Consider the following 134,124-nt stretch of genomic DNA (forward strand, 5'->3'; position numbering starts at 1 on the left):
AATGATACAATAGCTGGTAGACATATTTGATATTTCTCTCTCTCTCTCTCTTCTGTTTTCTCCAAAGAAGGGTTATTGGTATTTTATTGGGGGGGTTCAGGAAAGTACTAAAGTCTTTAAAAGGAAAAGCAGGTGTGAGGGGAACAGGATTCAGAGTGGATGGAGTGGGAGCAGCGTGTCGGCCTAACTACCTGAGCTCACAGGAGACTGTGTGACAGAGGAGGTTTGACCGCCATCATGTAGAATGGGTCCCCGGAGACACTTGGACCGGGGTTTTGCCGGTGGAATAATGCTTTATAGGACAGCTCACGCCATAACACTGCTGTGTCAAACTGTTCCGACGGCCTCGCGTAATTGTGCCTATTAGGAACGTCCCCAACGGTGGCCGCGGAGGCGCCGCTCTGAGACTCCGAAAAAGGTCAAAGAGTGTGTAGCCCGTGGCGGCGTGTTTCGGGACGCGGGGGCCGTTTTACAGGCCTTCAGTCCAAGCCTCGACTTAAAAGCCAAGATATTGCCACATGTTCTGCTGGGCTCAGCATTTCAAAGGAAAATTGAAAAGCTATAACTGCTAAGAGGATATGGAGTGCTCTTGCCAATAATGGTGCAAAAGCCTGATGAAGTATCATGGCTGCCGGGGCTCTGACACCGAGCCAAACCCAGGGGGGCCGAAGCTCCCCGGGGAAATTTAGAGAAAAGCCGGGAGGAGGAGGAGGAGGAGGAGGAGGAGGAGGAGGAAAGAAAAGCCTGCTCTCAGGAAATAGCAGTCACTTAAATATCATGTTCATTTACTCAACCACTAAATAGCAGAACGTACACAGAGACATTGTGTGTGTGTGTGTGTATGTGTGTGTGTGTATGTGTAAATGGGAGGGTTAATATGTCACTTCATGTGACAAATTGCTGTTTCAGAGCTCCATTTTAACCCGCTGGTCAGCATAAGCTCATGCTCATCTGAAAATCTATGTATTTACTCATGTAACCTGTGAAAGAGAGGGGGGGGGGGGGGGGGGGGGGACATGTCAAACGAACAATTACGCACTCGAGTCACAATGGAAACACGAGTTCCCCTCATACATCAGAGATTATACAACATTTTGTGGTATTTGGAGAAAGAAATATAAATTAGAATAAAGTAAAAAATGTGTCATTTAAAATGTAATGAATTTCAACAATCAGTGGACTTCTTATTGATTTCAGTTTCACATGAATGAATGATTGAGGAGCCCACAGATTGGTCAGTGTACAGTACGTGTGCCATCACATTAAGCATACCATAATATAACAGCTTAACACAGAGCTGGGATAAAAAAAAATCACATGAAACATAATGAACCATATTATGCACCAAAGCACAACATAATGTGTGTTGTGTCTTGTTTCATGGCGTATTGCGTAATGTGACGTTTTGAAGCGTAACTAAACATTATGCTTAACATAAGTACATGACAGGAGACGTCGAGGGGCAAGAAGTAGTTGGTTAAGCCAATATGGAAATCAGATTGCTCATTATGAAAAGCATGAAGCGATGTATATGCTACCCGTCTGGCTTGCTTTCAGACATCACATTAGAATTCCACCAAATAATACCTTTACAGATCTTGAAGCTTCTGCCACTTGTCATCTGGTTCCTTTGACTTTAAAGAGCCGACACTCAAAACACAAGTGTGTCCAATTGCAGCGGTCAAAGGACTGCAGGGTCAACAATCGAGGTCAGTGAGAACATCCTCTTGTGTGTGTGTGTGTGTGCGTGTGTGTGCACCAAAGGGTTGATTGGATTGTCATTGTGCTGTATTTAGCTCGTACCATAAACATCTCCCTGGAGAATTACCCTTCAGCTACAGTAATATGAAGCCAATCGTTAACTCATGTTGAGATCCACTAAGGTTTTAGGTGTCCTTGTTGTTCGCGGGGATTCATTATCCGGAATCCTGGTCACCTTTTTACCAATCACCTCAATCACAAATAAAGCTTCACTTCTCCCAAGCACGCTGACACACACACACACACACACACACACACACACACACACACACACACACACACACACACACCTTTCTTCTCTTGCCTTCCAGCTGAATCCTATTACAGTGTTTCTCAGAGATAAGCCCTGGTGAAATCTATCTATAAATGAAATTTATGCATCATCGTTTAAGCTTGTAATTGCTCGGAGACTCAATTCATTTCATTAGCAGGAGCGAGCGTGTGTTGGTGGCTGTGTTGTTTTGTCCCGTTTCTGTGCACTTTGGGTCGCTTTGTAATAAGGACAATGAGTCGATAGCTTCACATGAACTCATTCTCAAATCACACTCTCTCTCTTTTCACTCCACACAAGCACAGGCACAAGCACACGCACACACACACACACACACACACACACACACACACACACACAGTATTAAAGTTCAGGCAGTTTCATGCTTTATTTTCAGGGTGAGGTTCAGGGCTGACTTTCACCACTTCCCCTCCTTGTTACCACATCGGGACTCGAGTTGCGCTAGAAAAACCCCAGCGCTACCACAATCACCTCACAACCCCTGTCTCCACACACACACACACACACACACACACACACACACACACACACACACACACACACACACACACACACAGAGTGCAAAACCCGCCAGTGTTTGCAGGTACGGCCGGCCCTCCCACACTGCTGGGACAACACAGAGCGGGCTCTCAGTCATGACTAGAATAACAAGGAGCTGCACAGAATTCAATTAAATGGTCTGCTCTTTGAAAAGCTACCACCCACCTGCCTGCCTGCACACACACACACACACACACACACACTGCACTATGTTGAAAGTAACACACCTCCAACCAACTACCCACTCTTGTATGCTTTGGTCCTCCCACACATACAGGAAAGCATGCATGAACACACACACTCACGCAAATATCAATTTCTCCTCTCCCCTGTGTCTCCGCTGTTTGTGTGTTTGTGTGTGTGTGTGTGTGTGTGTGTGTGTGTGTGTGTGTGTGTGTGTGTGTGTGTGTGTGTGTGTGTGTGTGTGTGTGTGCGCTGTGTAATCCATTGTCCCGTCCTTAGAGAAGCCCGGACCTTCCAATGTCGTCTTCAAACCTGCCACCTGATTGGCTGCTGGAGGTCAGCGGATAAACCCATAAAAAAAGGCGTGACATCTCCTTACACCCCCTTAAATGTTCACCTTTTTGTCCTTACAGGGCCCGCGTGCTACAAGGACTACATCGCACCGCCTTTGAATCATTCACTTAGTGAGCTCTGTGGCGGCAAATGAGGCAAATGTCCTCTCTGCTGCGAGCAAACTAAAGATTCCCACTGAAGGGTTTCTTCAGAGGGGATGCTGGCTCCTTCTGGTTCTCTAAGACAGAAGTCGAGTCCTCAGCGAGGAATTCAACACGAGTTTCTGATGAAAATCCGGCCAAAACAGCGGCACTACTTCTTTACAGTGTCACCGTGTCGGTCGTCACACATCTTCCTCCTCCTCCTCTTTCCGACTGAGAAGAAGAGCATTCCTCCAAAAACAATCCGAGCACCAAAATAAAATCTAAAAAACATATCAAAACGTTTAGTATGTATAGAAAAAGTCATATTATGTTGAAAAAAGTCCCACTATGGTATGTATAAAACAGTCATAAAAAAGTCATTAAAACTGCCAAAGTATAGTATTTTAAAAAAAGTCATAGTAGTGTATGGCAACAAAGACATGTAACTTGTACTCGAGAGAAAAAAGGTCTTTCCTCTTCGTACTCATGTTAATCAGACATCAGGACAATGCCAGCTGTCGCTTGCATCTCCGTGGTGAAATCAGTTGTAGTGCATCGATATACTGACACTCATGATAATGCATTCAAATGGCCCAGATCCAGCTGACTATTGTCGTTTGGGAGGCAGCTCAAGCAGTTCTTAGGAAACATATCATTTCATATTCCAACTCTCCCAATGAGCACATATCAAGTGAAATACAGGAAATGAAGACATAGCTAGAAAGTATCCCCCATCAACGATCCGATTCCTCACGCAAAGACTGAGATTTAACTACTGGGTCCATTTCTTGCTAATCAGTTGATAAGGAATGAAGAGAAGTCCCTCAGTGCAGCAATTCAAAACATACCGGTAATGTAATAAATAATCAACGGGACTTTTATGATCACTATCAGAGACTCTATAGTTCAGATCACCTGATTCTGAAGGCTGCCCAGTAGAATTATAAACGCTTTTGGAAAAACATAAACATTATTTAATATTTTTAATGAAATGAAATAATCAGATGCTATCCATACACACATGAACACAGCCCCCCCCCCCCCCCCACACACACACCTCCAGCTATAGAACTATAAGCCTGATTAACTGTGACCGGCACCAGCCAACAGATCACAATCAGTCGTTTCTTCATGAATCCATCCAGACCAAACGGGGATCATCAACCAGCATGCGCTGTCTATGCAGCCATTAGTCCCAGAGTAACCATCTGAAATATGAGCACATCACTGGAAGCAGAAAAGGCCTTTGGTAAAGTCAACTGGACTTTTATTGACATGACATTCAGAGGATTGAAACACTTTCTAACTCACCATCTGTAGCTTCTTTTTAAAGCAGACGATCACACCTCCCAACACTTCAGTGCAGCAGGGCAGAAGCCCAGGACGCCCACTCTCACCACGCCGTTCAACAGGACACTCGTATCGCAGTAATAGAAGACTTTCACAATAAAATGTGATTATATGCAGATGACATCCTGCTATACCGAACCAATCCCTCAACAGCACTTCCAGAAGTCCTTAATGTCGTGCCTACATTCTCAAACATCAATATTTCCACATAGCTGCCAGAGCTATTCCTTCTGAATTATTAATCATTATTAAAACGCACAACAACAAAAATATTCTGAATTTGGGAAAAGACCGCTTTCACCAACAATAGCAACTCCAGGATGCACATCTGCAATAACTCAATTACCCATAACAACAAACTGCAATTTAGTCAACACAATACTCCACACAGAGTTCACCTCACACAATATGAACTACATAGAATGGGACTCACAACACCAACGGAGTGACATTTATTGTACATATGATTGAGACACGCACAAACAAACTCCTGTCTGTCTGTATGACAACGTGAAATACAACAAATTGTTGTTAATATCATATGTTGACGTGTAAACATCGCAGTTACAGCAGTTGAATTGGAAGTACAAGATAAAAAGTGAAGTCATAATGTGAGATATGTTAAAAAGATTTAAAATAAATTGTGTTACGGCTTGTCTTGTGTTAGAACAGCTCCACACGAATTGTGATCGCACATTTGATAAAATAACTACAACTTATTAGTATGAAAAGGAACAGATTCATCAGTCCTTCCATCTATCAGCATCACTCACATTTCACATCAACACACACACATACACATATCTCCACCCACCAGTGCCCCACACCTCCACACACCTTCATAGACGGTTCTCAATTCAACTTCCATATTATTACCAATGAAGTCTCTCTTAGGACAAAGGATTTCTCTGATGTTTCCTCCAGCAGCAGTTTGTACGGAAGAGAAGAACTGAGTAACAGGAACAGACTAAGAAAACACCACAGCAACAACGGTCCAGCCTCCAGGAAGTCACCAAAAGAAGTGTTTAAAACTCTCCCATCAAGACTTGACCAAAGGTTTGAGCGTGCACAGCTCACAGAGCTATTCCACCATCTCACAAGCACTTCTGAAGAAGCCTACAGGCAGCTGGAGTACAGACCCACAGCACGCTAGCATGGCTCTAGATTCGTGTTACTCTGGTAGAGATTGGAGGCAGGCCAGGCTGCATTTGCCAAAGCTTGACCATCATTCAAGGAAAACAAAGCAGTTTGTGGAATGAACCAGCGAGCTGGCTGCTTGCTCTTATGACCTCAGCGTTTCTAAAATCGTTGTAGCAGCCGAGCCTCTGAGGGGAGAAGTTCGGGCCCTCGCCTCAGAGAGGGTTCTCTTCCTGCCCGTCTCTCCGTCATCCATCGCTCCCATTAGTAATGTGTCCGCCGCGTCCATCCCGCTGTGCTCAACCTTTGGTTCCTCCGTAGGTGTACACGCCTCGGTGGAGATGACCTTTAACCTTGGCCTTTGTCTGACTCCGCTGGGAGATGGTGATGTGTGTGCATGCGCACGTTTCATGTGAGCAGAGGTTAAAAGAGGGGATGTTCCATGCCACACCACCGCCCCCCCCCCCCCCCCCCCACCAATACCGGAGCTTCTATCCTCCATTTGCCTCTCTGTACTTACACAGCCAGCTCCCTCCCTCAGTCTTTATCCATTCACTCCTCCTCCTCCTCCTCCTCCTCCTCCTCACACACATACTGTATTTGTGGTTGTCCTGCTTCTCCTCCAGTTAATCGGGCCGAGAGGCTTGGACAGCACCTGTTGTTTCGAATCCAGCGATTATCAACAGTTTTGGCCCCCCCCCCCCCCTCTGCTAACAGCAGGGCCTCACAGCGCCGGCTGTTGTGTCTAGGACAGAGGCTCCAGAGATTTTTACATAACAGTGTAAAAAAGTGCAAATCCGGTAATGAAAAGGAGCCCCGTTTTACTAATTAGAGACAGAAACTAAGAGAGTTTGTGATCATTTCATATCATCACTTCAGGGTGAGTACCTTTCAACACAAATAAATGTCAGAATGGAAGAGCCACAGAGGGGTGTTTGTTTGGTGATAATGCATTTTTAAGTGGTTTTTGGAAGTCTTTTCTCGGTCTTGGTAAATCGTGGGAGAATTTTCTCACACACCACCTGGGAAAACAAGTGGCGATTTGAGCCAGTTGGTTGTGCGTCCTGCACTTTATCCGCACAGTGTGCGGGCGGTTCAGCGTGTTTGAGCAAGAACAGACAGAATCAGAGCGGTTTGCATGAAATCTGCACCGCACTGCCAGGCTGTGTAAGATGGTGTATGGCCTGGAGCAAATCACTCCTGTGATGGTGATGATTGTTTTTACGACTGAGGTTTATTGTAGTCGTGATCATTACTGTTGGTTGAATTGACGATTTTGCTTTTCTTAATCCACATTTTGAATTTTATTGTGCAGCAGATCAAAGACGGATGCTGACTCGCTCGATCGCATTAAGACTGCTCTGCGGGCAAAACATTCTCAGGTTCTAGTCGTAACTTAGAAAGAAAAGAACATTATGAATCAGCGTGATTAATGATGTGCACTAGTTCTTAACGATCATCAATCAGATTGTCTGATGCTGTGTTGTGAGACACAACAGATAAACAGATGGAATTATTTTTTTGCCCGTGTAGGCTTATGAAGCCAAAATGCTGCTCTGTGTCCAGACATCCAATATTTACTTCAAAGTTACTGTGAGAATATTTAACTGGTTATGAAACATCTCAAATTAATACTGAAGCCTCTTTATGACCTACATTAGTAAACGCGACCCTCGGAGAGAAGATTGACTATTTTCTATGTAGTTTCTTCTTAATGTCATCGGTGTCACCGGGTCGGATTTCGCACAAAGTAAGATGAAATCCTGCAGGTTCACCAGAAACTGCTTCAGCTCCAGCGACCGGCCCACCGTGGACAGACCCAGATCCAGCCTCGCTGCAGCCTTCGACCTGCAGCGGGAGGTAGAGAGCTCCCGGGAGCAGAGCTTCACCTCGCTGCTCCGCCGGGAGCCAACGACGACACCACGCTGCTGGAGGGAAGGGAGGCACAGGAGACCCAGAACCAGGACTGAGCGGGTCAGACAGTCACTGCTGCTATCTAAAAGGTACTCTGGTGCACGGAAACACTACCACTTTCATCCACAGGGGCCGCTAAAATCAACACACTGGGTTCATCACCAGTGGTGGAGGAAGTATTCTGATCCTTGAAAGAGTAAAAGTACTAATACTGCAGTGTAAAAATACTCACAAGTAAAAGTCCTGCATTCAGAATGTTACTGAAGTAGAATCATAAATCAGGAAAATGTGCTTACGGTATTAAAAGTAAAAGTACTTAGTGAGGCATACATTATATCGTTACTCACGCATTCATGTCAAATCTGGGTTTTACTGTTCTTACCTAAAGTGACACCTTCGGCTGCTTGTTTTGTCCAACCAATTGTAAATAAAATATTAAAGATGAAACAAAATGATTAAAATAATTAAAACGGGAAGCAAATCCTCACATCTATGAAGCTGGAACCATGAAATGTTTTTACAGAAAGAAATGACTAAATATTAGTTTTCTATTTCAGTCGACTTCTCATTTCATGAACTAATCATTAGGGATGCTCCCAAAACTCCGTTCTAAATGAGTCAAATCTCAGAGTGTCGTTAAGGTCCAGAGTGAACGGTTCTGCTATCGGTACTTCAGAAGTTACGGAGTTAGAGCTCCACGAAAAATAGCTCGTTACAAACATTACTGTCTCGATCTCTGTCTTTACACGAGGGGCTGAGTCCTGCTTTACTCTGACACACACACACACACACACACACACACACACACACACACACACACACACACACACACACATCACTGCAGAGAGAAGAAGAAGATCCAAAGTGTGGCTACATTTTACTCCAGCAGATGCTGAGAACTCCACCCTCAAGTAAAGAGGTAGTCGAACAAGCAGAACATCGATGTTCGAGCAGACGTCCGTCCTCGACCGCTGCAGCTAACGTTAGCGATAAAGCGTTCACTAAGAATGGGCTAATAAATGAATCACTTAGCTTATTGTTTAGCTGCAAAAGTATTTTAAAGATTTTGGAACTTCTTTTATTGATGTTATTTGTTTACATACAAGAATAATTAAGCAGTGAAGATTCTTTTGTTAATGAATTTTTCTCACATAATCAAAAATAACCGATAATAGTACTAGTATTGATAAAACCCGAACCATACCCATCCCTACTAATCATTGTTATTAAAAAACAACTATTAACTGAAGCTGTAAAACAACTGTAGTACAAGGATTCCCTCCGAAACGGAGTAGAAGTAGACAGTGGCATGGAAAGTAGCTCAAATAGTACAGTACTTGAGTAAATGTACTTACACTGTTCATCATCACGACCCACGTCTGTCACATTAAACACAGTGATTTAACCCGTATTGATCAGTGCAGCTTTAAAGAAGCACCAGCGTCAGAGAAGAGAACTCGATCATTCAGCAGAGCGGTGTGTGAGGACGCATTTAAAAGAATCCAAAACTCAAACTGCCTATTTCCGAATGTACATCTAAGGTTTCACCAACATTCCTGTGCCGGTTCTGTTTCCAAAGCCATTTCTGCCTCTGCTTCACTTCCCCCTCACCTCGTGTGTTTGAAAGTGTATATTTGATGTAAAATCTCACTTGGAGTCGTCATCACTTCGCCCCGGGGATGCCAAGGTGGCTCATCTCACCACGTCTTCCTTAAAATGGAGAAGAAAAAAACAAATGATGAATTATGAGGCTTCCACACATCAGAAGGTATCTCTGTATCAAAGAGAGCACCTTCAGACAGGATGTTTGTGTTCAAAATACACTAAAGTCACTCAAGGTATTGATCAAACTGACACATTTCATTTGTTTTTCATATCATAACCTTTAAAATGACCCCAGAAATGAGGCTTCCAGTCAGAGGAAGGGGGGGGGGGGATTAAGCACGATGATGAGGAGGGATACTAATCAGTGCGGGCAGCATCCATTCTCTCCTTCTGTCTCTGTCTGTCCCCATTTCCTCCAGCTCTTTTCATTAAGACGCCGGAGGCTTCGTTTCTGCTCCGGCGTCCATCAGCACCACTGACCTTTTGATCCCCGCCTGGGCCCCGTGAGAGGGAGAAGACACGTGTGTGTGTGTGTGTGTGTGTGTGTGTGTGTTTCCTCTTTGGGCTGGCTGGAGGCTCTGCCATGCCGTCTGTCCCCATCATCAGTCACTGGGTGTGAGGGGCATTGTGGGCCGGGGGGATGTACGGAAACCAGTGCACCGGATGGGTGTAAATGATCTAGAAGAAGACGACACAGAGGAAGACACACTTTGTCCTCAACCAAGGTGAGTGGTAAAAAAATATAAGAGAAAGGAGATATCATAAAATCCCAAGGAGTGTGTGTGTGTGTGTGTGTGTGTGTGTGTGTGTGTGTGTGTGTGTGTGTGTGTGTGTGTGTGTGTGTGTGTGTGTGTGTGTGTGTGTGTGTGTGTGTGTGTGTGTGTGTGTGTGTCATGTGTGTAATCCAACCCGTCTCTCCTGATGCCCCCCCCCCCCCCCCAGGAAGGAGAACAGGTTGGAGCCCCATCTTTTCTGTGCCAGATGGCTCCACATTGACAAATCAATTAGACTCCACCTCATCACCGGGAGGGACCGGGGCTACAAACCTGCCCGCCTCCGCCCCCACCACCCCGGGGTGCTCGGTCGGCCACTCCTCCATCTCTCCTCGCCTTAATCACCCCCCTGATCCCCAGAAAGCTTTGCCCGGGTAAAGAGGGCGAGGAGGCAAGAAAAAAACAAACTAAAACAACAAAAGAGGCTGGCAGCACATGAATCACCTTCATCAATATGGATGACTTCCATGCTAATGCAGAGGGGACGGGAGAGGAACAGTGGCAAAAGCTTGACTTTGTGTGTGTGTGTGTGTGTGTGTGTGTGTGTGTGTGTACAAGCTCAGTCAGAGCAGATTTAACATGTGCTGAAGAGCCAAGTGTCTCCAGTTGTTTTCCCTTCACTGTGTGGAGGTGGGAGAGGAAGAGGAGGAGGAGGAGGAGGAAGATGAGGAGGAGGAGGGTGGACGTTTGGGGATGTTAATCCAAGGAGAATAAACAGCGCAGCCTGGAGCAGGTATGCATCTGGGTCGCGGAGAGGAGGGTGAATCCGTGTTCTTCACTACACCCTAGTGGGAGAGGAGGGACACAGCAGGGAGGAAGGTGGACAGAGTTAGAACTGCTGGACGAGGAGACTCTCACGGTGCATCAGAAGGCTCTTCTTGTGAAGGAAACTCCTGGTTTGATTGGGGTTACGGATGCGTAATCCTGGACAAAAATACATTTAAATGTAAAAAATGTATATAAAAAGGCAGACCGAAGCAAAAGTCCCAGATCATGTAAAGAGTAGTGCGGATGAAGGAGTCAAAGACCATCCATGAACAGAGGCAGACCAACCCGGTGTACCTGGAACAGCCAGACTCCGAGATGCTGTTATTGTCTCAAATCCTCACAGGGTTTTGCACACTAGCAAAGTGTGTTAAGTAATAATAAAGTACACTTAATTTCAATATCACAATCATGCTTTACTGCATTGGAAATAATGAAAAACATTTACAATGAAAGGATAAATACCAAGAATTCAATTCAGATTAAAAAGACAATATGTTAAAAAAGCTCAAGGCAGACCTCAGGCAGACTAAAAGCAGGCATACTAAACGTTCCTGGTATTTTAATGTGCTGTTGATGGGACTGCATTGTTCCACATTAGTGCACAAAGGAAATAAAGGCAGTACTCACAGCTGGAAGAAAAATTAAAACGTTGACATGGCTCCAAGATTATTATGATGACGTATTAAATGCAGCTCTCTTTGTTTACTGCCTAAATTGTCATTTAAAATTGTAAATCAGCAGAAGCTTTTTTTACAATACTGCATTTATTTTAGACTACGCAGGAGAAGCACAAGTTGTAAACACAACTTTGATATATAAACACTTTATAAAGTTGATGTGGTAAACGTGTTAGCGTCAGCAGTCACGCTCATTCATTAGTTGTGTTCGTGTCCACCTGATGAGTGTGAAACCGATACTGGGGAAGTATCGGACTTTTGAACTGCTAAATGCTCCACTATGTTCACCAGCCAGCTCATCATTGTGTCTGCTGCGGATTCACTACGAGTAGAAATACTGATACCAGCATGTAAAAATACTCCACTACGAGTAAAAGTCCTTTATTAAACTCTTACTGAAGCAAAAATACATTATTATCATGTGCTTTAAGTATCAAAAGTAAAAGTACAATGGGCCCTTTTAGTGTCATTTGTTATTGATGCGTTAAATAAACTGTTGGGTAGTTTAATCTATAACAATGCATCATATTCTATAACCAAACTAAACCTAATAGTGTCATAATTAGTTTTTTCTGACCTGTTTTAAGCCACATCTTACGCTACACCTTTAAATCCTGGTTGTTTTAATGCATGTGTTTTAGGATTAACGTTCTGATGTAAACCATTACGTAAGCCGGCTAGCTTTTACCTTTGGGAGCTAACTAATGCTACAGGGACTGCTGATAATAATACAATAGTCCAACTGAAGCCTAATCTCCGCAGCGACCATCTCCTCCTAAGCCCTCCTCTCGCACCAGAGCTCGCCGCTCTATACCGCTATCCAAAAAGACAGGACATCCGTGTCATCAACGCAGCCACACACCGTTTACCCGGAGCCACAGCCCCCGACATCCGGTTACAGCGGCCATGTCTGTTGCTAGCACTCCCGACTCCTCTTCGGAGAACCATAGTTCACGTTTAAATAAACAATACATCCCTCCTTCACTGTGAGCTGACGAACAAAACTTACCTTCCTCAAATAAACAGTCGTGGAATGTCTGTGCTTTTTATCATCGGTCCAACTCCCACTCTGACACAAATCCCAACAGATCAGCCAGTTTATTACTACTTCGATCAACTGCATCCAGTCTCAGTGGAATATTGCATGGACGTAGTCATCGTGACATCCTCTGCTGGTTTGTGGACTGCTGTTTTAAAGCCTTGAGTTCGGCGAGCTTTTCATTACCATCTTGGATTACGGCCAGCGCCATGTTGCTTTTATTCGCAACCAATAAACAGAAATTACCATATTTGAAATTCTGAGTAGTGAGTCGTATAGGACTCTGGTAGCGGCAGCGACCTGTCAATCACAGTAAGCCCGCCCTAAAGCATACTCCACTTTATGGTCTGTTTGACTCTAAATGGACCATAATTTACTAAATGAACATCATGCTGTATTGAAGAAGACTTGAAACTAGAGATTGAGACCATAAACTCATGTTTACAATGTTTACTGAGGTAATAAATCAAGAGAGAAGTAGAGTCATTTTCCCATAGACTTCTATACAATCAGACTTTTTTTTGCAACTGGAGGAGTCGCCCCCTGCTGGTCAGAAGAGAGAATGCAAGTTTTAAGACACTTCCACATTGGCTTCACTCGACAGAACCGGTTGCCGCCCGGTTTTTACGTTACCTGAAGGCCACCGTAGTTCTCTACACGCTTGGAAATGGAGGTGTGAGCGGAGAGGTGATCAGTGGGTTGCAATCTGCAACCTCAGCACTAGATGCCACTGAATCTTACACACTGGCCCTTTAAGTACAGCAAAGTAAGGTCCTTTGTTACCATCAACCTCCGCTGTTTGGTGCTGAGCATGTAGTGTACAATGTTTTGGTTTTGTTTTTTGTAAAAACAGATACTGCTAGAAACAGGGTTGATGAGAGCTGTAAGAGTCAACTAAAATATTAAAGTTGCAGGTAAAGCCAAAACAATGAGCTGAAAGACAGTCAGTTAACCCATTGTTTATAGAAAAATAGTGTCATGTGAAGATTAGTGCAGCTTCGAAGTTTGTGAAATCTTCAGTCTGTGAGTGCAGAATCACAAGTTGAGGCCCCCGAGCTCGCTGGCGAGGGAGTGAGAGGGAGGTGGGAGGCAGGCTTACGCGACGGGAGGGGCGGTGGGGTGACGGAGAGATGTGTGGGTGCCCTCCTGGCTCGCCTCAATCCCTGCGTCCCTTTACTCATCCGATCTGGGGGCAGCGTCGGGAGAGAAAGAGAGAGCTGATGCCGAGACCCCTCGGGAGAGATTAGCGCTGACAGCACAACAAAGAAGAATTATGCCAGGGGCTCTCAGCTCTCGACAAATTCAAATGTAATGTATGGCTCCAACCGCGCCAAGGAGGATCAACATAATATATGATCGACCCACTTTGCGGTGCGCTCCGTTGGCAGTGATGTAAAAGCGATTTATGCCCGTAAAATGTGCAGGCTAATTAAGTAAGACGTTGGCACAGGAGCAAATCCAATGAGCTTATGAGAGAGCTGGCAAAGTAGTCCGGCCCTCCCTCGGAAAAGGTCTACCTGCAGTGAGGGAGAGAAAAACTTCTTCTTGACTTCAGAAATGCTCGCCATCGAGAAACGTCTGAGCGGATGTAGACGTCCACGTGTGGGGCTGTTGATCCTTTTAATTAAATTCTTGTTTGTGATTTGTTTAGGGTCCCCGCCCCCCTCCCCTCTGGCAGCGTCGGGGGCCCGGGGCCTCTGTAATTACGCATGGGCCTTTCCTCCAATCAGACAGCTGTGTTGAAAAGGCTGTGCAAGAAATGTCCTAATTACAGCCTCGGTGGAGAAAGGCTCCACCAGGGGAATACATGCGCTGTTAGCTAACAGATTCTGGAGCCAACCGTGTTAATGAGACCGAGAGGTAAGCCCCCCCCCTCCTTTCACATTAATCAGAGCACCTAGTTCTTCCTGTCTCACTGTCAGTTGTTATCATGGCCAACCTCAACCTCACATCTCCATCCAGGTTGGAGGATCACTTCACTGCCGCTCTTATTTCCAAACTACTGCCGGCTGCACCTCGTACCTCCATCGGTCTTAATCAACAGAAATAAACAGAGCGCTTTCTGGGTGTAATCATCACTTAATGCCCCCCCCCCAAAAAAAATATAAGCCACCAACACATAATCTCAGGGTCCTCTGGGGGAGAGAGTGTGTTTGCTGCAGTCAGCCAGCTCAGCCCATTTCTCTAATGAGCTGCTGAGCAGGCCGTGTCAAAGACCGACAGAGGCTAACTACCACCCAAGGCCCTAGCACTCCACTTCATGGGGGGAAAAAGGCACAGAGTGTATTTGATGTTAATATTCTAGCCTGGAGGGGAAAGATGTCATAACCACCAGTTGAACAAAGCCAAAGAAGAAAACGTGTTCAGGTGATTGAAGTCCCCCCCCCCTCTTCCACCTCTGCATACATACAGCATGGTACTGTTGTCTTTGTGCCCTCACTCTCTGCCTACAGTTAATTTCCCCAGACCCCCATAGCAGCTGCCGCAGGTAGACCTCGGAGAGGTGTAACACGGGGCCGTCTCTCAGTTCTCCTACACGTCCCTCCTTTGCTAACGCGCCAGCCCGTTCCAATACTCAATCATGGCGGGAAACAAAACCACACAGGACTGTTGTCACATCTTCTTTAGCGGGTGAAGAAGAAAAGGATACCTACTCAGTCTATAGAGCTGCTACAACAGCAGCTGTAGCTGTCCAAGGGTAAATAGATATTCTGGAGAGGGGCCATTATCTGTCATGGGGCGCTCATACAGCCTTGCCTTGTATTTATTGCCTACTTAATGGACTTGATTGTATTACTGAAGGTAAGGAGGGAAAGAAAAAAAATCCATTGCTAGAAACAAGGTACTTTCAGCATCCTGCAATTACCTTATGTAAATCCTGGCCTGGAATGTTGATCCACTGCTATTTAAAATGCATTGAATTTCCATGGAAAATGATCCACTCCTGCCGCCTGAAGCTCATTAATAACAACGATGAGCCGGGCTGACATTTGGAATACTTACACGCTTACTTAGCATTGCCGTGCCTTCGAGAGCCCAGTCTGCCATGCGCCACAGCTATGACGGCACATTTGGAAAAAAAAAAAGAAAAGAGGATGGCGGTGAATTAAAGCGCGCCAGGCGAGTGAGTTATTTTTTGCAACTGGAGCCGGTTCTTCTTCTCGCACATGACGTTAGGCTTGTAAGTGCTCACGCCATCTTTGATCATGCGGAGAGGGGAGTGTAGGAACGTGTGTTTGCAGAAACAGCTTCATTACCCTGAATCTTACCATCATATTAGCACGAGTAGCACACTAGCACTCAATCGTTAGCCTGAACGGAGCAGTTCACACAAAGGAAAAAAGAGCATATACCTCGAATGCTGTGCAGCCATGAGATAGTTTTGGTTTTATGTGTCCAAAGTTCTGAGATGCGTGACTGAGATTTCTACTTTAACCTCAAAAATAGACGTGTATGAAATCGCAACTGGAATTCCATTCACCTCCATTGTTTTTGAAGCACGTAAAGGGCGACTCCACCAATTTTACTCATGGAGAGCAGTTTACATGTCATAGTCGTATGCCTTCCCAAGCAGCGGAGGAGCTTTTTTAATGTGCGAGGAAATACCTCTGATGATGTCAACATGGTTATCTCAGATCAGGTTTGAGAGCTTGACTTTTTGACAGACAGCCTGTGATATGAGCTCGGGGCGTGGAGTAATACATCAGCTTTGTTCATAGGGGAAACCAAAAGTACCCTCCATGGCTGAATAAAAATGACTTGATTGTATTTTGGTGAAAGGCCCTTCCAAGGCTGCTGAAACGCTCTTGCTGCACAGAACAGCGTGCATGGATCGCAACCAGTCGACTCTCACACACACACACCGACTCGTAGGGAATCAGCTGAGGCCCTCTCTGCATCCATTGCCTACAGGTTGATGGCACATCAGCCTGCTAAGCTAATGGGGTTCACGGTGGGGCCTGGTCGCCATCGGAGACCAAGACCAGAAGGTAGCAGCGGTGTAACAAAAGGACTTACAATAGGGAGCTTTGTTTGGATTGGAGGTTGGGTGGGGGTATCCACAGATGCTCTGGGTGTTAAAAACTGCATGTTGTGCTGTTAATGTGTCAAGTGAAATATCACATGTAGCCTCTCCCACAACACAAATGCTTTATTAGCATCTCAGACAAATGCTAGATCATTTGGCATCGTCAGGTTGTACGGTCGCTTTGTGAAAATGTAAACAGTGAAACTTGATCTATGTTTTAATCTTAGATCAAGACTATGTTTAATCTTTTGGCTAACTGTTTTGGGTGTTACAACCTTTTGGTTCAGTCTCACCACTCTGATAAACCTTGTTTGCAGCCGCAGCCCCAAAAAAAAAAAAAGCTCTGATAAACTGACTGTGTCCTATCTGCTCAGCATGAAACAGCAGCGATAACTTAACAAGTGAGATACTAGCTGGTGAACACAGTGGAGCATTTAGCAGCTAGAGAGCCAGATCCTTTTCACAGGAGCTGGTAGAAACCAAAAACAGAGCTAAAAGGAAAGTTCATATTGGATTTGTACTCATCAGATGGGTACGAGCACGACTCCAAATGACGGCTACTGTTGCTCTGTAACTACTAACAAGATCGTTCCAAGTCTTCCAAAACACCGGCTCTGCACTATAACGGTTTCATAATCACAGACTATTACCACCACCTCTTGGATGAGCAGCCATTTGCTCACTGAGCTGGGAGTAAAAAGCAGTGGGTAAAGTATGGGGTCTTTACCGGAGTGGCAAAAACCTCCAACCATTTTGTTCCCCTTCCAGCCACTTTGCAGACAGCCCACCTGCAAATAAAGCAGGGAGGGGGGGGGGGGGGGGGGAAGCACTGAAGACCCATACATCTTTTATGCTCCATAATGGCTTGTTCACATTACCTGCCCACACCTCAGCCTCCACGGAGCAGGCCGGGCCAGCACTGAGCAGATCAGGCCTGGAAACCACGGTGAGCATATGGAGCACTTCAAACACTCAGAGCCTCCCCGGGCCCGAGCTGTGGTCGCTCCCATGAATTATAGAAATGATCTAATTGTTTTCTCATTTGGAAATACTAGGGGCCCTCCTCTCTGCGTCTCAATTTTAACGGCCTGTGGTTTCCAACGGGGCACATGATTCAGTGCTGCCTACCTCCGACAAGTTTGTTGAATCCAACCAAGGTGGTCCGTCCTGTCAAAACAGAGCGAGGGCTGAGGTTCAGCCTGATAGTCAAACCTGTTGCTGTAAATCAACACATATAGGCAAGAGAATGGAGGGGGTTCAGTGTGACTTCAAAGAGTAATGGTTGCGATCAGAGGAGGGTGGAGGACACATGTGGGGGTAAACACACATGAATCAAACCTGGGGATTGGATGAAGACTTCCTGGATCTCAGAGAACCTATGGAAGCCTACTAATACCAAGAAAAGGGAAAGAAAAGTTAGGTATGACGAAAGCAAAACACTCATGAGAGGGAACTATCGTGAGATACTTAGTCAACATTATGATGACTAAATGTCAAAAATCTTGTGTGTGTTCAATCAAAAACCCGTCATTGTTGAGAAACCAAAGGAACTTGCTCCCTACCCCACCCGTAGACATTCATCAGGTAAAATGTATCTTGGACTATGAGATAACAAGTCAAACCATGACCAATATGAAGTTAGCGATAAAAAGGTTATATACTTCTGGTAAATGAAAATGATGATACCAAGTCCAACATGTGACATTTTTATTAGTTTGGTCTTCTTGGTTTGTTTGAAGGAGCAACAACTCGGAACTAACCAACCGATAGAACTTTATAATCCATGACATAAAAAGTCAAAATTCAGAAAAACTAAGTCAAAACAATGATGTTAAATCAAAATGACAAATGATTAAATGATGAGATGGAAGCTTCCCTCAGTTCATCAATAATCTCTATTGATGTTATTGGTTTGACTTGGAGGGTAGAGGTGTTCACGGGTTCAGATCCACAGTTCATATGGTTAATTAGGGTGCCGTTCTATTAAAAACTGCAAAGCTGATTCTAAACGTTTCTGTCACCGAAACAGCAAGTTTAACATTTGAGCTGAAATAACATGAGGATTAACCATGCGGTTCCAATCAGCAGGAGAGCTCCGACAGAAAAGCTGGATGTATTTTACCAACTTTCTTGGCAAAGAGGATGGATTATCTGCGTCACGGCCAGGCACAGGGGAGAAGGCCGCCTACATTACATCAGCAAAGACAAAGTTTTGTTTTTGTTCATTTGCTAATAGCAATCAGCTGTGAAATTGGTGCTGATAGTGTCTGTGTCTCCTGGCCGGGTTTGGGTCTAACATGTCTTAGTTCTGCGTGGGTTCAGGTCCCAGCTTTGTAATGAGAAGGTTTGACGTAGTACACTTCCAGGTCTTTTGGGGGTTTTGGTGAAGAACTTTCCACCTATAACAATTTCGGCTTAGGACTGAAAATGTTGACTATCCTCATATTGACTTAAGGAACATTTTGACCCACTATCTTATAATACTGAATTTGTGTCCCATACATTTGACTAAATCCGTTCAAAATGTCTAACATTGTCCTAATGTGAGCCTTTCTTTCCATCATTCCTGACTTCAAATCTTTTTTTTTCACTTTTCTGTTTGGCAGAAAAGGGCTTCCATACGAGACCGTCATCCTCCAGATGCTACTGATGCTAAAGCAGATATCTCAACACACAAACACAAGCTGCAGCATAAAAACACAAAGGGAAAACCAAATGGAGGCTTTCTCTAAGTGCAGCCTGCCAGCGAGCAGCTTTGCTCAGCACTCGCTCTTCTTAATCAAAACTGGCACCGTGGCAATTACCTAATTAGACATCAATTAATCCACACCCTTCAGGTCTGCAGCCAGGTCTGACCTGCGGAGTAATGACAAAAAATGCCTTCAAAGAACGGAGGAATCAGATTAATGGAAGCCGAGCGGAGCAGAGGCTGTGCTGCATTTGAGAAATCTCCAGCAATATACTGCGGCTCATTTCATAATTAACAGGTAGGAATATAATTGATTGAGACGTGAAAGCTTAATCACTCAATTCAATAACCAGGATATCGGCATTGAGTAGATTAATTCAATTCAGCAATTAAATCCGAGGGAAGGGTGAAGCTTTAGTTGATTGAAGGTTAAACAGCAGACTCACCTCTCCCTCTGTCTGTCTCTCTCTCTGTGTCTCTGTCTCTCTCTCTGTGTCTCTCTCTCTCTTTATTGCCTCTGCTCGCGTGTGACCGTTTAGCTCCCCGTTCTGGCAGAGAATTCACACTTCAGGGGTCCGAAACATTTAGTTTGTCTCTTTTATTAGACATAGCAGTTTCACAAACAGCAGTTAGCCTGAAAATTACATTCAGAATGTGCAGCTGACCATGCGCAAACACTCCAGATACACCTTCAAAGAAAAGTAACAGTCGATCACGTGTTTGTTTTTTGTGTTTTTTTTCACCTGTGTGTTGACATGTCGGACTTCAAATTTACAAATCATCTTTCACTAGTTCACCATCAATGCATACATACCTCAGTCACTAGAACACATTTCCACAACTAGTTTCTGTCACTGTACATAAGCTTCTGAAAGGTTTTCTTAAAGGCTCTCCTTTGCATTCTAACACACGTCCTCCGTACCGTTCCTCCTCTCTGAATACTTTATTAGCTTAAGAGAAGGGGCGTCAAGCCGACGGTCAGAGACAAATTCATGTAGAAAGTGGTAGCGCTGCAGTCCCAAGAAATCCACGTTTCTGTTTTCCAGTAACACCAGGAGCTCTGTGATGAAGGAGCAGGGACGATGACCCCCCCAGGCAGCTTTAACAGAAACTTCACCACAGCACGTACGACTACACGACACGCAGTTTGTACAAAGTGGCCAGGCAAGGACGCTTCTGCTCAGGTTTGTTCCACTTATGTTAATTCACTCTCACTCACACACACACACACACACACACACACACACACACACACACACACACACACACACACACACACACACACACACACACACACACACACACACACACACACACACACACACACACACACACACACACACACACACACACACAAACAAAGAGACAGACAGACAGAGGGTTGGTCCTCCGTCGTTCAAGTCCTCAGGTCACAGGGTTAATGGTTAACACTGGTTGAAAGGAGGAAGGGGTGTGTGATGGTGTCGCTAAGGTAAGTTTGGGGGACACGGTCTGTAACTCCAGTTCATCCAAGTGCCAAGATGAGAGTCTGTTAACGTAACACTGTTTATTTTTGCTTTTGTTCCACCTGATCTGAAACCACATCACGGACAAAGAAGCTCCACAACACAGAGAAACCCGATCCAGTTCAGATTCTGCACACTCCTTCAGCGAGGTGATTAGGTCGCCGGTTTGGCTATTAATGTCACACACACACACCACCCCCCCCCCCACACACAGGTTGCCACCATTCCAATTACTGGCCACAGGGATCCAGTGTATGTGGGAAAAAGACAAACACCTGAATACTGGAATCCAGCACATCACACGGACGTACACGCGTCACCACGGCATCACTCTGAAACACTGTCCATGTGTGTCCGGCCCCGCTACTCGCAGCAGGGGATGGCACCTGGAGAAGCGGGGTGAAATCTGTACACCTTTTTATAACCTTTATTTTTTATTATTCTCCTCCTCTGTAAGTGCAACACTTTTTTGTAAACTGTCAATGAAGGTAAATTCGATTTTTTTTTCTTCCATATGCTTGGTCCACAGCAATGTTCAGTTCAGTCAAAGAAAAGGAAGAGGGGGGGGGGGGGGGGGGGGGGAGAAGCCCGGCGTCCCGTCGTGAGCCGGCGCCTCTACCTGCCGAAGATGTTCTCGTACTCCAGCAGTATGAGCTCCACTATCTGGTTCTGGTAGACCATGTGGACCGCGATGTTGCCTGTCTCGGTCTCGGGCCGCAGCAGCGTGGGTCCGAACACGATGGCCACGCTCTGGGTGGTCATGCGGTTGGCCTCCCCGTGGTCAATCACCCTGTGGGGGGGGGGGGGGGGGGGGGAGAGCATGGAGAGATTTAAAGATGGAATGTGTCATAAATGCCTTTAGGTGATGTTTGACAACTCGGGTTTTCATCTCGCACACATCTTTAGGGCCTGAGATGGAGCGCCGAGGCGAGCACACACACACACACACACACACACACACACACACACACACACACACACACACACACACACACACACACACACACACACCCTCTAACACCTCCGAACGCTTCAGGCTAGAGCATAATAGCCTTTTTAAATAGAATCTACATCCTTGCATGCAGATGCACAAAACAATAACATATTCATGGAAGGGAGGAAATAAAAAAAGGAGATTAAATCCACGTAGAACTCCATACACTGAATGTCACGCTATAAATTTCCTGGAGAAACAGCACTTCATAGGTACTGAATTACAGCAAACACAGCGCCATATAAATGCAAATGGGAAACCGAGGCAAATGTCATTGTGAACGTATGATATTGCCGCTGGCTGCAGAGGGCTGAGAATACACGGTGAACTGTAGCTTTGTGTTTGCCATACAAGCTGAGGAAAGGTAAACACAGAGTCAGCTGGGAGCCGTTGGTGCTCCGAGTGCATGGGACTGTAGGGTTCAAGGGTTAATCCCAGCAGTCACATAGAGCAGTCACACATCAGGAGATTACTACATGCATGGAGGTGTCCAATGAGAACTTTCTGACTGCGTCCAGTCCTTTCTTCAGAGTAACTTCCTTGGTGTTGTGCAACAGTCTCCTTCAGGTTCTGAACACTCAACAATGCTCGTGGATGTAAAACAAGCACAAGTTTCACCAGCAAGTATTTTCTTTGGTATTAATGTTATTTTAACAGTGGTTGTTTGGTTACGCTTTCGTATTTAGTGATCGATCTAATATTTCATGATGTGAAGGCCTTTGCACAGCGTGTAGACTTTACACACACGTGTGTGTGAGAATATAGCTTCCTGGTAACTCGAGTGAGGAAATTAGATCTGGTGCCTATTCAGGGTATTTTAAAATGTTCCATCATTTTAACCCTTTTTTTTTAATTCAACGAGATACGCCAAAATACATCAATATAAATGTAAAAAATCCGCCTGCATAACATTTTGTAAAAAAAAAAAAAAAAAGATTTAAAAAGATCTGTACATAACAAAAGCCTAAGAATTCACTTTAAAGATGAATTGATAAATACACATTTGAGTTTGTACTCAAGAAACATAGAAGTTCAATACACAGCCCTCAGTGGAATCACAAGGTGTGATCACAGTTTGTAAAGTTCAATCCGGTCTCGTGCTTTTATTATTTACAATGTAAGAAGTAATTATATCGTTGGTAAGCAGTTCTTACTCGTTGTGCTAGTTAAAGAGATGAGCTGTGTTCTGCACTCTCTTACCTCCGCAGGTGTTCGAAGAGGCCCTGCATTGTGTCGTGGTTGGGTTTTGGCAACTTCTTTATTAAGTCTTTGATTGAGTTCACTCGCTGCTTGTAGTCGGAGCATTCTGCAGCAGAGAAACAGACAGTCGGTGAATTCACATGTGCAGAGCACCATCTTGTGGCCAAATTAGGGACATGTGTATCTTCATGATGGTCCCGTGACTCAACGAGTCAAGTCACTCACTGATGGCCTCTACGAAGTCCTCGAAGGACCCGTACGTGAAGAGCGGCTCGGTGAGCTCCCTGAAGAACATCTTGAGAGCTCCGGTGGTGACGTGGATGTCCTCCCACTTGCTGTCATTCAGATCCACCTTCTCATCTGACGGAGGCCAAACAAAGACAGGGTGCCGGAGAAAAGAGGAATGTTACAAAGTGTGTGAGAGGTCAGCATGTGACCCACCAATGTGAACGTTGTCTTTTTAGGCATGTTTGTGGTCAGAAGGCAGCACAGGAGTCCTACCGTGATTCACAGCAAAGCGGAGCTTCTGGATCACCGCCAGGTTCCCGCTCACTCTGTATAAGCCGTCGACACTGAGACCTGCAGGGGAAGGATGAGAGGAGGTAACAATGATACATCTTATTTAAAGAACGCTTTCCAGAGTCCTCAAAGTCACCTAACGTGTTCAAATTATGAAAAACATACTAAAAACATATTACACACAACAGTGATCTATTGAATCTATTGAATTCCATTCTGAATTCCTATACTAAATACATTATATACTGGAATTTTGATTCCTGTTTAAGTTTTGACAAGTTATTTGCTCCAATAACAATCTCTACATTTGAATTGTAGTTCCTAGTTCATTTTCAAGGTTGTTTTACCAAGTTGCTGGTGCACGATTTCATATTTTAATAATGAATAACCATCAGTAGATTTATTTACTTGAAACATTTTGTTTTACAAAGCTAGGACGTTGAGTTACAAGAGGATTATCAGGAGGTTTCACAACACAAAATATGAACTGTCTGTCTGTCTGTCTGTCTGTCTGTCTGTCTGTCTGTCTGTCTGTCTGTCTGTCTGTCTGTCTGTCTGTCTGTCTGTCTGTCTGTGCCTCAGCATGACACTAACTGGCTCAAAGCCAACAGAAAGAGCACGATGTCACAGAGCCTTATGAATGATGATGTGTGTTTAAAAGGGGATGCATCAAACAGTGTTTAGTAAACAAATAATAACTTCAACACATGTGTGTCCTGGGTGCTGCTCATACCTGTGTTCTCCACATGGTCGATACACGTTGTGACAAAGTTTGGTACTGACGTGGTCTCCCGCTGGCACAGACTGGTCAGACTGCAGCCGAACACCTGATCTGTGAACCACCAAACACACGGTCATTTCTAGCTCTTCATGTGTCTGCTGCTACCAATTCAAACAGCGACACGTATCCACACGAGGGATACAGCGGCCCACGCATTCTGTCTGAATACCTTTGATGTACCCCTTGTCCCGGACGGCCTGGTAGGTGGGCCGACGCGTCAGGAACTTCTTGAGCTTCAGCCGGGTTTTCTTCTGGTCCGATGAGTCCATACTCACAGAGGTCTTCATCACTGAGGAAGACGAGCAGGACGTGAGTGTATTTCTTAAAGACACTAACAATAAACACAGTGACAGTATGTTCTCTCCTTCGGCCTCACCCCTGCTCTTCTTGGAGTCCCGGTGGTCTTTCTCCTTGTCCTGTTTCTCAGCTCCCGGAGACTCGGGCATGTCCTCCTCGATGGCCTCATCTGACTCCCAGGCCTGGATAGGAGGAGACACATATGTACTGTTAGATACACTCAATTTGCTTTTAAAAGGGATACTTTGGATTTTGTGAAGTGGGGTTATATTAGGTACTTCTCCATAGTCTGTGTATTTCCTGCAGTAGATGGAATTTGGAGAAACAGGAGTATCAGCACTGGAGCAAAGCAATGTACTGCTGTGGACGTATTTTAGACACTCACAGTAAAAGAATCAATATCAGTTTAAGTGTTTGCTCTATTTAGAATGTTTTCACCGCTTTATCTTCCCGTCAGGAAGCCCTTTCTGACGGGAACTGAAGCCGCTATATCCATCCAGGCTCTCTTCAAAGCCACTGAACTCCTTTGCCAAAAAGTAATTTGACCTCGTAGAACACAGGAGTAGCTGGTCTACTGCTGCCTCTATGGGTTAGCTTGTCTGTGTTGTTGTGTGACTTTGCTGTTTAAAAGGGTTAGTTGGGATTCACCAAAGTCACACAATAACACTAACAGGTAGAGGCAGCGATAAACCAACAACTCCCGTGTTCTGGGAGGTACAATTCCTGTTTTTGTCCAAAGGAGTCTAGTGGCTTTGTAGAGAGCTCAGATAACGGCTTCAGTTCCCTCAGAAAGGTCTGTCTGACAGCAAGGTGAAGCAGTGGACACGTTCTAAATATAGTGTTCACTTCAACTGAGAGGAGTCTAAGATATGTCCACAGCAGTACATTGCTTTGCTCCCGTGTTGGTACTTGGTTGGTAGTAATACACTGAGTATGCAGAAGTACCTCATACAACCACACTTCAAAACATCTGAACTATCACTCTAAGGCCCATTAGCTAACACCAAGCTTGCAGCAGCAATGAAGAGGTGAAACTGAAGGAGAGCAGATAAACACTTCTGTCTAGATCCCGCTAATGAAAGACGGCCCCTCACATGCGTGTTGATGGTCTCCGTGAGGGCCCGGTACCAGTCGTTGATGACGCTGTCGATCTCTGACTGGATCAGCAGCTCCGTCCCCTGACGCGTCTTCAGCTGCGGGACGAAAAGTCAGCGTTACTTTTTTGACACCATTAAAAAACAACAACACAGAGCGCCGGTTGATCGACCGTCGTTCAGTACCTCGATGACGTGTTTCTTGCTCGACTTGTCCTTGGAGGCCCAATCCACCGACCCCCCTCGCAGATCCACGGTGAACTCGGGCTTCGACTGGTTGCCCCCGAACTTCTGGAATCAACGAAACAGTGTGAGAGTTTGACACAGACACGGTGTTGTTTAGGGGGAGTTTTGTGTTAAAAGCAAGAAACTATTTGTGATGTGAATATCCACCCGACCTGTGTTTGTAAAAGCAGGCGTCACGCTTAAACGCACATCTTTAGTATCGAGTTACACAAAAAGCAAAAACACTGTTAGTGTTGTTATTTATACATTGTGCATATTAATCAACTTTAGGTTAGACTCTTAATAATACACAAAATGCTTCTATGACTTTCACGGTCTTGTGATGTCGTTGTTGTAGTAATTTAAACATTATAACCAAAACTTTCTGAGGGATTGTGAAAATAAAAACCACCTATATACGAGAATTATTTTAGCCTCATAATTATTGTCTCATGTCATCAAAAGTGACACTACGATTGCTGTTGGTAAGCCTGACCTCAGACCAGTGAGCTGCTACTCTTTCAGGTTAACGACATGTTTAGCAGGACGCTGGTAGTGTCTTTACCCATCTGTCTCTCCTGGCATCTCTCCAACACAAACAGCCTATAACAGTGATATTTGACTAAATCAAGTCAAAATGGAATTCTACTTCACAACCTTTCAAAGGATTTCATAGCCCAACTTAAACCTGCATTAAGTGATTTCTGTTGTTGAGGAGCTGAAACAAGCTGTAAACACTCACATACATCATTACGTTATAAAGTTGTTGTGGCGAACACGTTAGCTATCTGTTGCCTATTTACACACACAGCAGACACAGAGCCAGCGTTTGTTTCCACCTCGTTAAAGTTAGTCCAGTATTCACTCTCCTTAAAGCTCTGATCTGGTCTCTCCCAGCTACTGAGGCCTCCTTAGCTTAGCCTCACTGTACCCGCTCGTAACAAAACATTACAGTCATGACGCCTTTATCTGACTGCTGCTGAGCGGGTTTGGAACCGCGAAGTCTGCTTCACATTATACATCATCATTTGATCCACTTGTTATTAAAAAAATATATAGATTAGTGCAGCTTTTTTTACATTATGATCAGCTAAAACAACACACACACACACACACACACACACACACACACACACACACACACACACACACACACACACACCAGGAGTGAATGAAAGACATGAAAGACAGGCAGGAGGAGCGGCACACACATGCAGAGAGGGGACATACAGCGGCAGCCTGCAGAGGCCTACAGTTCACATAGGACACAGCAGGACGGGGCTTGACCGAGCGCTTCCAGTTGCTAAGGAGAGTGAGGAGCAGCTCGGGGATGGAGCCGCTGCGGTAGTAAGACTTCAGGAGAAGAGGAGAGGAGGAGAAGCCATGAACAGAGGTGGACACATTTCACAGCGCAGGTGGCAAATGAGGAAGAGAGAGAACTAACACAGAGATGAACGGAAATGCTAAAAAGAAAATAAAGCTCAGAAACGTCACAGGAACATGAGCGTCCCGGGGCTGATGGGATACGTACCCAGCTGGTGCTGCCTCCTTGGCCCTTTGCGAAGAGCAGGGAGGAACCCTGCAGCACCGTCCACGAGGACGTCCAGTTCTTCCTGTGTGTCACAATAAAAACACATTGCATTGAAGCGTGTCGGGTTTCAGACGAGTCTCTGGATTTTGGAAAAAGTACGCTTCCCACCTGACTTTCTTGCCATTCTCTGTGATTTTGGTGACATTGAGGACGCCGCACTTCTCTGAGGGCTGAGGAGAAACAGATGCAGGTAAGACTCCGCCGGAACACAACACAACACACACACACACACACACACACACACACACACACACACACACACACACACACACACACACACACACACACACACACACACACACACACACACACACACACACACACACACACACACACACACACAGAAGCTTGAGAAGCAAATGGGACTTGATGTTGTGTCCAAATGTCACCAGCAGAGGGCGACCTAACACCACCACAAAATTAATTTCTGCACGAGGCGGTGCAAGGCGTTGTGATGGGAGTTAGATGTGGCATGCGGCAGATGAGAGGAAGCATATGCAATGGAGAGAAAGGTGTGTTTTCATTTATATACAGGTGAAAAGTTGGATTATGAAGATGGTGGTGGTGAGTGCGATGCGTTGCAGTGCAAGCTGGGATACTAACGGTCGAGGGGTGCTTAGGAGATGAGGGGCAGGAGTCAGAGTCTGGAGAACTCTGCTTGGGCGCCGGAGCACACTCCTACCAACAAGAGGCACAACATGATGAGTGGCTAAGAACTACCGGGCGGACTATGAGACACATGGACACAAAGTCTGAGGTTAGTGAGGAGGAGAGGACGGATCAGGAGCCTGGAGAGGAAATCACAAGATGGTGTTGGACTAAGGTAGCGAGGGCGGTCAAAAAGGGAAGGATGAAGGGAAGGAAAGTTAGGATTTAGGTTTGCACTACAGCATGCGATTTGAGATTTTGGATGGAAGTGAATTCAGAGTTAGAGATTCATATCAAGAAGCTGCTTTCCTTCCTGTTTTTCCACGATTCCCAGATGATTGAGTCAACACACGGCTGTGATTGTCAACAATTAGCACAGCTATTTAACAAAGCGTTCTACGGGACACGCTGGCGGGGAATCAGCACGGATTGTCTGTTGATTAGAGGAGAGGCTCTGTGTGGTACCAACTTTATCACGGCAAAGAGAGAGACGGAGTCTCCTCTCAGGAAACCGCCAGAGTTTGAGCGAGAACTGCAAGGAAACCGCCACAGTTAGCCTCTCTTTTTACTGCGCTCTTTAATCTTCTAGTTTAAAGGTCCCCAATAAACTTGAAAGGTATGCCACAGAGTTTATTAACCTTTTCTAAATAAAATATGAAAGTGAGGCTTTAAAGATGAATTCTTCATGGGGGTGTCAGGTCATTGACAGTGCATGGCGTACGGTGCACGTTGTTAATAAAACGGTAAATGTGGGAATAATTGGATATCAAAAGATAAATCTGACTCCACTAATCTTACAAGGCAAGCGTGTGATAACAGTTGGGTCTTTGTGACTAAAATGTGAACTGCTGTACAAACTGAGGGCATGGTGTTTCACAGATGTGGACATTTACGAGGCAGTATGAACAATTAGAAAACAGAATAATCTGTGGGTACACAGAACACACTGCTGACATTTCTGTCAGTGTTTTAAGGGATAGTCCAGGTGTTTTGTAGTGTGGTTGTATGGGGCACAATTTACTTCTGTGGACGTACTTTAGACAATAATTGATACTGGTTTAAGTGAACTATGTATTTAGAATATTTTCACCGCTGTACTTTGATCGGACGGTCATTTCGTGAGGACCTGAAGTCGTTTTCTAAGCTCTCTTCACAACCACAAGACTCCTTTGACATAAACGGTAAATTTACCTCAAAGAACACAGGAGTTGCTGCTCTACCGCTGCCTCGATCGGTTAGCATGTTTGTGTCGTTGTGAGACTTTGGTGAATCTCAACTAACCCTCTAAAACAACTCCTGTGTTTTAGCTTCTCTCAAAGGAGTCTTGTGGCTTTGAAGTGAGCAAAGTTCCCAATTGGAAATATTCTATATTCAGCGTACACTTAAACTTTTCTTAAATAATCGTATTATTGTTGCTGTCCCCGAAGATAGCAGTACATTGCTTTGCGTCGTTGCTGGAGAAGGACCTCATACAACCCCACCTCCAAACATCCAAACTATCACTGCAAGGGCAGGCAAAGGTAACACACTGTTGTTTCAGAGGCAAAGTCTGGCAGGTATCCATCCAAGTGGCTCATGCTGCTCAGTTAGAGACACAAAGCCAGGTGGTAGGCCAATATAGTCAAAATAAAATGCTTAGATTAATAGTTGGATTGCGTGCAGAGATGAGTGAATGCGCATTTAGCCTGATTACATGTCGCGTTATTTTTTATATACATTAGACGTGTGAAAATGTCAACTATTTTTACCAGGGACTAGAAGTGGCATTCTTCCATGATTTGCCTCTCTTAAGGGCCACAGCTCTACAGGAGTACAATACTAACTCACTATAGCACTCTTCTAATACACCATGTCTGCTGGAATGGATTACCTTGTTCTGTGGAGCTTATCTTTAACCTTCTCTACACAGAAACTAGCTGGAATCAATGCTAAACAGAAAACTTAAAGTCAACATTTAAAACAACATGTTAGCGTACAACACAGGCACTAACATAAACCTGGTTAGTACACCATCCTTTCTCAATATTCCAAAAATAAAAGCGAGAAATCCGGTGTGAGCCTGTTCCTGAACGCGTCATTAGCACTAGGGGATTACACTGACTGCCAATAAGACAAGTAATGGAAAGAGCAGACGCACAGCCTGCCAGAAAAAACGCCAACAACAAGAGCGTCCGCTTCCACGCCGACCAGACCCAACGGTCTGCGCTACCTCATCAGCTCTCACATTTACAATCCCGTCGTCTTCGCAGCGTCTTACCTTGTCATTGAGGTCCAACACGTAGGTGCTGTGTCTCCACTTGGTGAGCACGATGGGGTCCTGCTGCTTCCTCTCCAGACTGCGACTCTTGGGAACCTCGCCGGACTGAGGGGAGATGTTGTACTGTGGAGACAGAGAGGAGAGCTTTAAGACGTCACAGAGCTCCTATAGCGCACCCCTTCGGTATCTGTCCTCTGCCCTACCTCTCCTCTCACTGTCCACAGCACCATTGGACAAAGGGACTTCTCCTTACAGCCCAGGCATCGTCTTCGACCGTCCGCTGAAGGCACCCATGTCCGCGCTACTGTCCACTCATGGACCGCTCTATTCAGATTAGCAGCTAACGGGCCAGTAATAGTCCCGTCACCCGGGGTTCAACTTAAACCTGGAGCCTGTCAGACGGTCATCCACTTACTTTAACAGGACCAGTCTTAAGCACACACAGTGGGAGGAGTCACACAAAAGTGTGTCACTGGGTGATGTAATATGAGAGAATTGTCCAGTCGCTTTAAAATGGGGTGTGATGGATGTAATAGGGAGACAAAAGGACAGCTAATGTTCAGAGGATAGTCTTACCTTGGGCAGTTCCCATTCGGACCTGGATCCGTCAGCGCTGTAGTAGTAGGGCCGGCCTTGTTCATCCACATGTTTTATCCACTGCCAACACAAACACCAATCAGCATCCAAGAAAAAGGGGAAAATATCTGCATATTTGATGCAGATGGAATGTGCAGGAGTGGATATCAAATCACATGCAGGAGTTGAAATGACACCATCAAACACACTCGTCCCTGGACAAGTGTTTAATCAATTAACCGCACCTTCTCCTGCGTGTATTCGGAGACGTAGAGCGTGTGTCCGTGTTCATCCAGCTCCTCAGACCAGCCTCTAGGGGGCGACCCGTACTGGCTGTCAGACAGACTCGAGTGGGTGCTGTGACAGTTGTCCTCCGAGGACAGCGGCTGTGGAGGACGGAAGACAAGACACGGATGATACAAGTTTTTTATGTGGTTCATTAGTAGACAACAAATACACCCATGAAGACATTAAAAACATTTAAAAAACTTGAGTATGGGGGTTTTTAGCAGCCGGTTAGTTTAGCGGTAACAAGGACAGGAAACAGTTAGCCTGGCTAACATACAGTGTAATGTGTTAGTATGGGAGCTTTAGATTTGCTGGTAGCCACATTATTTAAATCGGTTTCTTCCTTTTTACAGTCTTGCTAAGCTAAGCTAAGCTAACGTGCTGCTGTAAACTCTCACCATGAACATTTCCCAAAACATCCAAACATTCTTAAAAATAGTTAAATGACTCAATGTTGCGTCTTTGAAAGCAACAATGAAATGTTGCTTTCAAAACCAGATCTGTAATAATTAAGTTGCTACGAATGATTATTAACATTTATTACTGATTAACATGAGTATGTGATAAATTGATGAATTTGTTGGTCAATGAAATGCAAAAAAAGCTAAAATAAATGCCTGTTACAATTTGTTTTAAAATGCAAAAATATTCAGTTTACAATGATATAAACAGGAACAAATGAAATCCTCATTAGTAAACATCAAGATTTATGTTGATTAATTTACGTTGATTAACTGATCAATTCACCACTGATTATACTCCAACAATACTACATACAGAGTATATATTATTACCACCTTTGTCTCCCTAACATAAGACCATAAAGCAAACCACCACATGGGGGCAGTGTTGGCTAGTTAAGAAGAAAACTCTAACCTGACAGGAAACCATGACTTCCTCATATCAAAGGCACTCGTTTCCACAACACCATTTTTAAAGTGAATTGAGGTCCACAACACCATCACCACCATCACCACCATCACCACCACCTGTTTGTTTAACCCCGACTGCCATACAGTCCATTCACAGACTGTTTGTCCTCAGCTTTGACTTTTCCTCACATACAAATGTAAGAGCTCAGCCCTTGGTTTCATGTGACCACACACACATGTTGCGTTTCCTGAGGGTCTAAACAGGAGTGATTTTGAGGCAGTGTTGTGTACGCTTTGTCCATGCTGCTACGGAAGCCCTGAGAGGCAAAAAGTTGTTTTCTCTCCAGGGTTTAGGACTAATAACCGGGTGAAAGAAGCCTTTTCCCTGGATGTTTTTAATATCATAGTAATTCTAATTATTTTTTAGTTACCTGCCAAAACAAAGTAACTCTGAAGGATTATCCTGGCAAAATACCCGATTTGTAAAAAATGGATCACCAGATAAATAGATCTCAGCTGCCTCTCAGGGCTTCCATATGCTGCCCAATTGGAAGCTTTTAAACAGAAGTCGAATAGTCTCACAATTAAATGACTCTGAACTACTTTATTGATTCAATGGATCAAATTGATCCAAGCGTCCCCTCACCTCGCTCTCCGCCGTGCCCTGGCTGTCTCCTCGGATGCTGCTGGTGCTGCCGCTGGCGTCCCTGGTGCGCGGCGGCTTCCAGGTCCGCTCCCCGGTGGCTCGGTTGTAGTAGAAATGCCTGCCGCTCAGGTCTTTGTGGGTCTCCCAGTCGCCCAGGATGTGGAGAGGGGAGCTGGAGGGTACGGGCGGCAGGCTGGACTGAGAGAGCTTCAGCTCCTGGAGGTTGGTGTAGACCGGCGAGTCGGACCGGCCCTGACCCGTTGGTGATGTTGTCTGGTGGAGGAAAGGAGAGGTCAGATCATCAACAATTCTATGCAACTTCTCAGGTTTTTAATAAAGATCTGAACTTTAAGTTCTCCCCCTAACTTCTCCAGAGAAGTGTCCTCTACAAATTCAATGACATTGCAGGAATTCCACAACCCAAATCCCTCCAGAAGCCCAACTTCTCTTTCTTAGAGCAGTGAGTTATGAGTCTCTCTCACAGTCTGCACGGCAGGATGCAGCTGCTGATCAAATCACACGCCACATGTGGCTCGCAGATACGTTTTTTAAACGCATCGGTCAGATTCTGACCAGGTCCTCTGAACGGAGGGATTGGGCACACTAACATAATCATTTATCGGTCTACTCTGAGACAAATGCTGTGGACATAAAAGGCTGCTGGTATTAGCATGGGGGCGCTAACGTATGTAGCACTTCTCAAAACAGAAGTTGAAAACAGAAGTATAAGAGGGAGAAAGAAGAGACAGAGAAGGCAATATGTGAAAAGAAGCACAGTTAAGTGTAGAACATAAAATAAAATAAAAAGTTATGAAAAGCCAAGGAAAGCAAATGGATTTCAAGATGCTTTTTAAAGATGGCCGCCCGTTTGGCTTCTCGGAGACCATGCAGGAGTCTGTTTGTGATCACCTTTGGTTAACGGTTCACAAATCCCTGCTTTGAGGAAATAAGTCTCTTTCCAGAGGTCAGAGGTCACTATAGTCCATGGATGCCTTTTATGTCAACTTCTAAATCAATTCTATAAGCGACAAAACACACGTGGAGAGAAGCTCAAACTTGAACAATGAAATACGATCCAGGAAGTCTGTGTGACCGCCTGTAAAGGCCCATCAGGTGCTGAAACACTGCACAACACTCTGTACTACTCAGTCAGGGTTTTTTGCTGTGGCAACAATTTCTACTTTTGTCATGACGATTGCAATATGAATGAGGGAATCTACCAGAAATGTGCGCTTGTTCATGTACAGTATTTGATTGGCCAAAGCAGCGTCTCGCCAAAAGTTGAGCCGGGTTCAACTTTTTGGCCTGATGACAAAAGAATGACGAGTCTTTTTCCCGGGGTTCCTGAACGCAGCTCGACAGCAGTTGAGGCTGAAGCAAGAATTCACAATTTGGATAAAGGGGGACTGAAAAGCAGTGATTTCACATTTATGTTGGGAATCACAAATAAATCATTTTCACGGTGGATAACGTACAATCCTCTCCAATAACTAAAGAAAATCCCTCTGGTTGAAAAGTGTGACAAGTTGCTGGACACCTGCAGCCAGTGAGCAGAGAGGAGGTTCAGTATTTTGACAGGATGTGGTGATTTCGGAACACGTCTGACTGGACTCTCTGCGGATAACAGAGCGGATAAACGGCCGAGCCGACCACGAAAGAGTTAATATCAGGGGCTGTGCCAGCGCCACACCCCCCCTTCTGTTTGTTACAGGTGAGGAATGTGGGGAGGGGGGCACTTCAGTCAGAGCATTTGAACTGTTCTCAGGACACAGATGGGACTTCCTGCCGTTTTCTTTTTTTTTTTTTTTGGAATAACAGGAATATTTTTCACATAAATGATTATTTAACATCCTGCACACATTCCGGAGCGGAGCAAAGGATTCAGCCACGTCCTGCTTCTCAGTTTCAACGCACGGCGAGTGCTCGAGCAGTGGAGTCAAACCGCAGACAGGTGGCGGTTCGGCTGAACGCGGGGTTTCTAATTGGGTTTTCAGGGAATATTGTTAGTAGGAGTAGTAATAATAATAATAATAGACACAGAGTTATCTTGACTCTTACGGCTCAATCTCCATAAACCCTCGATCAAACATTTCCCATAATGCAACACACACACACACACTAGCAGCATGGCTCTAGGTAAGGCAACGTCAGAGACCCGATCCAAACATGACGGAGGACAGTCAGACCCAGTCTGAAATGACCCCCGCTTTGTGCAGGTTTTGACCTCAAGTATAACGATACACAGTCCTGCCAATGGCGTCGCACTATTCTACCATAGGTGGAGGTAAAGACCCACAAAAGGCTGCAATGTACCAACAATGACAGACAAGAAGAAAACCTGCTTGCAAGTAAACAATGCAGGTTTTAAATAATTAAAATGTTTTAAGAGGAGGGAAATGCATTCAACATGTTTACATCTCAAGGGTACAAACAAGACACTGAATCACACGGTACCCTTCATTTAGACAGCTTAGGCTCAAGGAAAAGGTCGGGTCTCAGTTTCAAGTTTAGACCTCTAAAATAAGGATGAGAGAGAGGGAACACACACCAGTGTTGGAGAGGTGCCGACCACGATGCAATTCAAAAATATATGAATTTACAATGTACCGTGATTAACGTGACCATGAGTCACAATAATGAGTCTTTATGCGAGACCTCTGATACAAACACACAACACGAGTCATGTTTCAACATTTAAAATGGACCCTTTAAACTTGGTTCTTAAGGAATTGTGATGGAGTGAACGGTTGAGACATATAACAACATTTAAGCGTACCGCTTAGCTGTCAAATGTGACGGCAGTCAAGATGACAACAGTGGAGCCAAAACCAAGCCCCGCCCACCGACCGGAGGAAACTATTAAACACTTAAATATGTTTTGGAAAAAACATTTTGAGGAGAGAAATGTTGAATGATTCATATTTAAATCAGCGCAGCCTAGATTCAAAGTTTCATCAGAATTGACGAGCAGTGATTGACAGCTGCGTCCTCGGCTCTGATTGGCTGTTTTCCTTCAGAGGACCCTGTTGGTTTTCACAGCTTATCTGTCTAATGTACTGCTGTCAGGATATAGTGACAGTTTGAGCAAATATGACAAAAAGTGAATTAATAAGTCATAAACTGCAGCTTTAATTATTGAAAAATATGCAGATAAATGAAAATGAGCTTAAAAACATCCATCTATATCTTATTGCTCTCTCTATAAAGATAGGTGACTAACTGCTCCCTTGAATCTTAAAATAGAAGTGATGTCAAGACACAATAGGTGCCCTCTTTTTTTTCAGAAATGGCCTGTTCTGTGTTGGACTGAAGCTCATGCAATGTGCAGCATATGCTGAGAGAGGAGTTCCAACACAGGCCTGGAACAGCAGGAGACAGCCAGGGCTCTCTACTACAGAAGATGATCAACTGAACCCAACATCAAGTGTTCTGCTGGCAGAGAGCAGTCAGTTAGCGTGTGCTACTCTTCAGACAGGCAATCTCATTAATGCTACCTGGAATTCAATTTAACAGTTTAAACAGAACAGGCCACGGCAGAAAGTTCTCAAACTAGAAATGGACACTTTGAGGAAAAAGGGACACCATGGAAATGAATTGTTAGGGGACATGAGATCCAATCTGTTGGCAAAGCAGCCCCCCCCCTCCGTTCTATATTAAGAATGGACGCGGTGCAAAGACACCTGTCATGATTAAAATATCACCTTCTTTAGACAAACAAAGTCCACATATTTTCATGTCCCCTGTGTCTCTGGTTTCGGGTCCCTATCGGCTGTCACCTTGTGTCCGGGGCTGCACACAAACACCTCGTCGTCGTCCTCCCCGGCTCTCCTGTAACCTCGGAATGTACTGAACGCACGACGCATGGCGATGCGCGGCGACCATCAAGTGTGACAGGAGACACTTCGCCTCCCTCCGAGGCAGACAAGCTCCATTTTCTTCTTCTTTCCTCTCCCACCGTCCTCCTGGCTGTGCAAACGGTCCGGTTGTGAAGGTAGGAGGGGAATTGGAGACAGACTGTGTGACAAGAGGCGAGAAGGGGGAACCGGATCCGTCCGCCTCACAAAACACGGAGCGCAGCGCACAAACTCATCTGACACAACAGGAAACGGTGTTGAACAAGTCAGAGCTTCCTCTATCAGAAGCATGCTGCCGTGTGTTTGAGTCAAACCGGGGCACCGGCTTTCAAACTGGCAGTTCAGACAGTCCTCGAAGGGATCACTGAGCATCTCTCACCTGAACAGATGAGCGCGAGGGAGAGGATCGATTGCGTAACAGGGTATCGGCAAAGTCGTTGCCTCGTTTGAGGAGCAGAGCTGGGGAAGTAGACGGCAAGAGGAAGGAAGACAGAAAGGGATGCGTGTAGGAAAACAAAGTGAGATAAGGAAGTGATGAGGTAGATATTAGTATGCTGGTGTCTGTTATCAGCGTCAACACTTCCCTCAACATTTCTGCAAGACATTTTGTAATGCAGATCTTTCAACAATACAGTGCTTGACTTACACGTTTTGAACGACATATCGGATCTTTCTTTGTATTTTTGTAAATTATTTTTTATCCTATATTTTTAGGCTTTTATTTTTTAATACACTGATACCGACAGTAAATGCAAGATGAGGCATTTCTGCATTAGCGCCTTGTTGATACGGACTTTCTGAGGTTTCAAAAATATGATAAATATATCTTATACTGTATGTATACTCATTTTTGAACATAAACAGCTATATATCCTTAAGAGGGCTAGATAAGGTTTGAATAAACACATTCGACATTTTCTGTTTGGAATCCCTTCAACTCACTATCCACTATGAAAACAAGAGCGTCAGTTTATTAAGATACTTGACCTAAGAAGTCATTCTAAAATGTTTTATAATGTGTCATGATTATTATCATAAAGCATTATGAATGTTTCTGGGTGCTTATATCTATGATTATACAGTGCTATAAACAGACTATAACACACAAGTATGTTTATAATGCATGATAGACATACGAGTCATAGAACGAGTTACAATAAGGTCATTTAAAACTGTCCTCTGCAGTTTGTTATGTTGACCAACACCAGCAGATACACTGATATCTGATCTGTTATGAGCTAAACATCTGGCTGCTAATAGATATTATCAGCTCATGGATTCACAGCAATCAACTATGAAAAAACTCAACTTTTAGATATTCACAACTGGGGGTCAGTGAATCCTTCCCACAATGCACTGGCAGTCCTCTCAACGCCTGCCTCGTTGTGAATCGACCCTCGCTTTATCCTCATAGGCAGATTGCTGGCTGGTTTGAAGGGAATGAGATGTGGCAGAGTGCTGGGGGGGGGGGGGGGGTCGAGACTCTGACGGGTAATTAAAAAAAGAAAGGACATGGGGGGAGGCATGAGGGATGGATGGAGTGAGAGAGTGCAGGAGAGAGAGAGAGGGAGAGGTGTGTCGTTGAATGCAGAACACATCTCAGCAGCAGCAGGCTGTCTGCACGGACGTGATGAATGCGCCTCAGACTACGGGCCGGCGCAGTATACCACCACCACAGGCTGAATGCATTATGCAGCCTGCAGAGAGTGTTGCCCAACACGGAGACGTGCGATTTGATTCAACTCGTGGAACTGATGAGAACTGGCTTGCTAATGGTTATTAGACTCAGTTGCGTGGAACACGGCTTACTGTAGCCCTCGTGTTTACAGCCGTGTTGGGAATACTACTCCGTGTCTCCCCCCCTGCTCCAGCCTCCCGTCCCACTGGGCGTGTACAATCACCGGAAAATGACATAAATTATTCTGTGTGTGTGTGTGTGTGTGTGTGTGTGTGTGTGTGTGAGTAAAGGAGTGCAGGTCGGGGTGAGGGCAGCAGTGGGGATGCAGGGCTGTAGTTGCACCCTGAGTCCCCTAGGTGTCTCCGTCGGGTCGGGTACGGGGAGTGGGCGGGAGCCTTCCTGTCAAATGCATCTGGACATGAGGGGAGTAGCATGAGTAGGGTGGGGAGGGGCTTTCTCTCGGAGCACACATGGCACCCGGCTCTGCAGCATCGCCGCGCCGCACTCTGAGACATCAGTAGTATCTGAGCAGCTCATGCGCTTTGGACACATTCGGTCATGTTGCTGCAGCTGATTCAGAATCTGCTGCTGCTGCTGTCAGGGAGAACACATGACATCAGCTCTCCAGACCTCACACTGGCTTCTAGTTTGTCAAGGAATACACAAATCTTAGAACTAACGGTATATAAATCACTAAATGGCCGAGCCTTGAGATATATAACTGACCTGCTGGTACAATATGAAACTGCCAAGCCTCTTAAGGGTTCACTAATGAGTCATTTGACCACATCTCAAGCAAAACGGGCACAATTAAAAGATTGCCTCCTCCCCTCCAGATTGAAGAGAATTGAGAATTGAAGTGACAATAACAGCGCACACGTTTGGACTGACAGTCACTGTGTTGCTCTGGGTTGACATCAACTAAAGAAGTATAGTTGTGTGAAGAATTGAACAAAAATAAGGGATTCAAAGAGAGGTTCAAGCCCGGCCACTTCCACTTGTGTTAAGTGGGAACGATTAGACGGACATTGTAAAATGCCTCATCCCTGACCCATTTCAGACACTGTTAATAGTGCTTGAGAATATGTTTTAAGCACACAGTTACGTTTAGATCTTGGAGACCCGGCATGCTTGCGGCGCCTAAAGGTCGGTGCCGCTAAAAACAAGTTTAGTTTATTAGGTAGACCGAGCTAAAAGAAAAAAGCTCACTGCTTTAGAGGTGCTGATTCAACAGAAGCACATTGTGGAGGCTGCAGTCTGTGCTACTGTTGTTTGCATTATATTGAACATTTTGTCCACCTCGTTTACAGCACATCAATGAGGGCAGATTATTAGGTGTACTTCATAATCTCGCAGTCACAGTGTATGTCTATGCGTCATATCTTTTCTTTTTAATATCCCTTCAAATAAATATCTTATGAGACAGCCTCTCTGATTTAAATGCGTCTTGATTCTTCTGTTTGTCGTTCAAACGGTTGAACAACACTTGCCTCAGCCTGAGTCGTAGTAAATAAATAAACAGCCTGTCAAATACGTGTGGAAGCATCATTCAAACACAGATCTCATCTAAAAGGTGACTGCATGTCATGTTGAAGGGCGCAGACACAAACAGAGCCAACGCTGGAGAGAGTGTGTGATGGTGACGATATCCCAGCAGTGACGCCAAAATAATGACTCCGCTCCGTCACGGACGTGGCACCCCGGAGCATGGCGTGTGCGCTTCCCCTTAACCATGTTACGTAATGCGATTGTGTAATTGAATGAGATGAAAGCAGGTTGAAGGAAGTGCGATGGGGTGGGGGTGCAGTGGGGTGGCGTGGAGACTGACGACGCTGCATCCGTAGCCATGGCAACAGTCACGCCACGGAGTGTTTGAAGACGGGCCGCAGGGGTTAGAGGGGAGCTGGAGCATCAATCCACTCTGCTCCCTCTGTTCTTTTGTCCTCCGTCCTCTCATCCGCCTCCACTGACCTCCTCCCACCTCCTTCATCTCCCACTTCTGACCCCCCCCCTCCCTCTCTCTCTCACACACACACACACACACACACACACACCTTCTGATAATCATGCACCAAACCTCTCCTTACTCCAGGAGGTATGATGCCGATCATGATGGTTGTGTCCATATGACCCCCCATCACATTTGTGGCATTTAACAAGCCAACCCATCCTGACACCCCCCCGCCACTCTACATAAGCAGAGACTGACACAGAAATACAAGAGCGCACACACACACACACACACACACACACACACACACACACACACACACACACACACACACACACACACACACACACACACACACACACACACACACACACACACACACACACACACACACACACACACACACACGTTCCAGCCATGTGCTGTAGTTCAGAAAGGCGTTGTGTTTAAACAATGAACGTGTTTAAAAAGCACAACAACAACAAAAATGCATTGAAACCCTGAGATGAAAGTGAGTCAGCATCTTTCCTCTCGTTGGGATGACGACTGCTACTTTCATTTCACGGACCCGGAGGACTCTGCGAGCCTCGTAACGAGACGAGAGCAATTAACCTTTTTTTGGTCCCGGGCAGATAGCGCTTCGGCCAAAATGTCAGTTAGTATGTGTGGAAATATACCTGCTTGTGATAAACTTATAGACTTATAGATATACTGGTCTTATAGACACTGCTGCTTGGATACTGCAGACAAAAGAGCTCCGCGGGTGCAGAAAAAGGGCACTTTGGTAGATTAGAGCACAGAATGGATTCATAGTCTGAAACATATCTGTTTTACATAACATGTCTTCTGTGTGAGTTACAGAGGGGCTTTACTGTGCCTCTCCAATCCCGTTTTCCTGTTGAAATGTTAATGAGCGAGGAGGGAGAGAGCGGATTTTCGAGGACGGGGGAAGCCTGCAGTCCCGTGTGCATATGGGGAGACGCCGGCATCGGCCAGAAACCAGTCTGTCGTACTGGGCCGCAGTACGAGGCTGCCAGTAAGAGAGCTTAACTGGAGCGAGGGGAATCAAACAACTCATATCTGGGACAACACGTCTGGGACAACACGTCCATGGTTATTTTATAGGCGCCCCGATGGATCGCAGGGTTTGGCTTCTATTTTTGGGGCTAAGCTAAAATAAACACAGATGAGGCACAATCAGACGCCTCCTTCACAATCCGGTTCCTCTCTTTAAAGCGTATGGAGATATTCCTGGAGTATTTAAAAAAAATGTCTGGGTGTGCATCTCAAATATCAGCATACAGCTGCTGGCGTTTGTGTGTGCGTGTGTGTGTGTGTGTAAAGATGCACAGAACCGGGGAGCGTGTGTGTGATTGCATAATGCTGCTCACCGCCAGCGCGCATGATATGATTTGTGCAACGAGTGTCTTGAGGCGGCGCCACCTGCAGCACCTGGGCATGCTTGGTCTCGGTGTCTTTAGGTGTGCGTCTCTTTTCTGTCTGTGTGATCATCAGATCAGTGCAGGCTGGGCACACACAGCTTGTAATTAGGCACCAACCTCTGGTTCTGAAAAGTGAAGCCAATTCTGAAGTGCCTTCGAACTTGCATTCTCTCTAATGGCCATCATTTGGTTCCATAAAAAAGCTCTCCAAGCTAACAAGCTTGTTAATGGTCAGTTAGCGAATTCCAGTGAGCCTCTCCTCTGAGAAACACAGGGAATAGGAGTGTGTGAGTGAAACGGAGACGAAGAGACTGCGCGTGCACATGTGCATGCTATGCAGAGACTCCTACGTTTCCGTCCTCGAGGGGAGGTCAAAGGCCACAGATCAACACAGCAGGAGCCGCACCCCAGACCCCCAGCAGTCTGTCCAGTCTGGGCGCTGCACTCCCTTCCTCTTTCTTTCCATTTCGTGGCCAAACCTTTGACTCAGAAACACCCCAGTCGGGAGCCAGCGGTCTGCGATCACAGAGCGTGAGACGGACCGCGGGACTCGTGGGACGGGATGACGGAGCAGCATTACAATCCGTTACCCGTACAAGTGTCCCATAAAAAAAGGGAAGAACGGGAGGTGATGGATTTGGCGTACACCTCAGAGAGAGGAGACGGAGCGGGAAGGGGCCCGATAAACGAATCCTGGCTGCACAAGTCAAACGACCTGCCAGCGGCCTGACAGCATCAATTTGTTCTGTTTAGGGTCTGGGGGGGAAAAAAGAATATCGACGACACACAGAAGAATTCTATTTCTTTAATGGAACTGGCATTGCCAAATCTCTCTTATTACTCACTTCGAGAGGCGTTTGCCGGACAAAGACTCTGTGCTCAAACCATCGGGTTTTCTCCCACTGCAGGGCCAAAACAAGCAGAGTGCTGACACCACTAAATATCACACTTTGGGACTATGAAAACTTGCCTGATTAGTGCCACTGCAGACTGATTTCAGGTCAGTTTTTCAGCAATAAGCACATCAATATCATGTTCCGGACATGAAACCAGCAGGCTGCACATTCGACAGAGACATTTACAGCTGGTGTCTGATCCATCCACCCGTGGCTCTGACTATTAACAGAACAGCAGGCAGCGCCACTGTATTTTAAGAACTATTTTTGCTCCCGGAATTATTATTTCTCTCTGTTTCTTGGTGGCAGGGAGCACTGAGAGATTTAGCAGCATTCCTGCATGGTTGACAGCTGACAGCTAAGCCCCCGGTTAATGACTAATCCGGCCCTCATGCCTCCAGCGTGATTGGTTCGAGCTAATTACGCTAGCTCGCTTCCCTGGCTGCTGAATGGCTGGTCGGAGGGGCGGGCCGAGGGAAATGCCGTGTGGACGGTGGTGGCCTTCAAGGTGCAGCAGGAAATGTGATTGACTGATCATCAGAAAAACAATTTGCAACAATCTTTTAAAAAATGAATCTGAGGCACAAAGCCAAATATTTGATGGTTCCAGCTTCTCAAACGAGAGGACTTCCTGTTTTTCCTTGTTAAACATTGTAGTAAAGTAAGTATTGGGGGGGGGGGGGGGGTTCTAGTACATTGTGATAGGAATTTTGAACATCCTCTAGACTGAATGATTAATGAATTAATAAAGGAAACAATTGGAATCCTAATTAATTAAGAGTGAAAATAAGTGTTGTTGCAGCCTTACTTCATGGGTCCACTCGCTTTCTACAATCTGACACCTGAACACGAGTTGGGTCCTCAGAAGTTTGGTTGGGTATATGGTCCTGCTCTATTGCTGCTGGCTCAGGGTCTGTGTGTCAATATGGCCATAGTGGACCCACTATCAGATCTTTACTACCTGGGGCGTCGTACAATAACTTTGGTTTCTTCGTCGAGACAAAGTGTCAGTAAAGTGTTGGTGTTTTGGTCGACCTAATCTTTGATCGGGTTTATAATCCTCGGCTCTATTCTGGACTGGTTCTGACTGAATTCATGCATGTTACATTACAGTTGGTTTCACACAGTTCTGGTTTGTGGCTTTAAGGTGAATGTGACGTCAGCCGTTAGCTTCTCAAGCAACAACAGAACCCCGACATATTTCACAATCAGGCTACGCGGCTACATGAATAAATGACATGCTAGTTTTTATTCTTTCAAAATAGTTTATACATATATTTATATATCTATTATTGTGGGCCTTTCATGGCTTTAAGAGACCAGCAACAAGAGCGACAACAGGAACCAACAGAAAGAGATACGACAAAGGCACCAAGCCAGACTCTAAAGTTAGGATCCGTGAAGATTTCCAATGTAAAAGGTATGAACTATATACAGGAAGGAGCAGCTTCGACCACAGGGTCAGCATCACACCAAAGCTAGTTTAGATGGAGCCATTGAAAGCAGAAGGGTTTCCCCTTCATTCACTATTTTACAAACAACATGATGGTCTGATATGAAGAGGCACAAGCAGAAGAATTCAGCTCTGACACCATGCAGAACAGATCTTCACAGGATCTTTACCAGAAGCCTACATGGTCAACCCACAGCCCTCTTTTTTCTTTTTTTACAGTAAAACATAACTTGACATTGGATGCAATGCCTTACTGAGCAGCGCAAACTATATCATGAAAGCGTGTAATCACTTTGTGACAGCTCATTATAGTTTGGAAGCAGCTCATATTCGACAAAGCCGCAGTAGCTCTCACTCTCTGTCTGGAAGGCGGCCGGCTGTGGTTTACAGCAGCTTATTAATATTCCCTTAAATCTTCCTGCTAATCTGCTCGCTCTATGTGGAAACAGATAGAGATACTCGGGAGGGTTTTCTGAGAGCTGGGGGAGGCCAGGAGAGAGAGAGAGAGATTTCCCTCTGCTCCACCACAGAATCTCCTTTTACACGATAACATCTGAAATGATCATAAAAGAGTTCACAGAACGTTAATGGCAGCTTTAAATACAGCACAGATTGTTACATCTTTGAGGTAAAATTGTACACGCATTGTCATGTTTAGAGCCGGTTAATCAATAAAGAGATAAAAAAAGAACTCTCAGGTTCTGCGATAGATTTTATTTTTCACTTCTACAATTGAATATCTTGTAACTGTTGGTTGGAAAAAACAAGACATTTGAAGACGTCACCTTTGGTCATTTGTTACCATTTTACAGACAGAAAATAATAGATAAATAGATCATGCAAATGGTATTTTAAGTTATGTTGAAACAATAAAAGGGCCAAACCCAAACTGGTATCATATCACACATATGTTCAGCACAAGAGGCCCTCAAACGATCAGATATGGCCCATAGATGTAATAGGGCTGCACTTACAGCTAACTACATTATAACAACCAAGCTTGCTAGCTTAACAGAGACAGCATGCATCTCAACAGAGCAGCAATCCTTCAGCGCGATGCATTATTAATGCCACACTGTAACCAACAACCTTATCATGCTCAGTATGTATTGGAGAATTACTACCATTAAAACGTGTGAATTACATTCCACATATCAGACTTCCAAAGTCTATATTGGTCCAACAAGTACACCTCAATTACTGCCGACAGCCACATCTTTCCATATTGTAATAATAAGAGTATGTCTACCTGTGTGTGTGTTCACGTTCATCACGAGGTGTGTTTTCACATCCAGTGATCCTGACCTGGAGGCTACTTCTACTCAGCAGTGCAACAAAGCTGCAGCGTTCACACCCTCCACGTGTGGAATAAGACCACTGAAAGCATGTAAGCCCCGTCATGTAAAGGAAAAACAGCACTAATGCCGGGAAACAAAGAGCTCTCAGTACTTCCTGTTTTAGCGGATTAGGTTTCAGAAGAAGCAGATTACGTGCAGCTGTGAAGTTTCTGTGTTGGACAGATGAATTAATGTCTGCCGTAAACATGTGGCTGATATCATTACGTCTCATGCAGCGATGGAAGCACGCGTGCCTCTATCCTCTGCCGCTACTGGAGATTGAATTAATCACTTTTCTGTGAATCCCGAGCAGCGGAGAGGAAAATAACCGGATGTGTCATGCATGTCCACTGACGGTGTGATTGCATGGCGCGCTGATCTAAAACTAATGTTACATCTCAGGCTGGTATCAGTTTTTAAAAAATGGAGTAGATGTGAGGCTGAAACGACTAATAACTCAATGAACAAATACAGATTGAGTTACTGTCATCACCGTGCAAAGGCCAAAGATATCAGGAGTGGACTGCAGCAGAGCTGAGATATCAACAATGTGAGATAACAGAGACTTCCCGCTACGCAGGAACATCTCTTCAGTGCTGGGAACTATTTCTGCTGATAGCACACAGATTCAACCAGTTCATTCTATCGAACACAGACCGCGTCAATCAGTTTGGAGACACTGAAGGCTGAAGGATCAATGCACTCTTATTGATCCACTCTGGACAAACGTCTTGCTGCCCTCTGCGGGGAGGTCAGGGGTCACACTCTCTTGAGGCATCACGTGGTGAAGTCTATGTTTGCTGCGTTCCAGATCGCGGGTCAGAATAGCCAGAAAAGCATGCTGACCTGCATACAGCAGAAAGCGACCGGATGCAGGTGAACATCTTGGTATTTTTAGCGTATTGCATTGGACGTATGTATTGGGATGTACTAAATCTATTTCTGACATACTAAACAGTACGGTAGAATGGGTATTGGTCTGTTGTGTGGCTGCTGGGAAAGAATACACTATACTGGGAAAGTCCTAAGCACCTGTTGTGACCAAGGATTTGCTGGAGGCTGCCTATAGATAATCATGCATGGGCCTTAAAGCTTATGACAGAGACGTCATGGTGAAAAGCTCAATCAGACCCGTAAATGTAAGGAAAAAAATGACAAGAGTGATTATGTATTATCGACAAAAAAACAATCCAGGACAAACCTTTCAAAATAAGTCTTCCTGTGACATCAGATAGACATGGGATGTGTTCCAAATTGCACCCCAACGTTTTCCGTAATACATACTCAATCAATGTGTTCTGCATACTGCCTACTAAATAAAAGAAATAAGTATACCCTTCACTTTCATGTGTACAGACAACTCTAAAAATACTATGGAATACGGGGCAAACCCATCAACCTTGAGAAGCAGTAGTGTGACACAACAATGGAAGCGCACATTGTAAACAGAAAATCCTCCACTAACAGGCAACGTTAAGTAGATTTGCCTGTATTCAATCAAAACAATACACACGATCACATGGTAAAACCTGCTCTGCATGTACATTAAAGTAAACAAACGCTGAAAGTGATCTTCTCTGCATAAAAGTTGTGTGTACGCTTGCTAAAGAAGCATCAGTTTGTCACGGTGTTTCTTTTTGGCGGCATGCACCTGGAACGCTCGGAACGCAGCACTACACTGGGCCTTCTTCACTGTTTTATGACATTGTAAAATAGCCAGTGTAAAATATCACGACTATATGATGTGTAATGTTCGCCGTACTGAGAGGAAAACACACGGCACCTTTGCATGTGCTTTTACATCAACATCCCTGTTGTCACCACTGCATGGCTCTCAATCATCCACGAGCAGGTGTATTCCATCAAAGATAGTTGCAGTCCAGGTGAGAGGGCATGTTGGGCTGTATTTTGGCCTGGTTGCAGCAGCCTGAGGTCTGTTGGTGCCGTAGCACATGAAGTGCGGTGACAGCGCGGGACACAGGGGCTCTTGGTACAGAGGAAGACAATGGCCAGTCAGCCTTCAGTCACTACAGCTGAGCAGCTGACAATGTAAGGAGGAGAGTGTGGGGGGGGGGGGGGGGTAAAGAGAGGTGTAGATAGTCACACGGGGTTGGCTTCTCCAGGAGGGAGGGAGCGGCCCCGAACACTGTGACACAGAAAGAGAGACAGAAAGGTCCTGGGGAGAATAATGAAGACACAGCGGGGTCTACTTGACAGCTGTGGTTGCCATGGAGCGTGGTGGTGGGCGGAGAGAGAGTAAAGCAAACGCAGCTTAAGATTTTTCTCGGCCTTTACAGGACAGGGGTGTGTGTGTGTGTGTGTGTGTGTGTGTGTGTGTGTGTCAGGGCTGAGGAGATAAAAATCACTCCATGTCGAAGAAGTCACGATCGCCCTGTGTGCGCCGCCGCGCTCCACCTCGCGGCGCCGCCGCCACGTCTCGCAGCATCAGCTCCGTGCGCTGACAGACTCCGTCCTCATCAGACAGCCATTCACGCTGAACTGCGTTTGCCCTGCAGTTAAGTGAAGGTCGGCCCCTCTTTGTGCTCTCTCTGCGAATCAGTTATGGACTCCTTTTGATGCTGAAAGAGGACACTGGAAACAACCATCAGGCCTCTTCCTCTCTTATGCAACCAGAACGCTCCACAATAGACGGCCAGGACTCCTGAGGGCAATCTACTCCAACCACTTTAAAAATACACTATATACAACTAGCATCAGTACACCAACAGTTACTACAATGTTTGTACCAAGAAGAAACAGCATAGAATAAGTCATCAGTCAGAATAAGTATTGAGATCATTTACTTAAGTAAAAGTACTTATAGGAGTGATATTATGTTAGGATACATATTACTGGATTATAATTACTGATGTATTTCAGTGGTGTAGCTGGTCAACGTGGAGCTAATTATAATAACGTGTCGTGAGAAACAGCCGGATGACTGAGAGCTAACGAGGAGTTGTTTTTGTGACACAAAACCGCATGAATCACAGACGTAATGGGCGGAAAAAGTTACATCTTCAAATCAGGAAATCTCCCTTTTCGGCTCGATTAATGTGCAGATTACATTCTCAGTACAAAATATAGAAAAGAAGTTGTGAAAATGTACAAATCTAAATGTTTCAAGAGTCCAAGGTGACATCTTTAAATGGTTTGTTGTGTCTGACCTGACAGTCCAACTTTCAGGTAACAATGACGAAACAGTTGCAAAAATGCAAAAACGAGTGCCATATATTAACCTTCAAAATGTGATTTTACTTGTTTTCAGCACGCCGTTTTATCTCTAAGAACTGTAAATAACCTTGAATAAGCTGGCACGATGTCCACCGCCAATTTCCAGCTCTGACAATACCCAATGAACACGGCTGAATCACAAACACAGTTCCTGAGTGAAGTTCTGTGGTCGTACCAGAGACCAAGACAAGAACCAAGAACCACCAACACCTTCTCTACTTCGCCCTCAGCCAAGTAGCCTAAGCCTCGACGCTGCTACTCACCCAACACATTCACTAAGCTTTTGGATACTCACGATGTAGTGTGGGCTCCTCAGGTATGAAAACATGGTCCAAAAAAAAAAAAAGAGGGAGTCCAGTAGGGGCCCGGCGGGGGTCCCGAGCCTGAGGTATACGAATGTCTCAGCTACTATAACGGCTTCACTGGATCCAGATTGTCGTCACACTGAACAGAAGAGGCCTCGCCGGCCGATTAAAGGATCTTAAGATCTATTTAGGGCCTTTCTGCTCGCCTTAAATAGGAGCACTCATTAGCTGAGTGACCTGAGCCTCTCAGAGACACAGAGAGAGAGAGAAAGAGAGAGAGAGAGAGAGAGAGCAGATGAAGGAGGGCAAAGAGAAAAAGAGACTGAGTGGATTGCTTGACGGGTGGCCATGCTCAAAGTTCACCCGACGGGCTATAAAAGGTCAGAGTCCGCGGTCCCTGGGTCATAAAGTGTGTGGTTCACACGCTCCAGTCACACAGACAGACGCTGCTCTGGATGTAACTGAGATATAAGCCAAAAACAACCCGTTCTCAGCGACGTCTGAGCGACACAAACACAGCTACAACAAAAGCGTTTCAAACACAATTTCTACACAGCAAATATCATCCGACGAGCTGCAATCACCAAATACAAAAAACAACCCCGCCGAGTCTTTGTCAAGTGTCGGAGGAAAGATTATCTAGATTAGATTTTGGAGTTGTGGGTAAATCTGCCACCAGCTGTGTGTGTGAAAACAAAGTGATCGCAGCTGATCCCCAGCGGCCCCCTTTCACTGCTTCCTCCCAGGCTGTCAGTAAAAAGGTCAGCCAGAATGCTGACTAATGAGCAGGATGACGGATTAGAGACATCATCTGTCTCGTTAGTCGAGCGGCAGATTGGTGGGAGGAGTTGTCTGTTGTGCTTCTGACGTGTATTCTCTCTAAAGTCCAGCAGGGGGCGACTCCTCTGGTTGTATAGAAGTCTATGAGAAAATGACTACTTCTCTCTTGATTTATTACCTCAGTAAACATTGTAAACATGAGTTTATGGTCTCAATCTCTAGTTTCAAGTCTTCTTCAATACAGCATGATGTTCATTTAGTAAATTATGGTCCATGTAGAGTCAAATAAAGAGTCTGCTTTAGGGCGGGGCTACCTTGTTTAGTCTTAGTGTTTAGTCTGACAACTTTAACCCTTTAACGGTGTGTTTACAGGTCTCTGTAAAAAGTCAATCAGAAAGCTGCAACTCGGGTCCTCACTAAGACCAAGAAAGTGGATCACATCACTCCAGTTCTGAGGTCTTTACACTGGCTTCCTGTCCAAGAAAGAATTGACTTTAAAATGCTGCTGTTGGTTTATAAAGCACTGAATGGTTTCGGGCCAAAATACATCTGTGATCTGCTGCTACCTTATTAAGAACCATCCCGACCCCTTAGGTCGTCTGGGACTGTTCTACTTTCACAACTAAACAAGGAGAAGCAGCGTTCAGTTTCTATGCTCCACATATCTGGAACAAAGTCCCAGAAAGCTGCAGGTTTGCTGAGACCCTCAGCTCCTTTAAATCAACGTGGAAGACTTTTCTGTTTGCTGCCTTTAATTGAACCAGATTCAAGGTTATTAATCAATTTCTGCATTTCACTACTGTATTTTATTTCTTATACTGCTTTTATGTGTTTTAATGACTGTTTTTAATGTTTCAATGAATATTCTTAATTGTTTTTAAATCTCCTTTTCTTTTGCCTTATGTTTTGATACTTTTAATGGTCTTATGTGAAGCACTTTGAATTAGCTTGTTGTTGAAATGTGCTGTACAAATAAACTTGCCTTGTCTTTCACAGTGCGTTTTTATTTCATGGCAGTTAATTGTAACATTTTGGTCGCCTAAAAATGTCTTATTCAGTGTTCGACTAAGACCACTTCTTGCAAAGACTCTATGGTAATTGTATATTAAAAATGATACACTGATTGCCATACATGTCATGTTTTATGACTATTTATTTGGACTGTTGTTTGTGTTACGACAATATTAAACAATTATTTTGGTGTGTATGATATAAGCTTAATGAAATTAACTATTATTCTCCATATAAATCATATGTTTCATTTTTGGCTTTAATACATCAGATGACAGGTAAAAGTGAAAATGCCCACCACAAGTCCAGGGTGACTTCCCATATAGTTAATCAAGATGCTCTGGCATCACTGGCTTTCTCTAGACAAGGCGCAAAATATCATCTGAGTGAAAGGCAGATTTCTGTCACTCAATAGACGTCATGAGCTCTGCCAATTCTGTTATGTTCATAAATATTTGTTTGTGGACATGCAGTCAAATGCTGAGATCCCCAGACACTGCCCAGATACAAGTAACATATTCCCAATAACACAATAACGATGGACCAAATATGCAACCGTTATTGCCTCGACTTTAAATCAATAATGCATCTCTAATTATAGCTTAAGGCTGCTTAAGTGACACAGTGCAACAATTATGGACGAGTCACCCTGTAAACCTCTAAGCCCCAAAGATATCGTTTCTAATGTTGAAATCGTGCCGCGCCCACATGGGAACGCACCGGATCACCAAACCTGGCGGTTTTTTATTATGTGTTCATTAGTTTTCTGCTTTATTTCCTCTCCGAACGCCCATGGCAGAGACAAAGACGAGTGTGTCCGTACGTGCTCGAAGAGATGATGACTCATTACTGGTAAGAAGAAGAGTGGGAGCGCCTCGGTTGTGGTGCATCGGGGGTATTAACCCCGGTGAACCAGGTTAAATGAAAATCAAACACGAGGCGGAGAGTGCTTTTATCTCAATTTCCGCTTCGGCTTTGGGTGTGGCGATGAAATAAAGAAAAAGATTGCGTAGTTCCCGCTGTGTTCGAACCATGCATATGCATTAGTGTGTGTTTGCTCTCTTGTAGCCGATTTTCTAATGCTCCAAATTAAATGCTCGTCCTCTCCAGAATGTGACCCACATAAGTGCCACGCAGCCGCCCCAGAGGTTCAAGTGGCATAATTCCACACATCTCTCTCCTCCTCTGCTGCCACACTCCAACATGACCCTTTAACCCAACGTAGAGCATGCATGGCACGTTATAGAGATATAAGAGCGCGTGTGTGTGCAGGCATGCACGTTAGCATGCGGGCTGAGATATTCATGCCTCCCGTCGGTATCGTGCTCTCTATGGCGCTGATAGAACGTGTGGTGGAACGGAGCGCCTCGGGGCGGCGTGTACCACTTCAACAGATGATAGCCGCCCACAAGGGAAATGGAAACTTCCTCCCAGACGAAACCCTCAAACCAGCATGCTGTGGTGTGTTCTCTCTCTCACACACACACACACACACACACACACACACACACACACACACACACACACACACACACACACACACACACACACACACACACACACACACACACACACACACACACACACAGGAAGTGGTGTGCTTCAGTTTAAAGGTGAAAGACATGTTTCTTGGAACGTGAGCTGGAAGGTGTATTTTTTTTTTTATAAAAAGGGAAAGTTCACCCCAAAATAAAATAAAAACATTTGTTCCCCTTTTACCTGGATAGTTTTGGTGAGAGATGCCTGCTTTTGGAAATATTGGCCGTAGAGTTCCAGTGACATTGGGTTGAATGACACTCAAAGAGCCAAAACAATACATCTAATAAAAACTCAACAGCCGTGACCTCGTTCCTCAAGATGATCCACAGACCTTGTTGTGAGCAGTTTCAAGTAGGAAGTATGGTTGAAAGGAAATAGTTCCTAAATTAATCTCAAATGTATTCCAGCAAATAGAATGAAAATGTGTAGTTGCTATGTGGTTTTTTGTGGTTGCTAAGGGCAGCATCTTTCCATTCAAATACAACACAGGACCTGTAGGTTTAACTGATCACTATATGTCACGAGCAGAAACAAAAGATGTCTTTTTCTTTAAATTGTGAAGGATTATGAGCGACAAGAGTCACAGCAATGGTGGCATTCACAGAGTAGTGAGGCATCAGCGCTGAAGGAGGAGGGAGGTAAGGAAAGAGGAAGCCCTCAGGAAGGAGGGTGAAGAGTAGAAAGGCGGGAGAGACGTAATGGAGGGGCTGCTTTTTTCTTTCGTAACCGGCTGACAGCAACGGCACATCTGGGCTGAGAATAAATGACAGCCGGGTGGGGGTGGGGGTGGGGGTGGGGGTGGGGGTGGGCCACAATCCAAGATGAGGAAATGGAATTACCTGAGCAGAGACGGAGCCAAAAAGCACAGCGAGCGGTTCGAACAACTCATTCCGCTCCTCTGCCTCAGACACAGGAGGAGACTTCGAGGAACAACAAAAACTGCATATTTACAGCAGCACAGATTTCTGTTCTGGCAGTAAAAGATAATCACACCACTCATACGACACTCAGACATATGGATCATTTTGCAAATTATTGCTGAACGAGGCCTAGCAGAACAAACTAGGTGGGTGGCATGCCGTTGGTGTTGGTACAGGGTCTGCAATAATGAAATAACAAGACTCTGATCAACATCTGACTGATTATTTCAGCCTCACCATAAGAACACTACTTTGAGCAGGGGAAGTCCGACGGCGGCTCACAGCACCCACTTTTCACACTCTGCAGCTCACGTTACCGCAGTTTCACAAGCGTGTTGTAGAACTACGGCAGCCTTCAGGTAACGGACCCGCTGCCTGCGTAGATATGAAGGACTCATTCTAGGCTGACGGAAACACGGCGATTGGTAATTTCCGGTGATTGTACACTTATGAAAACATAGTTACGAATATTCCACTTCTGCTAATAGATACCCCGCAACGGCCCTTTAATTGACAAACAGTTTCAGCTCTAAAAATAATCTGCAGTTGAATTGATTATGTAAATTGCAACCCTAAACATATTGAATCGATTAGGGATGAAAGCTTTTTTCTTGTCGTTACATGGTTCCCACCAAGCACTCAGGGCTGTGTGCGTCTGCACTGCACATTTAAGTCTGTGACCACCTCACTGGTTATGAAACAGTTAGTCAGCCGGTTGCCGCAAAATGAATTTCTAATAATATTTAGGTCATGCACCAGGTAAGAATACCAAACACGTATTGGTTCTTTGTTCTCACAATGTGACAATATGTTTGTTTTCTTACGTAAGTAGACATTGCTTTGGGCTCTGGTTACTTGTGACGGGCATTTGTCGTTGTAGAATAATGATAATATAATATTAATGACCTTGTGGGCTACTGGGCTACACGCCATTAAAAGGGCACATTTAAATATCCAGCCCATCTTCCCATTGGCCCACATAGCACCATGACTCAGGGTGTTTGAGCCTCTCTGTGTGAGTGTGTGTGTGTTGGCGGTGGACGTACAGTGACAGAAAGGTGCATTGTGTCCCGTTCGTATGGGTCATGGGTCGCTCTGCCCACTACCCAGAGACTGCCAGGCCGGCCAGCGCTCCCCTCTCCGTGCCCCCCCCCCCCCCCCCGTCGCTCTCTACATCCATCCAGAGAAAAGTTCCAGTAGCCACTGTAAAGCCATTGTTGTGTGGCGTCCCTGTCAGAGAGAGGGCTGCCTTGTCATCTGTGCTGCTCAGTCACATGCTGTAGAGAAATGAACTGCATCATCAGCTGGTCACTGGTTCTGCGTGTCGCACTGAAAACATGCCCACGTCCTGAACTCTGGACTGCCTGCTACCTCTTGATTTACACGTCAACATATTCTTGGCGACCTGACGCCCGCCCTGCGATACCTGCTGCAACGAGCACTTCCTCTCAGATTTGACAGAATCCCGGTGCCTAAATTTGGATCAAGAAATAAGAACTGTTGGCTTATTTTTTTCCTGGAAAAACACACAAGATCCTGGTAAATAATCATGCTGCTCCAAAGTACCATCACAGAACCAGCTGTCCCATACAGCTCCACTTTCCCAGGCTCTAATGTATCCAAGCGAACGGCCTTGTTGCCTTTCGTCCTCTGGGTGACCCATAAAAGGGTCTTGGTTGGGTAATTGATCGTCACAGGGCTGCCTCTGTAGAAAGCAATTCAATTTCCACCAGGCATGTCTTGCCACATTAGCGAGAATGGTGCTATTGTTTTGTCGAGCCGGCAGTGGCACGTAAAGGCAACTGTGTTTGCCAAATTGTCCACGGTCCATTGACAGAATTTGCACCGGGCTGGGCAGGGACTGCCGGACTCGGTAACCTTGAGCCACGAGGCGGTCCTCTCCTGCTGAGTCGTGCTGCTGGGTTGGAGCAAACAGGGTGAGTGGGTTTGTTTCAAAGTAACAAAGAGATACTGGATCAGGGCCCAAATGGGCACAGAGATGGTTTTGAGGATTTGGGATGAGACCTGTTTCCATTTCCTGGACTGGACAGCTACTTTATGAAGTCAGGATTGTAAAATGTAAGCTTGGTAATGGCTGAAAGAGGAAATATTTCAGGCATTCAGTGAACTAAAAAGTAAAAGTCATGTTCATTTTCTGCCTAAAAGGAATACCCCTCTTGAACCTGGAGCTAATTTGCTTCAATGCATCACAGATTTATTCCGTTTTCGAATTCCCCATTCTGTTTTTTTCAAGAATTCAAAGTTAACTCCGTGGTGATTAATTGAGTATTCCTTTAAACAATGTTAGGTGACTGACAGGTGGCACACCTGAGCTCAAAGGACTGTTATGTGCTGCACTAACAATCAACAGGAATACTGAATGTGCTTTTTAGAGGACAGAGTAGATAGTTTTCAGATTCTGGATCAATTTTGGATGGATTGGGCATCTTTGCCAACCTCAATCAATGGCCAATTCTAGCTTTCACCTACATTTAGGCCTACCTTTTCATTAATCAAGATACAGGCGACCCTTATATTGTGCACATTTAGCTCATATGCAGATCTATTCTGACGTAGATCTTCTTTTTATTACATTGATAATGAATGACAATGGTCCCCCTCTTATTCCCTGTTAATTATTTCCTAATTAAAGGATCTTTGTGTGGGGTAGCCGTTTTCTCTTTGATGTCACGCACCGCAACCCAATGGGCACTAGAGTGGCTGCCGCCCGATTTGAATGTGTCACCATGGTTGCAAACGCCCACTCATTTCAGATCAATTGGGGGCTCAAGAGCCTGGCGGATTGGCTGGCAGATCAACAACAAACCTCTCTACTGGCCACCGGGAGGGGGTCCTGGCCCCGGGCCACAGAGCAGCCACATAACCCCAAGCTCTCAGAAAGACAGATTACTCGCCTTCCAATTGACACCGAGGGCTTCGAGCGAGAGACACAAGTGAGGAGAATGAATTAGAGAATTAGGCGAACAACGGAGATCTTCAACTAAGCAGGGAATACCCTCTCGAAAACAATCTTTGGGAATCGAATGTGTGGCACACTTGGTTTCTGGACTGGAGGGGTTTTGCTGTAGGGGTCAGGACCGGCACCACAGAGGAAATGAGCGCATTGTTCGACAAGATGAGAAAACGCTGGAACATGTTGGTGCGGGATGAACACGGGGTTTGAGGGGGGACGGAGGGGGTTTAACCCAGGAATGCACTGTACACAGCCTCTTAATCCAGATATGTAAGAAGATTGCATTCTAGTGTGTGTATGTGTGGGTAGGGGGGGGGGGGGGCAGTCTGTCCGGGATAGGGCTGACCTGTAAGCCGCTCTGTCCCACAGTTGCCGGTGCGTGAAGCTCACCCAGTAACACTCTTTTTAGACGCTTTGGCCTAGTCTGTCTCTGTGGTTTAATCCGTACAAAAACACTGTTCGATTAGCATTTCACTGGAAAACAAACAGCTGTACACATTAGTGTACCATACATATGTGCACAGGCTTATTCTCTGAAGCACCCAAACACAGCAGAAAGTACAACAGGGACGTAAACCTGCTGTACTCAGACAACTGACCCTTCCATGACTTGTGCTGCAGCTAATAACCTTTTTTTTTCAGTCAACATCAGTTGATGTTTTAAATGAAATCTAGAAAACAGCATCTGTGTATACACAGTCACACAGTGAATGAATCTTAAGGCCAGTCAGAATGGTCAGATTATATGTAGTACAAAGATGTAAACAAGCATTAACGCGTGCTTGTGTGAGCAGATGGTTAGTGGCGCCAGAGGTCAAATGAGCTCATCTATCTGGTGCCCCTTCACTGTGGAAACATTAGCTGAATGGATTTGGTGTATGTAACCTCCATCCGTGGTATACAATCACTGCCTGGTCCCCAGCGGAGACAGGAGAAGGGAAACACGCTTAGCCTATTATATCATAATCATGCTTTGATTGTGTTTCATTAGTACTTGTTCGTGTAGATTGAATTAGCATGTTTGTCTTTATGTAAGCAGGTTACGTAAAAATTGGCACGTCCGGTATTAGGTGTGCTAATCCGAGACCAGCCAGTTTTAAAAAAAGACACAATTTCAAGGATTTTCTCATTAATACAACTGTGATATTGACACAATTTAATTCTTGTCGAAACGCGAGCGTCACACATTTTGGTCCAATTTCTACTACTGGGTTATGTCAACAGAGAGGGGTGTGTTTGTTTTGCTTCTACTCAGGCAAGATAATGCTGACCCGACCAAGGTCCATCACGAATGAGGACAAACAAGGTATCGTGCTTTGAAGGGCGATGGTTGAGTTACAAATATGAAACAAAGAGAGCTCCTATAGAACGGGTCCCTTATTTGATTCACAGCATGTTTTTTGAATACTGTAAGGTTTTAGGAGTTCCTCCTTTCTCCTCTGCATTAGATGCTAGGTGTTCTATATATTTACTGTAATCCCTCCCTGACAGAATAATCAACAAGCTGTCAATCAGCCGCACAAAGAGGCGATCAAACCAGTCGACGGTGTTCCGGAGCCGACGGAGCATGACGGGACATCCGTTACCGCTTGCATATCCATTACACTAATGCGCGCCATCAAATACGAGGCCACTGAAAGCCTGCTGGCCTTGGACGCCTCCCCTGCGTACCAGAGAGGACACTGATCAGCCCGCTAGTGTCTCTCGGTTTTTATCTGTGAGCTATTTCTGTCCCGCTTTGAGGAAATGCACAGAGACATGGACTGTATCCCCAAAAGGCAGCGCTTGGGTTTGGCAGACTCCTCGCCGGGCCTAAAGCCCATCCGAGTGCAATTATAGGACGCGTGTTGCTACTGTGTAAGAATTGGATTTGCTGTTTGTAAAGACTGTTTGGGTACGGAGCTGTAAAGCTGGCAGAAGGCTCCAGACTGATCCACAGCGGTATGGAGTGCACTCTCTCTGCATCCCCCTTTTGTTTCCCACCGTCGTGTCTCTGTTCAGCGACAGCTGCTGGTGGACGGTTCGGAGCACAAAAACACAGACTTTCTGGAAAGTCAAATCAGCAGGACTGTAGGAGCAGCACAGACCTCAACTACTGGTGCACAAATGACCTACAAAAGCCCAAACTGATAAACAGTAGAGCAAACTCCACTGATGGAAGATCAATAAACTGAGCAGCACACGGTCATCGACAGAATGAGTTTAAACACACACACACACCACACCTCAGTAGCTCCTCTACACCTTCCCCGCGACTGCTACAGCTGCAACATCATGGCAACGGACCAATCCAAATCTCCCTTTCATAATAAAAGACCACTGTTAGGACAGCGGCTAACGGAACCATTTCAGTGCTGATCGATTCCCAGCTAGTCTTTGGTCCCTGTCGGATACCAGCGGGCATGTGACGGAGATGATACGCGCCCCTTGATGCTCAAAAAGGCGCCGGCAGCTGGCCATTTCCTGAGGACAGCGGTGAGAGCAGAGAAGCGCTGGATGACTCACAGATACTGTCTTTTTGATCTACAGTGATGTGCCGCGTTATTACATTAAAATCCCTGAGAGACACAAGCTGTAATACAGAACGTCAGAATGTAACAAGTCAAAGAGCAGCCAAAAAACACGATTAGGAAGAACGCACCCCCCCCAACCCCCCTGCTGAACACAGTGATTTCTTCCATAAGAGAGAACAAGCTGCACAGGATCACCTCAAACATATTAGTTGCGTTCTGTGTTTCGGATAGAAAAGATGCAAAAGTTCTGCACAGATCAGAGGGATTTTCATCTTTAAAGGCATGTTTTGCTGCAACTTCTAAATGTCAGTCCCTTAGCGAGAGGAACACCAGTGTGGGCGAAAACAAAAAGAGAGACATAACCACAGAGCCCAGCACAGTGAGGAGGGACGGGTCTCCACTTTTGCGCTCTGCTGACTCCGATCCCCGCGGTGGATTCAGAGGTAATAGGAGAAATCGGAAGCGCGGTACACCACACACAAAGAAAACATGCAGCCAGGGCGCTTTCATACCCGGAAAGGCAATATCGAAATGACTTCAGCGGCATCGTGCTAATAGCCACATGCATCTTACAGAGACAGCTTTGTAAAAGATGCTAAAGAAAAATAGTTCCCCAGACCGTGATCGCTGTCCTTGGAGGGTTGGGGTGTAAGCATGACTTGACCTGTCCGCTCATCCAAAGCCGGAGGCAGCCGTTTAAAAAGTCTCTAGACACAGCATCAGTTATGTAACTATGCACTGAGGGCCCGGTGCATCATCTCTTGTATGCAAACACAGACCTCTGTGTACTTGCTAAATATATCCCACATAAGAAAGCCACCGTGTGCCCCCACAATAGTGCGTGCACACACACACACACGTTGGTGCTGTCGGTCTGAATGTTTTTAAGTGGAATGGGGGAAAGGGTGGTGAGAGAGGAATAACACTGAAAGCGAAAATGTCCCAAATGTCCCAAAAGCAGGGAGGATGCAGGGAGGATGCAGGGAGGATGCTGGATGTAGAGCGAGGGAAGCAAGGGGGAAATAAATCTCTGGTGCCGTCAAAAGAAATAAACAGTCCGACTAGAGGTTCTTACCTTCTCTGGGTACATGATGTCCCAGTGCACCGAGCTACAGCGGCGAGGCGGGCCAAGAGAAAGAGAAAGAGAGGGGGACAGTAGACGACGGGGCAGGGACTGAGTGAACCACCGCGAGCAATGGAGTGAGGAGAGGGGGGGGGAGCGGGAGTGTGCAAATGAAATAGGTGATGTGCCCCCCCCCCCCTCGTCATCATGCTGCTTCACGGGCTGACAGGCAGAGCGGCTTTATGGACACTGGAGCACTACAACCAACTAGGTGGGGGGGGGGGGGGGGGGGGGGGGGGGGGCGAGGAAAGTCTCATCTGTCAAACTGTGTTCTTCAGTTACATTAACACTGCTGCAGTTTGGGCTCGCAAAGAAATCATGTGACAGGTTTTTCCACCTTAAATGCATGTCTGTGTTCTAGACAATTGTGTAGTTCGGGGAACACCCGTAACTCTCCGCGAAAAACGGGTGACAAATCTTAGTCATTATGATGATGCACCATAAGCTGCTTAGAGGAAGTTAAACAGGTCATAATGCACTCTCTAAACGCTACTTTATATTGCTGTGAAAACATCTCATTCAAATAACTGGATTTATTCAGATTACTCACCAAAGAACTAAATTCAACAAGATTACACTTGAACTCATCATGATAACGTCATCATCTACCTTCACCCAATACTAATTCTTCCTGAACAGACCATAAACAAATCACAGTGCAACTCAATGTAACCTCCGTTAACTCCGTCATTTAGCCAAGCGGCAATGTGCTGTCCACCGGCTGCTAACAGCTAATGCTAACTAGCTCTCCTGCTATAAAGTCCTTTCACGCTATTCCATTGATCAACAGGTGGCAGCACAAGGATATGCTGCAATGCACCAGCAAAGGCAGTGAAGAAGAAGACATGGATATAAACAATGCTGGATAAAAAAATAAAAAAACAGCTTAGCAAATGTTTTAAGAAGAAGAAAATGCATTCAACACATTTGTTACAGCTCAAAGATGTAATCTCAACAAGCTGATCTACTCATCACAGTGATTCCATTGAGATGAAGTGATTTTAGTCTGTAATGTACATGTTCTGTAGAAATGCTGGTGTGTCAGAGTCCTTCAACACACATATCTGGTAGTCATTACATATTAGCTTCATGTCAGAAGGCCAGAGTAATCATTGCAGCTAGGAGGGGATTTGTGACCTGCCTGAAGCAGCATTAAGTAGCTGCTGCTCCGACCTTTTCATCGGTATTGGAGTATCATATGATGATTTGTTTCACTGTCCACCTTCAATCACATGCCAAGAATAGAATTCAGAGGTAAACACTGAATATTTCATTAGATTTTGTTGGCATCGCTGGCTGCTTCAATCCAAAATTACTCGCCTCAGAAATCTACGCCTTGATCCTGGACGTTAACGTGAACCATTTCACGTGGCTCACCTACAACACTTCATGGGAAGAATTAAAGGGTTAAATATCATGCACCTTACACAACAGACATGAGTCTCCATAGCCCCCCCCCCCAACCTGATTTGTCAACATCAGCTCTTGTGGTTTGTCTCGAAGGCTCAGCCCCTCGGATAGGGAAGGGGGTTTAATCCTCTTGTTGTGTCACAGAGGATCAGGATGGATGTGGAGAAGACGAGAATAAAAAGAATGGTGGTCACAGGTTGGACGAAGAGCTAGTTGGACCACATCTGACAACATGATTCAGAGAGACAGAGGAGAGGTGAATACGGGGCCGTCAAAAGAAGAGGAAGCAAAAAAGAAAAAAGAAAAAGAGAGACAAGAGCGAGAGTGAGCAGGGAAAAGTTGAATAGAAACTAAAAGGCCCAGACAGAGGAAAGAGAAGAGAGGTAGCAGACTCTCACATGGATGCACAACTTGCTCAAGTTTAATATCAAATTACTGACAGGGTTCGGCGCTTCGCTTTGGAGGGGAAAGCGGACGCTCATTGACTGAGCTTACTCGCCTGTTGCCTCACTGTGTGTGAGTGTGCAGGCACTGAGGCAGGAATGTCAAGCATGCACTGGAAAACAAGCGGGGGCCTCCTCTTCAGCCGGTCCGGGAGTAAGACTCTCGGTGCAGCTCCAGAATTACAGGGCACGGCACACGGGACCCGGTTGCACTTTACAGCACTGCTCACACTCGGTGGTATTTACTGGGCCATTATGTAATAGGAGCGCGGACCTTCTAACTTCAAAGGGATCTCAGCTTATTTGGAAATTGCTCTGCAGCTAAATATTTTGGCCTCCGCGGGCAAAGAATGCATTTAGCACGACATGTAATTAGCCGGTTATTGCGGCGTTGGGATGTTCGGGAACAGGAGGTCGTTTCTGCCCTGTAAACTTAAGAGCTTTCCCGAGACGCTCAAGTGCGTGACAAAGGCTCCCTCAACAGCCACGGCGCTGTCCTTCAAATGAACAATACACACATTCTGCGTCACGTGGGAGAAAACCCGCGTCACTGGACAATAAAGATCTGATTCACCGCCCCAAAATAGCAGCAGTTCAATCCATCAAACCTCTCTAGGAGTGAATACATATTCAAAGTGCCCTTAGGAGGCCCAGCCACGCCTACGCAGCAGTCTATTTCAACGCTCTGCTGGAGCCCCCCTCCCCCCCCTGTGCACTCTCAGCCTTTGCTCTGTTGCACAAGTCCGCAAACACACAACTTAGCAAAAGACAAAAAGCACACGCATGAAAGAAAGGATGAGCGATCCATGGCGGCCTTGTAACGTCGCCCTTTCAAGTCATTCATCTCGCTCGTGGCGGCCGTCCTGGGCCACGACGAATCTCCACAGTCACCCAAAAATGACAACATATCTGTCTGGCCTCCTGTCCCCTCTCCGTCCCACGGGGACTACTGTGGCTCTGTCAGGGCTCAGGGTCCTGGCACTTTGTCCCTGTCTAGCTGCGCCCACACCCCCCCCTCCCCGCCAGCTAGCAGGACGACCACACAGCAGGTTGAAGGCAGACAGACTCTGGCCTCCACTCAGCTGTTTCCTTTTGTTTTCCAAACCCTTCGAGGATCCGTGCGGATGCATTTACGAGCCGGTTATGTCATTGTGACTGCGGGCATCCTTAAAGCCGACCTCTCCAGGACATTTTCTGTGAAACAGGAATGGAAGGCGGCTTATTTTCGGGGGAGCGACTGATCCAGCTTGTAATCTCCGGGGGAATTACTGGTTTTTATTGTTAACACGGAGCGCCGCGCGTTAGTGCTACGAGGAGTTACTTAACAAGATAAATGTGTCTGGAGTTGTGAAAGAAAGGGTGGGGGTGGGGGTGGGTCCTCCTTGGTGGCTGATACCTTGTTTGGAGTGTGATGGTGTGAAAACGGTGAAGGCCTCTCAAGGTCTTTCTAATCAGAGCGTGAGTGAGCACAGGGCGGCCCTTCGCTGGCTCCGTGGACACGAAGCCACAGACACAAACGCGTCCGGGGGCCCTCGCCACATCTTCCCCCCTCGGTGACACACACAGCTCAGAGAGAGACAACAACAATCTGGCCTCTCACACAATCCCACAGAGCAGCCTTCATCCGCTCATTAAGTTACTAAACTTTGGGAAAGAAAAGGGGTCCGTTTCAAGTCTCGACCCTGCCCGCTCTTAAGAAGACGCGAGTATTCCCAAAGACTTAAAAATATGTGGCAACTGGGGCTCTGTGTGGTCATGTTTTGCTGTTGAATTTGAAAATAGGCAACAAGGAAGCGTCTTAAAAAACACGAACGGCTGCAGAGAAAGCCACTGTGCCTGGGTGAAACACAGCCTCCTAAATCATATGGTTTGCCACGTTCTATCAAGAAAATAAACACTCTACCCCACTGACAGGTTCTTGAGAAGTGAGGAAAAGAGGTTTATTTTGCCAATCCCTAAGGAGCATAGTGCTCTTAGAGGGGGGGGGCTGTGTGACCACAAACCAAAGCAGCCCGTCGAAGTGCCAGGGAGGCGGGGGGAGTGGACCGTCGCGCTTCGCTGCCGCCGGAGCCCCTGAGATAAGCGAATTACACACGGAGGGACGCAGAGGCGTTAATCGACACCCCGGGATCAGATCTAATCAATTAAGAGGGGGGCCAGCTGGCACTCGAGAGGAAGCATGTCAGCGACAAATCCCTCCTCACAGATCCATCCATCTAGCCATACGCACGTTCATCCGGCGGCTCAATGCGTCTGCGGAGGGGAGGCTGAAGATGGAAACATGAATCTTTGTTTCATGTCGTTATGAGGGAACTATTTGACGCATCAGGTTCAGTCATACTCTGAATTACTTGTTCACACTTACCTAATACTTTAATTTAGGGGATTCTCATTAATCTTTTTGTAGATACAGTTTTGTTAAAAAGACAACCGATGAATCAGATTTCCTTGGCTCTTGAATCTAGTATTCATTGATACAAGCACATACAATATGCTCTTCTATGTGTATATGTAAATTATTGGCCCTATGGCCACATTGTGTTTTTTATGCTTTTAAATTTCTGCTCTGTTGAACACTTTGTGACTTTTTTTGTCTGTGAAAAGCTCTGTATAATACAACTCAACTTTCTTCAAAAATATGATTAAACTCAGTTAAATCAAACGGTATTACTCTGTATGTGTGTGCATGCATGTAAACAGTCAGTGTATGGCTTGTGTATTTCTTTTCTCTGTAATTTCACTTATAACATTTATTTTACATTTATGTCATGTGGTTATTTCATATAGACTATTTATTTATTGACCTAACCGTAAACATGCTATATTGGGATATATATCATTATCAAGATATGAAATGACCTATAATCAGGACAGAAGATTTTGGCCAGCCCTACTCTCTCTCTACTCTCTCTTCTCTCTCAGGCCCAGTTTGTCTGCACCCCTGCAATGACAGGAACCAGTGGAAGTAGGGGAGATAAAAGAAATTTATGTTTTTTTAACACTTGCCTGGCAACAGGCCAAACAGGACAAACTAAAACAACATCGCAAAGACAGAGGGAGTCGGTTCCACCTGCCCCGGCGACCACAGACGGCGCTGAGCTTCACGGGGAATTTTAGGCTGAATCCTGTCTGCCGTCTGTTCTTATCCGCCCTTCCAGCACGACTGCAGCCTCACAAAAAGACACTCCAAAGAGCTGCCCATGCAAATGTAAATGGCCGAGAGTGAAATGTGTGTTTATTTTGGCCCATGTGATTTGACAAGCGTGAAATGAATTCAAAAAAAGGTCGGCAGAGGCGAGAGGCAACACGGAAAACAACTATTTTCTCTCCTTGATGGGGGGGGGGGGGCTTTTGGAGGCCTGTCAATTCCGACCCATAAACCATTTAGCCGTCCCGCATGTGGGGGCTCTGAAGTTGTGAACTGTGTTGGTGTGCTTCCATTCTCACTTTTCTTTTCCCTCACGTGGCACATCACACATGGCATTCACACTAAGCGCAGTGGTCCCCACGGCGGGGCGACCGGGGGCTACAGACTGATCCTCAGCAGATATGACCTACTTTCCATTCAAGCCCGTCTCTCTTTGTTCACTCCGTGGTGGTGGTGGTGGAGGAAGGCTGCTGCAGCCTGTGGAACAAAGAACACAAGCAGCCTTCGAAACAAGCTGACCCTGCCTAGCTACAGGCGCCCCAAAAATGGCCCCGGGAAGAGCGGTGGCTCTTGAAGGAAAATCTCTTTTTTCTACTCTGATCTACCTCCGCTGCAGACGAGGGAGGCTGCAGCCCTCCACCCGCTCCATTCTCCTGGCTCTGAGTGATGAGACAGATATCACGGAGGGTGGGAGGAGGCCCGAGTTATCAACCTGGGGACTGCAGGGACAGGGAGAGGATTTATTGGGCGTTTTCATCGGGGGGGGGGGGGGGGGGGGGGGGGGGGGGGGGCAACAGGAAGTTCGGATCCCTGCATGGCGCTTAGTCACTTGATACAGATACCAGACCCCTTGCAGAGATTATCTGCCGCAATGCATTCGTTTTTGGTGTGATAATACCGTTGAATGCATTCCTGTAGCGCTACAAAACTACACGTCCAAGCAGTTGCATTTGTGGCATTTCCTTGGACTAAATGTACCTGAAGACAATTACAGAACCCTCCATTTAACAGTGAAGCTGGGAACACACCGTTTAGTCTGTAATGACCCAAGTGCAACGGCCCACCCCCCAAAAAATATGCACATCTGTACAAGCCAGACAAAATACGCTTCAAGGGCAACAGAAGCATTTTAATAAGGACCTGCAACTGTTGCCACTTTCGTCAAATCTGGCAAATGAGGCAAAATTGTTTGGAGGTAGAGCGCTGTAGGGGCTGATGAACGAATGCAGCTCGGTAAGAGACGAAGAGAGAAGAGCGTGCAATCTCTGCGCGCCCAATATGACAGAATCTGATGGGGACAGCGGCGGTTATCTGCAGCCGACCGAAGAGGGGGGGGGGGGATGAGCACATGGTGGGAAATGAATCAGGGAGAATAGAAGAAAGGAAAGGAATGCACAAAGAGGGACAACACCAACGCCTGTACTCCAAATGTCCTGTCTCCAAGGAGCTGCCATGCATTGACCGATGAAGCCGATCCTTGTAGGATGTGACTTGTTTGCTTCTACACCTGCCATTTCGGCTGAACCATGTATGCTCTGATGAAGGTCCTTTAGACCGAAAGCTAAAAATAAAGTGGTCTCTGCATAGATTTAAGTGTGTGGATATCTATTCTACCAGGACGCCATTTCTAAACAGATTTAAGTAGCACCTTACCTGCATGTGTTCTGTTGAGCTGCTGCTCAGCTCATCCCCAGACTCCGAGTCGTTATGGAGCTTGTTCAGCCGATCTCCCGACAGGTCGCCTGGTGGGGAGGCCTTACCGCTGTCCGGACTTTTGTCGTGGTTGTTCCCCACTTTGAGCGGAGGCGAGTCTGCCCGAGTCCTTGGCAACGTGGAATTGTTGGCGGGGTGATGGTTGTTGTTGTTGTGAAGAAGCACCAGTTCAGCCACCACCTTGCAGTGGAGGGGACTCCCCACGTTATGGTTGGCGTCCTTGGACAGGACCGGCGGCGTGACGCGATCAGAGGATGGCGACGGGGTGGAGGAAGGCGACGGGCGCCCAAAGCTTGACATTTCCGGCTGGGGTCTGTTGAGGTTTTCGTTGGATGCCCGGCAGATATCCAAAACGGTGGGCTTGGCCCTCAAAGTGGGCTTCTGGGGGGGCATGAGCGCCCTGCGCACCTCCCGGACGTACTGCGCCGGCACGTAAAAGGCCTTCGTGCCCTCCTCCTTCCTCACCTGCCACCAGTCCTCATTGGTCTTCTTCACCAGCATGTAGCACTCTCCCTGGCGGATGGCCACCATCTTGTCTTTGGCATTGTACTCGTAGTCGTACTCCACCTCGATGTAGATCTGGCCCGGGGCGATGGGCGGCCCCTCCCTGTCGGCCATGGCTGCCGGAACGCGCACTTGAACTCTGACCTCAGCTGCTCAGCGACCCAGGCCTGGGGGACTCCTCATGTCTGACTGGGGGGGGGGGTGGGAACTGCTGGGCTGCGGGAGACAAGACAGACCGTTAAATGTCACAAGCTGTATTTTTTAAAGGTGCAAGACCTTCAGCAAGCTTCGACACATGACCATTCACCTGCAAAAACCGCATCAACATGCTTACATTTCATCCTACAAACCTACCAGCGGGTCACACCCCGAGGTATTACTCAACTGATTACCACAACCGCAAAGTGCTACTGCTGTAACACACTCATTATGACACGATTCCCCCAGCAGACAGACATTGGTGAGTCGAATAAAGATCACCGAATGACTAACCCTCCCTGTGATCACCCAAAACCAAAACAGACAGTCAAACCTGAGTGCTCTAGTAACCGACACCACTGCTAAGGATATCCAGCCCGTAACCCGATCGCCCTCCGCAGAGCTGAAGCTGATGACAACGTGACCCCCAAGATCCTGCACGCAATCCACAGACTACAATGACTCCCCGGAGCTTGCACTCCCTCAGAGAATGCTTCCAAAAATAAGAGTGAGTGTCTTTTTGTGGAGTTCGGCTCTGCAGTTTGGCATCATTACTCATTAATGCAGATGCAATTTAGAAACCTGTAAAAAGCTTCGAGTGATCCCGTGTCAGGGGACAGCTGTGGCCCTCGCCATTCCTGCAGGGTTTATCCCGGAACGAGGCCCGTCATTGATCCGTCTTCCAGAGAGTCTCCCATCGTCGATTAGTCTAAATAAATACCGGGACGCTCCCATGGCAGACAAGCTGCTACCGAGCTCCCCTCATATCAAATTCTCCCTCTTCCTCCCTGAAATAGCTGCCGCCCCCGCCGCCACTGCCGTGGACTGACATCCTGGCGGTAAAAGCAGGTGCTTTTAGTGAGGCGTTAGAACACGCCGCTGAATCTATAAGGGGTCCGTCCCTATGTAGAGGAATATGTACACAGGCTCTGGAGCTCAGACTGACAGCTACACACCCAGAATAGATCTACGACGGTGAGAGCCGTCTGGGCCCATGAGAGCTGGGCTGCTTTTTCATAATGGACTTAAACTGTTCCATCGGTTTCAACACCATGAAACACACAGTGTTGCATCACGCAAGGGCATTTAGTGTGTGTGTGTGTGTGTGTGTGCGTGCGTGCGTGCGTGCGTGCGTGCGTGTCCGACAGCAGGCCAGTCCAAACCTGCCCCAATACCAGCTTCAGCCATGACGTCAACACACACACACGCATGTCCAGCCCAAGCCTTTGTGAATGACTGTCTCTCAAGGAACCGTTACCGTCTGATTTAGTTTGTGTGGTGAGTCACAAATCCTTGTGTAACGCCACATGGTCACAATCTACAGCTCACACCATCCCCAGAGGTGCCAGAGATGTAGTCTGTCGGAGCTCCCGGTCACGCACATGATAGTGGCCCTCTATCAACGATGCTGCATGAAGACTGCCGCGCTAGAGTAAATACAGGCCGTGTTTCCGGTGTGTTGAAGCTGTGTGCGCTGCATTCTAAAGATAAAGGATAAAAACCTGCAGTAAGTGACATGACGGTGCCGGAGAGTGAGAACGTCACGCTGTTAAGTTAGTCCAAAGATAACTCTATCTGCAGCAACTGTCCTCTTCATATCATTAGCATTCGGAGTTGGAGACACTTATCCAAAAAGATAAAGGCTCCCAAATATACACCAGTGTATGACCAAGCCACTCCACAGTCCCCACAGCGCCACAGAACTGATTACCAGACAGACAAAGCAAGCATGTGACACTAAATAATCAGCTGTGACATAACTTTGATTGTCTCTCTGGAGATCGAGCGCACCATCACTCACCTTTTCACAAACACCATTTGAAACTGTCTCCTCAAGCACAATACAGCAGAAATTTACAACTACACTCCCCACTCTCCCCCTCTCTCCCTCTCCCGCTCTGAACTGCTGTGGCGTCTCGGGGTCCTGGCAGGAGGACACGGGAGAGTAAATTCTGCTGCAATAGAATCGCCTGTCGCCGCATGGTGTCAGGGTGAAGTGAAGTCTCCGGGGAGAGTGCGGGCCAACTTGTTGCTCTGCAGAGATTCAAAGGATGACGATCATGTGTAGAAAAAAAAAAGAAAAAAGAAAAGGTTGGCAGCGCTCAGCACCGCCCTGAGACTGAACGACGACCATCTGTTTATATGGAACAAAGCCCCACTGTCCCTTTTTTCTTTTCTTTTTTACTATTCAGGAATCGATCAGTAATTTTCAAAGTGGGGCCCAAGGCGACAATGACAATCAGTTCATGATAACCATCAGGTTTTACTGTACAGTATGTTCTTGTCTCATTTGTTCATCAGAATCTTTAAATCAACTTTTTAAAACAACTGCACCTGATTTGTCATGATATTGATTGTTGTGTAAATTCTGCAGATTGTGTCGTTTGCAGACGTGATTCTATTTTACCTGTGGAGAGAGATGTGTAATTCTTAAAACCTTAACCAGTAACCGGAAATGTGATGACAGAAGTGGTTCCCTGGGAAACGTCCTAATGGTGAAGAAAATGCTAATTAAACAGTGTCTGAGCCCCTTGATCCTCATGACAGCGACGTGATGAAATCACGTGTCATTCATTTCATAACACGCTTGTGTTTAAATGGCATCATGGCTAAGCACTGTCACATAGCAGGATGTGTAGCTGGCAGAGAAAGAGAAACAAAAAGAAGGTGGTATGCGTCAACACAGAGATCACGACCTGTGCTTTTGTCTGCATCTACATCTGCAGACCAGCAGCAGAACACCCCGAGACCCGGACTGCCTTTGTCCCCTGTGCTTCATTCAAAACAGATGTGGCCGAGCAGCATCCACTCCAACATGTGCTGCTGCAGTTCTCTCCATCTATGCGGGGTTGTCTGTTGCATGCGTGGATGTGAGATGCATGAAAAATGCCATTCTTTCGTAATTATGCGATGGAAAAGCCATGACAACAAGCTGCTTGGGGCTATAAATCGTGGGAGGGGGGCGGGGGGGCTGAGCGGTGAGAGCATGGTGGGTGACGGTGAAAGGAGGGGGGGGGGGGCATAGGTGGGGGGCAGGGTCCCTTCAAGCCCCACGGACTGCAGAAATACAACACAAAAGGAGTTTAATCCATGCGCATTCACAACAAAGGGACTCCGAGTCGACACTGCGGAGGATTCCCAGGAGCGAGGGAAGGGCAGGGACGCTCCTTACCCGGAGACGGCGCCGACCCTCCGAACGGGGGACCAATATCGCCCAAAACACTCCGCGAGAAAACATAAGCTCAACCATATCTGTAGGTGCGTGCCACACAGAGACTGATGCTGTCACGTGGAATGCAGAATTACCCCGCCGCTAAACAAACCCCGAGCCAAACACAACGTTCTCATTTCGGTTGTTTTACCGGCGGGAGACATTTGTGGGACAAGTTCCCAGAGGCTCTGCGCTTTGGACAAAAAAGCACTGCAGGTTCACTCGGACACGAACCCTCCAGTCTGCAACAGCGTGCATAGCAACAAAGTAACTCCCACAGAAGCCAATAGCCTCGCGCTGACCAGGCGACGGGGAACAATTTTTAAAAAAAGCCCTACACAAAAATGAAACATACTGACCTTTAAACAAACTCCAGTCGCGTATCTCCCGTGGTCTGCGTCGACCGTAGAGGTAGTTAGGAGCAACTTTTCCCCACCTTTTTCAGCGTCGGCTGCTCCGACTTATTCCGCAGCGGACCTCTAGTCTGTCGGTCTGTTCGCAATCCCCCGCCTCTCTGCACGCGGTCAAGCTCGCTGCGGCAATACACCGCATATCCGGTCACGATTAAAAAACTAAAAGCTTTAATTGACGCACCCGGTTTGCGTGTTTTTGCCGTTTGGTACTTGGAATTACAGAAGAGCAGCTGAAAATAATGAATGAAATACAAAAAACGTGTATTTCTTTTTTTGTTGTTTTTTGGACGCCACTTTGGTCATAGCGTTCCCAATATGCTACATCAGTTAAGTATATTTAAGGGGAAACTGGAAGCTTTGTGCGTGGAGGGATAATGTATATTTTTAATTCAATGTAAGCATGACAGTGTCTTTAAATATATATAAAAACAATCAAGTAAAATGGCTGAAATGATCAAATTCACTACGATAATTGTTGTCTTAACACACATGAATGGCAATTTAAAAGGCGTCAACAACGTTGGTCATAGTATATAGCCTATTTTAAACAGTGCAGGGATTTGATTTTTTTCTACATTGTCGACTCTAGATTGTTGAATGCATCCCTAAAGCCTGGTGTCATCCAGAACTATAAATGGTGCTATAATGTATTTTAAAGTTATTGTCTCCATATGTGATCAAATGTTGTCATTATAATACGACATTGTTTCCGTGCGCGCACAGGTTACCTTCTTTTGACAAATTTGTTTTATTTTGAAGGCAAATTCCAGTAAAATCCGAGTCTAGTCACCGTGTTTCCGTCGAGCTTGGCGCAGTTGTGGTCTTTAACCCAGCAGACGCTGATCTGTCGCTCCCACCCCACACGTCTGTCAGCGCTGATAGACGACGGTTCCCCTGAAACTCCATCGAAGTTGGAATAGTTTACATTTCACCTTCGCTCTAAAAATTCGTCCCTAAAAATATATATATTGTAAGAAGAAGAATGGCTTTACCCTCATTGCTTCTCATTACTTGATGGGGTTTTCAATGTCCTAATCTTGAAACCTTTTCACATTGTTCAAATGTGTAGGATAAACATGTCAAGATGCTCCCTCCTCTCCTCAGCCGAGCTCTATCGGGAAATCACAGCGGGGAGTCTCACCATCCAAACAGGGTCATGAATGATTTAGTGCTCGGATGATCCAGGAATACAGTCTGTAGTCTCAGACCACAGAGAGGCTGGAATTAGCCTCGAGCTATATAACTCCAGGTTTACATTATTTCAGAATAATGTATGAGCGTCTGCGGTGCCGTTTAATCTCTTCTCATTGTGTATTAGCATTGTGTAAAAGCACACCCTGCTGGTGTAAGGACGGAAGTGGCAGACGTGAGCTTTGTTGATTTCAGTCTCTTCCAGTATTTAAGGACTGATAAAGTGATTAATTTATTTTCATTCAAATTTGTTTTAAGACGTTCTATTTATTTTCCAAAACCTTTAACCCACCTCTACAAGTTAGCATCCTAATAAACGTGTTTAGGATGCAGTGTTTATCTGGACAACACTTAAGACCCATAATATTAATGATGTGAACACAGTTATCTGACTCTTTTCAAATCCTCTCATGAAGGTAAATAAATTAACCACAATGAGGTTTCCACTTTAAATGTATATCTCTAGGGAAAGAACTTGACTTCAGTCAGCCAGAACACTCCTGGTGAGGGCCCTGGGCACCAGATGCTTGCAAGCAATGCATCCTGGTACATGTAGGCACTGCCAGCATGGCTCCACAAGCAAGATAAATCAGCTTTCTGGGTCAATATAGCACGCACTGAGGAATTTATTACTTCAATTGACCACATTTACCACCAACACTGATATGACATCCACATAAGATCACATACATTTTCCCTATAAGTCATCAGTAACACCTCAGGTTCATTTCAATAAAACATTTAATGGTGCCTTTAGTTCAAGGAGAAAAATGGTTAATTCAGAAGTTTTCAGTTCAGTCATTTTTTATTTGAAAGCTTTAACTTTACATTCTGTGCAAAAATAAGATTCAAGGACTCAATGGTCATTTACTGTCCTTATGTAACACAGGGTTGTATAGGATGTCACTAGGATGCCACTGCACTTGTCAGGAGTGTTACAGGGTAAGTATCAATCATCCACTTTCCTACTGGAAATTCAGTCTGGATTCATTAGCTACATTAAAAACAAAACATAATTAATGCTTTTCAAACAAAGTGATCATAAGTGGACTCTTGCCTGCAGCTATCAGGCATAAATTACATTTGTATCTACCCACTCCCAGTGCTCTTCCTGCCCTGAGCCGAGAGACAAGATGTGGAAGTAAAGGCTTTTAGAGATACGGAAAGCCAATTCGTCAAAAAATAAGGCAGAGCACGCATCACTTGCTTTACAGGTGTACAGAAGTGAGTTGTTCAGATAAAATATTGTGTCGCTCAGTTCTTACTCGACTAAACTGAAGCATCATTATGTACCAATATGTGGTTGAATACGCTTTTCAATGTCTAAATCAGTTTATTACAGTAATCTGCGCATAACAATGATGTATAGGCAGAAGGGTTTCTGGTGTTTATGATAAGTACAGTCAAAAAAACAGTGAATCACTACCTTAACGTAGTGGAGGGGTTCGTGACCCTGGGAGCTGTGTTGTTTAGGGAAATATCTTCTGGTAACCCACCACTCGCAGGGATCGGCATTGCGGTTGAGTGCATTGTGAGCTGGACGGCAAGCAAAGGCGGGGACCTAGAAGTGCTGATACTTGTTTGTGATTATGTACCAAACAGCAGTTCGGCATAGAGCTGTTCATGAGTTTACTTGGTATCAGAACACCCTCAGCCAAAGATCGATTATCAACTTTGTGGTCTAATCATCAGATCTGCGGCCGTATGTCTTGGACACTCAGGTGAAGAGAGTAACAGAGCTGTGAACTGGTCACCAGCTGTTGCTGAGTTGGATCAGATGCCAGGGGAGGCTCTGGGACAGACCTAGTAAACCCACATTTTTAGTGAGGGTGAACTGGGAACGGCAAAGGCTCCTGTCCACAGGATCTTTAGAAATGTTTGTGGATCCCTAGGGAGGCAGAGGACATGGATTCTGAGTGGGCCATGTTCAAAGCCTCCATTGTGGAGGCTGCTGCTCGAAGGTTTTGGTGAGAATATCATCGGTGCCAGGACAGAGATTTGCTCTGAGATGCTGAAGGCTCTGGACATTGTTGGGCTGTCTTGGCTGACACGCCTCTTCTGTGCTGCTTGGCGGTCGGGGACAGTACCTGTGGCGTGGCAGTTTAGAGTGGTGGTTCACCCGGAGAGTGTGCTTAAATAATCACAATTGTCAAAGCTCAGATCCAGGAAGAGCAATGGACCATTGGACCAATGGAACAGTGGACCATCTCTTTACCATTGCAGGGCTGTTGGAGGTGTCATGGCAGTTTGCCCATCCAGTCAACAAGTGTTCTGTGGACTTGAAGAAGGCTTATGACCTTGTCCCGCAGGCAATCCTGTGAGGGGTACTTTGAGAATACGGGGCACCCGGAGTTGTTGCTACAAACCCTCCGGTCCTTGTATGACCAAAGTGACAGCTGTGTTGGTATACTCGGCACAAAGTCAAACACAGTTCCAGTGTGTGCTTGCCTCCACCAGGGTTGTCCCTTGTTCTGTTTGGGATTTTCATGGACAGGATTTCTGTGGGGTGTCCAATTTGGGGACCTCAGGGAGGGTTCCTGAGTATTGGTAAAATGGAGCGTGAGATGGACAGGCGGTGCATGTGGCATGATGCAGGCATTGTACTGGCCCGTAAGATGAAGAGGGAGCTGAGCAGGAAGGCAAACAAAGCTCCTGATTTACCAGTTCATGTACGTTCTGACCCTCACCTATGGTCATGAGCTTTGGGTAGTGACTGGTAGAATGTGATTGCGGATACAAGCGTCCCAAATGAGCTTCCTTCGTAGGGCGGCTGGGCTCAGCCTTAAAGATAGGGTGAGGTGCTCAGACATCCAGAGGGAGCTCGGGCTGCTCCTCAGTGTCAAAAGGGTGGTTTATGCATCTGATCAGGGTGCCTCCTGGATGCCTCCTTTTGGAGGTTTTTAAGGCACGTCCAACTGGTAAGAGGCACCATGGTAGACCCAGAACACGCTGGAGGGATTATATAGCTCTTCTGGCCCGGGAACGCCTCGTGGTTCCCCAGGAAGAGCTGGAAAGCGTCGCTGGGACGAGGGACATCTGGCATTCCCCCCTAAGCCTGTTGCCCTCGCGACCCGTCCCCGGATTAGTGGATAGTAAATGCATGCATAAATGGATGGATAAAAAACAACCAAAGGAATCCCCTAAAAGGAGAATCCTTACAAGCAAAGCATAGAGAATAAGGTTCAGTACTCTCCCTTTACTGTACACCATGACAGTAGTGTCTTCTTATGTTTAGGGACAGATTAAGGTCTGATACTTTGGGCTCATAACTTAGTAAGTTGCTATCATCAGAGCAACGTCACACATTATGTGTTGATTTTACAAGGCACTTATGTGGTTTGGTTTCTTGTAGAGCCATAGGCTTGAAAGGCTACACAGTACATGACATACTTATATACAGTATATACACACTTTGATGTTGGAAGACTGGTGCAGTGTTTCCAGATAAAAGTTCAATATTTGGAGTCTGGAGCTTTGGCCAGTTGTTTGGGTGACTGTGCTTCGTCCTCAGCAGCTTGAAGGGAAACCAGAAAAGAAAAGGAATGCAAAGCAATTTACATGTTGTCTTTTTGGAAGTCTTGGACAGCAGTAGCTTGGGAACCGAAGGGTAGGGGTTCAAGTCCGACACGGACCAGGTACGGAGTGCGGACCGGGGTCTGGAGAGGTGCCAGTTTGCCTCCTGGTCACTGCCGAGATGCCCTCGAGCAAGGCAGAGAACCCCAAAAGGCTGCGGCAACCCATCATTCTGACATCTCGTCACGTTGATGCATGTTCCTGTTTGTGTGTGTGTGTGTGTGTGTGTGTTAACCAAGAAAAATAGAAGATTGAAAAAATGTAATTTCCCCAAGGGGACAAATAAAGTCCATTATAATTTAACTGGGTAACGATTACAGAAGAATAAATATACAGACTCTGAAGAAGGTGTATTCTCCTCTCACCTATTGCTGCCTCCTCCCTTGATGCCGGCGGGCTGGTTGTTCTGGATGAGGTTGGACCTGTTGACACTGGTGTTAATGGGAGAGGCTCCCGGCAACTGGCCTGGTCTGATGGGCTTAGCTGGGTCGGACGCAGAGAGATAATATGGGTCACATACAGAGAGCAGGTTCATCATCACATACAGTTCTCATTTCTTTGTTTGAATTTAAAGAAAAAGGGCAGAGCCAGGCTGTTTCCCCCTGCTAAGAGGCTAAGATGGTCTCATCCAACTCTAAGCAGGAAAGAAAATTTGCATATTTCCCAAAATTTCTTTTGACTCGTTGCAAAAACGTATATACGGAATTTATGTGTATAGTTTTTCAGAATATTGACGTACATATCACCACATTTTCAGGATTTTCAGTCCTGTGCAAGATATGTCCCATATATGAGTGTGTATGTGTGTCCACCTACCTATGGAGGCTCTCCTGCCCATGTTTTTGGGCTTGGCAGCGTCCTTAATGCGCTCCATCTCCTGCTGGTAGCGCTTTCGGTCGATGGCTGCGTTCTCTTTGGCCTCCCTCAGTGCCGCCTCCAGGGCTTTGACCCGCTCAGCGGTGGCCCGCAGGCGCTTCTCCAGTTTAGGCAGCTCACCTCGAAGGTCGGCGTTGTCCCGTAGCAGCTACAGATGACACAAAGAGGGACACGAAAGGGACAGGACGCAGAGAGCATGTACCCTTTAGACACAAAATCTGGTGAGAAGCATTGTGGTAATCGTGTGTTACTACATATCTTTACCTGCTTGTGAGCTTTGGTGAGCTGCTCGAGGTTGCTCTCCAGGAAGCAGATCTTCTGTTTCTGGGCGACGCTGCTTTCTGCGTCGTCTGAGTTCATCTTAGCATTCTAATGAAGCCCAACACACATCTTTATTCAATCCATGTTTTACGTCTGCATTTATTTATCTGCTACAGCTGACTTGTTCAGATCTCCCAACCCAGCGATATTCAAAATCTGTAACCAACACCTCTGAATCCAAAGCATCCCATTTGTGGCTAAATTAGATGATAAGCAGGTATTTAAGAGGGGTACAGCACCACGGCTTAGCCTCTGTCCTCGGAGAAAAGACTGATTTGCCTTTGTGTACCTCATCAAGCCTCAGCCTGAGGGCTGGAGACGAGCGCCACGCCGAGAGCCTGGGTCCCTAATTTACAGCTGCTACCTTTGAAGAATCAGATGGCCTACTTATTGCAGATGCTTTCTGTTGTGTTCCCTGGATTCATTAAAATTTCATCACGGTGCAAATTAAATGGGAGTGCAGCCGGTGCATGGCTGTGTTTATCTCATTCCAGGTAAATGTCGTGGTCGAGGCAACGAGAGCTCATATGATATCACGCTATCACAAACAAACCTCGTGAAACCCAATCACAGCGATGAGCAGCTTCAGGAGAACAGGAGGATATCTACGTACTGTCGGGGCTTTTACCTTTTTCACTCGAGTGGCCAGGTCTTGGACAAAAAGCCTCCGGAGGTTGTGGAGCGTCTGCAGCTCTCGGGCCTTGTGATGGCAAGACAACACAGTTACAAAAAAAAACAACTGTTCGGAGACATTAAAGAGTTTATTCACCCAAACCCACATTTTGTCCAGGTTTTGAGTTTTCCTTAATTCTGCTTCCCCCCTATCACAAGTGTGGGGAAGGGCACAGGCCTAGGGGCCCAAATAGTCAGGGGCCCCCCTGACCGTCACCTACAAAATGTCACTCAAACAGACACGTAACAAAAGGAAGAGACTCAAAATGACCAGAAAAAATCCAAACAATGACAAAGAGATGCAAACAGCTGCAAAGAGACACAAAGAGACAACAAAGAGATTTACAACGACTATAAAAAGGGGAAAAACGACCAAAAACAGACACAAAGCAACTACAAAGAGACACAGAAATGATCACAAAGACATGCGTAACCACAGAGAGATGCGTAACAACATCAAATAGACACAAAACAACAACAAAAAATAACTATAAGTCTGTGTGTCTTGCTCTGCCTAGGTTCAGACTTTTGAATCTGCCCGTCTAATATCAGGCAATGCCTTGCTCCTATGTGGGAGAGGTGATGGGGCTTTTTGCATGTCTGATCCCAGGAGCCCATCGTCTCGTAATCCACCCATGAACATAATAGCCATCCTCGGCATGATATCACGTCACATCTAGGTGATACTGCTGCTTCAAAGTGATACTTTTTGGATTTTCACATGAAATGACTCCAGTTAATGTAAACAAAGAATTCTACTTTACTGTAACAATTTGAAGATAATTTGCCTTTTCCCTAAAGTGATGTTTGTATTCTACATTGACTCACGATGGTTGCACAGGTATTGGTTTGTAATAATCCTTTTACAATCATTTTGGAATTTTAACTTGCTAATATATGTTTTTTCTCAGAGGTGTCACTGAAGTTGTATTACTACCATCCGCATTCATTAGAATTTATCCTTTGTGCATTGCATTGTGGGTGAACAGTGTACCTCAACAGCACAATGAACAAAATCAGTTTTTCACTCTATCCTCTATCCTCTATTCCTATGTTGCAGTTGAATATTTTCAACTGTCACTTTGTCAATTCCAAAATTGAAAAATTCTATTCATTGTATTTAAAATAAAACCAAAGCTTTTTTTCTAATTAAGGTGAAGTCACCCTCTAATGGAACACAGGTTTAAATGGACGCGCCGATAACTGACCACAGTCTCCTCCAGTCCCTTCAGGTCCTGTCTGGCCTGCTCCCGCCTGTCCTGCAACGCCCTGCACAATGCAAAACGGGTGTTAACCTGTTGCATGTGGTATTACGGTAAAACAATGGGCATTAACTACACGTAGAGGTGTTACGTGAGCTCTTGCAGCTGGCGGCTCTTCTCCTGGTCTGCAGCCTTGAGCTTCTCATGCTCCACCTTCAGCCTCTCCTGCTCCAGCATGATCTTCTGGTTCAGACTACAGACACACACACACACACACACACACACAAGTCGGCAACAGAATCAGTACGCAAGCTCTACGTCACATTTACAGAGCGAAAGTGTTTTGGTGGTGTTGTTGTCTTACTCCTGCAGCTCTGTCATGAGCTTCTCCTTGTTGTCCAGCTCGTCTCTCAGGCTGCTTATCTGCTTCTGATGGGTCTGTCTGTGAGACTGGATCTGCTTCTCCACCGCGTCCTGAAGATACACAAGCAGCACACAGCTGTGGTCACAATGCAGAGGCTGGAGACCGCGCCTGTATGGGACAACTCTTTAGTGACGCCGTACCTTGACTTCATGGGCAGACTGGATCTCGTTCTCCTTCTCCATGGTGTTGACTTTCTCTGGAAAGAGTAAAGCTGATAAGGTATCACTATCATTACCAGGAAAAGCAGTGGAAAAGTTAGTTTTCTTTACATTTTTTTCATTTTCTTTTACATTTTGAGTCTCTATCAAACAATAGAGATGTCAGTTTACAGCGAAAGAACACATCTGCTTTGATTTACCTCCACAAAGTGAAATAAAGGCTCACATGTTGGCGTGAAGATGTGCATGTCCACAATTGTCATTGTGTTATTGTGTTCTAATGAGTCTGTGTTGAATAGCCTGGATTTACCTCATCAATGACTAAAACAATCATTTCAACAAATATAAAATGGAATAACATTCCTTATAAGTTATTATAGTTACTTATAGTTAAACAATGAATAGCTTTTGTAAAAAAAAAAAAAAAGAACTCAGAAATACTATCTTTACCAATAATGGGTTTTTTAAAGATTGTCGGAGATTTTTAAAAAGAGATATTACGAAAAAAGCTAAAATAGTAATCACGAAAACTGCACTATAAACATGCCAAGAGTGATTTGCTTGCATCTGAACTGGTCTGGTTCTGAAAACCGCAGTGCACCCTGGGGATTCTTTTGGGCTCATCTCTTTGATTTAAGTACAACACATTTTTCAACATGGCATCACGAGCTAAAATGCTCCCAAGAAGAGCGTTAAAGACGGCATAGTGGCTGATGCTCACCTTGGGCTTTGATCCTGACTATTTCCTCATTCAGAGAGTCCACATGTTCCTCCAGCTGTCTTTTCTTCTGCTCCACATTCTGAAGGCTGTCTGTTAGGGACTTGATTTTGGCTTCATGCTGGACGACGACAGCAAATTGAAAAAGACATGAAAATCTAGAAACTGTCATATACGATTAAAACTCACACAGAGTTTAAACCCAGAACAAAGACATGAAAGAACCCCGTCAACTAGCTAAGCTGCTGTTTGATTGACAACAACACGATCTGCCATTTTAACTAACCGCCACATTTGTCACTATGGTGACAAGTATCCATGATAGCAGAGGCAGCGGCCGTTACCTGGGAGACTCGGAGCTGGAAGGCAATCAGCTCCATCTCCGTCTCCTCCATCTTCTGGGTGCTCTCGGCCCGGGAGCTCTCCAGCTGTTTGCTCCGCTTCACCATCGTCTTCACCTCCGACTTCATCTTACTGATGAAGAGACGGGCCATGGTGAACTCCTCGTCAATGAGGCCGCTGCTCTCTTGTTGCTGTCGGGTCAGAAAACAGTAATTAGGCCTTCGAGGATGTGCTTGATGCTTTGTTTCTTTCAAATGAATGTCTTTTTTTTGCATAATTCTATCAATGATTAACCAAAACCACCGACTAACTAACATTACAGCTAAATATGCAGAAAGCCCCATCTATAGAAAATAAATGGAAAAGACATCAGAGTGGTGGCAACTAGGGCTGCAACTCATAATCACTTTCATTACCGATTCATCTGAAGATCCATTTTTCAATTAAAGCTAGGGTTGGTAATCTTCTTCAAATTCATTTTTTGTTATATTTTGTTGAACTTCTCTGTACATCCTGACAGCAATAAATAAATCAAATGGTTCTGACAAACAAAAATATCTCGATGGTTGTGGCCGGTCCAGTCTACCTCCCCCACCTACCACCCTGCCTGTCTCCCTGTGTCCACTCAGCCCATGCACTCATTGAGCATCGCATCACCAGAGTGTTCCACAAGCTGATAGCTTAACAACGGTGAGTACTAACAATAGCCATGTTTAATGTTCATTGGGATTAATTTGGGGGAGTGACTTTGGAGGGAGACCTGAAGGGACGGGTTGTCATTGTTGTTGACTTTCTCCCTAGATTTAGCGACTTTTAGAGCTAGCGTTGCTAGCTACTTTTATTGGGAAAGAGTTTGTGACACTGAGCTGGTGTTTTTGGTTGCATCTTTTTTCCTTTTTTTTAAATCTAGCCTACTCTAACTAGTTGGCCGGTAAAACGCCATGTGGGAACTCAACTATTGTCTGACAGCTTTTAATCAGCAAAAAAAAGCTTGCAGGTTTGAAAATATATTTCTAAAACCGCAATAATTACACTGTTTATCACAGCCAGAAGCTGTAAAAATAGACATTATGTTACATACATTTCGAAGGTCCTTGAACACAACATGTGTGATGAACGCATCCGTCAGAGAAGGCAACCAAATCGAAGCTTAAAATGTTGATATTTTATCAAAAACCCTTTACATGTCTCATTAAAAAAAACTGTCTGCACTAACCAGAACCAGCAAAAGAAACCGACAATACTAAGTTCTAGCCATGGTTGCGATGTTTCTTCAGAGGTGCATATATTGTATATTGCTGTGAAAAACGAGGCCACAGTGAGTCAATTTGTGACAGGAGCTGAAAACTGCTTCTGATTCAGAGGGTTAACAGAGTTTAACCTGACGACTAATGAACAACCTGTTACTAGACGTCGTCTCAGGTTGGTCATCGGACTGTAGGCAATGACCAGGAAGTCTTGACCCGGATATACACTGGCTACACTGGAACCCCAAAAATCGTCGTCAGGCGTGATATTGCTATAGTAATATCACTGAAATCATGTCATTTCAGTTCCTCTGCTATGATCATGAATTATTCCTAGTTTTCTAGTATATTTCTGAATTTGAAACGGTGCGTCATCACCACGGCTGGTAACCTTTATGTCGTTGCTCCCCACGGCGATGCCTATCTCAGCCAGGTCTTTGAGTAATGATGACATCATCTCAGTCACCCTCTTCCTCTGGTGGTTGGTCATCTCCTTCAGCTTCTGGAGTTCAGAGTCAATGGAGGCCAAGGAGCTCTGGTGGTGGATGAGAACATGAACCAATACAAACCTTACCAGGTTATCACGCGTAAGCGGTGCTATCGTTTCCAAAGGATTCATATAAAAAGTACCGATTTCTCGTTCAGCTCCTCACTGAGGGCCTCAAACTCCTGCGCCTTGTCCTCGACTTCCTGACTCTTCTGGTCGTAGTTGACGGCCAGCTCCTCCAGGGCCTGCAGCACCTCCTTCACCTCCTCCTTGGAGGCTTCGTTCTCCGCCAGCAGCCGGTTCAGCTCTGTCTGCAGGGTGTCGTGGTCGAGGCGGGAGGAGCCCAAGAGCTACAGGTGAGGATAGGGAGCAAAGATAAGACAGGGATGCTCAGCCGAGGAAAGGGGAAGGAGCTGAAAGGGGAGTGAAGTTCACAACAGGATCTACAAAACACATTTCTGCACTAGCTAAAAAAAAAAAGAAAGTTAAATCTGCAAGGCTCCACTGTTGCGTTGTCGGTGTGAGTTACACTCTGACCTCTCCTGCAGGGCTACTAATGGTCTGCTATCAGCTGTCAGACTGGGTTTGTGCTAACAGGAACAGCTGGAGGGGCTGAGACGCAGGAAGGGAAGGGAGGGGAAGAAGGAGAGCTGTTTCACCTCCTCCTGGTCCAACATCTGCTGCTTCAGCGACTCCAACAGCTGAGACTGCTGGTTGATCTCGTCGTCCTGGAGGAGCGTGAGGACGGTGGAGAGGAGGGAGGAAAAGAAAAACATAATGCACTCATCACTCGTTTATTTCCACCTGAAACACCGGCAACACTGAACAGCAGCCAATCACGCCATCTGCTGACCACTAGAGACACTACATGTAGGAAGGATTGTCCAATTAGAAATGTTACGTATGATATGACATCCTGACATCATACTATTTATCTTAATAGATAGACACTATTTAGATTATTAATACACCCAACATAGTTAATCAATAGACTTTGTATTGTGACATGTGAAACATTAATACCATTAACAGAACCCTACTGATACATTTGCATCTGCATGGACGGGTACCAACCATTTATCACCTGAGAAACCAGGATAAGCAGTGGATGGCTGTATGTCATGCGCAGCATAATAATGTTCATTAGTTAAGTTTTGATGTTGTTTTCAGTGGTATTGTTGGGACTGATTCATTAACGGCACACATATCTATATTCCAAGAGCTCCGTTATGTTAATGCTTTAACACATTCTTGCACCTGACATTGATGTATTGTCCGATTAAGAAAAGCTGAACTCAACGCCTGAATAAAACGCTTGGTGTGTGTATGTGTGTGTGTGTACACCGCACCCACACTTCCTACCACGCCTCCCTCACCTTGTCATCCAACTCTTTGTAGAGCTTGGCCATTTCGGCGCCGTACTTCTGCGTCTCTGCCTCGGTGAGTTTGACCCCAGGGAGGGTGCTGAGGGCCGGCGCGGGCGCCGTCTTATCGTTGTTGAGGGTGCTGTCCAGGGCCTGGACCTCTGCTTTGGCCTTCTCTTTGTCGAACTGATCCTCCACCGGCACGCTCTCTCCTGCGCGGGGGGGGGGGGGGGGGGTTATGTAGTGCAGGCGTGATCATGCAAAGAGAACTACAACAGACATTGCTGATGGGGAAACAAAGGATTCTTTCTTAAAGCATGTCCTTTTCAAGTCCAAAATGGACCAATGTGTGATTCAGCTCTTTGGAGCGTGACTGAGTGATAAAATCTCTGACTTCTGTTTGTTTTTAGCTTCTTTTTTTGCCATCTCATTCAAACCATTTTAAAACAAAATCACGATTATCTTTCGTTTACAGCAAACGAAAGATTCCTACACTGTTCTTAAATATATGATAGGACCAAGTAGGAAGAATTATCCTCAATTATTTCTAAAATACATCCCAGTGTCTTTTGTTTGAATGTCATAATGCGGCGTATGTAGCAGATAGAAATGTGAGACGCTGTTGGACGGTGTAGTCCTCACCGCTCCTCCAGCGGTTGAGCTCGGCCTCCAGCCAGGTGACGGTGTTTTTCAGCGTCTTGTTCTTCTCGTTCTCTTTCTCCCACTTCTTCTTCCACTGCTCCGCGGTCAGCTCCACGTTAAGGGTCACAGTGTTCTTGATGGTCTTTGCCCTGGTGAGACAGGACGGTAGTTATCACCAGAACCAGCCACTGGTTTCACCGCAGCACAAGCCGATAAGGCATGAACAGGCTCCTTCAGATCACTGGGGGGGATGTCACAGGTGAGATACCCAACCCATGTGGCTCTGTCAAATGTGTGTCACTTATTTAAAAGACATTTTTGAAAATATTTACTTTTCTGCCCAGAGTTAGATTGAGAAGATCGATACCACTCTCATGTCAGGAAGCTAAATACGAAGCTAAAGCCAGCAGGTGGTTAGCTTAGCCAATGCTAAGACGCTGTGACCAATCCCTGGTGCCCACTGGTGCGAGAATAAGAGCATGATCCCTCACTGGCTTCCCACACAAACAGGCCATTTGTGGAAACCTATGCAGTGTTGGGTATGTTTTTTTTTTGTCTTTGTGTCGAACAATTTCAGTGATGAAAATGTTCAATTTGACCTTCAAGAAACATCGCGAAACTGCTACAATTCTCATCTCATATCCTCAACTCTTTTTTTAATTGTCACCACTGCAATGGAATGACCTTTAACTGGCTGTGAAAAACTCAAACGGGCCATTGGATACAATAGAGCGATGCACTGATCCGACACGCTGGATTGCCCTCATGTTACCAAGCAGGAGAATGATTCCCATGCAGAGTGGTTCACAGATTCCGATGTGTGTTTGTGTACCTCTGTCCAAACAGCAGCGTGGACCTGGTCTCAGCGTCATTGAAAGCGGACGGCGAGCAGCAGATGACCATGGTGGTCCGACAGTTCCCTCCCAGGGAGTCCTGCAGGATCCTGGTCATCTTACTGTCTCTGTACGGCACGTAGCTCTGACAGTGAACACAAGTTACAATCCTGCTCGGGTCGTTTATTAACACAGTATGGCATAATGTCACCATTTTCAAAGATATACGTTTAAGAAGATTCATCATTATCACTCATTTAAAAAAAATATATACACACAACAACCTCAGCTGGTGGCCAAATGGAACAATTTTGAAATGATTTTAGACAGCGTTTACATCATTCTCCTTTCTAGGAATCCTAATCGTACACGTTCAACCACATTCTCCCTTTTAGGGCCAATCCCTATGGAAGAAGTGTTTATGTACAAGTGTGTTTATCACTTGCACATCTCACGGAAAAGATGCACTTCCATTTTATTAAATGTTTGAATCCACACTGACACTTTTTATGCTTTGAGTCCATTTTGGTCGTATTTAGTGAATCTGCAGACAGCTGTAGATGTGTTTTGACGCCATTAACCGCTTATACAGTGATCGATCAAGGCTCTCAGTTTGTCTGTGTGCTCAACCTTTTCCCCTCACGCAGAGAAATAAATACAATCAATCAGTAGAATTAAACTATTTAGTATGTCAGAAAAGGATTTAGTATGGTCCGATGTCAATTGCAGAATGCCAAAAATACCAGGATGTTCGTATTTTTGCAGTATGCAAGCTTGCATGCTTTTCTGGTTATATTGGCCCACAATCCTTAGAATATAATAGAATATAAGAAAGTTCAAGGTACAATGTTAAAAGGGATTAGAATGTCCCAGTAGAAGGCATACTGCATGGTACCGTGTGTACTTTGTGAGGATGAACCGCTGCAGTATGTACCCCCCCCCCCCCCCCCCCTCAGGAAGAGCTGGCTGTCTCACCGAGCCCTCCGCCAGAGCCGAGATGACATTTCCCAGCGAAGACAGCGACTTGTTGATCATTTTGGCTTCATCCAGCACCGTCCCCTCTGCTCCCGTCTTACCCACCTGTGAAACACACACACACACACACACACACACACACACACACACACAGGAGCGTTCTCAAAGATGATGGGGGGGGTGCCGTGTTCACTGAATAACAAGCGGATTAATAAAAGAAGGCTGACAAAGCATGTTAATGGATTTACTGGAGCTCAGTGCTATCCTTGTCTTATTAACGTACTGATGGACCGATTACTACAGTGCTCCCCTGTTGAAAGGAAGCAGCAGCAGTGTGTCATTAAAGTTTCATTATATAAATCTAGTCAATGCAAACTGCAGGAAAAGGCCTGTCCACATCTGAAATGTTGAGTTTAAAGGTGCAACCTGTAAGATCTGGCCTTACAGCCCCCGGTGAGTGTGACAGTGAACACAATGTTGGCTGAAGAGTAAGATAGCAGTGTTATTTTGAGTTTCAGCAGTTTAGTTGAATTTTGCGTGATCTTGCCCTGCTGTCAGTCAGTAGTTGGCTTTTTCTTTTTAAATAAGTGATGATAGTACATGTTGATGGCCCAGTAGTAGAGGGGAAATGCTGCCCCCTAGTTGTTTGGAGCAGGTAGCCAGATCTTACACATTGCACCTTTAAAAAGAAGTAATTAGAATGCTTGTAAAAGAACATTTATAAAAAGTCTTTGCAAAAAGTGGGAGGCAGGAGGAAGGTGGAGGTGCAGGATGGAAACACACTTTCTCACTCCCGGCCAGGTCGACGAGGTACAGCTTGCCGGTGAGTTTCTGTCCGGTCTGAGAGTTCTCCTGCTTGATGTTGATGAGGAAGATGCTGTGACTCCTGGAGCTGTGCTCGTTCATGTCTGACATAGAGATGTGCACACACACACACAAGCACACACACACAAATACAATTAGCACTGTGCTAATCCTACCTTTTTAGTATTATTCATGACAAATGATCTATAATTCATATAATAATACTAATTATTTGTTGTTTCTATAAACAATAATATTATTATCAACTATAAATAGTATAAAAACATCTACTAATGAATGTTAATGGCTCTAACAAATGTATTGGTCTATTTATTTATTTTTAAACACAACCCAAGCCACATTAACATGTAATCAGATTTTGCACTTTAATTATTTAGCTAATCTATTTAAGAGAATTCAGGAATTTTCAAAAAATGTGTGTAGAAAGAAGAGTCAGGTGGGTCGACCCCTTAGACTAAAGAAATGTATTTGAAAAGTTGATTTGCGAGGGAAACAAGTTGAAATCTATATTATTTTAATATTATTTGAACTAAATCATACATTAGTGACTGAATCACAGAGAGAAATCATGTGACGATGATGATGATGTTTTGCAGTGTGAAAAGAGACAGCTATTGTCACAGAGCATGTGCAGCGCTGGTGTCTGCACTGGTGTGAAGAACAGTTCACTGGTCACGGTGCTCCATGTCAATGGGATGTCTTCAGGGTTGTTATGAATTTACAGCACAAAAAGACAAAAACTGGAGGCGTGACCCTTGAAAGACATGGAAGTGTGCCAGGGAGGGAAGGTCTAATGCTAGCCAGTTGCATTATGGGAAATGTATGATTCAGTGTTTTTGGAGCTTGACTGTTACTGTCGATTAAAAATCTGGATATCTGGACCGCAGCTGCCTCAATTTTGAACATGTTTTATTTTTCTTTATCTGTCTCTCACAACAGTAACATTATGGAGGTGAAATACAAAATCAAGGGAGTACCACATTGGCTCCATGTGCAACATGCAGGCTCGAGGCTACTGTAGACAACCAACCTAAAGTATTTTGTTGATTGGCCTACTTAAGAATGTTGTGTCCTCTTATCACATTTATGTTACAAAAGGCCTGTAATACTCAAGATGTAGACGTAAACTGAAGATTAGCAGAGCAAAGACATTGAACCTGCAAGGACATTTTTGGTATTCTTATCTTAACTTTCTCTCACTCTTGTCCCTACGGTGGGCTCGTACGAGCTTGCCACCTCAGATTGAGAAAAGATAAAAGAAGAACGAACTTTATATATCCAGAAATAAATGATTGTGCCAGAGATTGAGCACAGTAATACATATGAAGTGTATAAGAAGTAATACTAACACCAGTGCCGAATGGAATAGTCAATGATTTTGAAAAAAGTAATAAAAAGTAACATTTAACAGGATATTGAAAGGTCATAAGCAAACTCTCCACTGTGTAAACATGATGAATGCCACCTTTAGTCCAACTTCCTCTGTAAAAGTGACTCTGTAAAAATAGAGATGTTAAGTCACGAACCTCCCTTATTTTGGAAATAAATATGTTCTTTTTTTAACTTTAGAAAATATTTGATGTGAAATCAAAGACAACGATTAAGCTCAGCTTAGCAACACTAAGTGTGTTTTATGAACCACTGTCTTGCTCTGCGTTTAGCACACACAGAGAGAGTGTCTTGGCTGATGGGAGTCTCACTGCAGTCAGGAGACCCGGTGAGGTTGAACCCATGAGAGGCAGCAGGCCCCGAGGGCGCTCAGCGCCTGAACTCACTTGTGACAGCCACGTGTCTGCAGCTTTTGCCTTCGTCGATGGCGTCCATGACCTCGTCGGGACAGCTCACGAAGCGCTCGGTACACCCCTGAAGACACACGCAATCACAAGGAGCCGCTGTGTTCAGCGAGCCGACTTCACAGAGAGACAATTATTAACTGAAGAAGGCGAGGACATGCTGATATTTTCAGAGGGAACGTTATGAAGAGTAAACTTATTTTCCTTGTTTTCTTCATCTTATCGCTCTCTCTTCATCCGTCCAACTACTTAAATAGAACATGAAAGAGAAACAAGATCTCATGTTGTACCCAAAGTGACATTTCTCAACGTGTGTCCCACCTTGACATAGGGCACCCTGTTTTTGTCCTCGTGCACGGAGAGGTTGACCTTTGACACTGCGGAGGAGGAGAAGGAAAGCAGACATCAGGTCTGAGCAGTCGTGTTGTTCGTTATGGTCTGAGTGATGATGATACTAAACCACGAGAGACTTGAAACATACCGTCCAACAAGTCCTTGATTTTGTCCAAATAGATTTCGAAATATGAAACCTGCAAAGAAAAAGCATCCAGTGAGAGTTATCATTATCATTATGATGTGGACTTGCTGATGCTTTGGAGCATCCGAGCCATTGGGAGGTTAACCTACTTTGATGTGAAACTCCAGGTTCTCATCCATGGAGTAGATGTAGTTGAAGATGTCATCGACAATTCTGGGAATGATTCCCATCATATCTGAGTCGTGGAGTTTCCCCTTCAGGAGACAAGTACATGAAGACGAGACAGCGGGGTATGTTTCAGTCTCCATCTTTTGTTCAGTGGTAACTAGAGATCGTGTCGTGATAGAATCTTTTGCTGAAAATATCTGTGTGCATGTGATTAACTCCTAATAATAAACGAAACAACTGTGAAAGACGGGTACTTCGAGACCAGGAGAGGGGTCGCCTGACAGACTTTGAAAAAGGGTTTTCAAACTAGACTACATCGGAGATCATTGTTTCAGAGAAAAATCATCCACTTCATAAAAACTCAAACAATCCAAAAGAATCCAAAACGATCAATCGGCCGATGAATCAGTTCTTTCGTTCTCCAATCTATCGTTGTTATATCTGCCTTAAAAATCCGCAGAACCTAAAACAGCTGGTAAAGTACTCCAAACCTCCTCTGTGGTAGTTCCTGTACCACATTCTGACACATTTTGGACAAGGTGGAAACAAATATTACCTCCATTGTGTGTGTTTTACCAGAGGCCGTCTGCCCGTAGGCAAATATGGTCCCATTGTAGCCCCCCAGAACATCTGTACACACCAAGACAAAGAAAAAAAAGACATTTAGTAAAGAGGTTTTGGCTTTTAGTGTGTCAGCCACTTGGACTACATCTGCATCTCACTACTGTACATCTTACCTCTGACAATCTTCTGAGCCACGGCGTTGTAAAATTGCACCTGGGTTGTGTCGGACTGGAACACGCGGTCAAAGTGGTACGGTTTACCCTGTGCAGAGGAGGCAGTGATGAGCACCAGTAACATGAATTCTTCATATTGCTACAGAGCAGCAATAGGCCTACACAACTCAACATAACTCCACTGTATGTTAGCAACTCGACAGTCCTTTTTTGATTGCCAGGGGATGTACTTTGACTTATAACATGTGCTTTTATCAATGAAAGACATGTGTAACATGGCTAACGTCCTGTGGTTTGCTTATTTACCACCATGACACTTTTGAGGGAATAAATGACACATTGTTCTTCTTACAGATGGGGGGGTGGATTCATGAGCAATAAAACATAGCCTTGTTCAATGTGATACACACGGAGCTCTTGCCACTGCTGACTCACTTGGTCTGGTATAACCAGCAATGTATGGTGGCTAACATTAGCTAGCATTAGCTTTTTTATTTTAGGTAGCTATTCGGAGTTGAAGGTTAATATTATTTTTTTCACTTGCACTTAGATTTTACTCGCCCCTGTAAAAAGTGTTTTATTTATTAGGGGTTATCAAATAACATCAAAGACCAAAGTTGATTGTCAAGTTTTATCTGTATTTAATTAAATAAATCTGGAGTTTTGCCCAAATCCTTTAACGCCACCAAAACCAGACTCCTGTTTGCAGGATAACTGTAATGCTCGTAAACCTTCCTACATCAGCTCTGGTAAAAAAATGATATGTTTGATTTGTTTTTACCACTTGCCCGATTGGGCTAGTGGGTTGCTAGATTTACTAGTGAGAACTGGCATTTTACTTCTTTTAATCCTTATAGTTGAGGCCTGATATCATTGTGTATCTGTAACTGAGTCAGCTCACTGGTTTTTCTTGTGCTACTATATGTTTTTTAACACATAAGCATTTACAATGATTTCTTAAATGACACTAGTAGCCACAGGGGCAGCTACTCAGCTAAAGTTAGCATCCCAGTAGAGCGCAGCACATTAGATACAATATTACATTTTTACAGAATCATGATTCCCCCACTTTTATTCAGAATATCAGATTCTCTAAGTCGTCCCTCAAAATCGTAAATGCAAACAATGCAGGGTTCAATTAAAATGATCAGCAATCCGTGCAAGTGGATTTCAACGGCAATGATTTTTTGTAAAAGTTGAGCCAAGAAGAGCTTCAAATTCATATAAAAATGTTCATTCAAAGCCAACATCAAACCCCTGCCAGCTGTTCAGGACAAATTCACACAAATCAGTGTGCTTCCAATCCATGTATGACAAATAAAAACATAGAACGCGAAGGCAAATCAAGCCTGTACCAATGCGTTCTTCTGAACTGATCAGATACAGTCAGCTCCTTGATGAGGAACAGAGTATGTAAATAATACAGCGACCTTTGATACTGCCAGGGAAAAAAAATCTAATCTAATCTGGATACTTGAATAACCTAAATGCCTCTGCAACCTGTTTCAGAGACATAGTGATCATGTCGCAGTATTGCAGCTTGGCAGCACAAGGTGATCCAGAAGGCAGCATAAGACCTGAGCCAACCGACGTTGAATAGGGCAAATATTGTTAGAGAGCAACATCATTGCACACACTCCCACTGGCTGCTACACGCAGCACAAACACAGGTAGAACTCTTTCATTGTAAATGATATTTGCATTACAATGCCGGTTAACGACACTGAAGACAAACACAGACATAGACTGTGAGTACAGCTCAGCAGTTGCATTAAAGCTGTAGTACTACTGTTTCACAGTATGTGAGTTACTGTATGTGCACTGCAGAATCAGCCTCCTGGCCCCTGCTCCAACCTGCAGCCCCTATGAACACTGCAATCCAAAAACGTTTCACATCAAGAAAAATACATTTACGATAATAAATCTACTAATGAGGATCAAAAATGCTTGTTAGCAAATTAAAAAGCTCTTCTTGCTTTTGAATCTGATACTTAAAAGTGAATGTTGTCATGTCTGGGTCACAGATCATTTTTTATTTTATTTTTCAAATGAAAACCTTGAATGCGAAAGGCTGTCTAACTAGCAACAAACACACGTTTACCCAGAGGCAGTGAGGAATTATTAAAAATGTGTTTGATATTCTGAATCTTTTCTTCGTGGTGTTACTTAACTAAAAGCAACACACATCTGAGGCCTGTCTGAGATATGATCTGCACTGAATGGGCCGGAGAAACACTTCTCCACATGACATAAGCAGTTATCGGTGCCTATGACTGGGAGTCAATGTCACGGAACAAAGCGGTCATTCATTTCTGTTTTCAATAGTCATAAACATCAGGAGTTGTATTTTTCCAAGTAAAATTAGCAATATGAATACACCCATAATGACCACCAGAAATAGGCTGATGTAACACCTGCCATATGAAAGCTAGAGATTCAACTGATGTGATGGTGAAGAGTGCAAAGTATCTCCCACACTGTAGTTGTTTACTAGTGTTGGGATCTGGTGACTATGAAGGCAATGAAATATGATTCACTTACTTTTCATATTCATCAAAGCATCCACCTTATGGAAGAGTCTGCGTTTATCACGTTTCTCTACTCATTTATTTAGGTTTTGCCTTTAATTGTCTGGCCTCATTCATTCATTAACTCAGTCTTTGTGGTCACAGGGCTGACCTGTGGCCACTTTTCAAACTCATGTTGTCGGATTCATCTGGGATCCTTCAGCTTTCATCAGCACAAATACAGCTTTACTATTTAAAGCTCGGCTCAACATCCAGCCCGAGCTGTGTTTGTCGGCTTCACCTGTGCTAACATGTTAGCATGCTAGTAGTATATTGTGACTCTTGCAAATACATTAGCATGCCAAGGTGAGCGGTAGCCTCAAATTAGCATGGCGTTAGCTTGTGAGGCGGGGGAATTGCAGGTGACGCTGAGTACAAATGAAACGGATTACATTTTGTGAAAATGGACAGTTTGTCTTTTAGTTTGACAATGTCAAGGTCCATTCCATTATCCAAACCGCTTATCCTATTAAGGGTCGCGGGGCGCTGGAGCCGATCCCAGCTGACATTGGGCGAAGGCAGGGTTCACCCTGGACAGGTCGCCAGTTTATCGCAGGGCACATGTCAAGGTCATTTTGACAAATTGACACTGAGATGTCTTCTGAATTGACACCACACTGCTGCCAACTTTCGGGAGTAGTCCGGCTTTATCAACCCTCTGGAGAAACTAATGACTTTAAGGTCACCGCAGGCACAAAACTACTAACGTTAAAACTCTACCTTAACGTAACAAGCAAGAAGAAGACGAGAGAGCAATAGTTTGTTTGCATAACATGTTCTCTGTTCACAGCTAAAGTGATTCCTCCTGATTTATTTACATGTTAATTGATGTTTAGCAGTCACATTAAATTGCTAGAATTTTGCATTTCATTTGGTCCGTGTTAACACCCTGGGCTTAAAAGCACTTTATTTTCCTTTAACTGAATTTTTTAAAGGTGCGTTTGGTATTTGAGACATCAAAACAGACTTTTTTAAAACCCAAACTAAGGACAACATCCATCCAAATTATAACTAACACACTTAAATGATAATTGAATGACTTTTACTAAATGAAAAGCAGAAGAAGTGCTTAGTTAAGTGTATCTTCTGAAGCCAGAGCCGGGAACAGAGAAGCACACTCACCGCAATCTGCACACAGTCGTCCCCTTGAAACTTCGGGATGTACTTGTCTCCCCGGGCCACCTCCGAGCTGTTTAGCGGCCTGAAACGGCACACCACTTTGATGGTGGTCTCCGCTGCGGGGTCCGCCATCTCCGCCTTCGCTGCTGTGGATGGATGGATGGATGGATGGATGGAGCGCTCCGTCCTCCAGTGACGGATACACAAACACTAACCGGCAGCAGGGAGCCGAGAGGGGGAGGCCGCGCCCCTCACAGCAGCAGAGACGGTGCTCAGCTGTTACTCCAGCTGACTAAGATAAACTGTGTTGTGGTCCTCAAATAAACAAGACTGAGATTCAGACATGAGACCTGATGATAGCATTTGTTTTATTCAAACCAGGCGGTGTTATTATGGGACATACAATGAGAGAAAAGACATATCAGCGATGAAAATAAAATATCAATGTTGCGTTAAAGTTAATGCCACGACATGGCAATATGCCGATGAAGTAGGGGAGACCGGGGGCAATTTTAACGCACTAAATTCCTCCAATCAGAAACAAGCTTGAGGGACGACATTTAAGATTGGCCAAATCCCAATGTCCCCCCCTTACGGACGGTGAGGGGTTTAGGGCTGTCCCACTGTTAAATCGTCGAGTGTTTGAGGGCTCTCTGGCAGACATTTTGAGCCCTTTATGAACCCTTTCCGTAAGTCAGCATGGTATGCTGACCTAGCCTAAAGGAATTACCCACAAATCATTGCAATGTGACGTTAAACACGGGGTAACCAGTGGACGCATGGAGACGTAAAAAAAAAGGTAAACAAAGAGGACGGCTCAAGTGTGTTCAGCCTGGAGTATTACATTTACACAGAAACATTAAGTGTTAAAGATGGAACAAAAAATATACTTGAAATCAGAGAATATTTATTGATTTATTCATCAAATATTTGATTTTGTCATTGAAGCTGTTTAGACAAAAACGAATAAATAATTCAATGAAATTATTTCTCATCTTGTGAGGAAAGAGTGAAGACGTTCAAATCAGGGAGTACAAAGTATAAAATAAATACACACAATTACATCATATTATTTGTCGTTTTCATGATAAACGTGATATGTTGCAGCAAAGTGCTGTCCCATTCCTATTTACACCATTTGAAGCCCTCATAGTCTCTCACACTCAACCACTCACCAGGTGACGTCAGTAAGTCCTTGAGAGTTCAGGGTTTGAGGGTTTAGGGGGGACATTGGGATTTGGCCATTATCTTTCTGCCAGCGGAACAGGAACAGGATCATCTCACCTGAGCAGAACTTTTCAACAACAAAACATATTTTGAGGTATAAAAGTTACTTTTTCGATGGACAATATTTTCTTCTGCTGTGAACCTCTGGATCTTCTGAATGCAAATTCCAAAGCTCAAAAAAAGAATTAAATAAATCATCTTCAAGTATGAATAGTCTAGCGTTTGATAATATAATAATAATATAATAATTTATTTATAAGACATAATCTTAGGCTGTGGGACGATATCATGTGTATTTTTCACTATTTTATGACATTTAAAAACTAAAAACTAATATATATAATATATATATAATCAACAGATTCATTGATCATGCAAATAATCTTTAGATTCTATAGACTCACCCATGGGTCTAATTGTGTGTGTGCAGCAAAAAAACAACAATATTTACTATTAATTTAAACAACATATTGTCTATTGAACATTAAATCATCCATTTTACTAACATTTGCTCATAAATTACTGGACTCTGTTTAATACATGTCATAACTAACAGAAACTAACTGAAACTAGACTACTTGGAAAATCTCAAAATCTGTATAACCTTATTTGATTAAATCAGAAGTCTCAGGATTTTCAATCTTTTTCATATATTCTTATTCTTTTGTAATTTGTAGTGTATATGTATACATTGTAAAGGAAATTCATTCATAACATTTACCAAGAACATGTTATGATAAAAAACAATGAGCTAATCTTTTACAAATATGTTTACTGTGTACCTATTTTTAATTTGAAGAATTCCCATTAGTGAATACTGCAGCAATTACTTGTTCTGGATTTCAAAGTTTGCAAACATGTGGCCTGAGTGAATTTTTGGAAGAGTTTCATTACCTCCTCACAGACCCTTTCCTGCAGATGATGGAACCCTCTTTCATATCTGGTAGACTTCACCATTCACTAAGGGAAGCTGTCACCTTAACTCTTAAAAAAGATGAATGCCCCGGACTGTTTAAGATAGTGGCCTATTGTTCATCTAAACCAAGATATTATATCATTCTATATAGAGTTACATTTCACATTAACAAAAAAGTACAAATTTAATGCGTTTTTTTCAATAAAACAACCAATGGTTCACAGACAGATTGAGACGGTTCATACCTTGGTAACTTGTTTGTGTGTGTTCCTTTAAGCCAGCAGGGACCCGGAGGTGGTGATCGCCTTAAGTGGAGGCAGCTGGGCCCGGTGCGCTCCCATAGCAAAGCCCCGCCTTCAGCAACATGGTGCTCGCTTTTCAACACCGTGCCGAGATCGCTGATATGTTGTATGATATCTAATAAATTGCTTACTTTGGGCCATCCGTCTGCGTCTCCCTCCCTGGTGTCATGTCTTCACAGCCAGGTCGTGACAGATATGTCCTTTGAAAGGCTTAACATAAAATATAAATATATTTTTCTTAAAATATTTTTAAGCCCAAGATCCACTCAATTAAAAAAGGGGACTGCAAAAACTGGCAATTTAGGAACGTCATGACAATTTCAAGCTAAAAGAAACTAGTGTGCACAAGTTTTTCTGATTTTATAATAAGCTTTCTCTTAATTTGTAAAATAGTTTTCAAAAATTATCATTGAAATGTACCCCGAATTATAGATTTTTGCCATAATGGTATGATATGGGCTTGAAATGAAATACTACCAAGACATATTACAAGAAGCTATATGCTTTTATAGAATATTGTACAATCCTGGGTTGTGTATTAGTAGAGGGCTATAATGTGTAGTAGAGGGCTATAATGTGTAGTAGAGGGCTATAATATGAAGTAGAGGGCTATAATATGTAGTAGAGGGCTATAATGTGTAGTAGAGGGCTATAATATGTGGTAGAGGGCTATAATATGTAGTAGAGGGCTATAATGTGTAGTAGAGGGCTATAATATGTGGTAGAGGGCTATAATATGTAGTAGAGGGCTATAATGTGTAGTAGAGGGCTATAATATGTGGTAGAGGGCTATAATATGTAGTAGAGGGCTATAATGTGTAGTAGAGGGCTATAATATGCAGTAGAGGGCTATAATGTGTAGTAGAGGGCTATAATGTGTAGTAGAGGGCTATAATGTGTAGTAGAGGGCTATAATATGAAGTAGAGGGCTATAATAAGTGGTAGAGGGCTATAATATGTAGTAGAGGGCTATAATGTGTAGTAGAGGGCTATAATATGCAGTAGAGGGCTATAATGTGTAGTAGAGGGCTATAATGTGTAGTAGAGGGCTATAATATGTAGTAGAGGGCTATAATGTGTAGTAGAGGGCTATAATATGTAGTAGAGGGCTATAATGTGTAGTAGAGGGCTATAATATGAAGTAGAGGGCTATAATAAGTGGTAGAGGGCTATAATATGTAGTAGAGGGCTATAATGTGTAGTAGAGGGCTATAATATGTAGTAGAGGGCTATAATGTGTAGTAGAGGGCTATAATATGTGGTAGAGGGCAATAATGTAGTAGAGGGCTATAATATGTGGTAGAGGGCTATAATGTAGTAGAGGGCTATAATATGAAGTAGAGGGCTATAATATGTGGTAGAGGGCTATAATATGAAATAGAGGGCTATAATATGTGGTAGAGGGCTATAATATGCACCATCTGCAGCAGCCAGCAGGGGTCAGCAGAGACTTTCCATACGTTGTCTGCATCAAGGAGAAGCTGAAGGACTCCTGATCCTTCCATGAAACAACAAACAATTCTCTGAGCAGTAGCAGGTGTTTCTGTATCATTTAGATCTCAAAGCCACATGCATGCAGAGACAAAAGTGAGACAATCCAATGTTTTTCATGCACTGGTGAGATTTTGGGCTATTTTACTCCCATAACTCCCATCTTCTTTAAAAAGGGTGGAAAGAAAACATCCAAAACACACAGTTAGAGGTTTATTTCACTACCTTATCTATTTGAGTCTGTAGATTTCTCCTAAATTTGCCAACAGTTACCATTAGATAATGCCTCATTAGCATATTTAAACATAACATTACAAAAAACTTATAATGAAAAAAAAATAAATTGTCTTAATGTAAGTAATTAACTGGGGAAGCTTCATGGTGACATCAGTTACTAAATTATTTTACCTTATTCAGCTGTAGTGTCTTTAAAATGTATGTCATTTTACAAAACATATCTTTAAAATGAGTTTTTGATCCAGAAATCTCCTCTTCAGTAACTCTTACACACACCTAACGTTACCGTGTCATTCCTCTCTCTGAGGGTTTTTACAGAGTAACTCATATCCTGATTTATACAACATTATATTCCCACAAACTTGTCCAAATTATGTATATTTTTAAATGATTGCTGACAGTGTTTTTTGATTGATGGAGTGATACGAAGAGATATCCATCCCTCAGTCAAAACCTTTGACTATAATATATCAACTATACAACCCCAGAAATGTGAACGTGGCTTCAGTGTGTAAGTAAGATGATGCTTCATTTGCATATCTAAACATATATTTTCAGATCCACTGAGGGAGTTTCATGGCGATATCCATAAGTTCAAATGTTCACCCTATTCTCTAGCGTCTCCCCTTAAATGGGTTCAGCTGTGACATCCATGCAACCAAATCATATTCAATAAGAAAATCAAATTAGGGTCATTATGGATGTACATATTTTTTTATTCCATAGAAACTGCAGCATTAGACACGTGCTGAAGCTGTAAACCATGTTGCACACACACACACACACACACACACACACACACACACACACACACACACACACACACACACACACACACACACACACACACACACACACACACACACACACACACACACACACAGTGGCGAGCCCTGGTGCAGGGAGATGAGACAGTAAAACACTGAGGCAGGAGTCACACAGTCAATGAAAAGAGAGAAAGAGGGAGGGGACGGCGTCATTTAACGGAACGGAAGTGCACCATCACACTTCACAAAGAGGGGCTTCTATTTCTGTGACACGGGACGACCTCCTAAAAATGTCATGTCGCCCATAACGGGTAGAAAATATAAACGACTCCTACGGGAAGTAAACATTCTCCAGATTAAAACCCATAAGTACGCGTTCAAAGTACAGTATGTACAGAGGTCCATGTGTCCACAATATACAGACATGACAATAAATATTGGATATAGTCACAATACAGCATCAAGATGGATATTTGTTTCTCTTTAAACAAGTTAAGGGATCAAGACAGCAGCAGTCAGCATTCCTAAACCAGCTGAGGACAGCTTTCACTACCTCGATCTCATTAGCTTCTATTAAAGGGGCCTTGGCTACTTCTCTCCTGGCTACTAAAGTACTTAAAGAGGAGAGGAGGAGAGGAGAGGAGAAGGGGAGAGGAGGTGAGGAGAAGTGATGAGGGGAGAGGAGGAGAGGAGAGGAGAAGTGATGAGGGGAGAGGAGAGAAGTGATGAGGGGAGAGGAGGAGAGGAGAAGTGATGAGGGGAGAGGAGGAGAGGAGAAGTGATGAGGGGAGGGGAGGAGAGGAGAAGTGATGAGGGGAGAGCAGGAGAGGAGAGGAGAAGTGATGAGGGGAGAGGAGGAGAGGAGAAGTGATGAGGGGAGAGCAGGAGAGGAGAGGAGAAGTGATGAGGGGAGAGGAGGAGAGGAGAAGTGATGAGGGAAGAGGAGGAGAGGAGAGGAGAAGTGATGAGGGGAGAGGAGAGGAGAAGTGATGAGGGGAGAGGAGGAGAGAAGTGATGAGGGGAGAGGAAGGGTGAGGAGAGGAGAAGTGATGAGGGGAGAGGAGAGGTGAGGAGAGGAGAAGTGATGAGGGGAGAGCAGGAGAGGAGAGGAGAAGTGATGAGGGGAGAGGAGAGGAAAAGTAATGAGGGGAGAGGAGGAGAGGAGAAGTGATGAGGGGAGAGGAGGAGAGAAGTGATGAGGGGAGAGGAGAGGAAAAGTGATGAGGGGAGAGGAGGAGAGGAGAAGTGATGAGGGGAGAGGAGGAGAGAAGTGATGAGGGGAGTGGAGAGGAAAAGTGATGAGGGGAGTGGAGAGGTGAGGAGAAGAGGTTTTCAGGAAAGGTCTGAGGGAACATAGGTGAGCTTGTCCTCCAGGCTTCAACCTGACTCACCCTAGATATAAAAGAGGGAGAGGGGGGGGGGGGTAAGAGAGAGAAAAAAGGAGAAACTGATCTCGCGGGTTACCCCGTGAAGAAGACAGATCAATGAACAGCAGATCACAAAGCGTTATCTTTTCCCACCACTGACTGTTCACCCTTTGACAGTCAGTCAGAGACCGAGGGGGGAGGGGGGGGGAGTGTGCTGACATACGGAGGAGGTGAGGGTAGTGTGTTACTGTGTGAGGGGAGAGAAAAGAGAGAGAAGAAAAAAAAGAGATAAAGGACCTAGTTTCTGCAACGTGGCATCCGGTTGCTAAGTAACGGTCTCCAAGGGCAGAAGAAGCTCCTCTTTGAGTTTGTTCGCCTCCAAAATGAACCGTCTTTCATGACCGATCCATGCATAGAAGTCAACAATAAGCAGGAGACGGTTATGAGTATTAAGGTGGTGATGTGAGAGTATCGCATCGCTATCATTGTCAGCATCGTAACGGGCACCGAAGAAAGGGGAAAGGAAGTATTTAGCTGTTTGCTGCTGAAAGGAAAAAGCCCTCTGGTTCTTGAAGCAGATGCTACCGACACATTTCACCACAGCACCCGGGGAAGCTGCTGAGGATGACTGCCTCTCCATGGAGGAGGAGGAGGAGGAGGAGGAGGAGGAGGAGGAGGAGGAGGAGGAGGAGGAGGAGGAGGAGGAGGAGGAGGAGGAGTCTGTGTGGATACGGATAAACCTCCAGCTAAACAGAGTGAATCCAAAGCTGATGTTGTGAGTCACTGTTGCGTCTGAAACACCCCCCCCCCCCCCCCCTCCTCCTCACTCAAATGTAGTTCATTTAATCTTAAGGCCCATGCTGATTTAGATACACTGGGTCTATTGTACACACAGAGACATGGCCTGGGTAATGAAACACTGCAAACAAAGTGGGCCAAAGAAACAGATGACGGATTAGGAGATAGAGGGGAAGAGATATTAGCACAAATATTTGATATTTCACGTAATTAGAGTTCATTTCCCTAATCTTAACGTTTAACTGCTTGTTTAACCCAGCTGGCTGATTGGACTACAAAAATGAGCTTTCTAGGAAGCCTTTTCCGAAACAATAATAAATATTAATAACCGTGGCAGAAAATGGATCTTAGTGGTGAAGCAAGTGGAAACAAATGATTAACGATTATTATTTTTGGAGTGTGTGACCATGTAAATCTTAATGGTGGGACTTTTCCTCTGCAGGAGACATTAGACATTATATTAGACCGGTGGACTAAACCATTCTCAGGGCTCGGGGGGGCTAATGTCAGACGCTCACCTTAGGTTCCCCGTACGGGTCTGTCGGCCAACCAGTGGGAGATCATTTACATCCAAGTCAGACTCAACAGCCAAAGGCTATTCCAGCACAGAGCCATAAATCACACAGTCATGAAGCATGTTTACAGGCCTGATGTGGGCAAAGAAAACAACCTCGTGAAGATCAAATGTAGGAAGCGTGATTCGGATCCTGGTTCTCTCTCTTGTTTTCCTATCCAGTGTCGGCTCAGTAACCTTTGACTGCGGTTGTTTAGCCCTTCCATCAAGTTTAAATCACAACATAAATTCAGGCCTCAATCGAAAATATTTAGCTTGATCCTGACGCGTATCAAAAAGGAACAGAAGGAGAAAAAACGATTAAACAAGAAAAGGGAATTCCAGAATCATGAGTATTTTTAAAGTGTTATCAAACAGGGGGGGAGAGAGTCTATATGCAGATCTGATAAGGCGCTCGGTACACAAGGGTCAATCATGTAACTTGAGTTATCTTAAAGAGTGATAGCTTATCAGTGTTGGACTCGGAGCTTTGTCGGACAGACTAGTTAGCAGGGCTGTTTACGACGTGAAGCTTTTCATAACAGCGTTAAAAGAAGAGCTTTTTTTGGTCAATAATTCACAGATAGGGACGAGAAGATGAACGCTCCAAGGCCTCAGTCTGCTGTCGGTCTCCACACACTGCAGGTCAGTCAGTCCGCAAAAAAACTACATTTCAACAGCAAAAAAAAAAAGCAGAACAAAGAATAAATAAGTTCCTTGGTTTTTACAAATAAAATACATACAGTACTTGTTTATTCCTTTAGACAAACGCATATTGTTTTATCATGTTTTCATATGTACATTTTCAGTAGTCGTTACACAAGATAGTATTTCAGCACAGTTTAAGAGTTTGAAACCAAACAGGGGGAACAGAGATGCGTTCAAAAAGAAAATCAATCTTTTGGCTTGTAGGTCGGTGCTGCTCTCTCAGCTGCACAGAGCGATCCTAACCCTGAAGTCACACTGGATCCGAGCTCGCTCGTGTGAGTGACCGGGAGTAAAACACAACGTGTGGTTGGATTTTCTGCGACTGCAAAACTGATCCAAACACTGTGAGAGTCCGGTGGGGTTTTTGCATGCATGGTAAAAATCACACATTTCAATTGGAATCACAATTGCGATTTAAAAGCTGCGACGCTAGTGTCTTCTTCATTGGCTCTCTTTACTAATTCTATAGTTTTATAATTGAATGAAAATGTCTTAAAAGATAAGGGAGGTGATATTCTATCATTTGTCACTCGAGCACTAAATGTGTAGTTTACATCTTCAATATGACTCAAAGGGCTCGGGGCCCAGTTCCACAGACAGAGCAGGAAACATGTTCATAGGAACGTAGAATAACACCAGCCTTAACCTTTAACACCTAGAACGGAAACTTAAAGAAAGTTTACAGTCTTACTGTAGGTGTGGGTCCAAACCGAACTTGCATGTGAAGCATACTAACGTACCTGCATTCCACTGTGCATGTTAAAGAAGCTCTAAAAAGCATGCTATATGCTAAATCACGGTGGCTTGATGCAAGTGTGAACCCATTGCTTTGCAATATCAAGATTAAACCCTCACACTCGTCTGCATTTACTCGCAACTTAGTGCAAGACTGTAATCAGAGCCACACTTAAGGCTCAGTGCAGATATGCACACACACCACAGAGAATGTCATGGATCATGGCCATGCTTCATGACAATAGAAAATGCACAAAATAAATAAGAAGAACACCAAAGCATACAGGACTCGCAAACTGATGCACAGGCTACTGTTACTGCATAAAGGCACACCAGAGTGTGTTTCAACCCTTAACTCCAGGCTGGAAGACAAAAGGTGTTTCTGCAGCCGACTACAGCCTGGATATATTGCATACGCGAAACAGAGGCTAAACCCCTCTGAAAAACCCACCAGCCAAACTATTGATTTCTTTACTCTCTTGTTTCTCACACACACACACACACACACACACACACACACACACACACACACACACACACACACACACACACACACACACACACACACACACACACACACACACACACACACACACACACACACACACACACACACACACACACAGAGCAGGAAGATGCACGCAGATTTTTTTTCTTTTTAAGACATTCACTTGGTAAAACTAGCAAGTACTTCAGACTACAGCAACAATACGGCGGCACAGTTTCAACTGAGAGGACTATAGTTCTTCCTTGGCTGTCCTCGTTTGGACCCACAGTGGAAGGCGTTATCTTCCAGACCCAGACATAGTAGAAGAGAAGCAGAAATGAGAGGCGCAATACCCTTATGGTCAAGCAGAACACAGTAGCATTAGTCTCACTCCCTGATCTGCCTCCGCTGTAGAACTGCATCTTTCGGTTGTATGAATCACTTTTAATTACAAGTTTATCTCCTCGGAAGGACTCAAGTGTTCTTTTAAAAGCAAAAAAGGGAAAGGCTTTCTTATAAATAAAGGTTAGATTATTGATCACATTGCGTTTCCTCTACTGCTCAGGGCGTCCGCCCATCAGCCGGATGCTAACAGTAGAGTGACATCCTACTCCGCCGCATGGCCTCGCTGATCAAATAGGCCGGGCTGATCTCCGGTTCCTCTGTCATCACCACAATGTTCTGCCACTCTCCACTCTGGTTGGACTTCTTGATGGTATCCACCACGCAAAGCGCATAAAGACAATCCTCAAAGGTAGCGGCCATGGTCAGAGGCCTCCCGTCCCACGTCCGCCTGTCGTCCTGGTCCTGAAAGGCCTGCCGCACAGCCTGGATCATGCGGATCGTTCCGATAAGATACGGGGACGGAATGTCACTGAAGGCCTTCTCCGGTAACGAGGCCTTCTCAAGAGGCGTTGTGTCTTTGAGCAGGAGTTCAGGACCTCCACCGCTTTCTCCGCCTTCGCAGATCTTCTGTCCGTACAGGTCGGTCCCCGTGACCGTTAACCTTCCGACCGTCCCCACAACGATCACCTCCTGCCGAAACTCCCCAGGCATGTTGAAGTTGAGCGTGACGGTGCAGCAGGCGCCCCCCTCCAGAGCCATCTGGAACGTGCAGAAGTCGTCACTGGTGATCTGACGAATGCCCCGGATGTGATCCGTTTGCTTGACGAAGGTCTTGAGGAAGCCATGGACCTTTGCGGCGCGCTGACCAGTCAGAAACGTAAGCAAGTCGATGATGTAACTGCCCACCGAATGCAGACCGCCGCCTCCCATCAGGTCATCGCAGCTCCAGTTGTATTTCTTCCCCAGGAGACTACCGCTGTGGACCTTGAGGGCAAAGATTTAAAATGATATTAGATATTTTTTCACTTAGTATCTGAGGTCAAATCTTGTGTCAGAAAGTACCCAGAGTGCAATAGTGACTTTGAGCAAGACACCGATATCTTGCAAGTTCTGTGGGCGCTGCTCTTACTCAAACAGACCTCAGGAGAGAGAATCACACTGTTGTCATTATTATAAACGGCAACTGAAAAAAACATGAGTAGATTTAGACATACCTGCGCCTCACAGACCAGAAGCTCCCCGATGTAGCCCTCCTCCAACAGCTCCTTCATTCGAACAAAGGCCGGCAAGAAACGTAACACATTTCCCATAATGCTCAGCAACTTGGGGTAGTACTGGGCCGCTGACATCATTCGGAAGGCATCCAGAGGCGTTGCTGTCCGGTCGCAGATGACGTTCTTTCCGATACCTTTTCAAAGAGAGGAGAGACAGTAGGGAATGAGCCATGTGAGCTTTTCTGTTTTGCTGAGGAATTTCATTGTTCATCGACAGTTTTCATCTTTTCTGTCAATGTTGAGATGAATGAGGAGGTAGGGGACAAGAGTGGAGGAGAGAGAGAAGTAATGTAGTCAGCCATAATATCCTCTTGGGCATTAAAACATGGGAACTTAATGACAAAGAGGATAACTTGCAAAAAGACACAACATATATGTACTGTATTTAGTCAACATTATTATCATGAGCAAAATGTTAGGGAGACTCGTTATTGATGTTGCTGCTACCCTGCTAAAATTAGCTAAATCTTGCGAGGACAAAATCTGGATCCCTGAACGCCAAAAGAAAGGGGTTTAATGTTGGCAGGCACGGAGGATGTTGCAGTCATAACTATGTGGTGTATGGTGAGACTGCACAGCTTGGAGAGCTTTAGACAGGCTTCGCTGGTATTACAGGAGGCCTGATGGAAGGTTGATAAAAAAAGACGAGCCCGGCAGGTGCATAGGAGATTGAGAAGGGAGGCGATAAAGAGCCTGTAGGCGCTGTATGAAACCTAATTAAAATCACTTCCAGCACATTGAAAGGTCCACTGGTCCCAGCAACACCCAAACACAACGGAGAGAACAGGATGGTGCAGTAATGTGAGGAGAGACAGACAGAAACATTTAGTTTTTTCTATAATGCATATAATGCATCCAAACAACAATTTTGTGAGTCTATGAGGGTCACAAGTGACATTTACGGAACAGGAAGGTGCTAAAATGCAATAGTAAGAAGGAGTAGCACAAGTAGAGAAGAGTCTTGAAGTCAGCAATCCGACATATTAATGGCCAATATACAGCATTATCAACAAGAAGGTAACATGAGCTAACATTTACCTAGCCCTGTTTGAGCCTGTCCAGACAGTCTGAATGCTTCCCGTTGATAAGCTCAGGAGAGCGGCTACGTGCTACTAGGGGAAGTTAACCAGACATGCATTTGCCAAATCAACATCTTAGTCCTCACATTGATGTTTTTCTGGAGTACAACTGAAAAACGTGCATTTACGGTTGGTGAGGACCCTGGTCGTCGTAGTGGGTGTTTGCTTTGGTTTGATGAGATAGAAGGTTTCTAGGATGGAGACTAATGGGTTGGTTTGTCAAATGTACGTTTAACTTCTCCACCTCGGATAAAACGCAGCGCACAACCAAACACTAGCCACCACAAGCTACTGGTCATACCAGACCAATAAGGCTGTGCATCACTTTTCATTTGTAAGAATGTGTTATTTGTACTGAACAGAAGAATATCTGTTGGCTAAACCGCTCAGTGTGTGTCAGACTATTGCGACATCTACAGGATTTATTTTGACCAATGTTACATCAAACTATTCTCGTACCCACTGCCGCTGCTCACAATGACCTCCAATTGACACATGGTCAGCAGGGAGTCAGACAGAAAGCATATACACACACACACACACACACACACACACACGCACACACAGTATAGGAGTATCAGTACACACACATTCCTCGAGCCCCATGAGTGTGAAAAGCAGCACGCCGCTTCACTCCCAGTCCTGGCTGAGGGTAGTGGGTGGAGGGGCTGTGTTGGAAGTGAAACTTCCCATGCTAATCTACCATTAGCTTGAATCGACCAGGCCAGGAAATTAATCCCTCTGACCCAGTTCTGAGGAGCGCCGTGGGAGCCCCCACCCGCCACCCAACCCCTGCAGACACACAAACCCTAACCCACCCCACAAACAGCACAGATACTGGAAAGATGCATTGTCCCGGGTAAGGCCCTTCTGGGTAAATGCTAAATGCTCTTGACTGCTTGAGCCTAACGTCTTCACAGAACAATAGCTTGGCTAGCTATTGAAATGCCTAAAGGCGGATTTCGCTCTCCCACAGTGATTCTCTTCATGATTTGGCCAAAACACATACAAGTTTCAGGCAGGCACACAAAGCTGCAGAGCACTAAAGCCAATTCAAGGCTTTTAATAGTATCAGACCAACTCACGACTGTACAGAGCGACCTTTACAGAGATAAAAACAGCTCCTCTTCAGATCAACAATGACCTTCCGCTCCTCACGTAAAGCGCTCTGGAAGGTCATCCTGTTGAGTCATCGGAGCTATTCAGCCTTGTCTGTGCATGTGTCCAATAGATTATGGATGCACCTGAGCACAAGGTCAAATCACAGCAGCTACTGTAGTGAAGCAGCAGTTGGGAACGTAACATTGGACTAAACGCAAGAAGTCGACGGTTTTGAAGCCTCGAGTTTGGCATTTCGGCGGTCGCCATCTTGGTTTTTATTTGTCACACTGTTGTTTTTTTGTCCGTCGCAATCTTGTTTTTTTTTTTTTTTTGCAAGAAGAAGTGACATGAGAAGGTGAACAAGGTCACCAAGGTGACCAACATGTTGCAATTGACTTTAATGAAGTGAATACACACGTGAAAGGGTTACAGCTGAAGGATGAAAAACACGGGCAAAATGTGTCGAAGTCACAAAAAAAATACGATATATAAATAGCTTCACTGACTATGTAATAATCTTGGATTACGGTCGTCGCCATGTTGGTTTTTTTTGCAACCAATGAACAGAAGTGACCATATGTGGACTGTGGAGTAGTGACGTAGAGACGTCATATACGGCTCTGGTAGCTGCAGCGACCTGTCAATCACAGTAAGCCCCGCCCTAAAGCATACCCTGCTTTATGGTCTGTTTGACTCTAAATGGACCATAATTTACTAAATGAACTTTAGTAAAGACTTTGAGCAAGTGGACCCTGCTGAAGCGATCGCGCCTGCAGCGACGCGTCTCCGTGCGATCAGCCCCTCAGACACTTGTGGGCAGGGTGAGTGAGATGGCTACTGTAACTCTGTGATAACCGGGGCCAAGTGGAACTCCACCGGCAAAGCTCTTGGCCCAGTGTGAGGGCAGTAATGGAGCAGAAAAAAACCCTCCAGCGCAGCAGCTCAGCCTCTCAACATCAATAATTCATGTGCAGGACATATCTAACCAAGAGAGTTTAAAGACTGAGTGACAGTGAGAGAGACAACAGCAATCCTATAGATATTATACAAGTATTACAGCAAATGTATAGGCTACAAAGGTCAAATGGATTCTTAGAATTTAGCCTAGTTTGATAGTGATAGCCAGAAAAAAGGTCACTATAACTTAATGAAGCTGGAATATTGTGCAAAGAAAACAGCAGGCATGTATAGCATAAAGGAACATCACAGACATGTTTGCTGAACAGGTGGTGCTGTTCCCCCGTTTGCCCCGCTCAGCAGCAGTGCACGGTGGCTGCCTGTTCGCCCTCAGGTGCCTTCGATGTGCAGGCTACTGATGTCCTGTCAGGGAGAATCAGCTAACCTCACAGACTGAAACCACATCCTGCCGTCTGAAAGACTGGAGGCCTGGACCTCCTCAAACAAATCCAAGTGCAAGCGGTTAACATAGCTGTCTATTGTCATGAACAGCGAGGCCGTGTTCTTTCAGATAGTGATGCGAAAAAATCCAGACTCAAGGGCAGGGAGACGGGTTCATTTTCCTCATTTCTCACGACTACGGGTGGATAATTTACCAGCACATATTCCGCTCATGATCAGCTACTGAAAAACAAATATCAATTCCTTAATTTCACTAAAGTGAGACTAATTGGAGAGAACAGATGACTCACTGGATCTTCATTAAAATGTGCCGTGTGCAGCATTTCGGCATTAATTGTCAGCTATTGCACATTAACGATTAGCTGCCTGTAATTATGATGCAACTAGGTCAGACTGTCCAGGAAATCTGCTGAATGGTTTACAGGACTGATGACAGCGGGACGTGGAGACGGCAGGCTTGTGACGGGACGCCTAACCTTTTCATTTAGGTGCACCAGCCCAACATTTAGGTGCATCCACATTTTTCATCGCACTTTTTGCCACAGTACATATACATACATCTGTCTTTAAAATAAGATACACTTAGCGCCTTTAATTAAAGCATATCATTACTGATAATCACTGCGAACCGAGGTCAACGACCTATCTAGAACCCAATACTTAAGATCCTTTAAGAGACACGCAGGTCTATTTTTTAACATGCTTGTTGAGACAGAAGCAGGGAGGACAGGTCACGATTCTTTATGGGAAAAAACACACAGTTCCTGATAAAAGGAAGAGAGACATGGGAGAGCCAGAGACACGCAGAGACAAATAAAGGCCAAGAGAGAGCGAGAGAGAGAGAGCAGCTGCATCATTACGAGTGGTGGTCGACTTTGTCCAGTCCAGCGCTCCTCTCGGCTCGCTGCCACACACATCATCTGGCTCCTCGCTGCACGGCTCCAGCGTGCACCAACATTCACTGCAGCACACGGGGCACGACCTCACAAGTGAGCAAGACAGTGTGTGGCAGAGCGTTGCCTGACATTTGTTTTTATGCGCTCAAACCTCAACTGACCTGTAATGCTGAGGAAGGAAAGGCTGGAAGTGGCGGCTGTGCAGGAAGGTCAGGTTGGGTTTAAGTGAGGGCGAGGCGGACATATTTGTTCTTGACAGCAGGGCCGACTCGTCTAGCCTGTAATTGCTTATTGTTTATTGTTACATTCTATCACAGAAGGATGGAAACATGCCACAGCAACTGTGACACAGTGCACTTGACATGACCCTTGAAACTGTATTTCTGACCATTTTCTGATGGCCCAAAAAAAAAAATACTTAAATAAAGAAATGTGAAACACAAGCAAACACCTCTCACTTTCTTTTTTTCTGTGGGATATGAAACACAAATGTTCACAGCTGCACACGAGACAATGTGTTTCCTGTGCCAAAATGAAGGGAAGTCCATCTTAAACAGTAGCAACAGCTGGAAATCACCACAGAGGAAAATAACAGGTGGATTAAGAAGGATGCCGAATGCTTCGTCGTGACAGTCGACACAATGGGCCCTGTGCCTAAAGATGCCAGAAATAGAAAAGCGAGGGGAACCGGTCGGGAGCGCTGTGCCGCGCACGTGCTCCTGCAGGGAGACGAGTCAGCGAGGAGCTTTACTACATTCCTACAAGCTGATGAAAATGATTTGAATCTCAGAGACACTGGCAACACATCATTTATGATTAAAACAGTATTAAATAGTATCATGTTTAGTACAATCAGGGATGTTATTGAGATTTACTCAACATCATTTTATGTTTCTACTCAGTCAATTCAAACCAGATTTCCTTTTTACTTTAGAGGGTATGATTACAATTTAGTTTCATATTTATTCTCATTATTCTCTCTATTCCTCTGTGTTTTTCTAAAAAGGAAAAAAAAATAGTTTCATGAAATCTAAAGTGAAACACCAAAGTATGGTTTACATTTAACTTGTCATTTGCAAGTGTCTTCATCATTTCAAGTGTTGATTGTAAAAATAAATAACTACACACTTTAAATTCCTAAGTATCAGAACATATTATTGTTGAATTAAGAGCTGAATATCTATGATTCATAGTTGATCTACAGAAAATGAATCAAGTTTTGTCAATGATTTATTCATTTAAGTTATTTCTCGGTATAAAACACTATCAAACGGTTTCTGCTTCCAGCTTCTTAGATGTAAATGTTTGCATGTCTGCTAGTGTTTCATATTACAAATGAAACCCTTTTGGAGTTTGGGAGCTACGGTGGCCTTCAGGTTCATTAAAAAACGCAAAAGGCCCTCTCCAGTGTTTGGTTTGTCCGTTCTGGGCTACTGTAGAAACATGGCGGTGCAACATGGCTGACGGGAGAGGACCTGCTCCATATCTAGATTCAAAGCGCTCATAACGATTCTTAGTTTCAGGTGATTATACACTAATAAAAACATAGTTATGAATATTCCATTTCTCCCAATAGATCCTTCTAAATCCTTAAAAAAAAAATAAAAAAATGTACTTTAAAACTGCACGGATCAATATTTAGATACCAATAGTGGATCAAGATGTTGCAGACAGACTCCGTTAGCAACTAGCTGGTGAACAGAACGGATCATTTAGCAGCTTTAGAGACACATTTTACATCAGGAGCCAAACGAGAGCGAATACCGGACAATGATCATCAGGCGGACACAAGCACGACTCCAAATGAATGATCTGTTAACACGAGACGTGTTTCTTTGTGTTTACTAACAACTTCGCCTCATCTATTACGGTGGGTCGCTCAACGGTTTGCCCGTCTGCTTAGAAGAAACAGTCTGCAGCTCTCTAGCGTACACGTGAGAGCGTGTATACCGACATGTGTGCATGATTACACACGTGTGTAATACTGCGTGTGGCAGCGCCGAGATCGGACAAAGGGAAGCGAGTGGGCTTGAAAGATCACAAAGCATCCTCCACCACCGAAGAACTGGAGAGTAATTAGCTTTGTCACACACACACACACACACACACTCGATACAAAATTAAATTTAGCTTAAAGCAATTACGAGGAGGAGGAGGAGGAGGGCGGGGGTGGAACAGAAGGACACACATGGAGAACTATACATTGTCGTCAGCGTATAGCTCAATTGCAGGATATAAATCACAGAAAACAAGCTTCCTGCTGACTAGTTTTGCCGCCATTGTGTGACTGGCGTGCGTTCCCCGTCTGAAAGCAGCTTGTATATCGAGACCTTGATAGCAGTGATGGATGAACGCAGCGAGGGGGCGCGGCCTCCGGTGTTTATTTGTGTTTCAATGAAGTTATGAGGTGGACAGTTGGTAGAACACAGGACAATTGTTTCTCAGAACAGAAGCAGACAAAAGAAAACACCATTCAATGTCAGTTGGACTATTGTGTTGTCACTTTGACAGAAGACTGTATTAAAGCATTGAAGGGGCCCTTTAAGTCAAACAAAGTCAAATAACACAAACAGTTGGATGATTGTTTTTATATCTACTTTGCAATTTGAAAGAGGGACATTTTCAACGGTTGTGATTCTAACACATTATAGTGTTTTAAGCTCTTGTACTATTTGTGCCAAAGATGGTTTTGTTCACAAACAGACACCAAACAATATATTTGTATATTTGAAAGAATAAGAAGCTTTTTGCTGTTCAAAATGAAACAGTGCTTCTCTCCTTAAAGGACCTGGGTGGCTAAGCTAGCGACGGGTCACTATATTATAAAAGCTCTGAATGTGAGAAGTTTGTGATGATAAAACTAATGTAGACTGTGAACACAAACAGGCCTATCATGACATTTAGAGAAAATACTGCAATTCAAATTACAATATTTGTGAGAACAACAGTGATTGTCCTCAAATAGCTCTGAGAGCTCTGAGACAGATGGGTTTTGGTGTTATTGTGCGTTTCCTTCAGTTTATAGTAATCACACAATACAGTCTGAAGTCTTTGACAGAAAAGGCAAATGGACTACACCTCACACACCGATGATAAAAACTACTGCAGATTGTATTTGGGGTCTGTATTGTCTGCGTTGCAGCTTCAGGTCCATTAGCGCACAGCAGAGCTAAGAATGATGACAAGCATTAGTGTCACTCAGCTGGCTTCCCCCTTCAGCTAATGCCCTTGAGTTGCAAGGAGTTCAGCATTCCTAAATGTGTTAAAGTGCTGCCATTAACCCCGCTCACCAGACCGGCTCGCTGGCTACAATGGAGATGAATAGTCACCGAGGGAGCGGCTTCCGGCCACGTGGTTCCTAATGCGTGCACTTACAGCACGTTGATGATGATGATGGGTGTGCACCACGTCAGCACAGACACGCCGCAAGGAACAGTGAGCTGACCTGAGGCTGGAGACGCTGTCAAAACACTCGTGTGGCCTTTTTCTCAAATCCACTTTCTTCCTTTTTTTTTTAGCAAAAATGTCAGTTTTGGAAATAACTCACTACCAACTTCTTAAAGGTTTGTAACACTGCAAACAACCACGAACCCTTCTGACATTAGTAACAGATGCAGCAGGGTTATAAACTAATGTTATGGTAATAAGACTTTAATAAGCAATACGATTTTTTAGGGACAGTTCACCCAAATTACAAAAAGAACTCTCTGACTTCTAGCGGTATGGAGCATTATTCCTGTAACCACGGTGGTCAGCCAACCACATTCTGTCGTTTAGTGTCCTGTGAACAGTCGTCATAGAGGCCGAAACATTACCGTTGAACATTTATTAGCATTTGACGTGCTGCATCTAGCACTTTAATGTACAAAATGGAGACCAATACATACCGGAGCAACAAAACCTAATTCTAAAAAACGGACTTGCTGCCGCTCTTTAAACACTCACTCGTGCAAAGGCAAATGTGTTTGTGTCTGATCAGCGTGTGACCCCGTGGTCCTCCAGGGTCTAATTAACTGCTGAGCTGAACTGCTACCCCTCCTTTCTAATCACTTCGGCACACTCTCACAGACACACACACACACACACACACACTCTCACAGACACACACACACACACACACACACACACCATCCTTCTCAGCACGCTTCCCCTCGCAGCTCTTATGACAAATAAAACATGGCTGCCACAGACAGAGCTGTCTGCCTCCACACAAAGACTCATCTCAGGCCCTCCCTGTGTCGTTAGCATGTTACTGTTAGAACAGCCTTTGTCAGGTATACTGTAGGTCAAACAGGAAGATCGACCAGAAACAGCTTTTTTGTTCCTGTAATTGCCAAATTAAGGCGATTCAAAGAGCAGTTCAGCTCGTTTACATGTGGGTTGAAAATGACCCCTGCGTGTCCCAATTCATTAATTAGTACCGCAGAATAAATGTCAGACCATTATAGCGGCTTTGAAGAGGGGGTGAATTGATAGAGCCCTGCAGTGTGTGAGACTGCTCACACGTCTGAGGAAAGCTGCAGTGAACAACACCCACTGAGACTGCCAGCGCTCATCAATAATATACAGGTAAGTGATTCTTTGTGCCATAGAAACGGTGCTGTGACTGCTCCTAATGTTCTAGGGACTGAGTTTGACCACAGTAAGCTGTATTAAAAGTGGCGGCGAGGGGAGGTTTAAAAAATGAATGATTGAACCGATAAGGAGCATCAATATCGTATCAATATACAGTATTTAAAGAAGCGGTGTGCCAGGTGGGAACCTCAGGTGTCTTAGGACTGCCATAGTGCTTGTTTTCCCTCCATGTTTCTTCCAGGGGCTCTGTGTGGTAAGATAATCATAGAAATAGATGTTTTTAGAAATATGGACTATGATTTAAGACAGAGCTGGTTATCCACGTATTATCCATTTACGTTAGTCAGTAACTTGGACAAAACAGAGTCAGGATAAAACTTGCACCCACACATTCCATCACCTTCTCCATTATTCTCTCTGGGTCTCAATCTAGAAGCAATGAAGGAAAAGAAGGGGCTGTTTCAGTTGATCTCAATGGGAAAAGTCAGGCTTTGACCAGCACGAGGTGAGCTCTTTTCTGGTGGCTTCTGTCGGGACCATGAAGGCCATCTTTGTGTCAGACGAGGCTGCACGAGGGGCCTGAATGAAGGAGGTGGGAGGAAGCTCTAAATGCTAATGAGCAGCAGAGAGCTAATAGTTACCGGCCACTTAAGGCATTTTTCTTCCACACACACACACAGCTGTGAGCACTAACACACATCCACACACTGCTCTTGTAAGCAGCACATGACTCACTGCACGTGATCGTTGCTCAGTTGCCTCTATTACCTCCATACTACGTGCTGACAGAGGAATCCCACCTTTTTGATTTCGGGATGATCCTCAGACATGAGCCGGGGAGGAAAACACACTCGTACCACCAGCTGATATTGTTATAGAAGACAGCGAGCGCTTAGCCATGAATGTCCTGAGGCGCACTTCAGGCGCAAACTAACGGATAGACGTCTTCACTGAATCACATGCACCGCGGGGCGAGGACGCTCCTCCCGAACAGCTGTGGGCCTCACTGTCAGGGCCGCTCTGGAGAGGGACGGTGGCTGATGAACTTCCCTTTTTAATTCGCTAAGAAGAAAGGAGGAGGAGGAGGAGGAGGAGGAGGAGGAGGAGGGAGCTCACTGATGCTTGGTTGAATCTGGATGGTTGTCATGGAGATGGCGCCACCTGACAACCCTCGCGTCTCTGTCTGACGCCGAGGTCAAGAGAGAAGAAGAGGAGCGGAGAGAAAGGAGAAGACTGATGAATATCAGTGTTTGAAACCTAAAAAAAACGTCTTAAAACTTTAGTAATGTGTTAATCGGTTGCTAGGCAAAGGTCTAGGAGTAAATATGTTGTAACAACTCTTCTACGTTATAATATATGATATCCTTTATACAAGTATGTGTTACTTATATCTGCCTTATACCTGGAGAAATATGTTTTCAGTTAGTTTATTGATGCAGTTTAGAGGGATTGGGAAATATCCAATGAATCGAACTGTAATTTAGTCTTGTGTTATTAGCACAATGTTTGGTAATTTGAGCTATTTTATGTTCATCAAAAGTAGTTTTAAAAATAGTTTACAGTGGTGTGTATATTGGGTTTGAACTTACAAAGATCTGGTGCAGACGGCTCCTCATCATATTTCAAAAAGGCCGTTTCACACACATCACAGTGACAGCGATATCGCATAGAATGTTTTTCTGTGGGGTCACTGATATCATAGCAAAGGGGAAGCAGCGTTTCCTGTCTCTACAAACAAACTTTGTCGGGAACGCCGCCCAATTACAATGTGAGCACTGAGACATGACGCATGACAGTCTGAAGGGCCGCAGTCCGAGGCTCTGAATCACTAACACGAGACCGAGATCAACGATGATGTTACATGAATCATCCGAGATGACCTCCGTAAACTATTGACACAGTCCGGCACAGACGGCGGGACGAGTTGAAGCGCTGCCTTTCATGCCTTCTTGTTTTTGGGCCGTTTGTTTCTGCCACAATTGGATTTGGCAGGCCGTCTCCAGGCTGCTCTGCAGGATCTAACTCACTTTGGCTGGCAGACGGCAGACGAGGGCGCCCATACAATGATTGGTTTATGTGCGGCTCTTCTGGGGTGTGAGATAAACAAGGGGGAAAATGCTAAAGCGCTTGTGCAATGACTGGGCAGCAAACAAACAACTACATACAGCAAAAAAAAAAATAGATTGTGAGGTGCAGTCTGACCTTCATTGTGAATTCTGTCATTCTGAGAATGAATAGCTGAGTACGTACAGTTCAACTTTATGCAAAATCCCCTATTTGCATCCCTCCATGTTGATGTAATCTGACCGCTCATTATCACACTGCACCGGACTACAGCAGCTCCCTGCCAGAGGAACTGACCTCATTCGGGCTTCTAATGATAATTTCCGCACTGTTTATCTTTGAGGGGTCACTTCAGATGTTCACTATGTTGTCCTCGGGTTCTACATTGTATTTCCTTGAAGTACATGTTTGCATGCTCTTAGTTCATTCCACCTATACCGGGGGTCGGCCACCTTTACTATCCAAAGAGACATTTTGCCCTATTTTCCACCAAATAAAATTTGTCTGGAGCCGCAAAAGCTATTTGATGTCAAATTTCTCGCCACATATCAAGCATTCAGGTAAGTCAGCATCGTTGGCAGTGAAAGCAAATTAATACGTCCACGCAGAATTAAACTCTATTTTCCTCCGTGACTTTTCTTCTTTAGGATTTATCCATCGATAGTTTACCGAGGGTGGAGGTCTGCAAATCATGATCAGCCACCTAGAAGGAAAGGCGCATTACGATGTAAGATACAAGCAGCGGATCGCGTAGCGCGGCCGTATTTCAATATATTACCATTTTGCTCGACAGGTTCGAATCCAGGTTGATGCGATCTTTCCATAAATATATTTTCTTCAATGTATTTCTTCATACGTAGCTGTGATGTAGTGCTCACTTATACAATTGTAATCCCCGCAATATATATGAGATGTGGCTTTTAGATCTCCAGCAATATGTTTGTGAATGTTTGACGAATCTGGCAACAGAGACAGAAAACAGCTGCTGCTGTTACACGAACACAAAACACACGGAAGAGAAACCAGTAGGTTTGAAAACCAGTAGGACGTAACACCGGCACCCACTGCATGCCCAGTGTACGTGAATAGTCACGTGATATTCATTTACAGGCGTTTTAGTCTGGATCTCGGAAACAATGCTGAAACGCCGTGTGGACGCAAATAGTTTTTGTTTGTTAAAACTGGTATTAAACGTATTAGTGTGGATGTAGCCTCAGGGAGCCGCAGCAGACGGGCCAAAGAGCCGCATGCGGCTCCGGAGCCGCTGGTTGCCGACCCCTGACCTATACTGAACACATCAGCAAAATGTAGGTTCCTACATAGAGACTAAAGAGAGGAGGCAGAGCGATGCAGGCTTACTGATCTACTGTCTCCATTAAAGGTTCTCTGTTAGATATTCAGAACATTAATAAAGCAGAAGACAACTATTTGCTATGTAAAGACATAGAGTAATGTACAGCTCATAACGTTATTGTCCCCCCCAGGTTAACGGTCTCCATGTTGAGGCAGTAGATATGCTCTCAATTGCTTATTAAGCACCTTTAACAGAGTAGTTCAACATTAGTTTTTACCCCAGCTGAATTCAGTACGGAGCTGGAGTCAGGATGTAGTTAGCCTAGCGTAGCACACAGTCTGGAAGCAGGGAAACAGCTGGTCTGGCTCTGTCAAAAAGGTTAAAGAAAATAACTAACTTGCAATAGCGCCCTTCAGCTCATGGTTTTGCTCTTGTTTCACAATTCACTGCTCTGCTTCAGTCCTGCTGCTCTCATTAGTGTCGTCTACAGAACGCATCACAGACTAATATTGAACTTCTCATCACATTCTCGGAAAGAAAGCGAACGCGCAGATTTCCCAGTATTTTGAACTGTTCCTTTAAGCACTAAAGATTATAATTCAGATGGCCGCTTCATGCATCTGGACCTTCTGTACTGAGACTTCAGCATCATTCTCTTCTACTGGGAGAAGCACCTGCTGGTGTTCCCGGTTTATGCTACAGTATGTACAAACATAACAAATAGGAAGAATGGAAATGAGGCATTCGGGGACATAAACCTGAAACCAGGATGATATTTTAGACACGGAGAGACACAGTGGAGAGACGGGTGTTCACTGCTCAGTCCATCTTCCCATCCCTCCACTTCTGACCTGGATGGCAGATTGTGTTCCACGTGAGCTCGGAGAGAAAGACAGCGGTGACGGTGAAGCATTGTATTTCTGGGTGTCGTTGGCAGGAAGTGATTGAGAAGACTCCTCAGTGTCACACAAGCACGCTGCTTCCGCCTAGAGCACGCAAAACAGGAAGCGAGACACAGCGCGGTGAAGATACCAAAATATCACTTCCTGTTGCAGATGTTTGACTGCAAAGCTGTAAAAAAAACAACAACTGTATACCTTCAGTTTAAAACAATGAATGCCATGTTAAATGTTTCCCGGCATAGCACACAGAATAAACCCTAAACACGCTGTAGTAACAGAGAGGAACAAGGCCACTGGTCAGCCCGCCCTGCTCTCAGATCTGCAGCTGCCGCTTGTCCTCCTGTCCCAGATGGCCAATTAAGAAACACAGACGGGCCTATTCCTGAACACTGGCACATAAAGGACATCTGAGCGCGCCTATAATGGAACGGGCTTCACCTGGGGAATACACAGGATGAGCGGAGGACAGGAATTAAAGGGCCAGATGAAGTTGATGACACGGTCAGTAACACTTTGTGGAAAAATGATCAGGAGTGTGCTGAAGAGGAGGGCCGATCGGTAGACACACGCTGCTCAATGCGTTTGTGCAAGACGGAGGTATTTCACAAGTGATTTCCCAACAGCACCGCCGAATTACGCAGGTATCTTTGTTTTGGCATGCCGCGGTTAGCTGACACACACACACACACACACACACACACTGGGTGTGTTTTCACAGTCTCATCAGTGAAGTATTTTAAGGTGGAAGAGCTGGATAAGTTAATTTAGCTGCGTGTCATAACAAGATATGATAGCAACACTGATGCTACAACAAAGTAGTATGCATTATTATAAGCAATACTTCATCCATAACATATAAAGATAAATTGTTGATAATAGCTGGTAGCGATAACTGAAAATGATTACCAAAGTGTAATAATGAGGTGAATCATGCTGTCACCAGATCTGGACCAAGCTAAGGGAGGTTTCAGAGGACGTCAGAGGACTACGTGATGTCTTTGTCCTCTGAGACGGTCACTGTGTCGGATGAGGCGATCACATTGTCATAAATCCCTCCCTGTTACTAGGCCGAGAGATGCTGGACCAGGTAACCGGGGGAGGAGCCAGGACTGCCAGACAGCGCCAACAACTGCGTGTGTAATCACAGTTTTATGAGTTAAATGGAAGTTGGAAAGCATTCATATACTCAGAGCTCTGTGTTTGATCCTTCCCAGTCCCAAAGAGTAGGAGCAGGTGTCATTAAGTAAGGGATAATGTACAGTAAGCGGGCCATGCTTACTGTAATGTGATACATGTGATGCCATAATGTACCAATCAAAGGCGGTGTAATAACTCAGTGTAGCGGTCCTGACCTGCGGGTGACGGTAACGGTTCAACATACTGCATCCTCATACAGCGTATTCTACCGTTGCTCTGCCAGAGCACAGAAGAGCACTTTGTTCTCATTGGTCAATGCCACGGGACACGTGGTGGACGTCAGACTAGGAAGGGGAAGGCAACAAAAAAAAAGAAACCGGACGTTGTGAGATTTCCCAGCTGCTGCGTCGGTTTTGTTTCACAGTGACACACAGGGAATAAAATGAGCACATCGGCGTCACACAACACCAAATGATGGAAGACCTTTAGTGAGAATGCTCTTCCTTAGACGTGGACAATCTACGACAAGGAGCACTGAAGCCGTTTAGTCAGATCTGTATATCAATATTAAAAAAATATTCCTGTTAATGCCACAGAGGCAGGGTTTCATTATTATTTCAATAGGACGCCCTGATGGCCCAGAGGTTTGAGACAGCGTCCATGTAACGGTGTAAATGTCAGCAGGTTAAGTCTGGCGGGGGACCTCTGCTGCACTTCATCCTCTCTCTCTCTCTCTCTCTCTCTCTCTCTCTCTCTCTCTCTCTCTCTCTCTCTCTCTCTCTCTCTCTCTCTCTCTCTCTCTCTCTCTCTCTCTCTCTCTCTCTCTCTCTCTCTCTCTCTCTCTCTCTCTCTCTCTCTCTCTCTCTCTCTCTCTCTCACCTTCATTTCCTGTCACTTCTCTACTGTCCACTATGAAAATAAAGGAGACAAAGAAAAAATCCCTCCACATTTTACAGATTAACTCAAGAACACAAAGCCGCTTTTTCCTCTGTTCAGATTTAATAATAGAGAAAAAAAAAATCCTCATTAAGCCTCCAGTCTAATAATGCTGAATTATTCATTACTGAAAGCCTGCCTCCAATCCCATCCTTATGATTCCATATCAAAGCGTGCCCTCTCTCTCGCCCCTCTGGATTTAACAACACAATGTGGTTCGTCATCCAAAACCTGCACCCCGAAGTTCACGGGCACTAGCAGAACCTTATGGGTCCATGCGGGAGAAAAAGCCTCTCTCTGCAGGGAGCGGGGGAATGGGGAGTTCTTCCACTTTCCCTGTTTTTTCTCCAGGAATGCTCACTTGCCAGCGCAGCGTGGCGGCGGGCTGACAGAGCCTCCCCATCCAGCCATTCATCCGACACACAAAGGCAATTTCACAGGAAGACCGGCTTTCTCTCAGCTTTTCTCCCTCACTTCTCCTCATCATCCCTTCGTCTTTCATTCACACACACACACACACACACACACTCACACACTCACACACTCACACACTCACACACTCACACACTCACACACTGGCATTAGCATACTAATGGAGCGCCCGGGAGAACGTGAACGTGACCTTTAGTGGGAAACTGGTGGGGCTGAAAAAACAAGAAGCGTCGACGCCGAGAAAGAAGGCCTGGGAATGGCAGCGTACTCCTCTATCTGTGGCATTCTCTCAGCGGACTCCGTCTGGAGCCGTTGTTGATTTGTCTCCAAACCCAGCTCCAGCCCCGAGACCCCTAAATCCATCAGACTGATGAATACAAGGGACGTCACACTGGAGGAAATGCAGCCGTTCTGTCTGGTCTGGAAAGTCTTTTTCAAGCCAGGTTACAATATGTTGGATGAATTGTACTTTAATCGTAGTTAGTTTTTTAAGGCTGTTAGTAAATGTACCTGGGGAGATTTTGGAAAATAGTCTGTGGTTGATAAGTGTACAAAAACAATTACTTTTCCAAACGTTAAAAAAGGGCATAGCCTAGCAGTTTCCTTCCGAATCTCGCATGCTGCAAGAAAAGCTGAAAACCTGCTCCCATGAGAGGCTTAGACGCTGTTCCCACGTCTTTGGCTACAGTCTAACAGTCTCATCTCTACCACCTTTCTGTGACTATCATCACACCGTCTGTAAGTTTTGGATCTACGAGCCCTTTAAAAAAGAAGTTGAGTGGGCTGCCAAAGAGCTCATCACCGGTCGGAAGTGCAGTTGCATAAGAGCATCAGTGGTGGGGAACATGTATTTATGATGACGCCTGCGTGACCTTTGCGGTCAGGTTATAAATAGCTCTTTGCCTTTGGCTAGCCCTTCAGAGCAGGTGTCTGAGAGCTCATCAGAGTGCGGATGAACCATCGCTACCATGCAATCCATGTGAATACAAAAAAATTACTTCTGCACTTTACTCTCACCCAGATTAGCAAATCACTAATACTTGATAAATATGAATTCACCTCAAAAAGACCTGAACTGTGATGGAATTTGCTTGTTTTTTAACCCACCAGGAGATAATGAGGTCGGCTGTGCATCTCGGTCTGTCCACGGCTAATCTTGCATACTGCGATACCAAACTGAATAATATTTTGGGTGCTCATTTATGGCTGCATGCTCAAGGACCCTTTTGTAGTTGCAGTGACTCTCTTAAAACACCTTTCATTGCCTTTTTGATACTGCTATTGACTGACTGCTGACTATTGATTTGGATGGCGTGGTTGGCTAACAGCTAACAGCTAACAGCTAACGGAGCAACGAGCATACAGCTGTACGTTGCCGCCGCTCAGTTGCTGCCACGAGGGCAGAGAGCTTTTGTGAGTTTCATTTTGGTTTTAGCAAGATTGTATGAAATGTCTTGTACGACAACTTCGAGCTGATTGCCTACATACATCGCCGCTTGTTTTTGAGTATGAAAGAATTGTGTTTTATGACGCCTCACAGGCCACTGGTGTCTAGACGGGGGGGTGAGTCAATTGTGGGTTGTAGTCACTCTACGGCCAGACATATAGTAGATATATAGTTTGCTCACTTTTATTGTTTTGGACGGCGTGTCTATAACATTACGTTACATTACAGTCATTTAGCAGACGCTTTTATCCGAAGCGACTTACTTAGCTTGGATATAAGCTAACAGCTGACGGACCGACAAAAAACACAGCTGATACCGCTCCACTGATTGCACCTTTATAGTTTTATATATATATTCAGCAGGTCTTGAGCGCCAAGTATGGCCCACCTTATATGGACAGGTCACATCACAGGTGGTTCTCATTAGGGTGGAGCTAAAATATAGGGTGTCACAGGCTAATTTAAAGACAGTGAGCTAGTATGAGGAGGTGGGAGACTCCATCAGGCGCAGTAACAGAATCAGCCAGAGGTCATTTGACCCGTATCAAACTATCTGGTAGTGCAGCTTTAAGGGTACGGGTGGAAAATCTATGACACAGCGGAGGATGGGTAATTAATCAGCCGGCTCATGTGCTTTAATTCAACGTATCATGGGAGTATTAGATGCTATTCTTGGAGAGCAGGGTCTGGTCCAGTCGGCAGCTCGGCACACACTGACCTGATACCTGATAGCTTCTATCACTGATATGAGAGAGAGCTCACATTAACTTTAGTTATACTTTAAAAAGGCTCGAGCAGGCCTTGCAGCGGCTCTTTGTGGTCTAGATAAGACGTTGGGACTCTCATTGCATATTACTTATGTTTCCTTTTCAGTAGTCATGTCCTGCCTGACCTTTTTCAATTCCCTCGTGGTTTCAGTTACGTTTACACTTCATGTTATGACAGATTTTGTTCCATTTCGCAAACCTGATAAGTTAATGGAACCGAGCCATGAAGGGGATTTTACACAAGAGTCATGAAGTTGCCGTCAACTGCTATAAAAAGATGCGCTTCCACGCCTGTTGCTCATCTCTGTGAAGCTCTCCAGGCCTCACGGAGCTGAGCCGAAGGGGCTCCTCTCCCACCACTTCCTCCCCCCGCCTACAAAACAAAACTGCACAAAGGGGGACAGAGGGTGCACCTGAAACCGATACGTGATGAAAATTACAATTCTACGACGACAAAGCAAACTCTGTCCGCCGAGGAAGACCATAAGGTCTGGTCGAAAGCTCTGCAAAAAAGCTTGGAGCTTGAGTTATGATTTTTTATTTTTTTGTTATTCTCCAGTATATTGTCCATTGACTCTTGTCCACTTACTGTAGCAATAAAGCTGCAGACTGTGGATTAATGCTTGTACGGCGACACCAGAGAACCTTTGCACAGCAGTTTGATTGAAGCCTAAAAGCAGAAATAATACTGTAAACCTATAAGATGAGGAACTGGGGCACCAGCCTTCTGATGTTTCATATTTCTAAAAGCTTTAATGCCAAGAAGAAACTACAGCTCTGACAACATTTAAGAGCCACTGCCTTTACCTTACATAATCACTGATTCTACTGAGAAACTCACAATGTGCCGTACTGAAATGCACCTTATGTTAGGCTGTGACACATAAAGCAACCAGTCTGAATTCTGCAGTATGTTGGAAATGCTAATGTGTTCAAAAGGATCTGGATAAAAAAAAATAAGAAGCTTCAATCTCCTCTGGTTTAAAAAAAATAAATCAGACTTCAATCCATCAGGCTCACGAGTTTGTCTTTAAAAGCAGAATGATGTGTGTGTGTGTGTGTGTGTGTGTGAGCAGACAGTGTGAGGTTTCCTTCCCAACATCATCACATGACATCAGACGCCTCAGGAATGCCGCAGTAGTAAGAAAGAGAAGGGGGGGGGGGGGGTGAAAGACCTCCCTGTGGAAGCAGAGATGCTGCTCAACCAGACCGACTGGTTTGCTGGGCTGGGGGGTCGAGCCGGCTCTGGTAAAACCTGAACAACATGTGGAGCATGTTCTTGACTTGTAGCAGGGTTTCTCCACTTTCCTCATCGGCCGAAATGGTTCCTGTTGGTGTGTTATTCTATCCCACCCGTTTACTCTGTTCACGCCTCTTTTCACCTTTTTTGTTAGAATTGCTGCCATTCGACTTCAACGCAGGCCATTTATTCAGCCGAACCCTTCGGTTTCAAATCAACACGGGCTACGAGACAAGTTAAGACAGAAAATAATACACGTTCACATTCCTCTGTGGAAGAAGTCTGATCACACTTATCAACTTGAGGTTAGCAACAAGAAGGCCACGGGCAGATTAGCATCAGTCACACACCCTGACAGAAGAGGAAGTCACCCAGCGCGGCGGCTCTGGTCTCTGACCGCTCTCTGACTGGGTACCACTTCCCTGGACGTGTCATGCATCATGGTGATGCAATATATATTGACGTCATCATTGGAACTGCTACTCCAGGTGACGCTCATATACTCAGAATTTTACTTATTTCACAACATTACCACTACGTGTCTACTCTCTGTACAATGGTTTCACTCCACTGTGACTGAGGGGGTTGGGACTACTTTGTTAGTATCACTTCAAAAAGGTAGAAAATACATAACTTTGATCTCCAAAACACCAACAGTTCAAATATTCACGAGCTCAGACAAGCAGCCCTGTTTTCAGCCTCCTGACGATGCATATTTTCACATTATACTGGTATATTTATCTGAAGAAATACTAGGTTTTCACTGGACAATGACAAATATACTACATGTTTTGTATAGCGACAAGATTGGAGAACCTCACAATCTTTCCATGTGCCCTGGCTGTTCTCCATTTTCTTCAGTTCTCATCAACTTACGCATCTTTACGTCGCTGAAACGAGAAGTCGATTAATCATTAAGTTCGTTTATCGAGCGACGATGCAAAACGTTCTGCGCTTCCAGCTTCTACAACGTGAGGATGCGCTGCTTTTCTCTGGTTTTACATCACCGGAAATTAAATATCTTTGAGTTTTTATGGCTGTTAGTCCAACAAAACAAGCTATTTACGATATTAACTTGGGTTCAATGAATCTCTGATGAGCATTGTCCACTTATTTCGGACATTTTAAAGACACAATAAGGAATTGATCCATAAAAAAAACAGAATAATCCATCTTGAAATGAATCGTTAGTTACAACCTGACGTGATTTTATTGGTGCAACATATAATATGTTAACATATACAAATACTGACAACAATAGATACTATAATTATCCCCCTGGACCCGAGCGAGCCCCATTTGGGGTTTACGAGATTTTTAATCTATCTATGCCAAAATGATGCCAAACAGCTCTGTTAGGATAGATTGTACAATATGAGTGACAAATAAAGTGAAATATATAATTATAAAGTATATAAAATGAGAATTTTGCATGTTTTTGTTTAGATAAACACCTATAATTGGGGTTTGCTTCACTTTATTTACACCAAATCTTTTTGTGAGGTACCTGCACCCTTTGTGCTATGAATTGGGAATGTTTTTAGGCTAGCCAGGGCCTCATTTAATAAATTACAGTGCTTTTTCTTCAGGCGAACTTGGGAATTTTCCCTGTTTGCTGTGTTTGCTGTGTTCAGCTACTATTAACCAGTAACATATACACAATATTTACTCATCTCATCAAATCTCACAATCGTGTTAGTGTTATTCAAGCATCAACATTTTTAAAATAGACCTTGTAGTTACAGAATTGTAGTCTCTTTTGTATGGGTTACAATTTTCGAGAAAAGGCCTAAAAAAGGCTTAGGGTCCAAAAGGGTTACAGTCACAATCGCCCCAATAAACTGCTGGACCAAAACTGAACTCAGAACTCGTGCACTTGGACTGATAATGGAAACCAGGTTCAACCAGAATTTGCTGTTTCATGTTTGCCCTCCAACAGGACTCCAACAGGACTCCAACAGGACTGGACCCAGACTTGGCTGGGTGACAGCAGGTGAGGAGGAGAGGCGGCTTCTCTCACAGTGAGGAAAACGAGCGGGAAGGAAAGAGAGAGGAAGAAATGGTCACTGTACACGTGAGCGATGTGCAGGTTGAGTCGAGCTCACCGGGACGCGATCGGGGACTCTGGATTGTGGAACTTTCATACAGTTGGACTTTATTCCCTGTGTGCGGTTGCACGTGCACGTGTTAGCGTAGCCTACGCTTCAGCGCGCGTGCGCGTACGGTATATATTGACTTTAGTGTGGTCATGCTATGAACAAACACTGTCTGCTGTACTCCGGGCCTATTGTTGGCTCAACGTTGCCACTCCACAGAGTTGACTGAAGCCAACGAGCAAACAGTAGCAGCAGTGTGAGAATGAATAGAGCTACAGAGGCTCTTATCTCCACGCTGGGCGGCACAAGTTACACGCTCTCACTGGGAGTCTCAGGCTACTTTAAGGACACTTTTATTTCAAACGCAACAATGTGTTTCCAAAAGGGAAAACACACCCAATTCAAACATGCGCCCGCCGACGCATGTGGCCCTTGAAATTCTAACTCAACGTGATGATCATGAGGGGAAACTTGCACCTTAAAAATCAAAATGAATCACGTGTCAAACAAGTCTGGTGAGGACCCGTGACAATCAGATAACGTCAGAAGGAGCTTGTCACAAGACAAGTCGCTGTGGAGCTCACGCTCACACACATCTCCGTCCCTCACACACTGACAGACGGTGCTAATGCTGTTGCTGTCAGGTCGCTCTGCCCCCCCAGTGAGTGTGACGGCTGACGTGAGGGTAATTGACAAGAGGAGCATCACTTCTAAGGTCACTGCTGCATTGCTGATGAGAACCACACTGACTGAGAAAACAATCCTCAGATGAATCGATAAATAATCATTCGTTACAGCCCGAAACATAAGTGAGGATACTTTAGGCGTTATAATAACACTGTACTGTGCAGTACATCCAGCAAGAGTACCCAACATAGTTTTTGGCTACTCAAATGTACGCGTTCTGTTTATTTTCTACCCTAATCTTCAGTATTTTGACCAAAAACAGGAAACAAATGTCTAAAAGGTCAACTTATTACGGTCTTCCACAGCAGATGGAGCTATCGCTGTGACAATATGATGAAAATTACAATTCTATGACAAGACAAGGAAAACTCTATCGCTGAGGAAGACCATACGGTGTGGTTGAAAGCTCTGCAAAAAGCTAGAGACATTATTCTCCAGTATATTGTCCATTGACTCTTGTCCACTTACTGTAGCAATAAAGCTGCAGACTGTGGATTAATGCTTGTACGGTGACACCAGAGAACCTTTGCACAGCAGTTTGATTGAAGCCAAAAACAGAAATAATACTGTAAACCTATAAGATGGGAAACTGGGGCACCAGCCTTCTGATGTTTCATATTTCTAAAAGCTTTAATGCCAAGAAGAAACTACAGCTCTGACAACATTTAAGAGCCACGCCATCGTTCATCCCGTCACTGGTTCAGATCATCGTCTCTGTCGTACAGTAAGGCTCCTTCTGTTTATGACAGAATACCACCAGGGTGTTTGTCAGAAGAATAGTACCAGTGTAGCGGGATCGTTCATGCCTGCTCATATCTACTTATCCGATATTTAGAGTCCGCAGTTTTCAGCCATGCAGATGCTGCGGCTGCAAATCCATTTCTGACCTTCAAAGTTCCATCTTGTCCTTGGAAGCTGCAGTTGATAAAAGGTGAGCCTACTGTGGCAGACACGGTCTACTCTTTAGTGTCACATGAGCTGGAGTTTGCCCAGTAGTCACGTTGTCTAGGGATGATGATCATGTGTTTTGATCGAAAGCTCCACATCTACAGTGTTTGATTTTTTTCCCCCAAAGTTTTACAAACATACAATCGATAAATCGTGAAAATTCTGAGCTGAATCACGAATGGAGATCATCACTACTTGCAGTCTAACTGCAAACTGTTTCGTAGCTTAGTCTCCAGATATAATCCAGTTGAAAACGTGCTAAGCACCTCTGGTCCCATTTGTTCTCCAGTCACAATCCTGACCTATTAGAGCTTTGCTGCCAGCTGAGCTCTGCTGCCAAACGGTGGGGTAAATAAAGCCTGTGTGGAGTGCAGCTCACTGGTCCTCGCCTCCATTCTTTCACAGCAGCTCCAAAATAAGCTGCACTGCTCCAGATTTAAACTAGAACAACCTCTCTTTGTGTGTCTCTCTTTTTCTTTTCTTCCCGTATTCAGGCCTCCTCTGTGTCGGTCAGTTTCACAAACACGGGTTAAGTCCAGTTTGACCAAAGGAGTCCCCTGACAAACATTGGTCTCCTTGGTAGCGATACTGAAGACAATCAGGCCTCTATCACTACATCCTGTCAGTGAAGGTCACATTTCTTAAAGCCTGTGCTCCGTGGAGGGAATGATAAAGCTCTTGCACAAACTGCTGCACCTGCAGGGCCTTGCTCAAGAGCACTGCAGCCTCATGTAGGTCAGCCAAGAGGTCAGCTTCATCGGTAAATAAGGGCTGATGTCAAGATATCCGTGATGCCGCTCATCCCCAGCAGCCCCACCTATTGACTGAACTCCTACCTCACTGAACTTTAAGTCTGATCCACTGCAGGACAATGAACCCCCCACACCCCGAACACCATCACCCCACCGGGGAGCCGCAGCATCCAGCCCGCCCAGCAGCAGCAGCACTCACCCAGCGTTTTGACCGCGATCTGCCGCGTCAGAGGCGGCGGCAGGTTGATGCAGACCAGATCCACGTCCTGATGCAGCAGCACGTCGTCGATCCGGTTGGTGTAGAACGGCACGTTCATCTCCTTGGCCAGCTCCTCCGCCTCCTCCTGCGTCCGGCCCCACAGCGCCTTGACGGCGAAGCCCTCGTTCTTCAGCAGCGGGATGATCACCCTGGCGGTCAGGCTGGTGCCGAACACGCCGACGCCTGGAAGCATGACTCGGGTTTATTCGTCGATTTCTGTTTTCAGTTTTGTCGTAAGAGCTCCGGATGACGCCAGACCGGCTGAACGGGAGGCAAGCGGCGGGCAGGGACCGTCAGGTTGGCCATCCACCTGCAGCCAAACACCCGCTGTGCTGCATTTCACCCGGCGCTCCGACTCTCAGATCGGGCATGTAATTTCGTTATCCTCCAGCCCCCCACAACGGAAAATAATCCAAAAACAGATGACAAACCGAGCCTCGGCGTTATAAATGACAATTCAAACGCACCATTCCGGTCTTTACCTCGTCCGCGTCTGACGGAGATCAGCGCACTGACTGCGCCAAGCACTGAAGGGCATGTCACCCCCCCTCCCTGGGTCTGTAAGTCCCTTTTTTTTTTCAGCAGGACCCTCCCATCCAGATAACGCGAGAGGGAATGAATGAGAGCCGGAAAGGTGCTTTATCTGACGGCGTGCTGACAGAAACGCGGCGGTCGCTCTCTCTGTCCCCCGGAGGATCCAGCAACAGCAGCAGCGATACTACGGTGAAGGCTGCTATTCATGCTGCAGCTGAGACATGCGCAGTCAAGTCAGAGACGGTGACAGGATGCGCTACTGGTATCGAAGTGTCAAAATAAAAGCATTACTTGCACGCTTGCTATTAGCCACGGTTGAAGTCTATGTTATGTATGGAGTAGAAAAAAAGAAGACTTGAAAAATACAGTACAGTTTTTTTTATTACACACACCTCAAAGCACAAATACATGCAAACTGAAGTTGCATGAGCAACCACCTCCACGATGCATTTTTATTTATTTTTTGTAATAGTTATTGTGAGCATGGTCCCTCTCATTCCCATGAGGAGATATGTACGATTATGTTAATACACCAACGTGGGATGGGATCATAGGAAAGCTCAGTATCATTATTATTCCAGTATAGATATATTTGTATACATTGTTCGCCCTCTATACAATTCAGCAATGGCATTGGCTTTATTATTAGAATTGATATGATTATTATTATTGTTATTATGACAATAATAGTAGTAGTTGTGGTTCTATTACATATGTTACATTTTTATTTTAATGACAACCTTGGACCATGTCCGGTCTTTTGCTGTCTGTCTTTGTGTCACTTGATGCAGCTTTCACTGCGCTCGTTCCCAGCAGCCAGAGGGTTAGAGGAACTGAAACAATAAGAGTCCCTTCAATATACTGTATATACAGTATATGATATGATGGTGCTTAATGTTACCTGTTATCGCCTCATGTATGTGTTCTCACATTGTTGTGTATATTTCTTTTCAGACTAACAGTGGTTCCAGAAGTTCCAAACAAGATTGTTTGCATATACTTGTGAATGGAACCACTTTACTGTTCATAATTAGCAAGGTTTGTTATCAGTCACCATGCTGGTAGCTGTAATGGACGCCATGTTGTCCTCTTTTTCTCCTGGTTATTGATTGCTGTCTATAGATTTCTGCCAGACACAGCTCATTCAGAACCCTACAGCGTGCTGCACGCAGCCGGACCCTACAGCGTGCTGCATGCAGCCGTCCCCTATGCTGCACCCCTTACCGCTCTCCTGTAACACAGCCTGACAGGATGCAACTAGACAGAAACTGGCAACAGGAAAGACGTTTTTTTTTGGTTCTTTGAAGGTTTAAGATATGATAGAGTTGAGCTGCTTTGTAATCTGCAGCAGGGATCGGAAGCATTTCAATTAAAGAGAGGATTTGATTCTCATCATGGCTGAGTCCACTGTGTGCTGCTCTTCCATAAGTCATCTAGAAAAACGCACTTGGCAACTGAACTGACTAGATCTGTTTTATTCTGTGTTCCAACTGTGTGTGTTTTGAATTGCAGCCATTGTCGGAGCCACCGTGTACTGCGAGATGTGATGCTGCCATACCAAGAGATGGAAAGCTTTGCGATCAGTTACAGGAAACCTTTGTATAGTCAAACAATCTATCTCAGTTTGAATTTGCATACGCGTATTAGCCTTTTTGACATACGAGGAGAGTGCAAACATTGAGCTTTTATTGTACTGTCAACACTTATCCTCTATTTGTTTTTCTTATCTCTAAACTGTCATTTTCTTTGTAGTGAGCTACAGAGCTGCTCTGTGGATGGGACTGGCACACCTTGGGCCAAGGACTGTCATTTATTTTGTTTGTGTTTATGTTGAAATGTTCATTTTAAAAGGAACGTGCACTTCTCCTGCTTGATTCAAATGATGTGAAAACACAATTAGCATATAAGCAGAGGTCTGATTATCCCACTGAGTTTTGTATGAAGTAAACATAGATGATGAAAACTTGCTTTGTGTCTTTAATGCACGTTGAAGGTGAGCTGTCTGTCTGTGTGCAGATGTTGGGGAGTTCGACTAACCTGACCAAGCAGCTGGTTAGTTAGATGGTGACAGTGTTAAAGGAGTGCAACGTTAAATAGGTAGAGTTATTTTTTAAAGATGCTGAATTCGATATTCTGAACATTAATGTAGCAGCAAACAACTCATATATGAAAAGATATAGTGGAGTAATGTCTACCTGAACAGAGAATGAAGTCTCTCTCTTTGTGTGTGTTGTTATCAGAGCCTCTCTGTGCTTTCTTGTCCGGCCGCGTGCTTTTTTAAGCACATGTTAGCTCGCTCCCGCTTGCTAGCTAATGGCCGTCGCTCTGCCCCGCTCTCGTGCAGCAGTTACCGCCGATGACGCCGTCCCGACCGACAGTGTCGTTACGGTACCGTAGCACCAACCCTCTGGTTCCCCCTCGGGAAAACACTGCAGCACTGTCACTGTTTGCACCGTTTGCGCTGTTAGCACCGTTAGCCGCTAACCGCCGGCTCAGCCGTCACCATGACGAGAGCCTCGAGGAGACAATCCCTCAACCTCTTTCTACTCATAAAGATAACAAATAATGAAACCACAATGAACCCCTTATATTTAAAACGTACAAAGGTTGTGTCCTTTTAGGTAACCTGCTAGCCTAAAATCAAACTTGCTCAGTCCCTGACATGTAGCATCCATGTGAGAGAGCCTTCTACCAGCACGACCCCTGCTGACCTACAGCTCATGTTAATCAACAACCTTTCAATAGATGGAAAAAGCTGAACGTCAGAAAGCTCCAATCAATACCTGCACAGGCAAACTATATGACACCGACGTGCACACATCACTTATCTGTTGTTTTTTGTCCGTAGTGCTGCTGCTGAGGATCAATGAGAAAATGTCTTTATGTCTTTTCAGTCTCACACACACATCTATGCAGGTTCGACCGTCAACATCCAGCCTCTCCTATCGATCTGGTCAACAATGCACCGAGCAAACAGAAGAGAGAGGACGATACTTTAGACTGACAGATTGTGCAGAGAAAGTGGCGAAAGGCAACCGCGGGCTGCAAGAGGTCAAAGGTCAGCCAAGGGCCACAGCTCAAGGGTGTTCCTGTCAGAGACGAGTCTTCTGGCAGAATGTGTGGCTTTCTCTGCTAAAATCAAAGGAACCAGTAGCCTTAGTGAACACTGGATTATTAGCGGGTTCAGAGTGTTGTTGCAACCAGCTATACATAACTTCCTCCTAAAGTTACAGAACTATTGCTTTGAAATGGTAACAGTACGGCTGATGTAACTGGTACAGGATGTGTGTGTGTGTGTGTGCGTTGACAAGCATGCTGGATTTGACTCAGAGATGAATGTTTACATCAGTGGCTTCGATCTCTCTGCAGCAGGAAGCCAGTTTTAGGGAATGCAAGGCTGCCCTCTGGTGGATAGATGCTGTCCTACCAACGTGACTCCACCAGTCTGCACACACATGTCCAGAATACACAACTCACTGTTTCTGAACAGGTTTAAGTCTCTAGTCTCCTACCTTTTATTGCTTGTGATCCCTTAATATGAAGCCTTATCTCCTCGTGACCACTACTCATCTGTTGAGCAGATTCAATTTAAAAGTTATTTTCTCTTCTTAGATCGTTTTCATATGAAGAATTGTAGAATTGTGAAAAGCGTAAAACAAGTGTTCCACAAGAAAGTAAATAGACATCATTTTGTGTCGTAGACTGTAGGTATAAATCCTCTCAGGGAGTCCTGGTCCCCAGGTCTGGACCCTCTGTACGTCTACAGCTGCGTGGACAGTCCGATCTGACTGAGGACGGGCAGTCACAGAAAGATTTCACAAATCTTAACGATTCTGCAAGTCAGTCAAAATGTTCAATCTCAATCAACCTGATTGAATCCATACTAAACTATGTGCGTGTGACTTTAATAAAGCTCAGCGTCCTCTCTGCCCATCAGCACGCAGTGATGACTCCTCCGCGTCAACAAAACCAGACTTGTGGAACAGACTGGACGTAGGAAACACACCATCCACTGCAACGTTTCCACGCCACGACAGAGAGGTACTAGAGCAGGGGTGGCCAACCAGTCAGAGACCAAGAGCCACATTTTTTACTGTGTTACCGCAAAGAGCCACATCATACACATGGGCACACATGAACATCACCCTATCCCTTCCTCACACACACACATACCTTTGCTCAGCCAGATTTATTGTAAATGTCACACACCAATATGATAATGACAGAAATTGACTCCTAAGACCACAGGCCAGTCATTTTCAACAATGAACATTGTGTACACCAGGGGTGTCAAACTCATTGTCGCTCTGGGGCCACATCAGCATCATGGTTGCCCCCAAAGGGCCGGTTGTCGGCGGGGGGGGGGGGGGGGGGGGGGGGCTGCTGCTCCTTCTTCGTCGGCGGGGAGGGTGGCTGCTGCTGCTGCTGTCACATACGCTGGTGGAGGTGTGCGCGGCGCGTGCGGATCGGGGAGGAGCTCCGCCTTGCGCGATACAACGGATATTTGTAAATTGTCCGACTTTTACATTTTTACTTAAAGCGGGGCTTTCAAACAGTCCGTCTCGGCGTTAAATGGGTCGACGAGGAACGTAATCTGTAGCCGCACATGCGCGTTTGACGAAAATACCGTATTTAACTCAAGCGAAGCGAACACGAACATTAAAAAAACACAAATACAAACTTCGATATGAACGCAAGAGCCGCATGAAACCGGGCAAAGAGCCGCATGCGGCTCGCGAGCCGCGGGTTGGCCACCCCTGTACTAGAGGCTGAGAGGCTGTCTGAAGACCCGAGCTCTGTTGAAAGTCGTTCACATGAGGGAAGCCTACAGTAAAGATATCCTGCTGTAGTTCAGTCACACTTCTCTCGTCCTCTCTTTTACTGATGTACCGTCTCTTCCGCTCCACCCCTCCTCTACACCGACAG

At 45.0% G+C, this 134,124-nt stretch overlaps 3 protein-coding genes across 3 annotated transcripts; all 3 read right to left on the reverse strand.

The window, feature by feature from the left end:
• Positions 1-21,266: 21,266 nt before the first annotated feature.
• On the reverse strand, positions 21,267-67,066 carry arhgap12b (Rho GTPase activating protein 12b; the record flags this gene model as incomplete). Its single annotated transcript, XM_079181027.1, has 18 exons — positions 21,267-21,526; positions 22,931-23,036; positions 23,156-23,290; positions 23,432-23,509; positions 24,183-24,281; positions 24,400-24,519; positions 24,607-24,709; positions 25,622-25,720; positions 25,808-25,912; positions 27,077-27,199; positions 27,378-27,459; positions 27,546-27,607; positions 28,041-28,115; positions 30,343-30,465; positions 30,919-30,999; positions 31,164-31,304; positions 32,725-32,997; positions 66,389-67,066. The coding sequence occupies 18 exons, from the start codon at positions 67,064-67,066 to the stop codon at positions 21,352-21,354; spliced, it is 2,658 nt and encodes an 885-aa protein (XP_079037153.1). The 3' UTR covers positions 21,267-21,351.
• Positions 67,067-75,705: 8,639 nt separating this feature from the next.
• On the reverse strand, positions 75,706-93,618 carry LOC306711892 (kinesin-1 heavy chain-like; the record flags this gene model as incomplete). The annotated part of the gene is made up of 26 exons (XM_079180972.1): positions 75,706-75,739; positions 75,904-76,021; positions 76,355-76,562; positions 76,679-76,783; positions 77,364-77,435; positions 78,616-78,676; positions 78,761-78,862; positions 78,974-79,083; positions 79,174-79,244; positions 79,913-80,030; positions 80,254-80,439; positions 81,890-82,033; positions 82,129-82,335; positions 82,645-82,713; positions 83,362-83,561; positions 83,992-84,140; positions 84,824-84,969; positions 85,800-85,904; positions 86,583-86,707; positions 88,400-88,487; positions 88,739-88,794; positions 88,899-88,947; positions 89,045-89,149; positions 89,620-89,693; positions 89,801-89,888; positions 93,490-93,618. 26 exons carry the CDS (start codon positions 93,616-93,618, stop codon positions 75,706-75,708), a joined length of 2,919 nt encoding a protein of 972 aa, XP_079037098.1.
• A 6,186-nt stretch (positions 93,619-99,804) lies between these two features.
• gfod1 (glucose-fructose oxidoreductase domain containing 1) lies at positions 99,805-129,340 on the reverse strand. Its single transcript, XM_079181439.1, has 3 exons — positions 128,605-129,340; positions 104,634-104,827; positions 99,805-104,403 (listed from the first exon to the last, which is right to left on the reverse strand). Exons 1-3 carry the CDS (start codon positions 128,855-128,857, stop codon positions 103,663-103,665), a joined length of 1,188 nt encoding a protein of 395 aa, XP_079037565.1. The 5' UTR covers positions 128,858-129,340; the 3' UTR covers positions 99,805-103,662.
• Positions 129,341-134,124: the final 4,784 nt, after the last annotated feature.

This window comes from Pholis gunnellus (genome assembly GCF_910591455.1).
Source record: "Pholis gunnellus genome assembly, chromosome: 20".
Lineage (NCBI taxonomy): Eukaryota > Metazoa > Chordata > Actinopteri > Perciformes > Pholidae > Pholis > Pholis gunnellus.

Coding starts and splice junctions, on each gene's coding strand:
- gfod1 (XM_079181439.1), bottom strand. CDS start 128,857: ATGCTTCCAGGCGTCGGCGTGTTCGGCACCAGCCTGACCGCCAGGGTG. Junction 104,828..128,604: donor GATCGCGGTCAAAACGCTGG/GTGAGTGCTGCT, acceptor CTCTTTGAAAAG/GTATCGGAAAGAACGTCATC. Junction 104,404..104,633: donor TTCTGGTCTGTGAGGCGCAG/GTATGTCTAAAT, acceptor TTTGCCCTCAAG/GTCCACAGCGGTAGTCTCCT.